The 121,896-nt window shown below is 34.6% G+C and overlaps 1 protein-coding gene across 1 annotated transcript; it reads left to right on the top strand.

Moving 5' to 3' along the window:
* The first annotated feature begins 2,620 nt into the window (after nt 1-2,620).
* On the top strand, nt 2,621-72,178 carry LOC129232653 (plexin domain-containing protein 2-like). Its single transcript, XM_054866785.1, has 14 exons — nt 2,621-2,815; nt 10,134-10,280; nt 16,060-16,129; nt 19,502-19,624; nt 26,043-26,096; nt 30,060-30,124; nt 31,132-31,222; nt 36,588-36,683; nt 54,153-54,295; nt 59,988-60,055; nt 64,153-64,226; nt 64,351-64,485; nt 66,892-67,025; nt 71,927-72,178. Exons 1-14 carry the CDS (start codon nt 2,621-2,623, stop codon nt 71,993-71,995), a joined length of 1,464 nt encoding a protein of 487 aa, XP_054722760.1. The 3' UTR covers nt 71,996-72,178.
* The last annotated feature ends 49,718 nt before the right edge of the window (nt 72,179-121,896 follow it).

Genomic DNA, 121,896 nt, shown 5'->3' with positions numbered 1-121,896 from the left:
ATCAGTAAAATGAAAACAAGTAAAAGATTATCTAACTGATTCTATGCATAGTTCTTATTTAGCTCTTTTTAAAAAATAGATGCAGTGTGGCAGATTCTCAAGATTTCACACTACATAAACATTTACTGAATTTTAAGCAACTAAGTGTTCTCCTTGAGCTACTGAACGTTGATTTTAGTTTGCTCGCGGATAATTTCCACACTTTTAGCTACAAAAAAAATAAGTAAACAAATAACGAATGATAGTGATAGTAAAAATACTTTAGACGGCACTCAGCAGTTGGCACAAACGTGTCTTGAGAAGACAAAATTATTTCCATAAGAAGAAGCAAGTAATGCTGGAAAAAAATCTTAGTTTAAAAAAAAAATCTTTAATTTAAAATTTAACAGATGCAGATTATTGGTTAGCAAACGACGTTCCCTTCTCTTTCTTTTTTTCTAGTCAGTTTGAAAATAAGAGCTTTTAAAATAATACCTCCTTAACTCTCCTCCCCCTCAAAAAAATTAGGTTAAATAAATTGGTTGAAGTTTTATGGGAAATGAATGTTCTAAAAACTTTTTCTAACATTACTATTACCGTACATACTCGCGTATAAGTCGGGAAATCTATCACAAAAAATGAGGTTTAAAGTGAGGGGGCGACTTATACGTGGAGCAGAATTTCCGAAAATTTTCCTCGATTTTTTTTCTTTAAAAAAAACAATTGAAAACATGAACATTTTCCTGGTTTTAGTCCTTTCCTTTTAAGCAGATGCTAAGGAAGTAAAAACTTAAACATTCTGCTATGATTTTACATGACCGGACTCTGAAATAAAGGCTAAATAATTACAGTAAACGGCCGACTACACTAAAAATGCTGGAGTCGCCGTATTCGCAAATTTTCCCGGTAGAAGCGAATTATTGCTTATTTTTTAAAAATAATGTTATTACATTATTATGGCTACAGCATGAAATTTTATTGATATAAAATCAAAATAAAAGCAGCAACTTTAAAAAAAATCGTAACAGCCAAATCGAACCATTTACGAAAATCCCGATCGCAAAAATGAACCCTTTTAGAGCAAAAGAGTAAAATCGGACCTTTTTTTACATAAAAGTTTTCAATACATCTCATTTTCCTCCTTTTAATGACGTTTAAATTCAAAATTAGAGGGAAAACACTCTTTTTTTTTTGAAAAGTAGGGACTCAACTTATACACGGGTTTTCAATTTTTTCCCGATTTTTCTCCTAAAAGTAGGGGGTCAACTTATATGCGAGTATATACGGTTCTACCAAAGATAGTCCAAAATTACGCCTTTATTCTATTTTTGAAATATTTTGGAGGGAGATCCCTCACTGCGCTTTACCTCTTAATGTCTCCAAAGGTAACCTGAAATTGCATTTTTAACTTTCGAAAGCCTTTCAGGGAGAGTCCCCAAACTCTTCGTTTCCAAAGATGCCCTAAAATTGACTTTGGTTGTGAAAGGAAAGTTCTTTCCTCTTTCATTACCAAATGTGTCCCGAATTGTGCTTCAGTGTCAAAATGTTCTCTTGAGAAAGATCCCTCAAGTCTTCCTAAATCCTCTATTTTCACCAAAGATAGCCTAAAATTAACATCATGTAAAAAGGTCCAAAGAAAACCCAAACCTGCCCTCTTCCCTATCTATCCCAAGAATTACGATATTTTTCATCCGTTTTTAAAATGTCTGCCAGGCTGTTCCCTCCTCCATACACACAGCTTCTCCTTCTCCCAATACACCAAAGATTGATTAAAAGAGTGTTTTTACAATTTCAATTTTGAAAAGTTTCTCGGGGATTTCCACTGATGCCCCCTACTTCCGTTCTTCCTCCAGCATGACCAGTTATTTTAAAACTGGTGTTTTTTTAAAGCGACTGGTGATTTTTAGTAGCCATTTTGCTTCAAAGCAATAAGTTGCACTTAAAGAATTTTTCAGTATTAAACTTATCTAAGTTTTTATGAATTCTCCCCGTTTCTGTGTTTGAAAATTAATAAAAAAGATAAACTTGATAAAGAGAATCTTAAAAAAAGAGGAATAGGGCGACAGTGTGAAGTTGTTGCCCCTCCAAAAAATACAATAAAAAAAAAGTGCAGGAGTGGGGAGGGCTAAGCCTGGTTTTATTGGCCCTCCAAAATAAAAACATATGCAGGCTTCCCTCGTATAACACGGCTTTTGTACAACACGGTTTCGATGTTACATGGTACCAAATTTGCAATTATTATAACACGGTTTTGATATGACACGGTATGAAACTTGAATTTAACACTGCATGGTTTTGATGCAGCACAAGTGTTATGTTTATAAAAGATGGAATTTCATTTTTGTTTAATACATTCTATTAATGTTTGCTAATAACTGTAATACTTTACTTTGTTTTAATAAAACTTGGTTTCAATACAACACGGTACACACCACTTGATTTACATTATTTTTAAGTCTCATATAACACGGTTTTGATATAACACAATACATCTTAACCTAACTTTTCTCATGCATATACATAATTGGTTAAAAATGAGAAAAATGTTATTTTTAAAAGTCTCGTATAGCACGGTTTGGATATTATACAGAACGAATGAACCGTGTTATATGTGGGACGCCTGTATATGTGCGGCACTGAAATGTGTCGTGAGAGTGATGGTCTCTCTCCCCCTACAGATGTGTGGTCTAAGCTGTCTGACTCCAAGCGCAAGCTGTCCCGCACGGAGCTCTCTTCGGAGGTCATGGGGACCTCCGCCGGACATTCGGACCTCTATCGGACGGAGCCCCTTTCGGAGCTGGGCATCACAGTCCCGCCCCAAGATGCCAACTACACTGTAAGCCAGTCTCTTTTTCCTGTTCGTTTAGAAGAAATAGCTACTCGTTGAAAATACTTTACTTTTATATGCATAAACTATGCGAATATATACTGAAAAAGGCACCTCTTCTACTACAAAATTTCTTTTTAAATGTGCCCTCTATTGTGCGATGAGGTTTTATCAATGAAGTTATCGTACCGATGACTCATTTAATGAGTGCACTTTTTAGTTGCAGAGTGTAACTGGAGTCCTTTTCAGAAAACAATACCTGTATTTGAAATTATGAATTTATTTCCTCCTTGGTGATATTATACAGTGGTATCCTTGGCGAGCTATTTACATATGAAATATGATATTGCAACATAAGTTCTCTCGAAACATAGATAGTTTAGTGAAACATGCAAAACCATTATTTGTAAATTTGCATTATGACAAATGAGGAGTCATTAAGTAATCGAGGTTTCAGTAATTTGAACTTAAGGTTTGCATATAAAGTTTACAGTTATAAAATGCCTAATCGAGAGCATGACGGCAAGTAGCCGACTCGGCTGACTATGAAACTAAAATACGGCGCCTTAAAAGAGAGAGAGAGCAACAGAAGCAACATATATAGTCAGCCAGAGTCATTTGCATGTATTTCAAGACATGCATGTGCAGGGTTGGCAAAAGCCCGGGTTTTTTTTAAAAAGCCCATGGACCCAGGGTTTTTTGGGTTTTTTTAAATAAAACCCAAAAAAAACCCAACTAAAGCTGGGTTTTTTTAAAAGAAATGTGTTTTTTTTTTGTCTTTTTTTAGGGGAAAGGTGGGGTACTCGTAGCATATTGTAGCATAAGTATATGGACAAAGCACAAAAATTGTCTTGATAAAAAAAGCGGGAAAATTCAGCGTTTTCTGAAGAAGGGTATAAAAGACGACAAAATTCAAGAATGGTGAAGTTTCAGATTTTTTTAGTTTCCATGATTACCAACAGTTAAGGCAAAGTTACTTCTTGAGTGATAAAATCTATTGTTTATTTGTTCGTTTTTTGTTGCGACATTTTTTTTTTTTTGTATTTTACTTTATTGTATTTCATTTTGTTATGCAAAACTACTGTAGAACCTCAAGTAGTTTAAATCCCTTTTTACTGAATTCCAGCTTAATCAAGACATTTCTTTAAATTTTATGTTGCCTGTTTTTTTATTTCTGTGTACAGAGTAAGAAATATTAAACTTTTTCGTAAGATAATGAAAATACTGTACATCCTATTCCGTTTTCCGTCCGACCATTTGTAAAACCTGTTAATTTCTAAAAAATATACCTTGTTTATTCGAGTTTTGTGACGTGTTGATTTGCAGAAAATAATTCACATGAGAGCCTTTTAGCTAAAGTAGTATCCTTTGTACAATCTGCAAATACCGAGAAAATCTGACGTGACAGGACTTAGTCAAGATAATTTGAGTTCCTTATTGACCAGTTGAAGGAAAAAGTTAAATATATTTATTTAAAATCTTTGAAGCATTTTTTAATGCCCTTAAGAGTTAAGAAATACTATTAAAGTTCAAAATTCATTTTTTATGTCCATTGCCTATTGTGAAGAAGAAATAAAAAAGAAGTTTAAATTGTAAAAGTATTTAAATTAATTATTTTTTTTAAAAAAGTTCTCAGAAAATTTTAAAAAACCCAAAAGTGGGCTAAATAATGGGTTTTTTTAAATGGTTTTTTTCAAAAAAACCCATTGGGTCCAACCCAATTGGGTCCAATCCGGCCAACCCTATGCATGTGAGATGCGCATTTCCTGATGTTAGGACGGCGGCCAATCAAATGGAAAAGGAACTTCGTCATTTCATGACATAAGGCACGCACGTATCTAAGATCGGGAAATACGTTACATACATAGAAATTAGCATTTGTGACTTTGCAAGATAAAAGAAAGTAGGGATTTAATTAAAGCCAAATATATCAAAATAAACGTGAATTATTGATAATATTATTTGGAGTTCCCAACACCCTCTTCGTTCGGTCCGGGGGGAAACACTTTAAATAACAAAACAGATTTGTTTTCGGATGCAAGTGAAAATATACCCCTTTACAGTAGAGTCAGAAGCATGATGCTCTTCGAGTGCCACTAATGATTGTGAAACATGACCAACATAATAATAAAGAGGACGGTTAAAAATACCCATTCAAATAAGGACAATGTTCCCTTAAACAGTGCTTCCGTAACTTTATGGCCTGCGGACTTGTATTCAGTGCAGACCCCTGTCGTTAAAGTGTTCAGATGTTTGTAGTTTCTCACCCATCAAAGAGGAACATCACTATTTAAAAACAGCATTAGGCACGTAGTTTACATTGCTTAACTTTACTCGCAAATTCTGGAGTACAAAAATCAAATGGAACGGGCAGATTGTTTGTAACGCGGGAATAAAAATTCAAAATTGAACTACTCAAATGATTGAGATGAGTGAGATTGTTATAGCTGGTCCAATTTTAATGTGTTGGGAGTAATTTTTGATGGCAAATGTATTTTCTCAAACTCGAAGAATCTACGCGACTTCGGTATTTAGCTTCAGTAGCCACATGGGTCGAAACTACAGATTTTGATTGGTAGGTTGTGGCAAATGACCACAAATGACGTGCTTTGCTTTTGCAACGAGTGGTGGATTATTTTTGTTTTCCATACGGGAAATAAAAATGAGGGTGAATATCCAGGAAGGTAATTTCAAGGTACAGTCTGGAGCTATGTCTATCAAGCATTCATATTCACTCGATGACAGACTCAGGGCCTGATTAATGCATGATCCGCGGACCTGGGCACTAAAACAGCCTAAATTAACTTACTTCCTTTTTTTTCTGTTCCAGTGAACGTTCCTTTCCAGCTTTGAAAAGAATCAAAAATCTTTTTAGGAGCTGCGTTTCTCCGGATAATTTACGGGCGTTTTCCTTATTGACCATTGAAAATTCTGTGACATCAAAATTAGATTTCGATGATGTGATCGACACATTTGCCTCTGTTAAAGCCAGCAAGAAGCCTTTTTAAAGTTTGATGTCTTAATTAGTTTTTTTTTTTTTTTTTTTTTTTTTACAGTTTTAAATTGTTTTTTAACTCATTTTTACCTTGAGGTAAAGCAATTTTAACTATGATTAGTATAGTCACTATCAAGTGTTTGGCATTCAAATCCCAGGTTTCTGTAGTAATGTCTTGGTTTTTAGTATATTAGGTTTCTAGTATAAAACATTGACTTCAAAATTGTGCTGATTTTCCTATGGGGGGGGGGGAGGGGCACCAACTTCTTCTCAGGACCTGGGCACCAGTTTGTCTTGATCAGGCCCTGGAGAGACTGCGTGGTTTTGCCAGAGCAGGTGATGGCTCGATCACCCATGCATAATATTGGAACATCGTATCTCGAAATGCCGAGATGTATTGAACGTTCAGAACGAAATGGCGTTTTGCCCACCTTCTCAAACACAAAGTTCAGTTTAGTGCAGGATGGATTGGTGAGCAGATTCCCCTGCTTGTAAATGAGACCACTTTGACTTTGGTGCGAAATTGTCTTGGTGTCCCTCTTTGTCACCCATTTTGCTCGTATGCTCTTGCTTTCGTTATTCTTAAATGTTAGGAACTGCAATCATGAGCCGCCTTTTAAAAGCAGTCGAGTAGAATTGCGGGATATCATGTGACAAAGATGGATCCACTCCTGGGCGTGGGCGCCCATATTCAAAATTTTAAGGAAGGCTCAGACATTTTCCCCATGGTTCAGCAAGAGATTTTCCACATAGAACCCAATTTCACCCACAGAAAAACAGAGTTGATGCCCACTCATGGCGCCATCTACCGGGATTTACAGCGAGACAAGCAATGAGAAAATTGATACATATATATTTATGATGACAATAGAGGGTTGTTTAAATGGCAAGACCAATTATGTCTGAATATATTATACAACACAGATTCCCCTGCTTGTAAATGAGACCACTTTGACTTTGGTGCGAAATTGTCTGGGTGTCCTTCTTCGTCACTCGTTTCGCTCGTATGCTCCTGCTTTCGTTATTCTTAAATGTTAAGAACTGCAGTCCACCTTTCAAAAGCAGTTGAGTAGAATTGCGGGATATCGTGTGACAAAGATGGATTCACTCCTGGGCATGGGCGCCCATATTCAAAATTTTAAGGAAGGCTCAGACATTTTTCCCCCATGGTTCAGCAAGATATTTTCCCCATAGAAACCAATTTCAGTAGATTAGAGTTAGTAAAACTTAACAATTTTAATAACTTATTCATTAATGGCTGGAGAAGAAATGTTTTTACATTTTTGCAAAGTTAAACTTGTCTACAACGATACTGTTGAGACCTAAAAATATATTGTTTTAGACAGGTTATTGTTATAGACAGTTCGATTATTCATGCTGACATTTTGCTGAGACCAAGGAAAATATCGTTATACACGGGTTTCACAGCAAGAAGGTTCTAATTTCTACGGGGGGGGGGGACTTGAGTCCCCCTTGCCCCCCTATATGGGCGCCCTTGCTCGTGGGCAATAGACAATGATGCTCAAAGCAGTGCAAGATTGCCGCCCTGGCTTTGAAAAATCAATGTTTTCACACATAAGTGAACATGGTTTTGATTGTTTTCCAATAAAATTTTTGCACCGAGTATGCACCCCTTTTCTCCACTCATGGACCTAGCTTGAAAGGCTTTGAAGGCGAAAATTCTGGTTTTCTAAAACATCATTTAACTTTTGTAACATTCTTTAATTTTTTTTTTTTTTTTCAAAGTTTGTCGTGGACCTTCCTTTGAGGGTCGTCGGACCCTAAAAGTACTGAATACGATGAGAATGATGGACCAAAAAATCCTCATCCATATCGGGAGGGAAGAAAGTTGGAATTTAGTAGGAACATGTAGACAATGATGGGGGGGGGGGGACCTTTATACCTAAAAAAGTGCTTTAGCTTTTCTTTCTTTTTTTTTGCCAAGGTAAGCAGCTTAGTGAGGTACCTATGATGCAGGGTTGGCAAGGTTTCGGACACTACGGTAAAAACCCTGGTTTTTACCCTCCTGTCCACAACCCTCGTGTCAAACTGTCCGAAAGTGTCCAAAACTATATTTTTAGACAAAATTGTATTTTGTGAGAAAACATTAAAAACAGAACAAAATGTATCAAAGTAATGTTTTGTATTGAACATTTATTCAATGAGAACATTCAACTTATTTATGCAGCTGATTTTATTTTAGTTACATAGAAGTTGAATTCTTGATTAAAATTTTAGTATAACTTTGATATACACCCCCCAAAAATTACGCGCCAAATCTGGCATTCCCTACGGACTTTTTAGGGTTGCTGTTCCTTATTTTGTTGTTGCCAATTTAGGTTTTTTCAGCTTTTAGGTTTTTGCTGTGGCCAAATTTAGTATTTTCATGTATTTTGTACCATTTTTTGAGTTTTTTTTAAAAGTTTTGTGGCAACAATTTTTGTGGCAACAAAGTTTTGTATCAACAAAAACCAAAAAAGTCACCGAATTTCCGATTTGGGGGGGGGGGCATATCAAAGTAGTTCCAAAATTTCAACTTGTATGCAACTTGCATGAGTTTATTTTATTTTTTATTTTTTGATAATAGAGTAACCAAATTTCCCTATGTTTATGCATGTGTGCAAATGAAAGCAGGGATGGCAAGGTTTTTACCATCCTGTTCGAAACTCCGGTGTCCGAAAGTGTCCGAAACTATTTTTTGAGAAACTATATTTTGTGAGAAAATATCAAAAACAGAACAAATTGTTTCAAAATTATTTTTTTTATTGCTATTTAATATATTTATTCAATGTGACCATTCAAGTATAAATATATATGTAACTAATTTATGCAGCTGATTTTAACTAGTTAGTAGAAATTAAATTCTTCATTAAAAATTTCAATTTGTATTAGAGACGTAACAAGTACTCGGTAACAGGGGCGTAGCTAAGGGGGGGGTTTTGGGGACAAACCCCCCCCCCCCGAAAAGTTAGTCTCAAAAAAAAAAGAGAAAAAGAAGAGAGAAGAGAAAGAAAAAAAAAAGAAGAAAAGGAAAAAATTCCAAGCAATTATACATATATATCCATTTATATATATATATATATATATATATATATATATATATATATATATATATATATATATATATATATATATATATATACATATATATATATATAAAAGAAGTAACCCCCCCGAAAGTCGGGTCTAGCTACGCCACTGCTCGGTAACTACTCGGTACTCGGCCTACTTGGCCAATTTGCTGAGTACTCGGTACTCGGCCAAATTTTGATCAGATACTCGGCCAATACCAAGTTGTTGCAAAAAAGATTGAATAATTGTCCAAGACAGATATTAAAATTTATAAAAAAGCGGAATCACATATAATATTCTGCAATTATTTACAAGTCAAATTTAAATTTTGAGAATAATGAAGTTTGTAATGCTTCAATGGAATAAAACTTGATTTTAATGTCCCCAAAGTTAATAAAACTTATTTATTAAAAATTATGCAAAAAAGGTAAGTATAGAAAATATGGAATTTTTATATTAAAAATTGATTTTTGCTACAAACAAAAATTAGTTATAAGAAATATAAAAATACCTTTGCTTGAACAATAAAAGGAAATAAAACAACGTTAAAAGCACAGTGCAGGAACACTGCAGACACGTATTTAGTGTTACAAGGAATTTCTTTTTCAATGCACAAAATGGGAGCTCGTGTATTTAAAGGCATCCGACAAAAGTCCGATTTTTTTGTCGAATGTCTCTGCATTCTCTAGCTCACATTTTATGCACTGAAAAAGACGTTCCTTGTAACGCAGAAACACGTGTCACATTTGTTTTATTTGCTTTCAAAAAATTATTTATGTTTGGCGGACTGGAACTATAATAGATTGGTATAATTTGTTTTAATTGCAACTTGATTGATCAAACCTTTTATTTATTTATTTTTAATTAAAAAAAAATTTTTTTGGTAAAATTTTTGACACAAACAAAATTGTATATATAATGCGCAATTAAATTTCAGTAGGAATTTAGTTTTAAAAACTATTATATGGACAAGGAGGTCTATACTACTATTCTAAAGAGTTCAAAATTCATCACATGTGTGTTGGTGGTTCTTCTTAAAACATAATTGGTACTTGGTAACTCGGCCGAGTAGTGAAAGGCCGAGTACTTGGTATTTGGCTACTTGGCCAAAGTGCTACTCCGTACGTCTCTAATTTGTATGCAACAGTTTATTTTCATTAACCAAATTTTTCGACATTTATGCACGTGTGCAATAGAAAGCGTTCAAAACACGGTGCAATAATTGACTGAAATGTGAACGAGTGGTCTTTTTTCTTTCAGCTGGAGGAGGATTTCCACACGTACTACAACTCCACCTTCTATTCGGACAAGGACAAGGCTTCGGCCTTCTGGGTGGACCTAGACTCTCTGCCCAGACACCAGGTCATCACACACGAGATGCTGTCAGACTCACACAGGCAAGCCACGGTGAGCATTTGCCCTGGTTTCTTTCCTTCGTACTTTTAACTTTTGAGTGAAATCAATGGGTTTTTTTCCTCCAAAGCATATTTTTCTTCATTAAGGCGTTTCGATTTGCTTTATTGTGAGAATAGAAAATGAAAGGATCAATGCAGTATAAATACAAATACAGTAGAAGACCGTTATAACGCACACCTCGGGACCAGAGCTTTTTGCCTTATACAGGTTTTTGCATTATATAGATCATTTCACAAATTTTAAAACTAATTAATAGTCAGAATATATCTATATATTAGCACTTCAGAATCATTTTTATCTGCAATATTATTAAAGCACCAATATTACAATGAGTTATTCACAAATAAATATGTTTCACAATCAAGATCCTGTAGTTCTGCTAGCTTCATGGTTTGCGTAACAGCTGCATTTTCAAGAGCCATCTGGTGTTTTCTATTTGCTATGAGTACTCATTTTCAATTTAAAAGCTTTGAAGTAAGATGGAAAGATGAAAAACTTTCAAAATTTAATTTACCTAACAATTTTTATGTTTGCAAAGCAAAACAGGGGGATTTTTTAAACTTCAAAACCTATTGTTTACATCTGAAAAGTAGTGCGGTTTATAGAGAATTGCGTTATACAGGTCGGCGTTATAACGGTCTTCTACTGTACAATACAAATACAAAAGTGACGACCAGCAACAGGCTCTGGGCCCAGCTAGGCTGGTCCTAGTCCATTTACAATCCCCAGTGAAGATCAAAACTCCCTCTTAAAACTCCCTTGCTCATGACCACCTCTTCCGGTAAGCTGTTCCAAGGTTCCACTACCCCGCTATAATAATAATTTTTCCTGATATCCATGTTAGCCTGAGATTTGAAAAGCTTAAAACAATGACCCCTCATCCTGTTTCCAGTGCTAAACTTCAACCCCGTAACATCTTTCATTTTAATAAATTTAAACAACTGAATCTGTCCCCTCGGTCTCTTCTTTGCTCAAGACTAAATTTTTAGAATATGGAATCATAGTCTGAATGAGAAAGTCCATTTATTGGCCTTGTAGCCTTTGAACCCTCTATATTAAAAAGTAGTTATATTAGAGTTATATGTATATTATAGCAGGGTTGGCAAAAAACCCAGGTTTTTTTTTAAAAAAACCATGGACCCAGGGTTTTTTGGGTTTTTTAAATAAAAACCAAAAAAACCCAACTGAAGCTGGGTTTTTTAAAAGAAATGTGGGTTTTTTTGTCTTTTTTTAGGGGAAAAGTGGGGTACTCGTAGCATATTGTAGCATAAGTATATGGACAAAGCACAAAAAATGTCTTGATAAAAAAAGCTGGAAAATTCAGCGTTTTCTGAAGAAAGGTATAAAAGACGACAAAATTCAAGAATGGTGAAGTTTCAGATTTTTTTAGTTTCCATGATTACCAACAGTTAAGGCAAAGTTACTTCTCGAGTGATGAAATCTCTTGCTTGTTTTTAATTACTACATTTATTTTTTGAATTTTACTTTATTGTATTTCATTTTGTTATGCAAAACTACTGTAGAACCTCAAGTAGTTTAAATACCTTTTTACTGAATTCCAGCTTAATCAAGACATTTCCTTGAATTTTATGTTGCTTGTTTTTCTACTTCTGTGTACAGAGTAAGAAATATTAAACTTTTTCATAAGATAATAAAAAAAAATACTATAAATCTTATTTCCTTTTCTGTCCGACCGTTAGTAACACCTGTTAATTTCTAAAAAATATACCTTGTTTATTCAAGATTTGTGACGTGTTGGTTTGCAGAAAATAATTCAAATGAAAGCCTTTTAGCTAGAGTAGTTTCCTCTGTACAATCTACAAATATTGAGAAAATCAGACGTGACAGGACTTAGTCGAGATAATTTGAGTTATTTAATTAAAATCTTTGAAGTATTTTTTTTTAATGCCATTAAGAGTTAAGAAATACTACTAAAGTTCAAATTTCATTTTTTATGTCCATTGTCTGTGGTGAAGAACAAATAAAAAAGAAGTTTAAATTGTGAAAGTATTTAAAGCTCCTCAGAAAATAAAAAAACCCCTAAAAGTGGGCTAAATAATGGGTTTTTTTAAATTGGTTTTTTCAAAAAAAAAAACCCATTGGGTCCAATCCGGCCAACCCTGTATTATAGTAGTATATTAAAGTTACATGTTCATGAGTAAAATGCCATTTTTAAACATTCTGTGTGCAAATTGTACAGGATTCGTACGCTCCTTCAAAACTCCTCTAATAATCCTTTATTTAGGATTTTTTTTTTTTGAAGGGTCCTTCAAACTCTTTCATTTCGGTTTTAACTCCTTTTTTAGAGTTCCAGACTACCCAATCTTCCTCTATGACAGTAACTTAAAATACTTTGATTGACAACTTAACTTTGTCGCAAGGGAGGTTGTATAAGGGCGATTTTAATGTGGTAATTTCTTATAATTTTTTTTCCATAGAGACGTGATTTACAAATTGATCATAGTTAAGTCATAAAAGATGAAGGTGAAAATATTATCAGATGACTAAGACATTTCATAAGTGAAGTAAAATGTGCTTAAATCGTGGTTGGCTATTTTTTCAAGTTTTTTTTATGATCATTGCTTTTCCCTTCACCACACTCTCAGCAGCAAAAGTCAGGTTGTCTAATTATTATTTAAATATTTAAAAACACGTAAGTAGATGTGCTGTATTAAGTGATGTCATGCCTTGAGGAGGGGACAGGTTCATGAAATTGTGACAAGGGGGACAAAATTGTGGCATCACAGTTATTGTCGCAGGTTAAAAAACTGTTTTTTCTAGTTGTATGCTTCTGTTTTTCTCCTTTACTTTTTTTCATTTTTTTTTTATTTTATTCATTTTGAGCGGAGAGAGATTTTTAACTTAATCGAGCAAACATTTCTGAGGACCCACAGTGTTTCGATTAGTACAAGCTAGGTGGACAAAATTCATGTTCAAAATTCTAAACTTTGGTATTGGGATAATGCAAACAATAACCCAAAACATGATACTTTTAGTTATTTGTTGATGTCTAACTATCTTCTGTCACGTGAGTAATAAGGTTCAAAGGTAGGTATCCGTTTGTAAGTAAATCAGTTGAGTTCCAGACATCATTTCAGCGCACAAAATTAAAGTGTTCCTCATTTCATATGATTTTATTGTTCAAGATGGATATTATTTATACTGGTAAGTGCTTTTTTTTCTTAATTTAATTAATCTACTTGATAGTTAAAGAATGTTAAAAAAATTTTAAAAGATGAACGAAGGATTTTTTTTTGTTTCAAAATTTTCAAGTGATGATAATGACTTGTACCCATTTGTACCTGGACTAAATTTTCTGTATATAGTAGCTACAGCTTTGCCACTAATAATACGACGTCTTATAGTCAGCACACTGGAGTACAACATATTTTTTTACCCAAAGCTTTGGGTGCTTCAATCAATCTTCAAAGAAATCCCTACTCAAAATAAAAATACTCCAGAGAAAAAAAAACATGTTGCACTCGAGTGTGCTGACTATAATACGCCTTATTAATAATGATAAAAGTGCAGCTAATATTTACAGAAAATTTAGCCCGGGTACAGATGGGTAAAATCATTACCATCACTCGAAAGGTTTTAAACGAGCAAAAACACCTACTTTTATCTTAATTTTTTAAAAATATTGTTTAATTCAGGATCAGTACGGGTCATGGAAATCCTGGAAAGTCATGGGAAAAAAAAAATTCAGACCTGGAAAAGTCATGGAAAATTAATATTTTCATTATAAGTCATGGAAATTTATTTTGTCATGAAAAAATGTCTTGGGCAGTAAAAAAGTAACAATAGTTAAAAGAGAACTAGAAAGTGGTATTGAGTGATTTAGTAATATTGCATATAAATTGATCGATCTCAAAAACAAATCCAAGTTTTGGAGTCCAATTTCATCTGCTTCTGTAACAGTCGCTCACCTTTTTTTGCAATGTGATTTTACTGCTGGGACGTCACTCATTTTGAATTCACCATTATTTTCACCACTGCTTATATTTTGTATTCTGTAGCAGTGGACTTGCACATTCTTGATTTTGCCACCCCCCCTCAAAAAGTGCAATTCAATTGCATCCGAGTTCGTTTCATCTACTGGTAAAAAAGTCATTATTAAATTTACCAGCGTTTATCTTAATACAGTGCAGAACCTTTTATCCGGGAACCAAAAAACCGGGAAACCAGAAAACCGTCAACCTTTTACCGATTTTCCCGCCATTTTTAAAAAATGCGCATTTTCGGCAATTTTTGAAAAACTAAGCATTTTTTTGAAATACCTAAAATAATATGAATGCTTTCTTAATAAATACCATATTACTCATCTATGATTCGGGAAAATGTTTTCAAAAACGAACTTCAGAGGGTTATCCTTAACGCGGGGCAAAATTTCCGAAATATTTTCTTGAATTAAAAAGTACACTCGTAAGTCTCAAATTTTCTTGTTTTATTCCAACTGAATGCTAAAGAAATGAATATTGTCACATTCTAAAGCAATATTTTATTGAATAGTCTCTAATTAAAGCCATTTGGAGCGTAAGTCACGTTGGAAAAGCGCGGGAAACACCGATTTTCAATATGTATTACTATTTATTATAGTTATTTAAGTTTCATAAACAAATGCCCATTAGCGCTTTTTAGCGATCCAGAAAACCGGGAAATTCAGATATCCGGGACAGCGATGGTCTCGAACTTCCCGGATAATTGGTTCTCTACTGTATGTTGAAGGCTTTAGAAATTGAAGACTTTAGTCAGGCAATAGAACATAGAAATAGGGGAGTTCTAATACTCTAAAACAGTAGTGCTCTACAAACAGCTCGCAAAACTGATCCTCATAGCCAACTGAAATATCTGGTTTAGAAAAAGGAATTTACTGAAAAACGAGGCTTTATTTTAATGAACGCATATATTGTCAAGTTACATGGATGATTAGATGCACTATTGACACCAAAAGACAATGTTTTTATGAATTATATTTATTATTGGAAACTTAGTAATGACTTATTCAATTTTTGTCCCATGCATTACTATTTGGCCCTATTTATTAAATATTTGTTAGACATTTAGACATCAGTGTATTGCATTCACTATATTTTTATTTTGCTTGAATTTGTATGATGAAGACAAATAATAGAATAATTCATTAGTTTCTTCAGTGTGAACTGATATTTTACAATTTGATATTTATGATCACAAGTAAGCGCTCCAATGTGGTAGTGGCACTCACGTAACAATTTTTCTAATGCCCATTTCTGGGAATTGTCAGGTTTTACATTAAATAGTACTATTCTCTTCGTGTAACAAGGTCATGAAAAATTTTATGAAGTCCTGAAAAAGTCATGGAAATTTTTTATCCAAATTGAGTATGAACCCTGTTGTCATATAGAGCAATTAAATTAGGGAAAAAAAGCACTTACCCGTATAAATAATATATAATATCCATATTGAACAATTGAATCATGTGAATTTAGGAACGCTTTAATTTTGTGTGACGAAATGATGAATTATGAACTTGACTTTTGCCCAGCTAGCTTGTACTAATCGAAACACTGTGGTACCGGTTAAATTTTTCTGAGGACTGGTGCGGGTCAAAAATTGCTGGTACATACACTATGCTCCCGTCATTCACCATAATGCCGGTCATTTTTCATACGTCGATAGCGGAAATGATTTTTTATGCTTAAGAATGTCAAATGTCTTCAATAGCTTTTGCTTTGCTTCAATTACTTTAAGTTTTTAATTGGACTCCTTTTATCTCGCACTCTTCCAGACCATCGAGATGTCTTTCGACTTTCCCTTCTACGGGACCCCCGTGAGGAACGTCACCGTGGCAACCGGAGGTGAGTGCACGATACTCGACGAGTCACTACCGAAGATGCGTGAAGCAATGCATTGTCGAGGTGGTTATGGAGAACGGGATCAAATAGCAATGGCTCGGTTATTTGTACGAGTGGGATATTGTTTCGCATATACAGTAGGCGCCGCTTAGTGTGATCACGGTTAATGTTATCATTCGCCTAATGTTATCAGAATCACAAGTCTTGGAACACTTGTATGTTAACACATGTTAAAAAAGTCGGATATTGTAATCGGCGTCTTCGTTTATTGTTATCACTTTTTCATAAACTTTAAATTTTTTTCACGTGTTTGTTCCTCAATTAACAGAAATACCATAGGCAAACCCTGTGGAGACTAATTTTCTTTGTAGCATTTTGTGGTTTTCACTAGCAGTTCAAAATTTTTTCTAGGAATGAAGCGACAGAAAGTTCGTTCCCCCCCCCCCCCCAGTGACCACAGACCACAGACTCCCCCTAAGAAAACTTTCTTTTGCACCTAAAAAAATTCAGTCGCTGGACATGTTGCGGCAGTGATGTAGGACCTCCATTGTTGCCATTACTTTGTGAACTGTTAAAGAATTATGTCGAGGTTGAAAACAAAGCGAAGTTAAATTAAAATTTAAACAACAAGCAAAACCATGCTGGAAAAGAGAGAAAAGCTGAATGTGCTTTGAAACTGGTTTACGAATGTCAGGGAAAACGATCCTATTTTACTTCTCCTATTACTATGTGATAAAAAATTGCTTAATTTAGCTTTAACTTTTTATAATTCAGATATTTCCATTCTGCTAATTTAATAATTTAAAACTGCGTTCGGTTGAGTCACTGTGATTTTAATTTGAGGCTGCTGAAATAAATGCACCTTAATTGGAAATAAATCATTATTTTGTGTCTCCTGGATTCTTTTCGGTTATTGTTATCGAATTGCATTTGTCCCAAAGTGATCACATTGAGCGGCGCCTACTGTATTTTCATCTTGTTCCCAGAGTTTTAAGCTTTGGCGCTTAATTATGATATCTTCAAACAGAAAGAACCATTTATGCATCGTTACGTGAAATATCGACTTCATGAAAACAGGGCGTGTGCTCGGAAAGTAATGATTCGTAAAATCGTTAATTCTTAATACAAAGAAACTTTTTCGGAATGTTAATGCTTCGTATTACGATACTCGACGGTTCCTTGCCTTTGAATATCTGAACATCAAATGCCGAAGTTAAAACTGACTATGATAAAGTGCAAATAAATGCTAAAAATGTCTCGTTTATGCAGATGGATTGAGCACAATGTCACTTTTTTTGAAATAGCCTCAATATGAGCCTGAATTATCTTAAAGGTTCCAGTCATTTCCATTGCTCACAAAACTGGATTAAAAGTAGTAACTTAATGCTGCATTTTATTTTAATTCTTTATTACATGCATTGCTCGAGTTTTCTGATCCTTTCGCTTGGTGAAATGAATTTCAAATTTAATCAAAGTTGTTGCTTATTTTTTAATACATTTTTAATACACAAAACATGTTACAAGTTTTGTAAAAAATAGTTATTAGTTTTATATTGTTGGTTGTTTAATATCTCTAATGAACGAGGGTCCTTTATCTTCGTTGTGAATAATTTTTAATGTTAAAGAAAAGTTGTTTTAATCAATAAAAATTTTTTTAAATAAAATAAAAATTTAAAATAATTTAAATTAATTATTTAAAAATTATTTCAATTATGATAAATACACATCCTTTTTCTTTTAATCATGCATGAAACTGTGCAATCTTATGCATCCAAACTGTAAGTGTACACATATTAGTGTGTTTTTATACTATACACTTTTGGCCGGCTTCATGGTTGGTAAATCCAGTTTTGGTCAGTCTTAACCGGTTTTTGCCAGTGTCATTGCTAAAATGGGTTTTGTCCAGCCAAAACTACAACCCTGTTAAAAATACTTTTTGAAGCATTAGTTTTTCATTCTATTCATGATGTATATTTTACGTGAATTTAAGATATACTAAAAAAGAACTATACATATAAAATTCACTTCTATAATTTATTAAAAAATGCGATGTGTATTTGTAATGAAATAATGTGTAACATTTTTATTGTATATTGATAGAATGATTAGTAATGTAACTGCAGTGAAACTCCAATTTTACGTTTCTCAAAGGACTGGTTTAAAAAACATAAAATGCAGGAAAATGTAAAATACGGGAAATACACAGAAAGAAAAAATCAAATTAAAAAAAAATAAAGGTAGTTTAGATAATTTTTTTTAAAATCTAAATTTTTCGAAAAGAACATTAATATATATACTATTTTAGATCATTTTAACACATTTAGTTGCTGTTCATAATAGTGGATTTTTTTTTAACCCCCAACACACAAAGGAAGGGGGTTATAAGTTTGATATGTCTGTGTGTTTGTCTGTGGCACTCTAACGCCTAAATGGATGGACCGATTTTGAAAAAAAAAAATTAGTTTGAAAGGAAAATTGATCAAGAGTGTTCTTAGCTAGGTTGCATCTTTGGATGACATTCATTAATTAAGATATTCATTAAAAGCTCTAAAAGATTTTTCCTGATTTTTGCAGCAAAAACATAGCTAACATTTTAAAAATTTAACACCAAAATAAAGAGAATTTTTTTCTGCGTCCGATAGATTGTGTTTGGAACTTCCATGTTTCATAGAAATCGAGTTATAACGTTCTTTTAAAGCAGATTTTGATAACAGCTAAGCCTTTATTCATGCGATGGATCACCGAATTCATTGCTGACCAACAAGGAAATGAAAAGCAATGATTTTAATTTTTATCTGTTGCCAGTTTCTTTAGCCAATAAAATACTTGACATTGATTTTTAATAATACCGTAAGGCTTTTAAAAGGATTTTCAATTTTCCCTCTTGACTCGACAGTTATGACTCAGTCGGGGTTTTTTAAAATTTTTAATTTTCTCGTTGCTTGTTTGTGATTGAGTTCAAAGTAAATGCAGTATCTTTCAGGATCATAGGCGCCCATATGCAAAATTTTAAGGGGGGGGGTCAGATATTTTCCCCTTGGAAAAGGAATTCAGTACAGGTTTAAGTTATCACAATTTGGCATTTTTAATTACATATTCATTAATGGCTGGAGAAGAAATGTTTTCACATTTTTGCGTAGGAAAAATGACTAAAAGTAAGAAAGTCCTAAATTCTGGGGGGAGGGGGGTGCTGAATTTAAATTAAAACCTGATATGTGTAGATAGGGTGACAAAACCGTGGTGATGTAAAATCACCACAGGGGGGGGGGGTGAGGAACTAGTCTCCCAATAGCTTGGGCCTGCTAATGTGGGATTACTGTACATGGGACAATGAACAATTATTTAAAGAATCTTATTTGCTTTGATGTGTTCTAGGGTTCCTGTATACCGGGGACTACCTGCACAACTGGATAGCGGCCACGCAGTATGTGGCGCCCCTCATGGCCAACTTCGACACTGCCTCCTCCCCAGAATCCACCATCAAGTACGTGGACAACGGTGAGTCACTTCCTCTGACCAATCCCGGTGAAGAAAACTCGGTCTTACCGCAATCTGTGAATGGACATCCCGAGTGATACATTTGTGCATGGTCACTCCCGAGTTTGGATGACTTCAATGACCCCGATGAAATTAATATGTCCCAAATTTTCATCAAAACTATTATATAAGTATATCAATATTGTTAAATATCGTAAATAGAGATTCGGCAGAGACCACGTCGGAAATATCCGTACTTTGCGGCCGGACTGACGTCACTCCAAAAATGATGATTTTTAGATTATTACAGCATCATGTATGTTATAAAATCAAAGTAACTTGTCTGTTTTAAATCAGCAGATTGAAGAACCTTTAGTAAAAACCTTTTATTCAACATAGAACACAACTTGGAAGACAAAGCACCAAACACATAGTGAAAAAGCGAGACATGTGGCTGAAAAGCCAACAGTCGTAAATGCAGTTGCATGTGCAGCCAACACCTGATTGGTTCATTGACATCATCCTACATAAATTAGCTTCTAGCCCTCGACCAATCACAAGTTGGCTGCAGTTAAGATACTGAATCACTAATTTTATACAAAGAAATACTTACTCTAATTTTAAATTAATTTTTTTATTTTAATGGATAATTAATGTATTTATTAACATGAAAGAATACTCTACAAAAACAACAAAATTTCCTTTCAAAAAAAGTGATTTCCCTTGGGATAGAATTTCGGGAACAACCTATACGGTAAACCGACGACCGAAGCAAAAACCTTTTTGTGCACGTGTATGCGAATTCAGAACCCACACTAGTGGTTTCTGTTAGAAAAATAGTATATATTTGGTTCTTGAAGACAGTTCCTAAAGCTTTAGAAGGTTTTTAAAAGTTTTAACAACTTCCTTTATTTCTGAATTTTGTGTGTGCCATCTTTTAAGAGTGAATTATCCTGTGGTAGACTTTCTTTTGGAGTTGTTTTGCCCAAACATTTTCATATTTCTGCATGAACTCGAGGTGGGACTAGATAGATAGTCATTTTGGTAATACTTAGAACTTTAACGAAACTTGTTTTGAATTTTTCCTATGAATATTTGGGGTGGGGGGTTCTAGTCATCATTATCTTTGGAATATGTATTGTGATATACACAATTGTTGTTGTTTTTTTCCCCTGTTGACTGTTCAATAATATGTTTTTGACTGTTAAAATGTATCTGTAAAGGGGTCGTTTCCAAAGTATTTTTTTCTGAAAGATCATGCCTAAAAGCATGGGATTTGACCATTTTTTAAATAATTTGACTAAGTTGGATATTTTTAAAAAATTACTTAAATCGGTGTGCTTTCATTCTTTACGCTTCTGCCGATGACGTCACAAATGATGAAATGCCATTCAGTGTTGCCCTTCACAGAGCAATATATTTCATTCTCATCTTTACTCGCGTGTATTGGCAAGAATTGGTTGATAGCAAGCGTAGAGCGCACTATTTAATTTGCTTCTTGATTATCATAACGTGGAAACATGGTAGAATGATGCGCCAAAGATCATCATTTGTGACGTCATCAAGACCACACCTTGTTTGAAAAATCGAAAGTTTTAAAAAATGAATTAAAAAATAACTGTTGGGAAAATGGAAGTATTTTCTGGGTTCATGTTATTTTTTTATTCTATCAATATCGGTGCCAAATTTACTACTTTTGACTGTCCCCCAGATAGATCACTCCACAAAGTTTCAGTTGGGCTTGCTTTCAACCTGCTTTAGTTCCTCGAGCTTCAGGTTCTCATTTAAGCTATAAGAATAACTCCAACGGTTTCAAATGATTAGTCGGAAAATGAGCAAAATTAAAAAAATAGTGTCCAAATTTCAAAAGTCTTAGCCAACGACTCATTTTAAGAACCAATGAACGAACTGTAGTTTTAGGAAGTATAAAATGCAAACACTTGTGCGTAGGTTTTAAAGATGCAACATACACTCATGCACTGTCCGACAGTATTGAACTACAGTCAGACCTCGATATAAGGTCACTCGCTTATAAGGTCACCTCGCATATAAGGTCACTTATCTAAAGTCCCAGCTCATTGAGTAGGAATTCTATGCTAGGTCTTATTGAATATTTGATCAAGTCTTAATACATTAACCGCTTATCACTTCTGTCAGATATCTTTAAATGATTTCAGTGCTTAATAGATTCACTTCTAAGAATTTTCCGCGATATACGATGCTTAGAAAGTGAAAAGTCCAGGGTTGGCAAAAACCCGGGTTTTTAAAAAAGCCTATGGACCCAGGGTTTTTTGGGTTTTTTAAATAAAACCCAAAAAAAACCCAACTAAAGTTGGGTTTTTTAAAAGAAATGTGGGTTTTTTGTCTTTTTTAAGGAAAATGTGGGGTACTTGTAGTATATTGTAGCGTAAGTATATGGACAAAGTGCAAAAATTGTCTTCGGGTAAAAAAAGCTGGAAAACTAGTTAAAGTTCAGCATTTTCTGAATAAAAGTATAAAAGACAAAAAAACCCAAGAATGGTAAAATTTCAGATTTTATAATTTTCATTATTACCAACAGTTAAGGCTAAGTTACTTCTCGAGTGATAAAATCTATTGTTCATTTTTAATTACTACATTTTTTTTTTTTTTGAATTTTAATTTATTGTTTTTCATTTTGTTATGCAAAACTACTGTAGAACCTCAAGTAGTTTAAATCCCTTTTTACTGAATTCCAGCTTAATCAAGACATTTCTTTGAATTTTATATTGCCTGTTTTTCTATTTCTGTGTACAGAGTAAGAAATATTGAAATTTTTCGTAAGATAATGAAAATACTGTACCTGTTCTGTTTTCTGTCGACCGTTTGAAAAATCTGTTTATTTCTAAAAAGTATACCTTGTGTTTATTCGAGATTTGTGACGTGTTGGGTTGCAGAAAATAATTCACATGAAAGCCTTTTAACTAGATTAGTTTCCTCTGTACAATCCACAAATATTGAAAAAATTAGACGTGACAGGACTTGGTCAAGATAATTTGAGTTATTTATTGACCAGTTTAAGAAAAAAAAGTTAAATACATTTAATGAAAATCTTTGAAGTATTTTTTTAATGCCGTTAAGAGTTAAGAAATACTATTAACGTTAAAAATTCATTTTTTATGTTAATTGTCTGTGGTGAAGAAAAAATAAAAAAGTTTAAATTGTGAAAGTATTTAAATTAATAAATTTTTTAAAAAACTTCTCAGAAAATTAAAAAAAAACCCAAGTGGGCTAAATAATGGGTTTTTTAAATGGGTTTTTTCAAAAAAAAAAACCCATTGGGTCCAATTCGGCCAACCCTGGAAAAGTCGTATTCCTATTAATGTAGCATGTAGTGCACCGAATGCAGTAGAAACGGACTACTATGACAATGACACTAAAATATGCAGCAATGTCGAGGGCACTCAGAGTGTATATATTGCACTTTTTTATCAGTTATAAAAAGCCATGGAAAATTTTCAGAAAACAATTTGTGCTTAAATTAAAGAAAACGAACCTATTCCAATATTAATGATAATTTTAAGTCAGATAAGGCACATCAGTTCACTGCTTGGGCATAATTGTAAGAAGCTTTACTCTGCATGAAAGTTCTAAAAAATCATTTTAAATTTTTTTATTGATTCCAAAGGTTTTAATTGGTTCAAATCTATAAAACTATTATAACCTAATTAGTGATGTGTTTGAACGTTTTAAAGTTTAACCTTACACACGTCATAAAATATATATGAATCGGTTATTATGTCACCCCACTTATAAGGTCCTGAGGGGTGACCTGATACTGAGGTCCGACTGTATGTTGTAACATAATTTCGAGGATCATTTTTATTTTTCTGTGGCTATTTTGCAGAATTAGCTTTTCTCAAATACTTTTTGCTGCATCAGAATTGTTTTGCGTAATTTAAGTTTTTATCGCATTTGGCCCGGTGGGGAATGCTTAGCGCAGGTAAACCTCTTTATGTCTTTTAACTTCTTTTAAAAACTTATACTTCCCAAAAAATGCAGTAAAATGTTCCTGATTTTTCTCTCAACCTGCTGAGTTTTTGTCTGCTGTGAGGAATGTTTATTCTTACTTTTAAGAAAAAAGAAATGTATGCCGTCTTAATGGGATTTAGTACTGTATTGTCAATGTTAATTTGCACAGTTTCACGTACCTTTTTCTGAAAATCTATTAAAGATACAATTATGAAATTTTATCTGTACCTAAAGTAGACTCTTCTCTCTACTGAAGTAACATTTTACAGAAAGAAAGCTTAGTTTTAAAAAAAATCTAATAAACAAGTCACTGTATTTTTTTCAAAAAATGCCATTTTGCAACAAGAAATTAGCTCTATAAAACAATATTTTTCGAATATGAGAAAAATTTCACTTCAGTATATGCAACTAGATGTATGGAATAGGTGGTAAAAATTTCAAAGACTAACACACTTTAGTTTCTGAGAAAAAGGAACATTTAGTTTTAAAAATACCATTTCGAGGTATTGCAATTTGAAAGGGAAAATCATACCTCATCAAAGTAGGTTAAAATTTTTTTAAAGCTTATTTTAACTTGCCTCTAATATGAGCACAATCAAGAAGTTTGCATCATTAAAAAGGTATTGAAATGAAGTTTCAAAATGTATAAAAATCAAAAAATCGAAGTTTTGAAAGTATTTAGGGTGGTAATGACTTCCCTTAAAACATTTTTTTTTTTCCGACCTAAATGTTGTACACCAAAAAGGTAATGATAGTCATAAGAGTAATCCCAAACTTAAAATTTGGGGTCTTGCCCCATTTCCGAGCACTGAATTTCGGGTCATGTACCAGCCTGAATTAAGGATTTCTTACTTGGAGTTGGTTGGGGTAAGTGGGGCCCCTTTTGAGAACAGTTCATTTTTGAAGGCTTTTATAAAAGTTTTGAAACAAAAGACATTTAAACTCGTCGACTTAGTTTATCTTGGTTGTAAATCATTATGAATAAACAAAAATTCATCATTATTTTCTAAAATAATGTTTTAAATATTCATAATGATTATATTCTTTTAAAAAATCAGATGAGTATCCCACTTACCCCATTCAAAGGGGTAAGTGCCCCCCCCCCCTTATTAAAAATTAAAGCAAGCTTATCTAAAAAAGGGGGTTTAATGGCTCTTACTTGATGAAGAATGGTAGATTTTCAGTATAAAATGTTTTTTTTGTAAATTCCAACATGATATGAGATATCTACTGGTATTGAAATCTGTATGATGAAAAATTAGGAAACAAAAAACAAAACAATACATCTGTGAAATTTATTGGAAGTCCATTGGTATCAATACTGAAAAATGAAGCAGTTTTGAATAAACGTAATACAGTCAATTGAGATTAGATTTTGGTTAATTAGCCACCATTATAAGTTAAAAACAAAATTGGAAACACGAAAGGGCAGCGGCTATTTAAAGTTTGCTTTGGGAGAATCATTATCACTTCATCCTCAGTAATTATTCCAACACCACCGGCATCTGGTCAATGAAAAGTAATGCTCTTTCTAACTTTTCTTGCAAATTTTGCTGCAGTTTTTTCTTTCTTTTTTTTTTACATAAATTTTTTTACATAACTTCCTAAATTTTCGGTTTTTATATATGCTGAGGCAGTTACTCTACCGACTTGAAACTAACATGAACACTTTTGCCAATTTTTGTTTTCAGAAGGTTTTGAAGGATATTATTTTATTTAAAAAAAAATCTTTTCATTTATTTTGTGTTTCAGATGACCACATATGAATGCTAATTAAAATTGTGCGCCTAATTTTTTCTTTTCCCTCGTTTAAAGTTTTTTTTCTTTAATCACTAGCCAGACTGAAGGGAGATGTTTTGAACTACATAGTGAGTAACTTACAAACTAAAATTATTATTGTTACATCCTTTGGATCAATTTTTTTTAATAATTTATATCTAAGAACGACCATTTTTAAGGGCGCCCACATGCAAAATTGTAAGGGGGGGGGGGGGAGCTCAGATATTTTCTTTATGGAAATGGATGTCAGGACAGATTAGAGTCATTAAAATATTTCATTTTTAATAACTTATTCATTAATGGCTGGAGAATAAATGTTTTTACATTTTTGCAAAGAAAAAAGTACCAAAAGAAGGAAGTTTTAATTTCAAAGGGGGGCTCAACCCCCCCTAACCCCCTATATGGGTGCCCTTGACCATTTTGTAGGGTTGGCAAGTCTGCTAAGTTTCAAGTGTTTCTTTGTATGAATCAATGTCTGCATTAAATACAAACAAAATTAAATACTAAGTTAATAATTTTAATTAACTTCAGTTAAAAAGACGTTATTTATCTACCGATCGACTGTGTTCGAGGGTCCGTTTTTCTGTTTGGAAATTTTGTAACTGTTCTGTTTTATTTCTTAAATGAAACTGTTTGCATCCTTTGGTGACATTTTAATTCTTATTTCTAGGTACTGCTTTTACAGTTCAATGGACTAAAGTATCGTTGCAGGATAAAGCCAATGGTTAGTACCAACAATTTTTGACATCTAATATGAGTATTTAATACCAAGTTTGTTTTCCCCCCCCCCATGTTGCAAAACTTCCTGAAAAGTTGTTTTATGTGCTGATCCCTGATTTCTTCTTAGTTACATGCATATACGTTTTATATGTTTAAATCATTATATTTTATGTCGTCATTTTCATACTCTGTGAGTATAAAAGCATCAGGGATGCAATGAATGGGGGCGGGAGGTCAACCTTTCACGAGAAACCTCTGTTTTCTTAATATGAATTGAATGTGAATTCAAAATTCATATATGTCCAATTTTCTACTCATCTGTTTGTGTGTGTGTATCAGGATTCGAAAATATCCGATATTTGATATATATCGGATATTTTCAATCAACACAAACTAAAGTCTTCAAAATATTAAATGCATCCTCAAATCACTCTTTATTTTCTTACATTGTTATTACAACGTGTAGACTTAAAATTAACGGTTTCTTTCATTATTTGTAATTAATATTTCATTTAACATTCCTATCAATCTTAATGGAGTTCATTAAGCATTAGTTGTTTTATTCATTTTTCTTCTGTTATCTCCTTTAACACAGTTACATGATTCAGAAATAAACAATGTGTATTCATTGGTACACAGTCATAAGACTTTCTTTTTCCTGAGCAATGTTTAATAGTTAATTAGGCAGTTGTGATATGAATTAAAATTGTTACATTACTAATACTTTTATGAAAATGAAATAAAAAAGGAATATTATATTACATTGTTGCATTAATTATGTAGTAATACATCATAAAAATATAATACATAACTTTTTGGTTATTTTGAATAGTGGTTTTTGGTTATTTTTGACTAATATTACTATGATTGATATAATTTTTATATTGAAAATACCGTAGTTGAAAAAATAAATATCAAAAATATCATGATATTTTCAAAATATCGGATATATATCATGACATATATAGGCGAACCCTGGTGTGTATATTCCTTATACAAATCCAGTACCAGTCTTATCTCTGCCAAACTCGGTCCAAAGGTCCTGTGACGCTCAGGAATTGACATAGGAGAGGGGTTTTTTAATTTAAAAGACAGCCAAACGGGTCTAATTATAAATTTTGAATCCTAAAGTGGCTCGTTTCTGCACCTGGACAAGGATTTTATACTATTTTTAAGTTTTATTTAAGCCTGCTTTTTGAATAGTTTCCACTTCATGCATCTTTTATTTTTGAGGTACGCCGTGCTAAGCTGGGCAACATAACTAGTACATATATAAAGATTCTTATGAACATACGTTCATAATTTCATTCATATCTGAAATAGAGGTGTTCAAACAATTCTTCCAACACCCATTTTTACCTTTCTGTAAAATCTGATTAATAAACAAAAAAGGAGCCTTTGCCAAACGTTAATATTTTTTTTACAATTTGTGCATTTTTCTTCGCAATCTATGAGCATAAATCTCAGTTTGATGAAGAAAAATCTTTTCCATTGTGGTTTAAGTTTTCGTGGAATGGCCCTTTTATGATTGGTCCAATAATAAAGTAAATCCGAATTATGAGGACTTAAATTTTAAAAATGTGTGTTTTGTTACGGGTGTCCCGAAAACATATCACTGAGAACAATATTGTTAAAATAATTTAAAATAATACAACTCTTTAGAGTAAAATCGAGACAATAGATTCATCTGGTTTACTGAAATGACTACCCTTTTAAATGGAAACAGAGTTTGCCGATATTTGTTTTAAAAATATCATGATATTTTCAATACTTTTTTTTTTCAACTGCGGTGTTTTCACTATAAAAATTATATTACTCGTAGTAACATTGTTCAGTTTTTATTAAAAATAACCAAAAAGTTATGTACTGTATTTTTATGATGTATTAATACATCATTTATATAAAAAAAGTAATATAATATTCCTTTGTTTAGTTGGATTTTATATTCGTAAAATTTTTAGTAGTGTAACAATTTTAATTTATATTACAAGGACATAATTAAATGTTAAATGTTGGTCAGAAAAAAAGAAAATACTGTCAACCCTCGTTTATCGCGGTTAATTCGTTCCAGACTTTACCGCGATAACTGAATTTTCGCGCTGTATATATTTTTCTAATTAGAGAGCATAAAACTTACTTACGGCAATTTAAAAAGATTTTTATCAGAGTTAGAGCCTCCTAGACATAAAACAGCACCCTTAGCCATCATAACATTTGTAATGCTTAATATATTGCACAAAATATGAGAAAATTAGATATGTTAGACGTCATAGATATCACAGTGTTAATTATTGGAAAATAAACTACACACACACACACTTGCTGTTCATACACACTACTACTAATCTATGAAAAAACCTCAACTTGTTCGATGATGAATCAATTGTCTGTCAGTGACCGTAGGAGCCCCCATTCTTCCTATACATTTATGTATACAACTTAAAAAGCTAGTACATTGTTGAACACCATTTACAGTTGTATTTATCCCCTAGTAATAATACAGTGATTTATACTTTCCTGTTAGTGCTTAACGGTTAAAATGAGATAGCGATTCCCTACACTTTCTTCAGCGATTTTATACCTCTACTCAATCAACTAGTACAACTAGCCCCTTAGACCTTACTTAAAAGACATATACTTTGTTATACTTTTGTAGAAAAAAGTTTACACGAGCACATATAAAAGGCTGATTACTACATTTGAAAAAGAAAAGAAAACTAGAAAAAATCGCGATGTAGTGAAGCCGCGAAAGTCGAAGCGAGAAGTAGCGAGGGACAACTGTAATCTTATGACTGTGCACCGACGAATGCATATTATTTATTTCTGAATTATATAACTGTGTAAAAGTAGCTAACAGAAGAAAAATGAGCGAAACAACTAATGCTAAATTAACTTTATTAAAATGGACAAAAATGTAAAATGAAATATTATATACAAATAATGAAAGAGACTTTAATTTTAAGTCTACATATTGTCATAATATAAGAAAATAAAGTGATTTGTGGATGCATTTACTATTTTGAAGGCTTTAGTTTGTGTTGTGCAGATTGAAAATATCGGATATATATCAAAATATCCGATAGATATCAAAATATCGGATATTTTCGAAAATATCATATTTTTTAACCCTGGATGGAAAATCCCCGGTCTCCCGATTTTTATTGAAAATCTCCCGGTTTTTATTAATCTCTAAAAAAAAATCCCTCCATTTAGGGATTTTCTTGAAGAAAAAAAACCCTTTAAAATAAATTTTTGCATCATTTTAGCTCTTTTACTTCATGGTTTGAAAGTTTCCCACTCAATTTCAAATTTTAGCACATTGGAATCTGGCAACATCAGTTCTTGTTTACATTTGCGATCTCGCTTCGCGCACTCATCGCTAAGCCTATGTTGCTTAATTACAACATTTCTTCCTTTACACAAAACGACCGCTATTATCGGGCACTCTGCGGCCGAAAAAAGTAGATTAAATCTTGTTGAAGACCTGAAAATGATTGAATTTTTACAGATAATTGAAATTCTTTTTTTCCCTAAATAACTTTTCATTGAAAAAGTATTACTTTAACTTTTATTCTTCCATTTAATAATTTCATAAATTAAACTCTGTGTATATGACTCAAGGAACTTGTATATGATTGTACTTTAAGAGATAATAAAAAAATCCCTATTTTCCCCTCAATAGCATGGAAAAAGCGATATTGCGCTACATTAAAAAATCTACTGGATTTTTTTTTTTTTTTTGAATGTTGGCAGGTATGGGTAACATCCAGTTCAAAAAACTTTTGAAATGTATCACAGCATGTCACTGAAGTAGATGTTTTTCCCCCCAAAATATATTTGGTTTCTGAAGAGTTTTCCCTGGCTAGACAAATTGAACTCCTATCCCGAGAGCTGCGACCTTTTCTGTAAAAATTGCATTGTTTTATTGCGATCAATTCATCCTGAAATATTTTTCTTCTTTTTTCAGACGGAGCTTTCACTTTTCAAGTGACCCTGTTGAAGAATGGGGACATCGTTTTTGCATACAAAGATGTGAGTATGGACCCCCGGTTTCAATTCGAGACGACAAAAACATCGATGTTCAAAATTGAAGTAGTCGACCCAAAAACATTGATGTTCAAAATTGAAGTAGTCGACTCAAAAACATCGATGTTTTGAAACATCGAACTGTTTAGTGTATACTCATATGTAATAAACTGTAAAATAAAATGCTATTCTAGGGCCTAGAGCCGGTATTTATTAATTTATACTTAATATTTATAATTAAAATAAAGTGAGTATGAACCCTACTGTCCGGGGGGGGGGGGGGGTCATGGCTTAGACTGCCATTGAAATTTTTAGGGGGGTATTTTGAGGGGTATTTTTCTCATTTTTTGGGGACTCTTGCTTTTTGGAGGGGGGGGGGTTGATATTTAGGGAAGGCGCCCTTGCTCTTAGAGGGGGTGGGCACCCCTGTCGAGAGGCTAATAGATTTTGATACTTTTCACCGACCTGACCTCGATGAAGACGATATCTCCCAAATTTTCACCAAAACAACTAAATTCCCCAAAAAATGAGATTTTTCAGTGATTTTAATTTTGCTCTATCCAAAACGAGACTAGTTATGAAAATTGTAAATGTTCAATAATTTTTTTCAAGAGTGGACAATTTTTTTTTAAAAGATGTCGAAGCACGAAAAGGAGCGAGTTTGAACGTATGAGCTTTTATATGCAGTGTGAAATGACTTGATGACTTAAACGCCCGTGTCCAGTCTGTTTTTTTTTTTTTAATTTTATTTTTGAGAATGCAATAAATGAATAAGGCATTAGTGACGTTATAAAACGCGTGCATCAAAACCCCATCGTTATTTTCCCTTCTCCCCTACTGGATTCATTCGGATGGAGTCGTCTTTACTTGGCTGATTGCCAAATTACGTGCAATCCGCTGTCAAACAGTAGTTTGTTTCCCAGAGATGGTTCTTTTTTCCCCAACTGATAATTTGAAAGTTGCGTCGTATTTTCGTGATGTAATGTTTGTACTGACCTTGAGTGTGTTTACAGGTGCCCTACCCAGTGGTCAACATCTCTGATGCCAGGCATCCCGTCAAAGTGGGCATCTCAGACGCCTACATCCTCGAGAGGAACATCTTCTGTGAGTATTCATCACACTCATCAGATGATTACGTGTCACACATGTTCATCATGGGCGGATTTATGGGGGGGCAGAGGGGGGCAATGCCCTCCCAGTTTTGGGAGGACTTTATATAATAACAACACATCTTCCAAAAATTAAAAAAAAAAAAAAAAAAAAAAATTTTGTTTTTGAATAGTTCAGAAGAGCATGGGTGGATTTATAGGAGAGAGGGGGGGCAAAGGGGGCAATGCCCCCAGTTTTGGGAGGAGTTTATATAGTAACAACTTATCTTCCAAAATCTTATAACAAAAAAAGAAAAAAATCATGATTTTTTCCTTTTTTTGAATAGGAAATTAAACTTTATTTTTCTTTTAAACTTAAAATAGCCATTTCTTACAAAGTTTGAACAATACTGTACTACTGTATAATCTACTACTCAATTTCAGAGACTGGAAAGTGCAAGTTATTGATAGGTTCTTAAATCCCTGAAAAGAATTAACGCAGTATAACCTACCAGGGCTCTTAAGCCAAAAATCTAACCAACCAAACCTTGAAAATAATTAGACAAGTCTTTGAAACTCCTAAGCAAAGTGTGCTTCAATTTTATTTCTTATCAAGAGTATAGATTAAGAGTTGTTCAAATGGGTAGTATGTTACTCTCTTGATACCTATTCTCTTAATCTGTGCACCATTTCTTTTAAAGTATTAACTTGCATCACAAAGCACTTTTAAAGCGTAAAACTTAAAAAAATATATATATATTTGCCTATTATTTCCAATTTACCCTTATAAGACATCAATATGCAGAATTTTGTATCCATTTTAGATAATTTCCTCTGCGGGAGTAACCCCCGGGCCCCCCTAAAACTGGAGATATTCTGTATCCCACATAAAAGGGAGCACTGCATCACTCTCTTAATACCAGCCCCCCCTCTTTTAAGGTCAATTTAAGAAGGACAGCATGATTACACACAGTAATGAAAACGACACATAAAAAAGTAAAGAATGGCCTTACGCATCACAGAAAACAGACAAAAACATGGGAGAGGGGGAGGAGGGCAATTAAAAATGTCGCCAAAAAAAAAAATCCTGCCCCCCCCCCCCCCCCCAGGAACTCAGTCCTAAATCCGCGTATGATGTTCATCCACGAGGAGCAGAGACTATCGTTTCGGATCGGGGTTTTACCGATCGCGTTTCTTGAAAAGTCGGATAGGGTCGATCGGATTTGTTTTTATCCGTATGTTCTATTCATTGCTGTTGAAATACAGGCGTCCCTCGTATAACACAGTACTTGTACAACACGGTTTCGATATTACACGGTACCGAATTTGTGATTATTATAAGACGGTTTCAATATTACAGGGTACAAAAATTCAACTTGTCATAACTACTCAGTTCTGATGTAACACGAATTTTAAAAGAGATAATTTAATTTTTGTTCAATACACTGTTGAACAATGTATGATAACAACTTTAATAAGTTTTTACTTTGTTTTTTATGAAACATTCACGAAACAGTCTCCGGTTCAAAAGTTTGGTTTGCCCTTCACTGACTTTGAACTGTTAAATAGATACTGTATTTTTCTCATCGGCGTTCTAAAAGCAAGGAGATGGATATTATTTTGATTCCAATGCATTGTAAGAAAATAACACTAGGATTAAACATAAGCTAAATTTGGCAAACGATAAATGAAAAATGAAGTCGAAACAAAACATGAGCTAAAATAAATGGAATAATTCTACCTATTTTATTTTAAATTTTGTTTTGTTGTTGTTGATCAGACGAACTTTATTGCTATATAAAAGTTCAGATTTTTTTTCTTATAGAATGCGTTTTGTTCTTAGTAAAGAAAAGCAAATAAAGTTTTTTCTTGTTGTGCATAACAGTTTTAATTTGAGGTCTGTGAAATAATTAAGTTTTATCGTTTAAAACAACTCTTATTTTTAAAGCAGTGGGTCTTTGCATGTTCCGGTTACCATTTTTATTTGTATGCTCTATTGAACCGAAATTTCAGCTATCATAAAATTTGCACCTCATGACTTGGTTTCGATATAACACGGTACACATCCCTTGATTTACATTTATTTCAAGGTCTCGCGTAACACGGTTTCGATATAACACGGTACACATTGACAGGATTTATGATATGTACATGATTAATTAGGTTGAAAAATAAGTAAAAAAAAAACATTTATAAAAAAAAGTCTCTTATAACACGGTTTCGATACTACACAGAACGAATTAACCGAATGATGATGTTCTCGATGGCTGCCAGAAAAATGAATACTGATGAGAGAACACTCTGAACGTTCGCAATTTTCCAGTGATACACATTTCATTTTTCAAATCAAGTTATAAAAAAATAACATTAAAATGTCGTACAGTAAAACCTGTAAAGTTGACCACCTTTGTAAGTTGACCACCTGTCTATGTTGACCGCTTTTGTCAGGAACGGAACTAGCCCTATCTCATATAATGAAGGAAAACCTCTGTAACTTGACCACCTCTCTATCTTGACCACCTGTCTATCTTGACCACTAATGAACACCAAATTTGGTCTGGAGTATTGTAAAAAACCCTTTGTAAGTTGACCACTTGGTTTATTTTTTAAAATTTTATTTAGCAAATTATTTTCTTTATTATTATTTTTTTATAGCTTTCCAAGAATATTTTTGATGTCAGACCGGCATTTCACCAACTAAATGAAACAGCAGCATAACTAAACCTCCTTTTGAGTTTGAGTAGATCATCATGGGGTTATAAATGTATATGAGAAAAAAATGAAGCGAAAAATTTGTAATTTTTGATCAGCTATGAATTTTTAGGAACTATTAATATCAAATGAGTAACTTTTCATAAACAATAAGACTTTTTTCTGATCAACTTACTGAAATTTTAAATTTGCATGACACATTATATGTCATTATGGGAAAATAATCTCTAAAAATATCTAAATAACATTTTAAATTATTGTTTCAAAGTAACGTTAAGCAACGAAAGTGAGTTGAACAGAAAGAATAAGTGTCAATTAGTCAAAAAATGAATACATGGTGCAAGAAATGACAAAAAAAAAAAATCATTACCTCCTCTATAAGTTGACCACCTGTCTAAGTTGACCACCTAAGTACTGCACCGCAAGTGGTCAACTTACACAGGTTTCACTGTATCATTTTTTTCACCAAAACATGAATTAATAAATAATGGAAAGCATTTCTTTGGACGAAGGAATTTCGGAGGGGATTTGAACCTCGTTAACCACCCATCGAAATGGAGTCGGTAGTAGTGACATAATTGGCCGAAATGCAGTGTTTTGTGGTTGGAAAATATTTTTGAAGAAATTCTTAAAAAGTGGCGAAATAAGTGAAGTTATAAATCTTTGTATGGACCAGCAGAAGGCAAATAAGTGTGCTGAAGACTTCAAACGCATTTCAATGACCTTTTGAAAAATATCTAATGTTATGCTGGGCTGGGATGTTGAGGATTTACTCTCATAGCAAGCTTTTTTTTTTTAAATTTATTTAATTTTTTTTTTTTGAATTTTAAATTTTTATTCATAACTTATATTCATAAATTCAATGAAAAACATGTACTCATGTTCTCATGAGTCAGCTTTATTAAATAGTGTGTTATATCGAAATGTTGTAATTCCGTGTTATATCGAAACCGTGTTACGCGAGACCTTGAAATAAATGTAAATCAAGGGATGTGTACCGTGTTATATCGAAACCAAGTCATGAGGTGCAAATTTTATAATAGCTGAAATTTCGGTTCAATAGAGCATACAAATAAAAATGGTAACCGGAACATGCAAAGACCCACTGCTTTAAAAATAAGAGTTGTTTTAAACGATAAAACTTAATTATTTCACAGACCTCAAATTAAAACTGTTACGCACAACAAGAAAAAACTTTATTTGCTTTTCTTTACTAAGAACAAAACGCATTCTATAAGAAAAAAAATCTGAACTTTTATATAGCAATAAAGTTCGTCTGATCAACAACAACAAAACAAAATTTAAAATAAAATAGGTAGAATTATTCCATTTATTTTAGCTCATGTTTTGTTTCGACTTCATTTTTCATTTATCGTTTGCCAAATTTAGCTTATGTTTAATCCTAATGTTATTTTCTTACAATGCATTGGAATCAAAATAATATCCATCTCCTTACTTTTAGAACACTGATGAGAAAAATACAGTATCTATTTAACAGTTCAAAGTCGGTGAAGGGCAAACCAAACTTTTGAACCGGAGACTGTTTCGTAAATGTTTCATAAAAAACAAACTAAAAACTTATTAAAGTTGTTATCATACATTGTTTAACAGTGTATTGAACAAAAATTAAATTCTTTCTTTATTAAAGTAATGATTAAATAATGTTATTTTTAAACGATGGAAAATATAAATAAACACCTTAAAAAATGAAACAAGATTGGATTCATCTAGAGTGTCAACATTCAGAAATATTGGAACTATTGATCAGTTGTGTTATCAAATGTTTTGATGTCCTTAAATTCAAAGGAATTCCTGTATTCCGAAAGCATATCTCATATATCTTGAAAGATTCCATTTGAAATCAACATTTATTATTAGAGCATTTTTAAAATGGCAAGATTCCTTTTACAAAGATGTCCTCATGTCATTTTTTTTTTCCTCACTCCGAGTTAAGATGTTGGAAATGTGTTTCGAAGTGTGAAAGCAGGCATTGCAAGCAAAATTCACAAAATGTTAAAAAATTTTAACCTACGCCAAAAAAAAAAGCCATGAAACGCTCTCATGTCTCTGGGAAGGAAAAATAAAAATTCATCATCAACATCCTAGTTATGATTTTTTTTTTTTTTTTTTTTTTTTTGTCTGTGCTGTTTGCACTTTTTTTGCACTTTTTTTTTTGAAAGGCTTGTGTTTGGGACATTGTTTTTGAGACATTGCATTTTATTTCTATTTCAACGTTATTGTTTCATGTCGATTCCAATATGTTTTAAAATTTAATTTTTTATGAAATATCTCTTCCAGAAACCATCTCTTTTGCAAAAACAACCCCTTTGATTGTGACAAAAATAATTTTTACAAAACTCTAAACATAATTCATAAAAAATCGAAGTATTTTTTTCCCACATCCCTAAGGCTAGATCTAGTTGTGGTAACAAAACCGATGCAGGTATCAAGAGTGGAGTTTTTAAATGTGAAAAATGCTTCATTGTTTGCACTAATGGCTCATTTTAGGAAGTTTTAGAGGGCACTGCAAGAAACGATTCTGCCAAATTTTACGCGCTGGTCATTTCTGTGTTATTTCTCAAGTATTTGAAGATATCCGTGCAAGTGTATGTATTGTGTGTGTGTTTTGCTTTTAGGATTAGCCTTTAATAAAAATAAATCTGTTTCAGTCTTGCGTAGGAAGACCATTTACGAGTACCACAGGATCGACATGATGAAGCGAGAAATTTCCAACGACACCGCCATTTATTTCGTCGCCCTGCCCAGTGAGTGATCTCTGTTTTTTATCCATTTTTATTGATCATTAATAAATTAATGATAAACTTTTCACATGGCAGATAGGGGCTGCATTAAATGAAATGCATAAAAATTGCTCAGAACTGTGAAACAAATTTAAAAGTTTTGTTCTCTCAGTTAAAAAATATTTTTCGTATGCAGTGAATAGGACAGCCCAAAAAAGTTTGAATCACATTGTTTGATCGGGATTTTTGTGAAGGGTCCGTTTTGGTTGATCGGGATTTTGTGAAAGGTCCGTTTTTGTTGATCCGGATTTTGTGAAAGGTCCGTTTTGGTTGATCGGGATTTTGTGAAAGGTCCGTTTTGGTTGATCGGGATTTTGTGAAAGGTCCGTTTTTGTTGATCCGGATTTTGTGAAAGGTCCGTTTTGGTTGATCGGGATTTTGTGAAAGGTCCGTTTTGGTTGATCCGGATTTTGTGAAAGGTCCGTTTTGGTTGATCCGGATTTTGTGAAAGGTCCGTTTTGGTTGATCGGATTTTTGTGAAGGGTCCGTTTTGGTTGATCGGGATTTTGTGAAAGGTCCGTTTTGGTTGATCCGGATTTTGTGAAAGGTCCGTTTTGGTTGATCGGGATTTTGTGAAAGGTCCGTTTTGGTTGATCGGGATTTTGTGAAAGGTCCGTTTTGGTTGATCGGGATTTTGTGAAAGGTCCGTTTTGTTTGATCGGGATTTTGTGAAAGGTCCGTTTTGGTTGATCGGGATTTTGTGAAAGGTCCGTTTTGTTTGATCGGGATTTTGTGAAAGGTCCGTTTTGTTTGATCGGGATTTTGTGAAAGGTCCGTTTTGTTTGATCGGATTTTTGTGAAGGGTCCTTTAACGGACCCAAATATCCTCTGGCCAGACCCCTGAATGTATTTTCCTTTTCGGGGGAGGGGGATACTTTGTTTGCAATATTGTGTATTGCATATATTAATTGAGGTTTTTTTATGGGAGGGTGACCTTTATTTATTCATTTTTTCCCACAAATCACATGCATGTTTTAGGGGTTTTTTTTTTCAAACTAATGCATATTTTAATTAAATTCATTTCTCTTTTGGGGGGAGGGGGATACTTCATTATAATTGTGCAATGCATATTTTAATTTAGTTTTTTTTTTTTTTCTTTAATAGGAGTTGGAGGGGTGATCCTTATTTATTTTTTCAAATGACATACATGTTTTAGTTTTATTTTTCTTTGGGGAAGGGTTTTTACCCCCGAACTGTAATGCATATTTTAATTAATTTTTTTTTCTTCGGATCTTATTCCTTGGAATATTGAATAGATGTATTTTTCTAGTATTAAGAACTACAGGTAAGTGCTAAGAGGTTAAGACTGAAAACTTAAATATGAGAGTGGCATCTCTGTTTAAGCAATCACCCTAGACTACAACATAATGATTTACATTAGCATTACAAAAATTAGCATAATATTTTACATTGCTCTGGTTAGATGATTTGATTTTTTTTTTCTCCTCCACTTACCAATTGCTGTTACTATGCTGTTAATATTTTTAACCATATAAATTTAGCTCAAGGTCCCTTTTTTTCTCTAGCACAAACTGAAAATCTGTTAAAAGCCCTGGTGCCGAGCTTTAATGCTTTTTGTTTTGTATAAATGAATTTACTTAAACAAGAAGTTGTGCAAAGTTTGTTAGTAAATAAATAAATTTTTTTCTTTTAAAATGAATTGCGCTTAAGTTTGTCCATCAGTTCATTTTTCACTACACGGAGCATTCTTGTAGAAAGAAATTAGGTGGACAAAATTTGTCGCAGAAAGTAAAATAAAATTCTGCCACAGGGTTTCCAATCAGACACAAACTAGTCGCAAAAATAGTAAATGCATCCTCAAATCAACCTTTATTTGTTTATTTATTTATTTATTTTTTGTCATTACAATACATAGACTTAGATTTAAGGTTCCTTTCATTACTATAGCTAATATTTCATTTAACATTTTTACCAATTTTAATAGAGTTGATTTAGCATGAGCTGTTTTACTCGTTTTTCTTCCGTTAGCTAGTTTTAACACAGTTATATGATTCAGGAATAAAAAAAAAATGCATTAAGTCGGTGCACAAAGACATTTCCTTTTTTTTTTTTTTTTTTTTTTTGACCAACGTTTAATAGATAGTTAGGCATTTTTAATTTGAATTAAAATTGTTACATGACTAATAATTTTATGAGTATAAAATAAAAAAGGAATATTATGCCACTTTGTTACACTAATGATGTAGTAATACATCAGTAAAATTTAGTACATAACTTTTTGGTTATTTTTAATAATAAATGAACAATATTGCTGTGATTAACATACTTTTATATTGAAAATACTGTAGTTGAAAAAATAGATACTGAAAATATCAAAATATCATGTTATTTTCAAAATAAATATTGGAAAAATATCATGATATATATCGATTGATATATATCGGCGAAGCCTGAATATTACTACACATAACTTTATTTTTAGAGCATATTAAACTAAGGAGCTAAATACAAATCAATTTGAAGTTATCTATGGTACTAAGTGGGTAGTAGACGAAAACTGTGCTAAAAGCCTCAAAAAGAAAAAAAAAAAAAAGATAATCAATTGATTGCATATAACCACAAAATTGAGCGTATTAAATAGCTAATTTACTTTTTCATTTTATGTTTTCAAGATGTTTACCTCTCCCTTAAAATTCTCTCAAGGTCAAGAACCCAGACGGACAGACTCTCCTGATCGAAGCCGAAAGTCTGATCTGATTTCGATCTCCCCCACAAAGTCGATATCTCTCAAATTTCCACCAAAACGGCTACAACCCCTAAAAAACATTTCGTTTTTCAGTCATCAGAATTTCGGGAAAAATATGTGCAGTAAAATATTCACGAGGGCAAAAACGAAACCTTTTCATACACGAGTATGAAAAGAATATTTTTGACACATGTTCATACCATTATTATACAGTCGGACCTCCATATATCGAAGTAGCAAATTGCCGGAAAAAAATTCGATATATAGAAATTTCGATATACAGAAACAATCTCATTTTATCCCCAAAATCTCCTAAAACATTAAAATTAAAGGTAATTTTCTTGTATGAGACCCAATTTCTAATTTATACGAGCATCGGATTAAACGAAAGTTAATAATTGAAAAAATAACAGAGATTACATTTTTGTGCCTTCATACATCTTTATTCTTCGGCAGTTCGACTTGATTCGCAACATGAGGGGATTTTCATTTTGACAATATAATCGAAAGACAAGTAAAAAATCAATCTACTCAACTTGAATGATTTTTACTGAAGCTAAAACGACTAGGAACGATAATCAACAGACAAAGGGGATGACTTGAAACTGATTTGACAATATTACTGTCTACAACTCGGATATTTGAAATTAACTTGAGGGAATTTAAGAACTCCAGAACGGAACAACGACCTATCTACACACCCTTCAACCCCAGATTCCTTATGAGTTTCTTAGCAACCTTTGGTGAACATCATTTTCTCCCCTAACCTTCATTTTTCATGAGACAAACAGGCAAAAGTGGAAAAAAAAAAATCTACGAATGTCTCGAAAAAAAAAATTCGATATATAGAGACCTTTTTGTTGGCATAAAATATTATTTTATTTTATTTTTATTCTCGGTCCACAGCCGATAATTTAAAGAAAATAATTTAAAGTTAAATGTACCTACTTTAAGCCCAGTCTGGTAAAAGTAGAACTTGTCAACTAGTTGGTGCTGACACTTCAATCGACGATTCCCCCACGCCATAATCAATGGCGACTGTTTACTGAAACCATCGAAGATTGCGTGTCTCGATGTGTCGATTCAGAAGAGTTGAGTTGTCACCTGATCGACTCGAATTAATTCCACTCGTCGACCGCACGTGCCATGGAGAGGAGTACGAATATTCGCGGCAGTGGAATATGCAAATGAGTGATGGTCGAAGTAGAAGTTAGTGTGGTGACGTCATCGAGGCATGGAATCTCATTGGCTGATAAAACATATATATTGTGGCGAGTGGCAGCAAGCGATCACTCTCGTCTTCTCTTCTCTCAACGATCCCCAGTTGTTGTGCTTGATCGTGAAGCCTAGTCCGGCTCACGTGTGGGGGGGGGGGGGGTTTCCCCCGCGATGCTAGCGGGGGTTTTTTTGTGGTATGTGATATTTAATCTTCCAAGTCCCGGAATTAGTGAGTCCAGGTGAAGAAACAGTTGTGTTGTGTCCGGCCAATTAAAATGCCGGGGAAGTGAGTTCCTACGTGTCTACCTGAGATGTTCACCGATCTACGAATTGTGTAATGGTGCTTTTTCATTACGGACATTCCTGAAGTGTGATCCGGCGGACCTTTTGGGAGCCTTAAAGTTGATCCTTCGGAGTGGCCAGCGACTACATCGACAGATTAGTGACATTTTTCCTTTATTTACTGGGACCACTTATGTTATGATATTTTGGGGGTGTATTTTATGGGGATGTTATTCTAGTCATATTTAATAAATGTATTTTTCTGAAACATGTTTTTTTGCTTGTCTCCAACTTGACATTACACGGCCAGTTAATGTTGGCTTAGTTTAAATATCTTAACTTTTGGATTTTAAACTTAACTTTAATTTATGCCAACACTTTTCGATACATAGAAACAATTTTTCTATGTAATGAACATAGAAATTTGCTGGGATTTCGATCTATAGAAAATTTCGATGTGTGGAAGTTCGATATATGGATGGAGGTCCGACTGTAATTAGTTGTCGTTTTTTTAACTTCTAGAAAGTAATGATTAGTTATAATAGTCGTCATACAAGAACTGGATTTTGGATCCTACGGGATATATGAATACTGCTTTAGTGGTCAACTTAAACAGGTAGTCCAGGGTTCGTACGCTCCTTCAAAACTCCTCCAATACTCCTTCACTTTGGTTTCGACTCCTTCAAAACTCCTTCTTTTTTAGTTCATAACCTTCCCCTATGACGGTAGCATAAATACCTACTTCAATTGACAACTTAACTTACTCACAAGGGCAATTGTATAAGAGCGATTTTAATGTAGTAATTTTGTATATTTATTTTGTTTTCATAAAGATGTGATATATATTCATTGATCAGAGAAATCATGAAAGTCGAAGATGAGAATATTATTGGATGACATTTCATAAGTGGTGTAAAACATGCTTAAATGGCGCTTTGTTATTTTTTCAAGTTTTATGATTATTGTTTTTCCTCCCATCACCCTCTCAACAGTAAAAGTCAGGTTTTCTAATTATTATTTAAATATTTAAAAATACATAAGTAGATGTACTATATTAAGCGATTGTGTCGAGTGATGTTATGCCCTGAGGGGGAGATGGGTTCATGAAATGACAAGGGAAAGAGAGAGGATGACAAAGTAGCAGTGTTTGTAATATTATTTTTTTATGAAAATATGACATGTGACAGGAAGAGTTAGGTGAAGGGTGACACTTTGGCAAAGGGGTGGAATATGTTGAAAAAAAAGTGCAACATCATTTAATGACAGCCCATTAGTACTCCTTCAAAATCTCAATTAACTCCTTCAAAACTCCTCCAAAACTCCTTCATTTTAGTTCATAACCTTCCCCTATGACGGTAGCATAAATACTTCAATTGACAACTTAACTTACTCACAAGGGCAATTGTATAAGAGCGATTTTAATGTAGTAATTTTGTATATTTATTTTGTTTTCATAAAGATGTGATATATATTCATTGATCAGAGAAATCATGAAAGTCGAAGATGAGAATATTATTGGATGACATTTCATAAGTGGTGTAAAACATGCTTAAATGGCGCTTTGTTATTTTTTCAAGTTTTATGATTATTGTTTTTCCTCCCATCACCCTCTCAGCTGCAAAAGTCAGGTTTTCTAATTATTATTTAAATATTTGAAAATACATAAGTAGATGTACTATATTAAGCGATTGTGTCGAGTGATGTTATGCCCTGAGGGGGAGATGGGTTCATGAAATGACAAGGGAAAGAGAGGATGACAAAGTAGCAGTGTTTGTAATATTATTTTTTATGAAAATATGACGTGTGACAGGAAGAGTTAGGTGAAGTGTGACACTTTGGCAAAGGGTTGGAATATGTTGAAAAAATTGCGAGATCATTTAATGACAATCCATAAGTACTCCTTCAAAACATCATTTTTCTCCTTCAAAACTCCTCCATTTTATTTCTGAATTTGAGCACGAACCCTGTGCAAGCTCGTTTTAGTTAGAAAAGCACAGCTATGTCTAAAGTATGTGAATAAGTTTTTTTTTTTTTAAACAAAATCAGCTATATACAAATTGTATTTACAGATTATTACTCAGCAAAAGGGAATGAATGAATAGTTCACAGTAGACAATTTCACTGGCAAATTTCAAACAGAACAATGTTTCCATTTAAAATTCTTTTTTTTTTTTATGGAAAAGAAGCGGTAAAAATATCTTAACAAAAAAAAAACCTTGTATTTTAGCTTATTAGGGTCTGTCAGGGTAATTTGGGTGTGAAAATGGCCTACTTTGAACTTTCTAGTCCTGTAATAAATATATATATACATATTTTTTTCTTTTTCTTGTTTCAGCTTAACATTATGACTTTCCAGAATAGTTTTCTACAAATTACATTGTTTACTAAACCCATTTGCATATAAATGGCAAATATAAGTTTCATTACACCCAAATTACCCCGTGGATGGGGGAATTTGGGCATAGTGATGGTTATAGAGCAAAGCATAGTTTAATAACAATCTTACTCAAAGTTTTCAAGCTTAAGTTGAATTTAGGTACAATAGAAATAATGGGATAGTATGAATGCTATTTTTTTTTTAGTTATTAAGATGGATTTTAGACTGAAAATAGCGTCTTTTAAGGCATATATTACCTTAGGTAGTGAGGATGCATGTACATGCCTATGTTTGAAGTCCAATAAAAGTATTATTTGTCCTTCTGATTGGTAAAATGTAATGTATACCCAAATTACCCCATGTTTTTAAATCATTAATTGCACGAAAATTAATTATTTTAAATGTTTTAATTCAATGCCAAATTAAAGTAAACATATGTAATGTCTACATACCTAAACTTGAAAAACATAGAGTGGCAGGTTAATGAGAAGCACTATTTGGAAGTAGTTGGTTTGTTTTGCATTGACATGACCAAAAAGTTTAATTTATTTTTTATCAATTTCAAAAAGAGTGTTGGCAACACTTTTTCAACATATATTCATGGGTGAGGATGATGTTTATAACTGTGAATTTTTGTAGGTGTATCAAACGAATAGTTTTCATTTTATTCAGTAAAATATAACTTATACCCAAATTACCCCGACGGACCCTAGGCTTTGTACTGTGTACAGGGCTGCCGAGAACTCAACCCGGGCCCCGGGGCAAAATAGTGATTTGCAGGACCCCCTCTAACCCAAAAAAATCCAGTTGACTGCAATCAGCTCTTATTTACAATTTCAGTAATCTCAAATGCGCCTTCTATACCATGAGTCAGTGTGCAGTGGAGAAACGGAATCGTGTTTGGTAGTTTTTCTTCGTAAAAAAGCTAAAAAAAGCTGGTTCAACAAAAAAAAAATGTTAACCACTCTAACGTTAAGCAAACATCTCGACCATGACACTTTCAAAATCCTTGAAGTCATTCAATTTTTTTTCAAACGTATATATAACAAGAGAGAGAGAGAGATACTCGACGTTAAATCCCGGTTATCACAAATTTGCCATTTTAACTGCGCTTGCGCGCGGACTTAGCTGATTTCAAAACTCTTGCTAAATTAATTACAAACATTTTAAATTTGGTAATAAATATGAGATGGCAAGAGATAAAAATTAGAAATCACAAAGTTTTTTCTGATTTAGTTTTTAGGCCTCGGTAAAGATTGAATTTTGCGTCTTAATTATTAATGGATTCGGTGTTTGAATCGTCTGTCCTTTTCCAGGACCAAATTTTTAACCTCAGAAGAGCGTACTAGAATTTCAGCATCACTTCCAATACAAAGCTGAACCCTCAACCTAAATAAAAATGTATAACACTAAGCTGTTTACGCCTAACGTAAAATATCCGCAAAAGACGGACTTCTGTACTCATATTCCAATCATTTTTGAAGTACACAACGTGTTTCACACTTATGTTAAATAAATATTTCCAAACTAATAAATATTGAAGTGTCATTTTTTCTCTTAAGATTATCAATTATTCATATCCGTAGTTTCATATAATCTATCACGAAGTCGCTGTGAAAATATTCTAATCGCATTCATTAATTTGGTGGGACTCTCGCTCAGCTTAAATCTAAACAAGCAACACGAAATCTTAAAACAGAAAGCCCAAAAAGCTAAGTTCGCGCGCAAGCGCAGTTGAAATGGCAAATTTGTGATAACCGGGATTCAACGTCAAGTGAGAGAGATGGTCTACGAATTTCTTTGGAGGGGGAGGGGGGTGAGACTGTCATTACAAGTATGGCACAATCAAATTTAGAGAATTGCTTTGAGCGGGGAAAGAGATATAATCATATGAACCTACAGTCATAAGGTCCTCCTCCGCCGGAAAATGTTCGAAACTATAGTTCTAAAGTTGCAGTTTACATGAACACTGGTAATGTTAGGAGGAGGAGAAGTTCAGGGACTTTTATGAAGGGTTAAAGCTCGTAGGCCTTTGTAATTTCTCGAAATTGAAGTCCTAAAAATGAAGTTTTTGATGATTTTTTACGAAAGTGATTGGAGGGGTGGGGGGGGGAGAGAAGGATCAGGGACGCTGTCTAATTTTTCAAAAATGGAAATGAAATATCCAAAAAATGAAAAAGTTGCAAACCATCTTTTATAAAGTTTTAAAAACAGAAGAGGTTCTAGCAATTTCTCCCCCGGAAATCTTTGATCCTAATAACGAAATTATAAGCCTTCTTTGTAAACATTAGGGAAAAGGTTTTGATTCGAAGCCTCTCCGACAAAAGTTTTTCGGAATTGAAAAACCGAAAATTGAAGTGTTTGTGATGTAGAGGAGGAGAGGATTGGGGGTTATTCTCAAGGAATTTTTTGGAAATTGAAGTCGTAAAAACAGAAAAGTAAATTACCTTTCATGACAAGGAGAAATGTTGGAGAACCTTCACTCGGAATTTCTTTTGAAATTTAAGTCCTAAAAACGAAGCTTTATATGATCATTAATTGTGTGAAGAGGACATTAGGCACTCCTCTGATATTGTTTTTTGATTTTAAAATACTAAAAACTAATTTCTTGGCTATTTTTGATGAAGTTAAGAGTTGAGACGGAGTTCGGGACTCTTTCTGGAGTGGTCCCAAAATTAAGTCCTAAAAATGGAGTTACAAGACATCTTTCAGGATAAGGGCTGGGGTTTACAGAATCTCTCACAGAAATTATTTGAAATTGAAGTTCCAAAAATAGAATTTTAGACCATTTTAGATGATGTTTGAGGGAGGTGAATTCCGGACTCGTTCGTGAAAATTTGTAGGGATGGAAGTTTCTAAACCACAATGAAAAATTTTCGTGGAGGATGTTGGGGGGGGGGGGGGGGGATCAGGTACTCTGGTATAATGGCCCCGGGGATTTTCCCTTTGCTGCCTCCTCCCTCTCGGTGGCCCTGACTGTGTACTATCTAGAAAATAATCATAAAATTAAGTAACCAGAAACAGATGCTAAAAAATTACTACACAATCACTAGCAATACGCCAAAATTAGCTAAACCTAATTTCTACGTGAATGTTGTGTTCAAACGATGTTGATTATCTCAGTTCAACATTCTAATTCCTTAATAATTTTTCTTTCCGCGAAGATGTCTTTTTTATTGGGATGATTTGGGTAGTCGGGGTAATTTGAGTATAAGTCATATTTTCTTTACTAATAATAAAGCTTAAAGTCTCTCTGTCTGGATGTCTGGAGCAGAGCCGGCCTTAGCACATGCGGGGCCCGATTGGAGAATTCTGATGGGGCCCTTTACAGAACGATTGTACAAATTTGAGAAGTGCCGTAGATTTTTTCGAGTCAGGTAAGGATTCAAAACAGCTGCAATTATCCGTCCTGCTTAATTCTTATCCTGATACTGTGATTTATTCTTTCTTTTTTCGTAAAATCGGACTATATTATGGGATTTGAACATGACTGATTAAATCGTCTCCATGAAATGGGAAATATGACCTCCAAAATCGGGACGGAGGGCCACCGTAGACTTCCCTCTTCCAATTCAAAGTTCGATTAGCGTGAAATAACAAAAGAAAAGTCCATTTAGTTAGAATTTTTAGCACTTATTTTCATGAAATAAATCAATCTACCCAATAAAAAATTATTTTTCTATCGATCTTGAAAACTGACGACCCCTTCACTCTTGGAAGTGAGACACCCCCCCCCCCCTACTAGCCGCCTATATGCACAATTTAAAGCTTTGACGAAAAAGTAAAATGCACCTAAATTTGCCAGTTCTAAAAAAGCTATTTTAGACAATCTTTGGGATGTCAGAAGTAATTCGGAGTTACAGAGAACGGGGGAGCTCTTGGACATTTTTCAAAATTGAAGATTAAAAAAGTAGTTTTGGTACGAAGGTGAGGTTGGGGGGGGGGGGTCGTTAGAGGTCAGACAAACTGCCCACGGTCCCCGGAAGAGTCGTCAAAGCTGACGTTTGAAATCGCATATTTGAACCATTTTTTGTAAAGTTAAGGGAAAGGGGGAGAGATGGAGGCCTACCGAAATTTTAGCCCCAGTTAAGTGATGTTTGATGGAGAAGAAATAGGTAAGTTGGTTGTCTTCTGGGGAAAACTTTCAAAATCAAAGGCTCTAAGGTGCAATTGTAGACTATCATTGGTGACGTTAGGGAATTCAGTGACTCTTCGAAAATCTTTCGATATTGAAGTGTTAAAACACAATTTTAGACCCTGTTTGCTAACGATAGAGGAAACGGGAAGAGATTCCCTCCGGAATTTTTTTCGAAACTGAAATCAATTTTAGGTTATTCTTGGGAAGGAAGGGTTCATGGTTTTTCTCACAGTAGCATTTTCTAGAAGGGAAATTTTAAGCTATTGTTTTAATGCTAATTAAAGGATTCATTAGTCAGGAAAAGGGGTCGAAGACCTTTCCCCGGAAATGTTTCGAAATTTAAATTTTAAAAACACTATTTCAGGCTACCTTTGGAGACGTTAGGGGAGAATAAGGGGAGAAGGGTTGTGAAATTCATGAATCTTTCTTCTTGGAAATGTTTTAAAAATCAAAACTTAATTTTGTAATTTTTTTGTGATAAAGTTGAGGTAAGGGTGGGCGTTCAAGTAATCTCCTCCCGATTTTTTTTTTTTTTTTTTTTTTGAAATTGAAGTCTTAAAAACGCATTTTTAGTGACGTTTGAAAGTATGCAGGGATTTGGTGGCTCCCCAAGAAATATTTTGGCATTGAAGATTTAAAAACCAAATTTCAGGCTATCTATACGTTAGGAGAAGACTGGAAGCTATAGGCAATTTGCGTTCTTTAGAATTTTATGGTGATGTGTTGCGCATATCAAGCACGCAGTATTTGAGTTTTATTATTTGTTCAATTATTCATGTATTTTTTTCGTAATTGCACCTACGTTAGTGTTAATTCTATATTAGAAAAATTGTCATTGCTGCTGAGTTTTAGCATTTTTTATATCAACATGAATAAAGTTAAAAAAAATAATAAAAGTAAGTATATAAAAAAAATAAATAGCTTTGGAAATTTCTGCAATTTTTGGGGTCTCGGGGCAATATCCGCATTGCACATGTGATAGCAAGACCCTAGGACAGGGGCCCTTGACCCTTTTATGCTATTGCTTACCGTATTAATTGCTGATAATCATAAGAAAAATTGTACATTGGTTCCCCACTAGTTCCTTTCTTTAATGTTCAACTGGCTATATGTTTTAACATTTTCTTCCGGAAATTTATTTCAGATTAATAGTTTTGAAAATATATTTTGCTAATCTTAATAGGGAAGTTAAAAGCTTCAGGAAATTCCCCTACTCCCCTACTGAAAGTAGCTCTATACTCCCAGTTTAACTATTAGAAAAAAATATTATAATTTATGTCAGTTAAGTTCATTCGAACTTTTAATTTATTTTCGAGAGCAAAAAAAAAAAGATTTTTTTAGAGCGGGGCCCCTGCTGGCGCGGGGCCCAATTGGACCCTTTTGCTCTAATCGGCTTAAGGCCAGCTCTGGTCCGGAGGATGTCCGGACGATGTCTGTAGGATGTCTGTGACGCGCATAGCGCCTAGACCGTTCGGCCGATTTTCATGAAATTTGGCACAAAGTTAGTTTGTAGCATGGGGGTGTGCACCTCGAAGCGATGTTTCGAAAATTCGATGTGGTTCTTTTTCTGTTCCAACTTTAAGAACAAAATTCTCATAAGATGGACGAGTAAATTACGAAATTATCATAATGTGGAACCGTAACATGGGTACAAGCCAGTTGGCGAGAAAATTCACCATTGTAAATATACAGGCGAACCAAAAGACCTTTTAATTTTTCTATTACGGGCAAAGCCGTGCGGGTACCACTAGTATTGAATGAAATAAAAACTATTTATTTGATGCACCTATAAAAATTCAGTTATAAACATCATCCTTACTTTTGAATATATGCTGAAAAACTGTCGCCAACACTTTTTTTGAAATGGATAAAAAATAAATGCAACTTTTCGGAGATGTCAATGCAATGCAAACCAACTACCGTAAAACAGTACAACTTTAGACCAGTGTTGCAACTTTAGACCATTGAAGGAATCTGGTAGTATGTGCCATGTAGTGGTCGTTGGAGCAAAGTTCTTTAAAAAAAATTCAGTAGGTTTGCAAGTGTTGTGCAGCGAAGTTGAAATTGTTTACCTCAAGCTCCAGTGTTATCATTCTCGTGTCAACATTCTTTTATGTTGGGAGGTTTTTTGAAAATTTTGCTTCAGCTCTCAAAGTCTCTTTCAAAACCTATATTTGCTGATTGAATTTCACGAAGGTAAGTTTAATACTTTATTACTAAGGTATCTAAGATGATTTAGCCTTATCGGCGAATCCTGATGTTGCTTTCTCTACTTGTCGTTTCGAAGTAAATGAAATACAGGAAATCGAGTTGCAACTTTCATAGCTGCAAACACGCCAGCTTAAGAAATCTTACAATGTGCGAGGTGGCTATAGTTCTACCCTTTTTCGACCATCATAAAGCAAAGTATTAAAATTTTAAGTATTTTCAAATCCTTACCTTTACCTGATCTGTGCTTTTATAAGCAAAAAAAAAAAAAAAACATAAAATTAAACATAAGTAAATAAATAAAATTTTATTTCTTTGAACTTAAACTTCGAAAAGTTGCTGGCTTCGAAGCTTTCAAAAATTATTGTTCAAAACCTTGTTCAAAACAATAGTTTTTCTGCTCTCAAAAGTGCTGGAAGAAAAAGAAAACTGTTCGCAATTTATCGTAAAATTAAAACCAAAATCCTAAAAACCGTACAAATTTGCCATAAGACCGTACAAAACTTCTGAAAATCTTACAATATACGGCTAAATGGGACAAGTTGGCAGCCATGAACTTTAAACCACGCATTTTTACTATTGTTTGTAAATATTTTGTAAAGAAATTCTTATTGCCTTGAGCAGTTTTTTAGTTTTCGGGTTTTCTTTGGTTTTAGACATGAATCCAAAGAAAAGAAAGGATATAGGCCACCATCCTTATCTCAACTATTTGCCTTAACTGATGGAAAAGGTAATCCAAGAAATCAGGAGCAACCAAATTTCAACAAGGAAGGCTAAAAAGGGTACATTTCGGTGTTGGCCTCATTCCCCCGATGTCATTTAGTAAACCAAAAAAAAAAAAAAAACAAATTATTGGGACATTGAAGAAACCTACCCAATTGGGACAAAATTTGTATCAAGCCCATGTAAAAAAATAAAATCCAGGAGTAGGTATCTACTAATTGCTTTTTCATACTATCTAACGTTCACATTTCTGAATAAAATATTGTATTTTTCACAATTGATTTTATTTAAGAGAACCTGAAATTGACTCAAAAAGTAAAAAAACATTTAAAAATCTGAAAAAGTACAACATTTTTTAAAAAATTTTTTGCAGTGTACGGGATTGGAACAGAACGATCTATGCATTGTAACTTTAGACTGGAGCGGTTTAGCGGTGCATATCAAAGAAAATACGAGGTGGTCTAAATTTGTCACCACCATGTGCAAACTTTATACCACTAAACAAAAAATTCCATCTCCCCATAGCTTTGGAAAAAATTTAGAGATGGGGGAAAAAATGACTAACTTGGATTTCATGTAATTGGTATTAGATTTTGAATAAATTTGCTTACAGCATTAGAAATTACTGCTGGTTCACTGGTCCCAGACCAGTGAAACCTACCTGGAACCACCACAAAAAAATAATTGGTGGTCCCAGGGACCACCAGCTGTTGTATATTTTTGATCACACTCTGCTAGAAAAAATTCAAAAGCATTTGCCTAGTTAATGATTAATTATTTATTGGTCAAACTGTTGGTTGACTTCTTTTACAATTATTTTTCTTCTTCAAGAACCTCGAAATTCTTCTACCCCCCCCCCCCCCGCCCCCCACAAGCATGAAAAGAGCGGTTGTTAGAGCAACCGAAAATTTCACCGAAATCTCTGCTAGTTTTAAAATATAACTTTCATCGAACGTCGTGAAAATTAAGGACCATTTTTTAGGCGTACATATAAAATTATGAACTCCAGGTAGGTTCAACAGAAAAGATGTTTAAATAAAATTTATATAAAGCTTACCTACAAAAAATTCAAGCTCTTCATTTTATCTTCTTCAAACAAGTCTTACAATGCCAGATGTCAAGTTTTCATATACATTTTCATCAACTGCGCATTGTTCACTAGTTACATTGCCATATTTTTAATCTTTAAATGTAATTATATTACAGTAAAACCTCGTTAAGTCGTCATTCGAGGGACCAAAAAATTTTGACCACTTATGCGGAGTGACTACTTATGTGGAGTGGGAAATTAAGGAACAAAAAAATGTCTTGCATATACTTTCACGAAAAGCTGTAGAATTCAGCGAGAAAAACCAAAAGCTTGTGTAATCCGTGTCTATAAATTAGTGGAAACTTTAAAAAGAAGGGGAAAACACTCATAATAGTTTTATTTTCTTTTACTTATACATTATTTAATAATAACTTATTTTAATGTACTTACTGTACATTAAAACAATCCATTAATGTTGACTGATAAAGTTGTTGCTTAATTGAAAATAACTCTTGTCTTTTAACATACTTCAAGCTTTAAATTCTGCATCTGTTGTACCTTGAACACGGATATAAAATACTGACTAACTTTCTCCGGATATTAAATTTTGTCTGTCTTGCTGGAAGGAGTTAAATTCATATTCTCGGCACTCGGCAGAGTCAGAGCAAGAAGTATGCTTCGAATGACCAGAACCGAGGATCGAGATTTCAAGGAAAATAAATATCAAACAGCTTTTCAACTGAGTCCGACACTATTTTCTAAGATCCGATAAGGAAAAGGGAATTTTAGAAAACATTTTTTGGGTGACTATAGTTAACCGGGGTAAAATTAAATTTGGTGACCAGTAAAAGAGGGTCATTTCACATTACTGTAAATGAGACCTTGTCGGGACCAAAGGAAAACGACCACTTAAACGGAGTGACCACTTAACCGGTCGACTACTTATTGAGGTTTCACCGTATAAAAGGTTTTTACAACCACTGTTGCCACTTTTGATCTATCAAACTTAACAGCAGTCAACCTAGACAGGTGGTCAACGTCACAGGTTTTACTGTATTGGCCTATTTTAAGCAGGGTTGGGTTTTGGACTGTCCAAAACTGGCTTAGGACAGGTGGTTTTTACCGTCCAAAACTGTCTAAAACTGTCCAAAAGTGTCCGAAACTGTCTTAAACTGTCCAAAACTATGCTAAAGCTAAAGGGGTGTAATCTAATCAATTTGTATTTACTACAATATTTGTAATGCATAAATATAAATAATTATGAGGTTTAATTAATGAGTATTTGATAATACTTTTCTCCAAAATGCTCATTAAAAAAAATATTTTACTTTAAAATGCCAATAACTCTATCACATGAAAACTTCCTTTTGTAACAGTTGGTAGAGTCATGAAAGAAAATTGACAACTAATTTCAGTTCCATTTACAACTTATATTTTAAAACTTGTGCTATTCTTTTTTTAGTTCATATTTTTAATATAATACATTCTGTAACTACAAAAAAAATATTATTTATTGCATTTAAGTCAATTATTGCACTATATTTTGAACACTTTCTTTCAACACATGCATAAATGTCGAAAAATTTGGTTTATGGAAACAAAAAAGAGAAAAAACTCATGCATACAAATTGAAATATTTAATGAAGAATTTAATTTCTACGTAGCTAGATTAAAATCTGCTGTATGTATAAGCTATATATATATATATATTTATACTTGAATGTTCACATTAAATAAATATATTAAATAGTCAAAAAAAAAAACATAATTTTGACACATTTTGTTCTGTTTTTGATATTTTCTCACATAATATGGTTTTTCAAAAAGCAGTTTTGGACACTTGGACACAAGGGTTTTGAACCGGATGGTAAAAACCTTGCCAACCCTGCTTTCATTTGCACACATGCACAAGCATAAGTAAATTTGGCTACCATTATAAAAATAAATAAATAATAATAAATAAATGAAATAAACTCATGCTTACAAATTTAAATTTAAATCAAGAATTCAACTTCTGTAGCTAGATTAAAATCAGCGGCATAAATAAGTTGTATGTTCACATTGAATAAATGTTCAATATAAAACTTTACTTTGATGCATTTTATTCTGTCTTTGATGTTTTCTCACAAAATACAATTTATCTAAAAATATAGTTTTGGACACTTTCGGACAGTTTTGGACACAAGGGTTTTGGACAGGACGGTAAAAACCAGGGTTTTTACCGGGGTTTTTTACCGTAGTGTCCAAAACCTTGCCAACCCTGCTTTCATTTGCACACATGCACAAGCATAAGTAAATTTGGCTACCATTGTAAAAATAAATAAATAATAATAAATAAATGAAATAAACTCATGCTTACAAATTTAAATTTAAATCAAGAATTCAACTTCTATGCAACTAGATTAAAATCAGCGGCATAAATAAGTTGTATGTTCACATTGAATAAATGTTCAATATAAAACTTTACTTTGATGCATTTTATTCTGTCTTTGATGTTTTCTCACAAAATACAATTTCTCTAAAAATATAGTTTTGGACACTTTCGGACAGTTTTGGACACAAGGGTTTTGGACAGGACGGTAAAAACCAGGGTTTTTTCCGGGGTTTTTTACCATAGTGTCCAAAACCTTGCCAACCCTGATTTTACGAAATCCCTGCTTGTGTTTGAAATAAATCCCCTCATTTTCATCGTGACTTTTGTTCCCTCTGCTCTTTCCTGTCGTCTCTGAAGTGTGTTTGACTGTTTTCAGCGTGCGCAGGCAAGCGCGAGTGCCTGTCTTGCCTGGCCCCTGACCCAAGACTGCGGTGCGAGTGGTGCGATGCGGTGGGGCGGTGCTCTGATGGAATGGACAGGCTCAGGCAGGAGTGGCTGGAGAAGAGGTGTTCCCTGCAGGTGAGACACCCCCCCCCCCTTTTTTTATTTTTAACTAGTGGTACCCGTACGGCTTTGCCCGTAGGTAAAAATTAAAAGGTCATTCGGTTCGCCTGTATATTTACAAATAATGGATGACGAATTTGTCGCCAATTGGCTATGTTCATTCGCTCTCTCATTCTACGTCATGATAATTTTGTCATTTACTTGTCCATCTTATGATAATTTTGCTCCGGAAAGAGTTCTTAAAATTGAAATAGAAAAAGCACAACATCGAATTTCCGAAAAATTGCTCCGAGGTGCACATTCCCCTGCTTCAAACTAACCCTCTGCCAAATTTCATGAAAATCGGCCGAACGGTCTGGGCGATATGCGCGTCACAGACATCCTACAGACATTCTACAGACATCCATACATCCAGCCAGAGAGACTTTGATCTTTATTATTAGTAAAGATGTCTCGAGACCTTCTCGGACTTCTTTGGATTTTTTTTTCTTACGAACTTGTCGTCGATTTCCGTGAAATACGCCGTCAGCTCGGTCATTTCCAGCCAAGGACTGCAGTTTCGTGCTCATTGGCACTCGTCAGCCCGGCATAGGAAAGTGACCGAGCTGGAGATGGAAAAACCTCTTAAGGAAGCCAAGAGTGCCAAACAAACTGGTAGCTAATACAGAATGAGCACTGACCATGCCTTTCAATATTCCAGTTGAACCGAACCATTGTTTCGGTCACTCGTCTGGTCAGTGCTAAGTCTATATTAGCTACCAGTTTGTTTGGCACTCTTGGCTTCCTTAAGAGGTTTTTCCATCTCCAGCTCGGTCACTTTCCTATGCCGGGCTGACGAGTGCCAATGAGCACGAAACTGCAGTCCTCGGCTGGAAATGACTGAGCTGACAGTGTATTTCACGTATTTATGCTTTAGCCCTGGCTAATGGGCGGTAATTTACTGAATTGTCATTGAATTGTTCATTTCCAAAATCAGTGGAGGGGGTACTCGGAAACGCATTTTCACCTTCGCATTGAAAATTTTTCTGCGTTGACTATACAATGCATGCTTGCCTACGCTACTGTTTTTAACGGGAGTCTCCCGTTTTTTTTTTTTTTTTGCTTCCGTCTCCTGATTCCCCATTTTCTCCCGTTTTTGCAGTTTTTTCAATCAATCATCAAAAAGATTCACTTTCTTCTCAATAGATGGCGCCTTTTCCTAGTCATCTACTAGAGATCTTAAATACGGAGGGATTGGACAACTTTGGAACGGCAGCCATCTTATGTCCTAAGCTGCCCCCCCCCCCCAGCAAAAATTATTTTTGGAAGCTTTCCACATTGCATGTTGGACGAAACGTGCTTTGCCGGAAATGGCAACAGATTTCAATTTTTTCTTGAAAATATTTCAATTATTTTGAAACTTTAAAATCATTTTATCATGTGCCACCCTATCCTTACTAATTTTATGTTTTATTTTCATAAAATATTGATTTGATTTTTTTTTAGCTAATTAAATTTTTGTAGTGACTTCTTTGGTAGAGACTACAGAATGTACCAAACGTTAATCAAATTCACTCATTATTTGGTTTTTCCTTTTGCAGTTTTTTTTTCTTGCTGCTGCCAATGAGCTTACATCTGCGAAAAATCCCCATTTCACTTTAAATTAAGCATTCATCTTATTTAAAAGCATAATTTAATAATTTTGTTGTGAAATAGGTCACTGGTGAATCACCTATATGCCTCTAGTGGAATCTTCTATTTTTCTTTTCCTTCCAGGGTTGGCAAATATGACAATGTTTTAAGCTGAAAGGGATACTTTGGTGTATTTCTTTCAATAAACAATGTTGTCATCCTCATTCAGGGCCCAATACAGGCTGATTTTGCTACCGTTTTTCGGTACCTTCACAAAAATCTTGTTTTGAAATAGGTACTTTCACAAAAATCAAGTAATAAAATCAGGTAGCTTCACAGAAACATCAAAAATTTCACAAAAATTCGTATTTTGAAATATAAAATTTGTTTCTCTGTTTGAAACAAAATTTACTCATAAAATAAGATTCTAAGCATGTTTATATGAACAATCGCCTGAATAGCAACCTTTTTGTGGTATTTTAACTCATTTTTAGCTGTTTCTCGCCAAAGTGTATTTATGCAATATCATCATAATCTTTTAACATATTTTGGGGCACCGTTTTTCTCATAATTTCCAATATTGTACACATTACGTAGCCCATTAAGCTGAAATGACGATGGTATTTTTGGTACTTCTTAGGTTTTTAGCTCCCCCCCCTCCCCATAAAACAAAACCTGTCATAAAAATAATACTAGCTGACATTTACACTTTTCAAACTAAAATTTCACTTGTTCTACTTCTCTTTTACAAAAATTAGGAAGCCTCTAAAAGTTCACAAAAACAATGCTGATAGAAAAAAAAACTTTCACAAAAATAGAATGATGCAATACTTTCACAAAAATAGATAGCAAGAAAAATATCCTGGATTGGCCCCTGTCATTGAACAGTTTAACCCCTTCAGACCTGGTGTCCGGTATACCGGACATACACTTTAAACAGCTGCTAATCATTTAATAATTGATTTAATTAGTTGATTTTTTTTTTGTAGTTGACTCTTTACATTCTGCTTATTATAATCTGTGAAATAATCTTTCGTTTTGGGATTGACAACACTGACATATAAGGATTGAGAGATAGAGAGTGGCTCATTTTTCCAACCATGGATTTTCATCTGAAAAGCGAGGTTTTTTTCCTGATTTTTTTAAAAATTTATAATCTTTAATGAATCGTTTCAAACGCTTATATTATGCTTTATGATTGTTTGTAGAACATTTTACAATGAAGTTTGTTCGGTATTTTATCGTTTTTGTATATGAAATATTGATTTCAAAAATATAAGTCCGGAATATTGGACGTGCCATAACTCTTTTAATTTTTCTCCTACAAACTCAAAATTTTGTCTATAAGATACCCTTTACCATAGTACACTGTGTACTATGTACTATCAACTGTGTACTATCAACATTTTTGGTCCAATATTTTATAATTCCGACTGAAGGGGTTAATAGGGTGATATAAACGTTTTCCTTTGACGTTTGACTGGTTTTTGAAATAAACGATTCCATTCGATTCTCATACTCGCCGGATCTACCATTGTTGCTCTCCCGATCCCCTTCTTTTTTATGATTTTCTTCCACTTTTAAGAATCATTCCACTAAAATTAATATTTCTTTTAAATGTTGGTGTTTTCCAAGGGCGTGGGGATTGTACGATGATGAAGCACGGTATCACTGACATTACTTTACCGTAATTGACCTATATGTGAGACATTTGCATGTTTCATGTTGTTAAATGATTTAAAAAATTTCAAGAATGGCCCCAAATCTTGAAAAGGTTTTTTACCATTATTAAAAAATAATATTAATAATGAACAGTCATGCTCGTTATATTAATATTCCTCACCAACTGCAGAAAAGGGAGAAAAAGAGAAAGCCCGTCGTAGTATCTCGAGTACTCTTGCTACAACCGGTTTGCTCTTTTACATAATATGCCTTTTATTGTAACTCTTTTCGTCACTATTATATTATATTATTCCAGTTTTACATACTTAATTTCCAAAATGAAAGCCAATTTTTGGCCTTTCTTCTCACCCTCTTCAGTAAACATCGGTGGAAGAAACAAATACGCGTATTAGGTTTCACTAAGCCGTTTCTCCCTCTTTTTTGAAAAATGTTGTTATTAGGCATGTTTACAGTGGGCCGTTACCAGGCATTTCAACTTGGGTGTATACAACCTTTTAACCAAGAGTCTTTTTACTATAAGTATTTTTGTATATTTACTTTTCTGTTAATATTTTTATTTTATACAAGGATATATATGTAACAGTATTCTCTCTCATTAATTCCTAGTTACTTGGCCCCAATATAGCACTTTGAACCTATTAACTTTTTCAAGCCTTTTCCCCCTTATATATATGTTTTTTTATGTATATGTGTATATATATATGTATGTGTGTGTGTATGTGTGTATGTTATATGTATATATGTGTATGTATATGTATATATATATATATATGTATGTGTGTGTATAGGTATGTGCGTATATGCAATATGTATATGTATTTCAAGTTTTCCCTTCAGTTTCTTTCCCTCCCCCTCAACCACCATGGTACCCTTCACCGGTTAAGCTAGAAATGGCAGGCACGAAGGTATCATTGGTTTAAAATAAAATAAAAATAAAAATAGGTTAAAGTACAATTCTAAAATTATTTTACTCATTCAGTTGTTGCGTTTAAATATGGCTCCATATTAACAATAGTACTGTCTTGCTTCTGTTAAAAATGCAATATTTTTTTAAAATTTGTTTCGAATTGAAACTTTTTCTTTTTCATTTCAATTTAGCTTGTTAAAAAAGCTCTTACATGAATTTTTTTATTTCCAATAATAATTTGGAAATGTTTTAAGGAAAATTTTGTGATCATTTTGAATGCAAGTTTTCAATGAGTATGAAGCTAGATGTTGGTTTTTTCACCAGTTTTTACTTCGTTTTACAAAAAAAGAAGTACTGTATTCGCGAAAAAAATTTTCACTCAAAAATCGGCCTTCATTTCCATTTTTCTCACCCCCGAATGAATGTTTTGTTTTTTTTTTTTGACTCGACCACACGTAGATATATGCCTAAGAATGTATAGACACCCGAAATATTCATTTTGACGATCCCCGAGTTAATTACAACGAGTTTTCTCGTGACGTCTGTATGTATGTGCGTGTGTATGTCGCATAACTCATGAACGGTATGTCCTAGAAAGTTTAAATTTGTTACTTAGACTCCTAGTGGGGTCTAGTTGTGCAGCTTCCTTTTTGGTTGCATTCGGATGCTCCAAAGGAGGTCTTTTGCCTCTTTTTGTGGGGAAATCATTGTTAATTTTTATGTAAACTCAAGTGGTGTTATAATTTGTGGGACACTTGGCGATAGATCGCCTGTCTTTTGGTAGCCAAGTTTTGTCGCCAACTTGACGACAAATTTGGCGATTTTTTTTAAAATCTGATTTTAATTTAGCCACTGTTGGCGATATTTAGAGTCAACTATTGAATCAAGATGAACACACACATACACAAACACACACAAACACATACACACACGCATGCATACAGACACCTACACATACACACAAATACACACAACTGCCCACACACTCATGCCTGCACACAGACACAAACACATATGCTTACACACATACACACATACACATACCCCCCCCCCCCCCCACACACACACACACATACAAACACACAGTCGTGATTGCGAAAAACATTATTTGAATTCAAGATGACAAAATTCAAATTAATTTTTTCATTTTTTTAAATTTTTTATCTGATTTCAATTCGGCCACTGTTGGTGATATTTAAAGAGTAAACAATTGAATCACATTAAAATTGCCAGTAATGGGGAAATGACATGAAATTGGAGTAAAATGGGAGTAAAAGGAAGTCATGTGATGTACACATCAGCGCGTTTTAATATAAAAATCTACTGTTTTTGGAACTAAAATCTGCTGTTTGTGTTTCTTCCAAAACGGTAGGTGTGTACTTTTCGTTTTAGGCTCTCGCATTAAAATACAAACATGTTAAGCTCAAAAACAGTATTTCCATACGCATGCTCATCACTCATGGTTCCCAATGATGAAAAAAGTCTGAATCGCTGTCTTTATTTCAGAAAGAAGCTTCCTGTGCTGCCAATGCCCGTGAACTCTATGCCAGTGAGTCATTTTCTCTGTGTTTCGAGTTCTGTTCTTCTTTGTCTTGTGTTTTTGCCGAACATCATTTAGGGGGACAGAGATGTCCTCATTTTTCTTAAAATTCCCTTTTTTTTAAATTCCTTAAATGTCCTAATATTTTGCACTTAATGTCCTAATTTTCAGGAACTGTTCGCTGAGTCAGAAAAGAAGCATATTACACTCGTTTTAACAAGAACTGATTTAATGTCTTTAAAACACTAAAAGTACGGACTTTGGAAATGCTTAAAACAGTTTTAAAACATTTAAGGGGAGTCAGTCCCCCCCTGTAACCTCAATGTTAATTTGCACAGGTTCATGTTCCTTTTTCTGAAATTTTGTTAAAGATACAATCTTGAAATTTTTTCTGTACCTTAAGTAGACTCTTTTCTCTATACTGAAGTAAAATTTTAAAGAAAGAAAGCTTAATTTTTCTTTAAAAAATTCTAATGTGTAATTCACTATTATTATTATTTTTTTTTTTTGTAATTCCTTAATGTCCTAATATTTTGCACTTAATATCCTAATTTTCAAGAACTGTTTGTCAAGTAGGAAAAGAAGCATATTACACTCGTTTTAACAAGAACTGATTTAATTTCTTTAAAACACTAAAAGTATGGACTTTGGAAATGCGCAAAACAGTTTTAAAACATTTAAGGGGAGTCAGTCCCCCCTGTACCCTCAATGTTAATTTGCACAGGTTCATGTTCCTTTTTCTGAAAATCTATTAAAGATACAATGATGAAATTTTTTCTCTACCTTAAGTAGACTCTTTTCTCTATACTGAAGTAAAATTTTACAGAAAGAAAGCTTAGTTTTTTTTTAAAACAATTCTAATGGGTAAGTCACTGTATTTTTTTCAAAAAAAATGCCATTTTGCAACACGAAATCAGCTCTATAAAAAAATATTTTTCGAATATGAGAAAAACTTTACTTCAGTATATGCAATGGAATAGGTGGTAAAAATTTCAAAGCTTAACATAATTTTGTTTCTGAGAAAAAGGAACATTTAGTTTCAAAAATACCATTTCAAGATATTGTAATTTAAAGGAGAAAATCATACCTCATCAAAATAGGTTTACATTTTTTAAAGCTTATTTTAACTTACTTTTCATATGAGCATGATCAAGATGTTTGTGTCATTAAAAAGGTATTGAAATGCAGGGTTTGCCGATATATATCATGATATATCCGATATTTATTTTGAAAAAATCATGATATTTTGATATTTTCGACATTTATTTTTTCAACAATGGTATTTTCAATATAAAAGTATGGTAATCATAGTAATTTTGTTCATTCATTATTAAAAATAACCAAGAAGTTATTTACTATATTTTATAATAATTAATACAACAAAGTAATGCAATATTCCTTTTTTACTTGTGTTTTATATTCATAAAATTATTAGTAATGCAACAGTTTTAATTCATATTAAAAGTGCCTAATTAAATATTAAACGTTAGTCAGAATAAAAAAAAAGAAAATGTCTTATGACTGTGCACGAACTAATATGCATATTATTTATTTCAGAATCATATAACTGTGTAAGTAAGTAAAAATGGGCAAAACAGCTAATACTAAATGAACTCCATTAAAATTGATACAAATATAAAATAAAATATTATATATAAATAATGAAAGAAAATTACTTTCAAGCTTTATTGTAAAAGTAATATAAGAAAATAAAGAGGGATTAAAGATTCATTTACTATTTTAAAGACTAGTTTGTGCTGATTGAAAATATCGAGTAGATATCAAAATATCTGATATAGATCAAAATATCGGATATTTTCGAAAATATCATATTTTCGAACCCTGTTGAAATGGAGTTTCAAAATATATTAAATCAAAAAATGGAATTTTTGAAAGTATTTAGGGTACTGACTCCGCTTAAAGATAGAAATTACAGCATGAGGAGACAAGGAATTAACTACTGCTGAGCATTGCGTGCAAGATTTTAAAACGTCAACACACGCACTTGCGAGTGGAGTTGAGTTGCACTCTGCTGGTGCCGCATGTTCATTATTTTATGCCACAATTTTCTGTTAAAAGAGGAAAGTTTCGTTTGAACAGATTTGAAATTTTTGTGCTAATAAAGGAAGAGTAAGAACTTGGTTTTTCAAAAAAATAAATAAATAATAATAATAGACATAGTTCTATCAGCATTCAGGATATATTAATGAACCTTTTCAGCATTCAAACTAAATTGGTACTACTTCTTACATGGACCCCAGATTGAATATAAGAACTGGAAACTAATTTGCTGTTTAAGAGCATGACCGATGTCTACCGAGAAGTCTCATGAGTGTTACTTTTAGTCAACTTCAACAACTTGTGCATTTTAAATCAACCGGCATATGCTATGTTTTCATAGTGTCTATCCCAAAAATGGGAAAATTGCAAAATATGAGACTCCGGTCATCGTATTCCAAAGTGTTGTTGCTGTAGTTGGCACATCGCCTGATAATTTTTAATTAATATTATATTTTGATTATCTTCGATATAGGTAGATAAATTAATGCAAAAAAAAACGCCTGTTTGCTGACTTGGATACATGACCGAAAATAATAGACATTGTCTTACTAAACGCATTTTATTTGTGCGTGCATTGTGTATTCTGCCGTGGGAAGAGAGCACAGTATCTGTTGAAATGTGTTTCCAAGTCGAAGATATTTGAAGAAATGCGTTTTGCATTTCACACTAATGATAGGGAAGTGTTGGGATTAGACATTTTTTCTCACGAAAGCCGAATAACCGAGCTTATACAATAAAGCTGATGTACAATAGATAACCAGGGCCCAATACAGGCTGATTTTGCTACTGTTTTTTGGTACCTTCACAAAAATCTTGTTTTGAAATCGGTACTTTCACCAAAATCAAGTAATAAAATCAGTAGCTTCACAAAAACATCGAACATTTCACAAAAATTCGCATTTTAAAATATAAAATTTGTTTCTCTGTTTAAAACAAAATATACTCATAAAATAAAATTATAAGCAGGTTTATATGAACAATCGCTTAAATAGAAACCTTTTTGTGGTATTTTAACTAACTTTTAGCTGTTTCTTACCAAAGTGTATTTATGCAATGTTATCACAATCTTTAAACATCTGTTTTGAGGAACCGTTTTTCTCAAAATTTCCTATATTGTACACAGTATATAGACCATTAAGCTGAAATTACGATGGTATTTTTCGCACCTCTTAGGTTTTCAGCTTCCCCCCCCCCCCCCAAATAAAAAAACGAAACCTGTTAAAAATAATACTAGATGACATTTACACTTTTCGAACTAAAATTTCACTTGTTCCACTACTTTTTTTACAAAAAGGATGCGTCTAAAATTTCACAAAAACAATGCTCATAAAAAAAATCTTTCATAATAATAGAATGATGCAATGCTTTCAGAAAAATAGGTAGCGAGAAAAAAACTTGGATTGGCCAAAAATGAAAAAAAAAAACAAAAAAAACTTGCGGATACTGCGCTTACCTTCCCAGTACAGTATTTCTTTTCGTGCCTGCATATAATTTTGAGTTTTGTGCTCAGATACTTCATACTTTCATTTTACTATGCTTCTGACCACGACATGTGGATGTCCCATTTGTCCATTTGAAATAGTGAGCAGCTTTTTTTACGGCGCTTCCTCCCATTGGAGAGAAGTCGAGCAATTACTGTCTGACCATCGATTACATGGAAAGGCTAATATCCGGTTTATAGGCGGAAATGGACGCATCTATTAGTTTATAGGGGTGTTAGTTGGTTTGTTACATATGTGCACTTTTGCCTCTCTATTATTCAGCCTTAGTTTTGGAAAAATGAAAATTTGCTCACGGCAACAATTTTTAAATCTAAAGTATATTCGATCTATAGTCTCACGGCAAAAACTAATCGCTTTATTTATTTACAACAAAGTTTAGAGCTTACCATTTTGCTTTTAGGTTCCCGAACGAAATGAAAATATTTTCTTTTCTTTTTGCTGTTTCCATGGTAACTATTTTTGTTTCCCCTTATTTTATTTTCGAGAATGCAATGAATGAATAAGGCACTAGTGACATTATAAAGCTCCTGCATCAAAATCCCATCATTATTTTCCCTTCTCCTGCTAGATTCATTCAGATGGAATCATCTTTACTTGGAAGATTGCCAAATTACATGCAATCCGTGGTCAAACACTATATGGGTAATTGAAATGTTGGAAAATGGAAACCATCCTTCCAAACTCGCGGAGTGAAAGATGCGGGCTTTTGGGTTTGTTGCAGATATATACACACAACTGGGTTACAAATATTCCTCCTCTCTTCCAGGTAAATCTCCGATGGAAGGTGCCACCGACTCCACTACGATGAATAGTGCCACCTCTATGCAGAGCATTCCCGGTGCCACCGATGCCGTCGCGGCACCGGAGCACGCCAGAGAAGAGTCGGCCCACATCATACAAGGTGATCCGTTTCGTTCGAGTCCAGGGAGGTTCGGGGGCCCTCCTGCAGAAAATTTTCAAAGTTGAAGTCTTAAAAATGCAATTGAAGCATTCGGAGCTCTGAAGTGGATAGAGTCAAAATATACCTGATCCACTTTGCTCTCAATGCCTTAAAGGTCATTTTAGATTGCATTATGGGAAAGAAACGGGTTGAAGAAAGCATCCCTGGCAATTTTTCAAATTTGTACACTTAAAAAGGGCCATTGGGAAAGATATTTGGAACAAATGAGTTGCCGAAGCCCTCCTCGGGAAAGTTTTTGACAGTGAAATATTAAAGCTCTGCCGTTGTAGGTCCTCTTTGGTTACAAAAGGGAAAGGAATGGGGTTTAAGGAATCACTTCTGAGAATCTTTTTAAATTGTAGCATTATTTAGACAGTCTTTGTAGATTTTAGAGACAAGGAAAGTTGGGGCACTCCCCCTCATTTTTTGCTAAATCGAAGTCTGTAAGAAGATATTGTGCAGACCATCTTTCTTGTGAAAAGGAAGGGTTGATGTTTTTTGAAATGAGGCAGTGAGAAGCAAAGGGTTGGGTTCAAAAGTTCTTTAGCATAAAAGCTAAAATTGAGGGGGAAATGTTAGCAAAATGCTAAAATGTTACACATTCTCATATATTTATATATGCCTCAGTGTGTTTCATCTCCAGTTGAAAATAAAATTCATATTTCATCTGTGACATCTTTGAAGAAATAAGTACAACGGCTATTTTTTAAAAACATAAAATAAAAAAAGAAAACACGATTGGTGTTCAGAACGTTGCAGTCCCATCCTCCTAATAAAGCAGTTATTGGTGGGACATAATGCTGGATAAGACTAATAGTTATTGAATTTAATTGTAGTTTTAAACATCTTAGCCAAGATTTAAAAAAGATTGAGTTGATTGTCGCAATGCATGTTTCCTCTCTAGGATCATACATTTCTTCTTTTTTTTTTAAATTAATTTTTTATTTGAGCAAAAAAGCGAAAATGCATTGCTTTATTTTCGCAATTCAGACAGTGTTTTCGCATCATGCGAAAAATGCGACCGTAGCGGAAACTCTGATCCCTTCGCTTCTCGCTGTATCAAATGGTAATTTCGGAAAAACAATTTAGGTGATGTTTGGAGATATTAGAGGGCAGAGTTTTAAGACTTGACCGTGGAAATTCTTTGAAATTGTAATCCTAAGTACACAGTCGAAGTCTTTTGTCAGTACTGCCGTGCTAAGCACAGATGTGGTATCTGCACATTTTATCAAAATTGAGTTATTGTCACCAGGTGATCGTTAGTAATTTAATTTACCCAAATGTCAAGTTTTTTGGCGATTTGTGAACGCGGAATATTAAAAAAAGCTTCAAGAAAAAAGTCGTAACTGCACAGTTTGTGTAGTTTGCTAAAGCAATTTGAACGTAAGTGACAAATACTAAGCCTTTTAAGTGGCATCTGCGCAGTTACCACTTTTTTCCTTAGTATTTTTTGTAGATACGACATTTATACCTTAGTAAAGCAGCATATTTAATAATGTAGCAGTTTATTGTAACACAGAATATTAAAATTAGTTTACCGTTGAATAGTTGATACAGGTTTATAAAAAAAACTAATACAACTTTGCATAATTGTTAAAGTAAATATTCAGCTTTTTCTCTTTAAATGTTTATTTAAATTGCAATGCATGTAAAATATTCGTATCTAATTCTTTCAGGCAAACAAACCGCATTTCATTCTACGGCCAGTAATATTTTTATTTAAGTATCGTCTGCTGCCAAAATTATCTTCATGCTCGGTAAAAATGAATCTGGAAAATAAAACATTATAAAAAAAACACATTCTTTGAATATAAAAAACAGAAAATTGTTATGGATTACAGTTTTAACTGTCCGGAGTTTTGAAAATGGTATCTTTTAAAAGGTAGAATCTGTTAGATTTGTATTAACAAAATAGAGCGAAACAGCTAAGTTCAAAGAAAGCAGATGTTTTCAGTATTATTTAATGATACCTTGAGCACGTTTTACTAAGCTACTTTTGTTGTATCTGTGCAGATACCCCTAAAAATGCTTGGTCATTGTCACTTACGGTGAAAATAGCTTAATATATGGAAAGGTTTTGAAAAGAAAATGTGTCGTAACTACATTTATTAATTTTAAGTTAAGATTTTTACAAAAATACTCTCTTTCCGTTTTTAGATAAGTTATTAACGAAACAACTACCGCAAGTTGAGCATTTAATTAAGTCATAAATCAAAGAAACGAGTTGTAAAACTTTAATCGTCCATTTCTCATTTTGAGCTCTACTGCAGATACCACATCTGTGCTTAGCACCGCAGAGTAGTCAATGATAGAGGAAGAAATTGTTGGAAATTGAAGTCCTAAAAACGCGATGCTTTCCTCTTGCAGTGATCGAGAATGGAGTGAGCACAGGCGCCATTGTGTGCATCGTGGTGTTCCTCGCCATTTCCGTGAGTGTTGCAGTCTGGGTCTTCTACGCATTCAGGAACCCTGAGACACCCTCTGGACAGTTCCTCATCAAGGTGGGTACCTTGCATTTTATTTTTATTTTGGAACATAAAAATATACAGGTGAGGACAGGACGGGTAAGTGTGTGAGGAAATTTCAGAAAAAATAACAAATACTCGGTGAAAATAGACTAAATGAGAAAAAGTTTATTATTTTTGCTTTGCAAAATGGAGTCTACTCTTTATTTTTAAAAATGTTCTGGCTTGGCAGGAATGAGCGGAAATATACAGGGTGAGTCAAAATGAATATAGCGATTACACACGGCTACAGTAGAAGACCATTATAACGCCAACCTGTATAACGCAATTCTCTATAAACCGCACTACTTTTCAAAAGTAAAAAATAGGTTTTGGAGTTTAAAAAATCCCTCTGTTTTGCTTTGCAAACATAAAAATGGTTAGGCAAATTAAATTTTGAAAGTTTTTCATCTTTCCATCTTATTTTAAAGCTTTTAAATTGAAAATGAGTACTCATAGTAAACAGAAAACAACAGATGGCTCTTGAAGATGCAGCTGTTATGCAAACCATGAAGCTAGCAGAAGTGCATGATTTTGATTGTGAAACACATTTATTTGTGAATAACTAATTGTAATATGGGTGCTTTAATACTCATTGCAGATAAAACTCATTCCGAATATATTCTGAATATTAGTTTCAAAATTTGTGAAATGATCTATATAATGCAAAAACCTGTATAACGCAAAAGCTGTGGTCCCAAGTTGTGCGTTATAATGGTCTTCTACTGTATAACTATTTAATGAAGAAAAAATATATCGATAAGATTTACACAGAATGTAGACGGAACTTCAAAATTTTGTGTACGTATCTCAGAGATTTTCTATGTGTCTTCCCTTGGTCACACGGGCAATATCTAAGCGATAGTCCATCTCACGCCATGCATTCTGAAGTATTTGTACAGTAACCGACCCAAGTGCATTACAAATTTGAACTTTCAGTTCTTCAATTGTTTTAGGCAAGGGTAGCACAAACACCCTGTCTTTCACATAACCCCATAGAAAGAAATCACAGGGTGTCAAGTCCGGAGATCTCGGTGCCCAGGAGCAAAAGACATGTGCAGACTTCCACTTTGCCGCACCTGCACTTTACGTAAAAAATTTTTGTAGTTTCGTCTACATTCTGTGTAAATCTTATCGATATATTTTTTCTTCATTAAATAGCTGTTCGTAATCACTATACTCATTTTGACTCAACCTGTATATTTTTTAAATATTTGAAAGACTGTATTCATTTGCAAAAGCACGAGTTCTTGACGAGAGAATAGTGTAGAGTATTTTTTCACACACACACACTTGTTAAAAAATAAATTAATAAATAAATAAAATAAAATATATATTTAATTACCTATTAAAACTAATATAAAATTAGATTAAGTTTTCCTTAATATAAAATTAATTTTTCAGTATTCTAACTGTAGCCAACATGTGATTGGTCCATTGATATTTAAATTAGCTTCTGGCTGTTGACCAATCAGGTGTTGGCACACATGTAACTGCATTTCCAACTGTTGTTTTTCAGCAACATGTTTTGATTTTCACCAGTTGCCTTTTTATCTTGCAAGAAGCAAGTTGTGTTCATGTTAAATAAAAAGATTTTTACAGAAAGGTTTTTACTCTGATTTGAAACAGATAAGTAACTTTGAATTTTTATAACAAATAGTTCCTCTCAAATGAATATCGAAAGGTTTCGATGTGTGTTTCGCTTAACTTTCTCTATTTACGTACACATGACTGCTATCGTATTACTGTAATGTGTTTTTCTTGCAACAGTGATACAGTGCTTTAAAATGGTTTCATAATGGGTTGTACGTCTCAGAGAGTGATTTTAATCATTTCTCAGGAGTTTTCCTGCGGAGGCAGTTGCTGAAGTGAAGTATTTGCTCTGAAGTTCGTACATTAATCCATATAGATCATTTATTCTTCTCTTTTAATAGTTTTTTTTCAAAAGGACCAAACGCATCATAATGCTACTCCATCACTATTTATTAACAGGGTGCTTCAAAGGGAGTGCATTATTTCAGTGCCCTGTTACAAAGAGCCCTTTAAAGTGCTTTATTTTGAAAAAAAAAAAATCTTAATTATTTTGACTAAGTGCTTTATTTTTTAAGCAAGTCCGTAAAAAATATAATTTTTTTTCTCATCTCTCCAACTTCAAAGCCCACTGTTTATTTCCTTTGATGAAATGTGATATTTCAATGAACGACTGAGGAAAACTGGTCATCTTCGTGAATGTTATTTGTTTTTAACGGTTCACCTGTATTTTTAGCAGTTGACGTATCTGTGGATTTGAGAAATTGCTTGTCAATTCTCAGAGTATGGCTTAGTTTTATATTAAAAAAATTTAATTAAATATTAAAAATTCTTTTATGCAGATTTTTAAATGATTCAGTGATTTGTTTCGAAATATTAACACAGTTATGTAGGTTTTTTGTACACTGCTTATTTCTTTTGATGAAATGTGATATTTCAATGAACGACTGAGGAAAACTGCTCATCTTTGTGAATGTTATTTGTTTTTAACTGTTTATTGGTATTTTTAGCAGTTGACGTATCAGTGGATTTGAAAAATTGCTTGTTAATTCTCAGAAGCTTGGTTTTATAAAAAAAAAATTTTGATTAAATATTAAAATTCCTCTTATGCAGGCTTTTTAAATGATTCAATGATTTGTTTCGAAATATTAACACAATTGTTAGGTGGGTTTTTTTTATTGGACCACTGCTCGATGACCCTCTAAGTCTTTACTCTTAGTGATAAGTCTAGCCGTGGACCAGCTAACACAAATGTTGAAGTCTGATCTTTTTTTTTTTTTTTTTTTGACAGTTCAAAGCTGGGATGTGACTTCACACAAAATCTCTGCATTAATAATAATAAGTTAGACTACAGTCAAATGGACAAAGCTGTCGATTGCCGAAAAACAGGCTCGGATCTGCGTATCTGCAGTTTGAGGGGCACGTCCTTAAGAAGCCTGAGGGCCGAAAAAATTGTGGAAAAAAAACTCACTAAGACTTATTATTAACATTGCAAGTATACTCTGCCAGTTTTTGGGGATTTAAGATTTTGTTGCGGGGGGAACAAAGTTTACTGATCCGGGACTGCTGAAAGAATTTTTAACTATGATTCCCCCCCCCCCTTGAAAGTTGTAAATGAGTCACTCTGTGTTCAGTGCAACTTTTTGAAGGAAAATAAAATCATTTTTTCAAATGATCCTCCCATTTATATCAAATGCAATGATATCAGGGGGGGGGGAGTTTTCCATCTTTTTGCTGATTTCTGTCCGTTTAGAACCGAAGGAGATAAAAGTTAATAAGTAGTAAATAACTGAGGAGTGAGCTATATGAGAAATGTGCAAGTAAATTATGTTTTTTGTTTAACTTGTATCATTGGATTGTATGAGAGAGAAAACTGTCATTACCTTATGATAAATTATAAAAGACTCATTGTTCATTCATCACACAGATTAATTAAGAAAGTTGTATTTATTAATAAATTAAGAACTGAACAACAGCAAAGCTAACTGGTACACACAGTACCGTTGAAATCTTCTGAACACTATATGGTTGCCAGCTTCATCAAAGAAACAGATGAAAGAAAGTAAAGCACATGAAATAATAAACGTAAAACAAGGCTTAAATAAACATAAGACAGGAAAGAATTAAAATATACCTAACACTCATAAATAAAATAAGAGAGCTATTTTGTTAAAAAAAATTTTATGCAATCATTATAGTTTTTCAGAATGTTTATTGAAAATTTTTTATTTCTTACCCTTGATGTTTCGTACGAAAGCTTTTTACTGCTTTAAAAACTATATTCCAAAGGCTAATTTATTTTTCAAAAAATCTTTTTTAAATAAATTTTTGCAACTTTACCCAACTAGGCCCCACTCTTCTTCTCAATAGACACTTGTTTCTGTTAAGTATAGTTTATTTCTTTCGTGTCTTATGTTTAGTTAAGCCCAGTTTTACGTTTATTATTTCATGTGCATGTGCTTTAATTTCATTCATCTGTTTCTTCAACGAAGCTGGCTACTGTATAGTGTTCGGAAGATTTCAGCGGTACTCTGTGTACGAGTTAACTTTGTTATTGTTCAGTTCTTAATTTATTATTTAAATGAACACAACTTCATACTTGCCAACTCTACTTTTTTTAATGGGGTACTCCCGTTTTTTTGCTTCCATCTCCCGATTTTCCGTTTTTTACGATTTTCTCCCGTTTTTGCACTTTTTTCAGTCAATCATCAAAAAGTTTCACCTTCTTGTCAATAGATGGCGCCCTTTTCTACTCTACCAATGTCGGGGAATAGGAATTTTTCCAATTAATAACTCATTTTGTCAAAATTAATTTTTTGGTATCTTACCACTTTGCATGTTCAACGAAACACGTGCTTTGCCGAAAATGGCAGCAGATTTCAATCCTTCTGCATCTCGGAAATATTTCAATTATTTTGGAAGTTTGAAGTTATTTTAACATGAGCTACCCTATACCTACTTAATTTGTATTTTATTTTAATTATATATTGATTTTTTTTCTCGGATTTTAGTAATTAAATTTTTGTAGCTACTTTTTTGGTAGAGACTGGGGAATGCACGAAACTTCAAGCAAATTCACTCCTTGTTTTTTGGTTTTTCCTTTGCACTACATTTTTCATGCTGCTACCAATTAGCTTGCATCTGTGAAAAATCCCCATTACACTTTAGTATTCATGAAAGCATAATTTAATAATTCTGTTGCGAAGATATGTCGCTGGTGAATCGCCTATGTACCTCTAGTAGAATCTCCTGTTTTTCTTTCTTTCAAGGTTGGCAAGTATGCAACTTACTTAATTAATCTGCGTTATTAATGAACAGTTTCACTTATGCATCTCTGTGTGGTTTCATCGACTTGTTTTCTTTTCCAGTACCGTCCCAGCCAATGGACCTTCAGGAAGGAGGAGGGAGGCATCACCTCCAACTCTCGCCACCTCTGATTGGCTGGAGGGAAGAAATGGGGCTGACCCTTCCACACTCGAGGAAGTGCGATTCCAATTCCGGTGCCTTTTCATTTTCCCTCACTCTCACCACTCCACCCGAGGTTTCGAGAAACTTCGTCAAACGGGGAAGTAAAGAAAAACGAAACTCTTCGCTGTCATTGGCCGAAATGGGAGGAATGATCGTGACATCCAGCAGAGAAATGTCCCATTGCCATTTTTAATCATCATGCTTTAATGGATCATTTATTATTTTCCAACGAGTTAGTATAGTAACTCGGTGGATTATTTTCCTTTTTAGTGCCTCAATTCAATTTTTTTAAAGATTATTTTTTCTTTAAGTGATTTTTTTAGTCTCGTTTAATGCAGGGCTTCATTGGCGACTAAAAAGTGACGAATACTACTATTTTCAATCACGGGCTAACTATTTTAGTCAAAATATTGGTGAAAACAGCCATTTTATAATCGGTATAAAACTGACTATTTTAGTGAAAAAGCCGCTACAGTTCATAAAAACTCTAGCTTTTCTTTTGTAGTTTTTTTTTACAAAAAAAACTAAAAAATATAATAAATTTTCAATGTTCTCCCTGTTTTTTTTTTTTTTTTAATTGGAAAATAAGTATATTAATTGAAAAGCAATGAACATATTCACAATCAGAGAGGTGTGACTTTCACAATTTTTGTACAAAAAATTTCGATTTCGTGATAGCAATATTTGTGCAAGGTCGGTTTTTGGGATTTGAAACTTTGCAAAAAATTTGTTTCTGCTACTACGATTTTCGATAACTGCCTTTTGTATTTTAAATGAATGACACAAAATTTTGCTTTTATATTTCTCGCACTGAATTAATTTTTTTAACGAACGCTATTTTCCCTGTGATCCGAAATATTGCAATTGCAGATGTTCTGGCATTTTTTATGATGCAGTCGTTCTCTCTTTTACTATTATCGTTTAGTCGTAACAATAGTTATAATTTCAGTCTGTTGGTGAAATGATGCCCATTATTATGACATTTTTTTATATTTTTTTAAATGGGATTCTATTTTAGAAACTTTTTTATATGTTCAACATCATGCAACTGTTCAATGTCACGATCATTCATCCCCCATCATTTTTATGTCCAAAGCTATTATTTAATACTTTTACTATCTTTTTCTGTACGTCAGGTTTTTAGGATGCTCGTCTTGGGGGAGACCCCCCCCCCATGAATGACGGGCCCTTTTACTATTCAATATATTTTATGACAATCTTATTGAATATTGTTTTCATGTTGGAACTTATGAATATGTATTTTTGCTATTTTTATATGAATGTGCCTACCGACTTTTCCGATAATAATAATAATGATAATAAATTTTGCAATTTTGATAGCATTTTTACAAAAAAACAGGGTTCGTATGCTCCTTCAAAACTCCTCCAATACTAATTCATTTATGAAATTTTTTTGAAGGGCCCTTCAAACTCCTTCATTTTGGTTTTAACTCCTTCAAAACTCCTCCTTTCTTAGTTCAAGACTACACAGTCCTCCTCTATGACAGTGACTTAAAATACTTCGATTGGCAACTAACTTCGTCACAAAGGCAATTTTAATGTAGTAATTTTGTGCATTTATTTTTTTTTTTTTTTCGATTTACAAATTGATCATAGTTAATTCATAAAAGTTCAAGGTGAAAATTTATTAGAAGACTAAGACATTTCATAAGTGAAGTAAAACATGCTTAAACGGTGCTTGACTATTTTTTCAAGTTTTATGATTATTGATTTTCCCTACACCACTCTTAGTCTAATTATTATTATTTAAATATTTAAAAATACATAAGTAAATGTACTATATTAAGTGATTGTGTTAAAAAAACAATTGTTTAGTTAATCGCAGTTATGAAATTGTAAAAAGGGTCATCCACAAAGGATGTCATGCCTTGAGGAGGAGACAGGCTCGTGAAATTGTGACAAGGGTAAGAGAGAGGGTGACAAGAAGTGACATCACGCAGTTATTGTAACAATGTTTGTAAAAAATATGACATATGACAAGAGGAGGAGTTAGGTGAAGTGTGACACTTTGTAATAAAGGGGGAAGGGGGTCAAATATGTTGAGAAAAAAGTGTGACATCATTAATGACAATCTATTAGTACTCCTTCAAAACTCCTCCAAAACTCCTTCATTTTATTTCTGAAATTGAGTACGAACCCTGAAAAAAAAAAAGGATTTACATATTGTCTCCTTACTATAATCAATATCCATCATAATATATTTTTCTCCTCTCGACGATATCCGAGAATCTAGAACAAAAGATCGAGTTTGGTCGAAACACATTCAGTTAATAAGATATCCGATGTGATGATGTTATCCTTGCTTAGAAAAAAACATTTGACTTATAGCATGTCATTTAGGCCATTTAATTGAAGATCATTTTTACTTTTCAGCATTTAATTTTCAATTTTTTATCCCTTTTTCCCCTTTCTCTGTAAGAGTATATATTTTCTTGTCAGGAATTTTTTTTAGCATTTACATTTTATGCTCAAGTATCCAGTGATGTGGTGCGCATAGCATTTTTTCCATGCATTTTCTCCAGTTCACAAACTTATGTATTGAAATTCTGAAATATTTATGGTTATGGATGTGAAGTTGGAATAGTTTGCGAGCCTCACATTTTCTTGATGACGACACACTCGCGAAAATGAGTCCTTTTACGGTATTTAACGAACGATGATCTATTTTTCTAGTCTTCACAAAGTGATCTTTATGAATCTGTGAACCATTGAATCTCTCGTCTTTATTCACTCACAATGCACCTGCGCTCGCTCTTTCCTCTGCATTTCAGTTTCAAAATGTTATAATGTTTTTATTTTTTTTAAATATTTTTCCCCGGTTGCATTGCCAGACCTATCAACGAAGGAACTTTTCTTCAAACTCTCGACCTCTCAGCAATGTATAACAAGGACATTCCTATCTTGAATTACAGTAGGCGCCGCTTAATGTGATCACGGTTAATGTTATCATTCGCTTAATGTTAAGTCCCGGAACACTTGTATGTTGACACACGTTAAAAAAGATCGGATATTGTAATCGGCGTCTTCGTTTATTGTTATCAATTTTTCATAAACTTTCAATTTTTCCCCCGTTTTTGTTCCCCAATTAACAGAAGTACATAGGCAAACCCTGACGAGACTCACTTCCTGTGCAGCATTTTGTGGTTTTCAATGGCAGTTCAACATTTTTCTAGGAATGAAGCTACAGAAAGTTCGCCACAGACTCCCCCTAAGAAAACTTTCTTCTGCACCTAAAAAAATTCAGTCGATTGCAGGCATTGATGTAGGACCTCCATTGTTGCCATTGCTTTGTAAACTGTTAAAGAATTGCGTCGAGATTGAAAACAAAGCGAAGTTAAATTAAAATTGAAACAACAAGCAAAACCATGCTGGAAAAGATAGAAAAGCAGAATGTGCTTTGAAACTGGTTTACGAAGGTCAGGGAAAACTCATATTTTACTTCACCTATTACTATGTGATTAAAAATTGCATAATTTAGCTTTGACTTTTTGTAATTCAGATTTTTCTATTCTGTTAATTTAATAATTTATTATTTCAAACGGCGTTCAGTCGAGTCATTGTGATTTTAATTTGAGGTTGCCGAAATAAATGCACCTTAATTGGAAAAAAAAAAATCAATATTTTGTGTCTCCTGAATTCTTTTCGGTTATTGTCATCAAATTACATTTGTCCCAAAGTGATCACATTGAGCGGCCCCTACTGTATTTTATTTCTAACGCCGGTCCGAAGTCTGTTCTCGAAAAAGACGAGACACATTATAATTGAGCGTATTAACATAAAGGCAACATTTCCCTTTTTGATGATGATCTGTCAGTTTGTTAGGAACTCTTTAGTTATAATGCAGTTATTTTGTGTAGAAAAGATGATATATTTATTTTTTGCTTTGGGCTGATAAGTGTGACAGTGCAATTTTTTAAAAATATATTTTGAAATTCAAAATGAACACGTAATCAAATTGTTAACACTTTGAACTTCTACTTCCCCCTCCCCCGCTCTGCTTCACATTCCTCTCTCTGCCCCCAACATAATTCACAAAAAAAAAAAAAAAAAAAAAACACTACACCTATATAGTCATTTTCTGTCACAAAAAAAGGAGGGGGGGTAAACCATTGATTAATTAAAAGTCGAAACATTTTGTTGAAACAAATAAACTTAATTTCAACAGATGCTGCTTTCACCCCCTTTCTCACCCTGTGATTTGAGTTCATTTGGAAATCACAGAGTGTACCCCAAGTTGCCCAATCATCTTTCTGCCTGGCAGTGGTGTAGCCATGGGGGGGGGGATAGGGGGGTCAGAACCCCCATGAGCCCCAAAACAATATATATGGATATATAACACAATATAAGTGCATAAACTTGAGGGCATGGCTTTACTTTAAACTTCAGAAAAAATTACCCCCCCCCCCCAAGGATTTTTTCTCACTACGCCACTGGTGCCTGGAACACACTATTCCATGAATGGCTGCTGAAAAGGCATTTATATATAGATATATAGACATATATATATATATGTAATTTTTTATGTATGTATACATTTTTCTTCCAATATGGTATAGATACATTGTGTCCCTATTTAACCTGCAAAACCTCTATTTTCTCAACCATCAGTCCTAGATTCATACTTCCGACTGCAAAAAGGGTCAGCATGAGAAGCGGAGTTGAGATATTGAAAGTTTCAACTAATAAAAACAACATTGAGTCAAAAATTACAAAATCTAACTTTTTATATGGCCCCTGGATCCCTAAAGTTACATTTAGAGAAATCACAAGCATAAAAAAAGGCAATAACAGCAGAAAATGGACCTCAGTGCAACCAACAATCTCATTGTCTCGACCAGTATTCACATAGTCACAGAGATATGTGACACAGAGATATGTGACATAGTCACAGAGATATGTGAACATTGTCTCGACCAATATTCACATAGTCACAGAGATATGTGACTATGTGAATATTGGTCGTGACTATGTGACTTTTGGTTGTACTGTGGTCCATTTTCTGCTGTTATTGCTTTTTTGATGCTGCATTTTATGACTTAACACCACTCCTGGTTTTCAGGGACCATATAGCAGCTAAATTTCTTTGCCTTTTTTTTTTTTGTCTCAGATTGTAGAAACTTTTTGATGCGGAAAACTCTGTGTGTAACATTTTCTTTTCTTTCTCTGTGGCAATAAAAGGGATAAATATCTTCTGGTTTTATTTATTTATTATTTTTTTTTGCTTCAATAATTATCATAATCCATGTTATTTTTAGAAAACGATGTGTTCCCATCTCATTTTGCACAGAGTCCCTTAGGATTTTGAACTCTAATATCTCCTTGAATTTGGCCGTAAAGGCTTTTTTTTTGTAATTCTTGTGGTTTTTCTAAATGTAACTTTAGTGATCTGGGGGCCATGTAAAAAGTTAGATTTCACATTTTTTCACTAAATTCCGTTTTCGCTTCTAACTTTCGACATCTTAACCCTGCATTTTATTTTGATATGAAACGACCGAGATATGAAACAAAGCGTTCTGTGACTTATACTACTTTTCACTCGCCGTCACAACACTTTTTGAGGGAAAATATAGGGGTTAACAAGTGTTTAAAATTATACGTGTGCATCGAGTGAAATTTTTCAAATTGTTCGAGGTTTTGTAGTTTGTTTTGCTCATCACAGCATAAAATTAGCATTTATTTTTGAATAGCAATTAAAAATATAAATACCTTGTTTCTCTTACTTTGACGACCTGCCATTCTTCTGAAAGGGCGATAAGTTCCAATTTCATCTTGTGCACGGTCCCTTAAAACTTTGAACTGGAATATCTCGTTGAGTTTTCGTGGCACAGATGTCAAGTTTTTTGTGTTAGTAATAGTTTTCAATGGAGATTTTTTCTCTAAATATTAGTTAGGGGACCTGAGGCTCCGTATAAAAAGTTAAACTTTTTATACGGAGTTTGTATTGTATTTTTTTGACTCATTTTTATTTTTTCTTCAAACTTTCAATAATTTAACCCTGCATTTTATTTTGATATGAAACTACCGAGATATGAAACAAAGCGTTTTGTGACTTATAACCACTTTTCACTCGCCGTCAAAAACACCTTTTGGGGGAAAATATAGACCTTTTTGTGTGTCATGGCATAAAATTTGCATTAATTTTTGAATTTCAATTAAAAATATAAATACTTCCTTTTTCTTACTTTGACGACCTGCCATTCTTCTGAAGGAGCGATAAGTTCCAAACTCATCTTCTATATGGTCCCTTAAAACTTTGAACCGGAATATCTCCTTGAGTTTTGGTGGCACAAATGTCAAGTTTTTTGTGTCAGTAATAGTTTTCAATGGAGATTATTTCTCTAAATATTTGTTAGGGGACCTAGGGCCCGTATAAAAAGTTAAACTTAGTATTTTTTTTGACTCATTTTTATCTTTTCTTCAAACTTTCAATAATTTAACCCTGCATTTTATTTTGATATGAAACTACCGAGATATGAAACAAAGCATTTTGTGACTTATACCACTTTTCACTCGCCGTCAATAACACCTTTTGGGGGAAAATATAGCACTTTTTGTGTGTCATGGCATAAAATTTGCATTTATTTTTGAATTACAATTAAAAATATAAATACCTTGTTTTTCTTACTTTGACGACCTGCCATTCTTCTGAAAGGGCGATAAGTTCCAAACTCATCTTCTATATGGTCCCTTAAAACTTTGAACCGGAATATCTCCTTGAGTTTTGGTGGCACAAATGTCGAGTTTTTTGTGTCAGTAATAGTTTTCAATGGAGATTATTTCTCTAAACATTAGTCAGGGGACCTGAGGCTCCGTATAAAAAGTTAAACTTTGTATTTTTTGACTCATTTTTATTTTTTCTTCAAACTTTCAATAATTTAACCCTGCATTTTATTTTGATATGAAACTACCGAGATATGAAACAAAGCGTTTTGTGACTTATACCACTTTTCACTCGCCGTCAATAACACCTTTTGGGGGAAAATATAGACCTTTTTTGTGTGTCATGGCATAAAATTTGCATTTATTTTTGAATTACAATTAAAAATATAAATACTTCCTTTTTCTTACTTTGACGACCTGCCATTCTTCTGAAAGGGCGATCAGTTCCAATCTCATCTTCTGTACGGTCCCTTAAAACTTTGAACCGGAATATCTCCTTGAGTTTCGGTGGCACAAATGTCAAGTTTTTTGTGTCAGTAATAGTTTTCAATGGAGATTATTTCTCTAAATGTTAGTTAGAGGAATTGGGGCCCGTATAAAAAGTTAAACTTTGTATTTTTTGGCTCATTTTTATTTTTTCTTCAAACTTTCAATAATTTTAGCTTTGCATCTGATTTTGAACATTTTTGCAACTGGAAGTATACATCTAGGTCTAACGCTGGAGGGAGACAGAGATCTTGCAGGTTAAACAGGGACACGCCGTATCATTTTATCTTGGCAGTATGATGATATATTGCTCAATTTGCAGCTACCATTCTGTGTGCCTTTTTTTTTTTCTGAGCATAATTTTTTTAAAAAATATCTACCCAGTGTGTAAAAGAAGTGTGTCTCGTGACTCAGTGCATGGACAGTCGTAAATGAAGATTTCTATTTATATGATATATATATATATATATATATATATATATATATGGTGTTATGAATGAAAACAGAATTTATATCTTATACTTGTTTTGTATGTTTTATAGTATTTATGACTGTTGATGTTTGTAAAATGTGTTTTGCAACTGTAACAGAGCAGTTTCAATAAAATATCTTTCTCAATCTCAGTCAATTCTTGCTTCCTTATGGCCTATCGCTCTACTTTCCATTATTTCTGAAAATAAATGGGGAAAAGTGAAATATAGTTAAGTTAACTGAGCTTTTTCAAAATGAACAAATAGGAAATTTTGTTTCGAAAACGACTACGTAAAGAAGAAGGAGCACTGTATTTTAGAATAAAACTTGCATTGAAACCAGGGTTGGCAAGTTTCGGCCGAGGCGGTTAAAACCACTGGTAGAAACTGGTTAAAACTGGCATGGCAAAAACCACTTTCTGCCAGTTTGCGGCAGAAACTGGCAAAAACTCACAAAATAAAAAATTAATTCTTGGTATACAACTGAAAATGCATGGAAAAAATAATTAATTGTTAATCAAAGTACTGTAATTTTATTACAAAATTATCACAATCCAAAATGAAATGTTACATTGTTTGGACCCTGCAATTGCCTCTTAGAAAAGGTGGTTTCAAAAAGGTTCTCAATGTACTACGCACAAATGAGAAATCTTAGAACATTCTTAAAACAGAAGAGCTAGCAAACAGTGCATCAAGGAGCAAGCAATGTTCGTGAAACTTTCACCTATTGTATAACTGGTCCACCATGTAGTAACTGGGGTTGTGGTAAAAATTTGACTGGAAAAATAAGTCTTGAGAAATGGGGCCAATTTGTTTTGCAAAGCTGTGACATTAGGTACAAAATTTAGGAAAGTAAAATTCTGGCGCTTTCTTCTTGAAGCACAAGTTAATTTCAATCACGAACAATTTAGAGGAAGCATATAAGTGAGCAAATTACAATCAGTAATGCCTGTTTAATTCTGTGTGTCACTTCTCTTTCCTAAGCACCCCTGTATGATTTTTTACCCTTTGTTCAATTAATCCAAATACCACGAGCCTCTGCAATTGGAAAGTTCACTTTCTGAACTAAATCAAGGGCACTAGCACGGGATTTTATTTTTTTAAATGATGAAATGATGTCTAATTTTTTAGTTTACTTAAACACATATCATTTTCTAATTACTTGAGTTATTAAAGACATTTTTAAGTTTTTGCCAGTTTCTGCTGGTTTTTACCGGTTATAACCAGTTTCTGCCACTGGCACGGCAAAAATTAGTTTCTGCCAGCAGAAAGCCAACCCTGGTTGAAACAGCATTTTTATTTTTTGGCAGTAAATTTGCACTTTCAAAAAAATGTGGAACCGCTGCATTTTTTTAAACATCTTGTTGTACTTCAATAGCCATATAGAAAAGAAATAGGACAGCGCTGATTAATGCGTAAATAAAATGTGTGCTTGCTCGGTAGATGTGGGATACAGGAGCAAGATTCTAAAGCTGCTACTGGACAGGCTAGAAATAATTTTTCGCACTTTATTTCAGCATAAATGCAGCGCTGACCCATTAAATCTAACTTACTCCAACTGACGAAATAACAGAGCCGGTAACACCCAGCTCTGCTATTTCGTCAGCCCCCCCCCCCCCTCTTTACAAACAATAAACCGAGAATTTAGTCTCACTTTTTTTTATGGATGCCAAAAAAATCAAAATGAAGAATAACAGGAACCACAAAACAATAACAAAAACTAATATTAAATCTTTAAAAAAAATGTCCCAGAGGGCCGACCTCATACTAAGATGAAGTACCTGGAAGACCGAGCTTTAAAAGGATTATTTTTTGTCGACTCGTGTTTTTCTAAGGTTCGCTACTTTTTCAAATATACAGTCGAACCTTGATATCTCGAACCTCCTTATCTCGAAACCCTTGATGTCTCCAAAAACACATTTTTCCCCAGCATTTTCTATAAAAACCCCTATGTATTTTCCATAGTTATCTCGAAATTTATTTTTCGAAACCCTCGATATGTCGAAATTTTTGCACAGGAGCAAGTTTCAGTTGTTGTTTTTCTTTGGTAATTTTTGTAGTAAAATCAGTTCCAGGGACCAGTTTTCATCTCTCTTCTTGGAAACTTGGTGATTAGGGATTGAAGCAAGATAATAGGGGAGTGTTGGTATGAAAGGGGTGCTGTGTTTTCCCCCAGAGTTTAGAATCTTTGTGCATTTCTCTCGAACATGTCCATTTTGAGGAAAGGGGGTTGATTTTTCGCCAGTCACCTTTCAAGTGAAAGCAGAAAATGCAATCCTCATTTTCATCTTTCTGCTTTTTTAACTCCTACAAAATGGCTGCTGAAAAGTTTTTGAATGTGGGGAGCTACTAGTTGAAGATAAGAATTTTTAAATTTTTAGGTGACAAACCAAGTTGAAATTGTTGTTCATTTCAAAATCTCTTCCTTTGCACTTTCGACAATTATAAAATTTCAAATCTAGTAAAATATTGAAGACTACTTTATTGATCGTAATTCCAAGTGGTCCCATAGTACATATATAAATGTATATAGCGTATGTGTGTGTAATTATGAGAGTTTCTAGTGTAATTTTTTTAAACCTTGATAACTCAAAAACTTGATGTCTCGAATGTTTTTCCCGTCGTGAGAGATTTGAGATATCGAGGTTGTACTGTACTTGAAAAGCATCACGTTAACGAAATATTAAAGCTCTCGCCAGTCACTTCATCATCATTATAATCATTTCAGCTATCAGAAGCCTACTACTGAATATAGGCAGGGCCTGATTACTGCACAGGCCGCCTGGGCCTGGGGCCCCCTCTTCGTAAGGAGCCTGTATAAATATTTAATGCTAGGTATTGCCAGAAAAGTTCGTTTCTAAGACCAAACATGGCAACGATAAGTATGAAAAAATTGCTAGGATTGAAAATGAGCCGCGACCTTCTTATAACTGTAAAGTACCAAAAACACAAAGAAGATTCTGAATGCAATTAAATCAACATTTTGCTTTAAACTATCTGTTACATTTTTGTTTCCACTAGACAGTTACCCTGTCAATAATGAAATGATTTTGAACTTGGAGCCAGTTTTACTATGGTGAAATCGGTGTTTAACCCAATACTTCCTTCCATACTATATTGGAATTCACGATTTTATCCCAATCGAGATTTTCGTGTACAGTGAAGCACCGTTTATACGTTTTTGAAGGGGCTGTATGAAAAAAAACGTACAAACGAAAAAACGTATAATAGCTATAGGTTAATGAGTATTAGACTTTGCAGGGACCAATTTTAAAAACGTATAATTGATAAAAACGTATAAATGAGAAACGTATAAACGGTGCCTCACTGTACTTTTAGTGTCGTTGGTCACTTTACGCAGAGCCGGTTCTGGGGGGGGGGCGGGCCGGGGTTCTTGCCCCGGGCAGCAACTTCAGGGGGGCGGCAAATTCGAGTAGTGCTTCCGGCAGGAAAAAAAGGCTTATTCTAAGAAATTTTGGAAAGTACTCTAGGTATTATATATTGAAAATATGAAACTGGAAAAAAAGAAAGAAAATAATGCAAAAGTAAACTAAGAAAATTTAAGTTGTGTAGGTAGAATTTCATACTTTCTCGTTTATTTTGCTGACGACTGAAATTGACTTACAGAGTCGTTTACTTTCGAAAACAACTGCATAATTTACAAAAGAAGTCAGTTAAAACGGGGCGGCGAGCAGCAAGCAACTCTTTACACAGGCGTTTTAGGTGTTAAAAGAGGGGGATAAATAAGCACTTTTGGTGGGTACGAGGCATTTAAATAGATTCGTACTTAGCAAATCAAATAAAAATCTACTAAATATTGATTGTTTCCTTGTTAATCAACTGGCTCTTCACCTATGGCGGCACATTTTACGATGTCACGGTAAAGTAAGAAGAAAATATATATATATATATATATATATTTATATATATATATATATATATATATATATATATATATATATATATATATATATATATAAAAGGACCAATATAAATTATATAACTGTTATAAGGACAATAAAATATATTCTCATGGAATATATATTTTTTAGTCTAAAGCTTGTCATGAGTTTCTGTAATGCACTGCTTTAAGCACTTAAAAAAGATAAAAGCACCTATTTTCGCAAGGCCTTAATTTTCGTAAGCTCGCCATAATCGCGAAAATTTAAGCCTTGTGAAATGTCTTTTTTCGTCGGATTTTTCAACTCTCGAAATCACCGTTATCTTCATTTTCGTAAAAATTAATCCTTTTACAGTTGCGTTTTTTTCACCTAAATGTTTAAAACGTTCATCTCAGCGACTATTAGATAGTTTAGATGTTTTGTGATGTATTACTATTTTTTTTTTTTTTTAATTTACATTTGCTTCCAAACTTTTACCGAAAAAAAATTTTTTTTCCTTTTTTTTTAATTTTTAACGCCGCAAAGCGCGTTCTTTAACATTTACTGCCATCTTTAACCGCGCTCTTTGTTACATTACTTAAATCAAATTTGTTGCTCGTTTTCTGAAAAACTGAGATGTTTACCCCGCTCACCTTCCGGTGATGGGGGGCACCGCAAGCTCACTGTAACCTCCCAAAAAATTCATAGTTTGGCAAATTTTGCTTGAAGGTTCTGCTAATTTGGAGACATAACTGAAATATTTAATTGCCTAAATGTAACTATTATCTATATATATATAAATGAATGTTTGTCTGTATGTCATCCATGAACTCAAAAACTACCCGGCAGATTTGGCTGAAACTTTCACCGTTTGTTATTTTTGGTACTGGGAATGTTTATAGACCAGTTCGAAAAAAATCCGATCCTTTTTTATTCCAATTTAAGTCACAATCCATTGGATAAATACGAATAAAATGATCGAATGCAGAAATTAATTGATCCCATTGATAAGAAATTAGCCATTTTTCTTGAGTTTAAACAAATAAATTCTTTCTTTATTGTTTTATGGCGCAACGGGGGGATTTAAAACTTTTTCTATTTGATATTTTTAGCGATGGATTGATCTTGCAAACTGCGTGAGTACAAAATTGGAGTAGAGTCACGGCTTCACTCGATTATTATGAAAATTGCTATATATATGTATTTTTCCACGGAGAAGGTGCTCATTGAAGCCACTCGCCACCAGGTGGCACTGCAGAGTAGCCACTTCTGCCCCGTTCAACCGATTGTCATGAAAATCAGTATAATGATGTATTTTTTTTTGTTGGCGTAGCATCGCGCGTCGGGTACAGCTAGTATTTACTAAATGTAAGTATATATGAGTGAAAATCCGTATTTTATCATTCGGCAAAATTTGGAGCTCCGTTTGACTATTTGAGAATTTCTCCCCTCCCAAAAATTTTAAGTTGGAGGGTGCCCCTGCTGGATATAAGTATTTGTAATTAGTTAAAGTTAGACAAGAACTAAGACCTTTTACTTTAAACTTGCACAGACTACGGATCTAGAATAGATAAAGGGACATCGCAGATTGCCCTATTCATCTGCAGATGGCGACAAAGGTTTTTTTCCAGAGAAATTAGGGGTTTTTTTTTCAGCCGCTCGGTCGCAAAATTTCTCTCATTTTGATTTGGCAATTTTGCGCCCCTTAAAATTCTTTACTCTGTGCAGTTGTACGGGTTAACGGAGTATTAGTCCGACCCTGGTGAAATGTATTCTGAAACTCTGGGCCTCTGACTCCAGTAACAACAAAAATGCTTTTATTCAAAATATGCTGTGTGTTTTGTGTTCCTTTTAATTAACTACGGGCAAAAATGCAAAAGAAAGGTCAATAAAAAAGGAGTAAGTAAAATAGTGAAATTCATTCATCCTTTTAAGGGGGCATGGGCCCCCCTAAAATCTGCTACTGCACCACACTGTTAGCTAAACTTGATGTAGTACACCGGAAACGGAAAGAGGTGCGGCTCCGAGCTAATTCCGTAAAAGTTGTTTCTCTGCCAGCGTAGTCTCAACGCAGAGAAAACAACGTGTAGGAGGCTATCGGTTGTGATGGTTTTCAGCGTTCGGCGATTAGCTGTCTCTTAAAATGGCAGCAAAACAAAACAGAACAGGATTTAAACTGTTAATGTGACTGTTGAGGCGAAAAGTAACTCAAATGACTCTGAGCCTGTGCCTCACTCATTCGAGTATTTGCAATCGAGAATTTCAGCCGGGTTACAAAAATTTTTTTTTAATTTAATATTTTCTCCCTCTCTCGCTTTTCCAATTTCTAAACTCCATAGGCACCGTGTTTCGAAAAGCAATCAATGGGGTCGTTTCCAAAATTTTAAAAGTATTTTTTTTCTGGAAGAGCATGCTTAAAAACATAGGATCTGACCATTTTTTAAATAAGATAAATAAATACCTTTGTGCTGAACAGTAAAGTAAGACAAAACAACGTAAGCAAAAGCACAAATTTAAAAATTACAACGGATGTCTTTTCATCCATAAGCTCATTATTTTTTGCATTGAAAAAGGCGTTCCCTGTAGCGCCGAAGCACGTGTCTGCTGTAATTTTTAAATTTGTGCTTTTGCTTACGTTGTTTTGTCTTACTTTACATTTTTTAAATAATTTGTTTAAGGGGGTCCGGGACACAAAAATCCTCAAATTTTGCAATTTTTTTTTATAATTTGAAAAATTGCTCCGTTTTTTTCTACTTAAGAAGACGTTTGAATCTTGTTTCTACCTTAAATAGAACGAAAGTTATAGTTATTTTTGTTGCATGCATCTAACGAATGTGTACATAACTTTAAAACTTTAAACGCGTTTTCCTCCAAGATGCAATTTTTCCCGATTCCTTGCATTCAAACTCTTATAAGTCAGGAACCGATAATGATAAAGTAATGAAACTTGGAGCATATCTTTTTAAAGCAATTTACTTTAATTTTTTTTCGGAGAATTTGAAAAAAACGTTTACTGCAAAAATTATGATTTTTTTAAAAAAAAAAGTATCTTCGAATTTTTCGAAATTTTTCTTCAAATATTTTTTATTGAATCAATATTTTTAAAATCGCCGAATAAAAATTAAAGCTTAGATATTTGTGCATAATTTTTTGAAAAAAAATTGAAAATTGACCAACAATATTTTGAGTCATAGCAATTTAAAGCAACCCCATTTTTTTGAAAAAAAAACTAATTAAATTTAAATAAAAAAATAATTTTTTTTCATATTTATGTTATGATTTTTCTTATTAAATAAATGATGAATCAGTTCAAAAAATTTCAAAACTCTAAAGTACATAATAAAAAAATTTTCAAAATGTGTCCCGGACCCCCTTAAGTTTAATATTTTTTAAAAAAAAAGTACTTTAACCGGTGATCTTTCATTGTTTACGCTTCTGCCGATGACATCTTGACATGATAAAAATGATGATATGCCATTCACTGTTGCCATTCACAGAACAAAATATTTGATTCGCATCTTTACTCACGTGTATTGGCAACGATAGGGTTGATAGCAAGCGTAGAGCGCAATTTTAATTCGCTGCTTGATTATCATAACGTGGAAACGTAGTAGAAAGATGCGCCAAATTGCATCCTTTGTGACGTCATAAAGACCACGCCTTGTTTGAAAAATTGGACATTTTAAAAAATTAATTTAAAAAACTGTTGGGAAAATGAAAGTATTTTTGAGTCCATGTAATTTTTTTTTGCTCATTCTATCCATTTCAATGACTAAAAGTAGTACTTTTGACTGAAGGAAACCCCCCTATTGTGCTTCAATCTGTGATTGAAATGCGAGTCTCAAACGATTGTGCAAGACAATTATTTCAGGAGATTATTTTTATTTTATTCATTGCCACCATTACTTTTTTAGCGATACCATACGTTATTTTGTCTTGAACTTAAAAAAACAAAGACGTTAAACAAGACTAAGAGCTGCATTAGAAAGAAAGATAAATCACCAAAACAACTAAAATTAGTCCACAAAATGTAAAATTTAAGAAAAGAAGTCATTAAATAAAGTGAAAAGCTAGATTAAAATAGCCCGCAAGGATATTTCGATAATTGGGAATCTGGCGCTGTCGTTTCATTTTTGGCGTAAATATTTTTATTTTGGTAACCCTGCTGATTCATAGTAACCCTATGTGAATAGATGTTTCGGTTCTCTTTGTTTGGATTTGCAACGAAAAATACCTCTCGTGCAGGCACAAGGAGCCCAAAATTGACGCCAATGAAGAAAGATCGCCAGATTCCCAATTATCGAAATCGTCCCCCGCAAGCTGTAAAATACGAAAAATCTTCGTGAAAATAATCCATCAAATGAAGAAACTAATAGAATTAATTGCCAAGTTGTAAAACTCGTTAAACAAAATAATTTAAAATAGAGTATTTTATTATCCATGCAGTTTTCTTTGCAACAGAGAGGATATAAAGATTGCAATAAAATTTAAACGGTCCAATTCTCGCCAAATGAAAGTAGAATCTTGCTTATCAGAAGATAACACGACTTAAAATTAAGCTTGCCATTATTGTCATTAAAAAACACAAAATACGGTGTTTCAGTTGAAAATGAATGACTTGAAATTCTTAATTCTAAAAAATCAAAGCAATAATGTCTATGCAAAATGATGTGACATCTAATCAAAAACAACCCTGTTGTAAAAAATTTCCCCCGCCAAGAAAACTTTTATCTCTTCCCTACAAAAAAGAAGGCCTTCATTTTAAACTCAAAAAACCCTCAAACAACCTCTATGATATCTAGTTTTCGCCGCCATTTATCTGCCAAACTACCATCCTCCCTGTTTTCCTTTTTCATCACAACTATTTTCGCTAGAACTTGCCCCCATCACCAACTCCTTACCAGTGAATATAGATCCTTTAACTTGTTTTCAGTGCTGTTTGGTGGGAAGTTTTCTGCTCACCAAGCAACTACCTCACTTTGCAAAGCTTCCCGCCAAACAGCATTGAAAACAATTTACAGGATCTATCCTCACTAGTAAGGAGTAGGTGATGGGGGCAGGTTCTAGCGGAAATAGTTGTGATGAAAAAGGAAAACAGGGAGGATGGTAGTTTGGCAGATAGGGGAGACCGGGGCAAGATGACGAATGTCTTAATTTTTCCATTTTCCACTAGGAAACAGCACCAACTGGATACTACTGGCTCTCTTATCGTCTATTCGTTCAGCAATAGTTTAAAGACGCTGAAATTGTCATATTTGTGTTAGTTCTGAAGCTCTGATTGTTTACCGCTGCTACGTTATAACTTTCATGCATGTGTAAATAAGCTCTGCTAAAGATACAGGAATGATAGATTGTTTCTCTTTAGTATTTATGAGTAACTTAGTTTATATACTGCCTATTACCATGAATAAACGTTAATTAATCGCCTTTCTTTATGGCAATGAAGACGAATCCTTTCAAACAGGCAGTTCGGGGCAAGATGATGGGCCGAAACACGGGGCAAGATGACGGGCCGAAACACGGGGCAAGATGGCGGGCCGAAACACGGGGCAAGATTACAATACTTCTTCTTTACAAGTCCTGCTTGTGAAGAAGAATTTTGTGATCCTCCAACAGAAGAATGGTTCTAGTGCTGCAATGCCAAGAGTGGTGGCGTGAAGAATGTTCCAATTATGAAAAAAAACATTTTTATTTGTGACTATTGTTAGCTGCACAATTAAACAGTTCAACATTACTTTTCAATTCCTTACGATTAATTTAATGCTTGGTAAGATGTAAAAACACATTAAAAATTTGTTAAACTATGTCACATATTCAAAAAATAAATTGTGTTCAACCTTTTCAGTGTTGTCATCTTGCCCCGAAACCAAAGTCATCTTGCCCCAGTACTGGGGCAAGATGACGATTTGTTAAGGTTATGAAAAAATAAAAATATCCTTCATTTGTTTCATTTGAAAAATTAAATGGTACTATATTTCATACTACAAAGGATCACTCTAACAGCTCATGTAAAGGAAATTTTATTATCCTTAAAAATAAATTAATAAACAACAAAAATGTTAGCATAGTCATCTTGCCCCGGTCTCCCCTACTTGACGGGAAAACTAGATATCATAACTTTTTAAGGATGAGGATTTTTTGGCTTTAGGATGAAGGCCTTCTTTTTTGTAGGGAAGAAATAAAGGTTTTCTTGGCCGGGGGGGGGGATTTTTAAAACAGGGTTGTTTTTGATGAGATTAAATTTACAGCGTATACCTTTACGGTATTTTAATTTCTTATCCACCTTAAAGAATAGAGAGTAATCATAAGGAAATTTTACATTTGGATAAAGTTTTGCTTTTTAAGTTCATCTATGTAGATGCTTCCTGAAAAAAAAAAAAAGTTATTTCACACGATCCCCTTTCCGCCCCTTTAAAAAGTGAAACCTGTTTAAGTGAAGCTTTGAATGAACGCAAACGATTTGTAACCATCGCGCGAAATTTTGTCGTCTTAATAAAATATTAAAACGACCTCGTCGCCACGGTAATCTGAAAAATCAGAACAACATTAACCTCGGTTAAATGAGCTGAATAAGCCATTCGCGGTTGCTCAAAGTAATAATAATAATAATCAACTGAGATTGGGATATTTTACCGAAAATCAAACAGTATTTCCTTCAGCTTTTGTTTTCTTTCTGTATTACTTATTTTGTTTATTTACTTATTTACTCGCACGGCTTTGCCCGTAATAGAAAATTAAAAGGTCTTTTGGTTCGCCTGTATATTTACAAATAATGGATGGTGAATTTTTTCGCCAATTGACTTTAGCCCATGTTACGGTTCCACGTTATGATCATTTCGTAATTTACTCGTCTATCTTATGATAACTTTGTTCTTAAAATTAGAATTGAAAAAAAAAAGAACTACATCGAATTTTCGAAAAATCACTTCAAGGTGCACACCCCCATGCTACAAACCAACTTTGTGCCAAATTTCATGAAAATTGGCCGAACGGTCTAGGCGCTATGCGCGTCATAGAGATCCGGACAGACAGAGATCCTGACAGACAGAGGGACTTTCAGCTTTATTATTAACTAGTGATACCCGCACGGCTTTGCCCGTAATAGAAAAATCAAAAGGTCTTTTGGTTCGCCTGTATATTTACAAATAATGTACGGTGAATTTTCTCGCCAGTTGGCTTGTACCCATCTTACGGTTCCACGTTATGATCATTTCGTATCTCTCCAATTGGCTTGTGCTCATGTTACGGTTCCACGTTATGATAATTTCGTAGTTTACTCGTCTATCTTATGATAATTTTGTTCTTAAAATTAGAATAAAAAAAAGAACCGCGTCGAATTTTCGAAACATCGCTTCGAGGTGCACACCCCCACGCTACAAACCAACTTTGTGCCAAATTTCATGAAAATTGGCCGAACGGTCTAAGCGCTATGTGCGTCACAGAGATCCGGACAGAGAGAGATCCTGACAGACAGAGATCCGAACAGAGAGACTTTCAGCTTTATTATAAGTAAAGACAATGGCAAGAGGTTTTTTTTTTTTTTTTTTTTTTTTGATAAGACAACGGTTCCACGTTTTGATAACTTGGTCATTGACTCGTCCATCTTATGATCATTTTGCTCGGGAAAATGTTCTTAAAATTGGAATAGAAAAAGAACAAAATAGAATTTTCGAAACATCGCTTCGAGGTGCACACCCCCACGCTACAAACTAACTTTGTGCCAAATTTCATGAAAATTGGCCGAACGGTCTAGGCGCTATGCGCGTCACAGACATCCAGACAGACAGAGGGACTTTCAGCTTTATTATTAGTAAAGATTTATTATATTCTCTCTCTCTCTCTCTCTCTCTTTTTTTTTTTTTTTTTTTGGACAAGTCTTCCAGTACGGTAAAGAATTGCGTACAATTTCAAACGACTCCACGCCAGTTAAAGTTGACCTCATCAGAAGCTTTCTAGAACACCCCCCCGATCCGCCGGTGTTCTAACGATCGTCCCCCTTCCACCAAAAAGAACCAACCACAATCCTCTCACCGCGCGAGAACGCATTCCATTTTCGAATTCTTCTCCGGAAGACGAGGAGAAAAAAGAAATATCTCCCGTAAAATCTGTTTACAACGAACGTTAGAAAGGCATAAAACCGGAGATTCCCCCCCCCCCCGCCCCCCGATTGGAACGCGCCCTAATAAGTGCCCGATTCTCGCCATCATTTGATTGGGTTAGGTCTCTCTGATGAAATTGTCGGCTGCCGGGAGCTAATTAGAGATCTTTTTCTCGCTTCCGGCGAAGCGCATCTCTCCTTGAGCGTGAAATAAGAGTCCGCGCCCCGACTCCATTTGTTAAAAGTTGATTTAATCAGACATTTATGTCATCGATTTTGGCAACCTCTCTCTCCCGCCAATCGCGGGAGAGGCGCGGGGATTTTTTTCTTTTTCCTTTCTCCCGGGGGGTGGCGGGGGGGGAGACAAAAAAGACAAAAGCGGGGATGCGGCGTGATTTTTGGAGTTTTGTTCGCAAATGAAATTGGGGATGCTTCGTTTGATCCAGAATCGATAAGATATGCGCCAGCCTTAAAGTCTCTTTAAGGGGTTGTTCTGGAAAGAGATGGCTCCATTTCGCCCCCCGAGTGATCCTTCCGAAACACGTTTATGGAACTCCCCCCCCCCAAAGAGTCGCTTCCCGCCCCCCGGGGTTGTCATTGTCTGATTTTTGGTCAAGAAGCGAAACATTGTAACTGAATATCTCCCCATATCATCCCTCTCAGGGGCGGATCCAGAAGTTTTTGTAAGGGGGGTCAAGTCCCAATGGCCAGCGATATAGCTCCAACGTAAAATGTATCAACTAAGCCTACCCCCCCAAGGGTGATGGAGTCCCCCCCACAACTGAGATCAAAATCTTTTCTAATTGTCCCTTCTCTAATTTTTCCAAAGGCGTAGCCGGCGCTATGGATCATACCCTTTCAAATCTTCATCGAAAGTCATATTACGTTCGGCAGACAGACTGGTCACGTTACCGTAAGTTTTGAACAGATGGAGATCACAGTTATAAAATGGTTGTAAAAGCATAAACAATAGACAAATACACACATTGGTTTGAGGTGGAAGGGTGCTCTGAAAAAACGTTTAACTCATTTGAAATTGTTATTTGGAAAAGGACCAAAAATCTCAAAATAGCAATAGCCCAGTTAATAAACCCATTCAATCCTTTGAGTTTCGACGCTCTAAGGAGAAATTCCTTACAGAACCAAGGAAGAAAAAAAGAAAAAAAAACTTATTTCCACTACATTTTCTTTCGGATTTAAAAAAATTGAAGTAATAGTAATCACATAGTACAATTCTTGTCACAGGGGGGTCATCGGATCCTTTGATCCTCCCCTGAATCCGCCCCTGATCCCTCTCCCTCCTCCATGCGGGTCAGTCCAAAAATGTTACAAATGCTTCATATTCCAGTTTAATAGTAATCCTCATGTAAATAATAGCCAATGATCGAGTAACGCTCCTGACGTCACCAACAATGAAACTCGAGCCACGGCTTGATCATTTGATAATGCGTTTTGGTAATGTTTGGCATGCAGGGAAAGGCTTTATGGTGACAAGGCTGAACTCGATCCGGTCACTGAACTATTTTACTGACTGGAGTTTAGGGTTCATCCGCTGGATTCAAGAATCAAACTATCACCAAACAGGCTATGGCTTCGTTCAAGTGTAGAAGCAATTTTCACCCGTTATACCTTGACGGGCGACTTTCTAGTTTTTAACAGTAATCTGGTATCCACTCACTGTGTTACTTTTCTTTAGTTTTGATTATTAACCCCTTCAGACCTGGTGTCCGGTGTACCGGACATACACTTTAAACAACTGCGGTATAACTTTGATATACCCCCCCCCCCCAAAAAAAAAAATTACGCGCCAAATCTGGCACTCTCTACGGACTTTTTAGGGTTGCTGTTTCTTATTTTAGTGTTGGTAATTTAGGTTTTTTTCAGCTTTTAGGTTTTTGTTGTTTCCAAATTTAGTATTTTCTTGTATTTTGTACCATTTTTTGAGTTTTTTTTTTTTTTTTTTTAAAGTTTTGTGGCAACAATTTTTGGATTTCATATATGTTTTATCGCCATTTCATTCATTCGCCATTTCTTTGTGAAGTGATCAAGCAGATTTCTGACTTGCCGTATTTTGCCGCAAATCTGGTTCTATTTTCCAATTATATTTCTTTTCTATTAATTATTTCTATCTTTTAGCTTTCAATATGCCTACAGTATGTAGTATTGTTGAAAAGTTTCAGGGAATTTTGAGCCATAAAACAGGTATTTTGCTTGGCGAGAAAAAAAGTCGCCAAATTTCCGATTTGGGGGGTATATCAAAGTAGTTCCACAGCTGCTAATCATTTAATAATTGATTTAACTAGTTGATTTTTTTTTTTTTTTTTTTTTTTGTAGTTGACTCTTTATATTCTACTTATTATAATCTGCGAAATAATTTTTCGTTTTGGGATCGACAACACTGACAAATAAAGATTGAGAGATAGAGAGCGGCTCATTTTTCCAACCATGGATTTTCATCTGAAAAGCGAGGTTTTTTTCCTGATTTTTTTAAAAATATATAATCTTTAATGAATCGTTTCAAACGCTCATATTATGTTTTGTAATTGTTTGTAGAACATTTTATAATGAAGTTTGTTCGGTATTTTATCGTTTTTGTATATGAAATATTAATTTCAAAAATAGAAGTCCGGAATATTGGACGTGCCGTAACTCTTTTAATTTTTCTCCTACAAACCCAAAATTTTGTCTATAAGATACCCTTTACCATAGTACACTGTGTACCAAATATCAACATTTTTCGTCCAATATTTCATAATTCCGACTGAAGGGGTTAAGTCGTTAGGGATGAAACGACTAAGGTCCAAAGAATTAATGAAAATGTGAAGCAAATGATAAGCCTGAATAGAATAAAAAATAGGATAGGTCAGCACAAAAGAAAAACATATTTGCTCAGTTAACTTTGTTAGTAACACAGAAGGCACCTATCTCTGTTCTCTTCTCGTCGGGCATCTTGTTTCTACAAATAACTTCTATTGCAGTTGACGCCAAAATAGAATCAGCTCTTATACCCTCTACAGGCTACTTGTCGATACATTTTTGTTTGATTCCGTTCATTATATCTTGAGATACAGCTGTCATAATTGACGACAAAAAAACGTTCTATAGCTCAACCCGTTTGAACCAACATTGAATCAGTACATGTACCTGTTCACCAACATTGAATCAGCACATGTACCTGTTAGGGGCGACAAATGGACAAAATTCGCGCCAAAACCAATGGGCACAAGTTCACTTAGGGGCACATATGTGTACGAAATTTCGTTCGATTTCATGCGGTAGTGTTTGCTGTAGAGCGGCCAAAAAAAAAAAAAAAACTGGTCACACACACACACACAAACAGACAGACATTTTCCAAAAATGGTCGAAATGGACTCCGCACACTTCAAAACGTTCGAATCCGCCAAAATCCGAAAATTTCCACAAATCCAATATTTTTTTCTTTATATTAGAAATAGAAGAAAGTAAAAAACAATAAGCAATTGTAATAAGGAAAGATTTTTACCATTCTTCACCTGATAAGCAGGAATACTCGATCATTTGCGCTTTTTTTTTTTTTAATTTTCTTTTTTCCTTTCCTTTTTTTCTTTATTTTTTCTTCCTGTTGTGTTTTCACTCTACTGTCATTTGTTTTCCCATGTAGTTCGCGATGACTCGTCCTGAGAAAATGAAGGAGACGACATTTAAAATAGTTCAGTTTTATTTTATACTTTGTTCTGATACTCTCTTACTTATCTTTTTAAAGACTATTTCTTAAGTCATTTTCTCTGTCATAACGCCTGCCGATTCCGCTTTTTAATGATTACCACAAACAATGAGAAATAAGGGTAGTTACTGTTTGACCATGAATTGTATGTAATTTGGCAACCGGCCAAGTAAAGACAATTCCATCCGAATGAATCTAGCAGGGGATAAGGGAAAATAACTCTACGTTAAATCCCGGTTATCACAAATTTGCCATTTCAACTGCGCTTGCGCGCGGACTTAGCTGATTTCAAAACTCTTGCTAAATTAATTACAAACAGTTTAAATTTGGTAATAAATATGAGATGGCAAAAGATAAAAATTAGAAATCACAAAGTTTTCTCTGATTTAGTTTTTAGGCCTCGGTAAAGATTGAATTTTGCGTCATAATTATTAATGGATTCGGTGTCTGATTTGTCTGTCCTTTTTCAGGACCAAATTTTTAACCTCAGAAGAGCGTACTAGAATTTCAGCATCACTTCTAATACGAAGCCGAACCCTCAACCTAAATAAAAATGTATAATACTAAGTTGTTTACGCCTAACGTAAAATATCCGCAAAAGACGGATTTCTGTACTCATATTCCAATCATTTTTGAAGTACACAACGTGTTTTACACTTATGTTAAATAAATATTTCCAAACTAATAAATATTGAAGTGTCATTTTTCTCTTAAGATTATCAATTATTCATATCCGTAGTTTCATATAATGTATCCCGAAATCGCTGTGAAAATATTCTAATCGCATTCATTAATTTGGTGGGACTCTCGCTCAGCCTAAATATAAACAAGCAACACGAAATCTTAAAACAGAAAGCCCACAAAGCCAAGTCCGCGCGCAAGCGCAGTTGAAATGGCAAATTTGTGATAACCGGGATTTAACGTTAAGTGGGAAAATAGCGATGGGATACTGATACACACGTTTTATAATGTCACTAGTGCCTTATTCATTTATTGCATTCTCAGAAATAAAATGAGGGAAAACAAAGATAGTTACCATGGAAACAACAAAAAGAAAAGAAAATATTTTCATTTCGTTCAGGAACGTAAAAGCTAAATGGTAAGCTCAAAACTTTGTTGTAATTAAATAAGTCAATTAGTTTTTGCCGTGAGAATATAGATCGAATATACTTTAGATTGAAAAAATGTTTGCTGAGAGCAAATTTTCAATTTTGCAAAACTAAGGCTAAATAATAGAGAGGCAAAAGGGCACATCTAAAACAAACCAAATAACATCCCTATAAACTAATACATGAGCCCATATCCGCCGATAAACCGGACATTAGCCTTTCCATGCAATCGATGGTCAGATAGTATCATGTTAATTTTGTTCAAGTTAACAAACTCATTACAAGGCTGAACTTCAGCATGTGCTTAGATTTGTACTTCAGCAGTTGAAACTTTTCAAGTAATGCAGGTTTTCGAAGTTTGCTTTGATTCAAGTCATCTCATTAAATTTAAAAGCGTTTTTAAAAGTTTTTTTTTCGCTATATACTTGCTCAACATGGTTTTTAAATTCGAGCATACCAGCTTGCAATAGGGTCGTTTCCAAAATTTTAAAAATATTTTTTTTCTGAAAGAGCATGCTTAAAAACACAGGATCTGACCATTTTTTAAATAATTTGTTTAAGTTTGATATTTTTAAAAAAATTACTTAAATCGGTGCGCTTTCATTGTTTACGCCTCTACCGATGACATCACGAATGATGAAATGCCATTCACTGTTGCCATTCAGAAGAGCACAATATTTAATTCGCATCTTTACTCACGTGTATTGGCAACGATAGCAAGCGTAGAGCGCACTATTTAATTCGCTTCTTGATTATCATAACGTGGAAACGCGGTAGAAAGATGCGCCAAAGAGCATCATTCGTGACGTCATCAAGACCACGCCTCGTTTGAAAAATCGGACATTTAAAAAAATTAATTAAAAAATTACTGTTGGGAAAATGAAAGAATTTTCTTGGCCCATGTTATTATTGAGCAATCACGATTGCTTATTGCTTTTATTTGACTGTTTTGAGGTCCTATGATTTTATTTTCCCGCCAGCACCCTCCGCAGCACCACCGTCGACCGGCTCCTCACGATGCTGCTCCTATAGCGAAAACCGTCTCCAGGTTGCATCCATGTCCTACACACACGCGCATACATACACAACTACACACACACACATACACACATACACCTACACACATACACATACAGACACCTACACATATACACACACAAAAACATGCACACACATACACACAACTACCCACACATTCATGCCTGCACACAGACACAAACACACATGACTACACACACATACACATACCCCCCCCCCACACACACATTCATACCCACACATTCATCTCTGCACACAGACACAAACACACATGCCTACACACACATACACATACCCCCTACACACGCCTACACACACACACACTCGTGATTGCGAAAAACATAATTTGAATTCAAGATGCCAAAATTCAAGTTAATATTATTTATTTTTTTGCTTATTCTATCATTTTCAGTGACTAAAAGTACTACTTTTGACTGAAGGAAACAACCCCATTAGAGTTTTGAAAGTGTTTTTTAAGTAACTTATTATTTTTAAAGGTAATTACATACCAGCGTGCGTGAGTGTGGGTAGAGTATTTGGGGGCGATTCCGCAGCCAAAGATGGCAGTCCCCCCTCGCCGCGGGAGGGGGGTGGGGGGGGGGGTGGGGGGAGGCGTCGCTCGAGCTGATTGCCCGCCGCGGTGGCAAACACGGCAAATGAAGTCCCTCTCTCTTCCCTCCCGTAATCCACTTAGGCCCGCTACAGAAATCACGGGATCGCGGCGGAGAGACAAAAATGTGTCGCGCTTCGCCTTTTTATTGATGAGGCGCTGCATTTACATGATGCGGCTGCGGGTCGCATACCAAGTGGCCCCCCCCCCACGCCCCCCCGCCGGGGGGAGCCGACCCGGCCGACATCTTGGTCCCGAGCGCCAGACCTCGGAATTAAGGGGAGTCAATGCCCTAAATAGTTTCAAAAAATTGATTTTTATATATTTTGAAACTCTATTTCAATACCTTGTTAATGATACAAACTTCTTGATCGTGCTCATATTAGAAGTAAGTTAAAAAGTGCTTCAAAAAACGGTAAACATATGTTGGTAAGGTATGATTTTCCCCTTTAAATGGAATATCTCGAAATGGTATTTTTGAAACTAAATGTTCCTTTTTTTCAGAAACTAAATTGTGTTTGGATTTGAAATTTTTATCGCCTATTCCATATATCTAGTTGCATATACTGAAGTAAAATTTTTCTCATGTTCCAAAAATATTTTTTTATAGAGCTGATTTCGTGTTGCAAAATGGCATTTTTTGAACAAAATACAGTGACTTACGCGTTAGAATTTTTAAAATAAAAACTAAGCTTTTATTCTGTGAAATTTTACTTCAGTATAGAGAAAAGAGTCTACTTAAGATACAGAAAAAATTTCATTATTGTATCTTTAATAGATTTTCAAAAAAAGGTACATGAACCTTTGCAAATTAACATTAATGGTATAGGGGGCACTGACTCCCCAGAAGCTTTTCATGTTAGTTGATGCACTGTTTTGATTAACATGGTGGATTATTTCATATTTTAATAGCTTAATTCAACCATTTGGCGGAGTTATTTTCATTTAAATGTAACTTTTTGTCCTATTTCATAGATTGTTTTGCAGGGGTGCCCACTCGCAATAGGAACAAGGGAGCACCCACCCTAAATATTGCAAAGACTGCCCTCAAACACAAGAGCTGCCCCCCTCCCAAATAAGAAAAATACCCGGCCACCCCCGCTAAAAATTTCAATGGCACAGTCTGCACCATGACAACCCCCATGACGTGTAAATTACGTATCATACTACTAAGTTATAGTACTACAATGTTAATACAATACAATGTTAATACATACTACAATGTTAATTTTCAACGTATGACGTATCAAATTTTCGTTAAAACTCAACTGCCTACATTACCATAAGCTTTGGAATGTATGCGATTACAACTATAAACTAGATGGAAAATGCACACCACACACGTGGTTAAAAAAAAAGGTTAATATTGATTCCATAAATTGGGGGGGGGGTCGTAATAAAATTCTTGTCACACAGGGGGGGGGAGGGGGCAGCTGACCTTTTGACCCTCACCTGAATCCGCCCTTGCACTAGTTAATAATAAGACAAACATCAAGTACTGCTAACAACAATAGTTGGTTATATATATTTTTCCTTGTTATTTAGAAACATTTTAAATATTTTGAAATTTTATATGCGATCTGGCCCGCATGAACTATTTTAATATGAGGATTGAAAAAAAGGTAAGCTATAGCAGAAAGTTTCGTGATAGCCGCAACATACTAGCTCAACAATATTGCTTTTTGACAACAAACTATAATTCAAGTCCTTCTTCGTTTTTGGCGAATATTCTACAATTCGGCATGCAATGGGGTTGTTTCCTTCAGTCAAAAGTACTACTTTTAGTCACTGGAATTGATAGAATAAGCAAAAAAAAAAAAAAAATATTAATTTGAATTTTTGGCATCTTGAATTCAAATTATGTTTTTCGCAATCACGAGCGTGTGTGTATGTATGCGCGTGTGTGTTTGTGTAGGCGTATGTATGTGTGTTTGTGTAGGAGCATGTGTGTGATGCGTGTGTGTGTGTGTGAGTGTTGTGCATGTAGTGCTGTGCGTGTAGACGTTGGTGTGTGTGTGTGTGTAAGTAGGTATGTGTGTTTGTGTCTGTGGGCAGGCATGAGTGTGTGTATGTGTGTGTGTATGAGTATGTATGTGTAGGTGTGTGTGTAGGAGTGTGTATGTGTAGGTGTGTGTGTGTATGCGTGTGTGTGTAGGATATGGACGCAACCTGGACAAGGTTTTCGCAAGAGGAACAGCATCGTGAGGCCGGTCGACGCGATGGTGGTGCTGGCAGAGGGTGCTGGCGGGAAAATAAAATCAGCGTAACGTCAAAAACAGTCAAATGAGAACAATAAGCAATCGTGATTGCTCAAAAAAAAAAAAAAAAAAAAAAAAAAAACATGGACCCGGAAAATATTTTCATTTTCCCAACAGTTGTTTTATAATTCATTTTTAAAAATGTCCGATTTTTCAAACAAGGCGTGGTCTTGATGACGTCACAAATGATGCCCTTTGGCGCATCTCTCTACTGCGTTTCCACGTTATGGTAATCAAGAAGCGAATTAAATATTGCGCTCTACACTTGCCGTCGTTGCCAATACACGTGAGTAAAGAAGCGAATTAAATATTGTGCTTTTCTGAATGGCAGCAGTGAATGGCATTTTGTCATTTGTTATGTCATTGGCAGAAGCGTAAACAATCAAAGCGCACCGATTAAAGTAGCTTTTTCTTTAATATTAAACTTTGTCAAATTATTTAAAAAAATGGTCAGATCTTATGTTTTTAAGCATGCTCTTTCAGAAAAAAATACTTTTAAAATTTTGGAAACGACCCCATTGATCGTTAGTTATTTCTTGTGCTTGTAATAAACGTTGTCAAAAATCAACATTGTAAGAAAAGAGGAATTAATACCTAATGAGAAGTAAACGAAATAAAATGATTCCGTCGTCTGATGATATATAAATGAATGTCGTCTGAGTATATTTAATTCTTGCATTTCTGAAAGGTGTCACGTGTTAAATCAACATTGTTAGAAAATAGGAATTAAAACGTATTTAGAGAAAGAGGAAAACGTACTAGAACGATCCCGTTACCATATTTTTTAGTGTATCGTCTGATTGGATTTAATTCTTACATTTCTGAAACGATTGCCTGTTTCCAAAAAGTAACATTGTTAAAAAAAAGAAGAAAAAAATTATGTTAATTTGGATTTTTGGCATCTTGAAATACTCCAAATTTTGACGAATGATTAAACACAGAATGTAACGATATATAATTACAATGAGAAGTCACATTCGGGCATTTAAAAATTGCCATGTCGCAACTATGCGAGTATATGTCTCCAGAGTCCCGAAGTGGTTTCGCCTCTCAGGGGTACGCTAGAAATTATCGTTCAACCCCTCCGCAGCACTATTTACGGGGACTTCTATTGCAATTACGGCGTGCATCGCCCCCTGTTATCAAATTTTATTACTAACGAGTGGCACCCGCACGGCTTTGCCCGTAGTAGAAAATTAAAAGGTCTTTTGGTTCGCCTGTATATTTACAAACAATGGATGGTGAAGTTCTCGCCCATTGGCTTGCCCATGTTACGGTTCCACGTTGGTTCCAACTTGGTCATTGACTCGTCCATCTTATGATAATTTTGCTCGGGAAAATGTTCTTAAAATTGGAATAGAAAAAGAACGAAGTCGAATTTCTGAAACATCGTACCGAGGTGCACACCCCCATGCTACAAACTATCTTGGTGCCAAATTTCATGAAAATCGGCCGAACGGTCTAGGCGCTGTGCGCGTCACAGACATCCAGACAGAATTTCAGCTTTATTATTAGTAACTAGTGATACCCGCACGGCTTTGCCCGTAATAGAAAAATCAAAAGGTCTTTTGATTCGCCTGTATATTTACAAATAATGTATGGTGAATTTTCTCGCCAGTTGACTTGTACCCATCTTACGGCTCCACGTTATGATAATTTCATATCTCGCCAATTGGCTTCTGCCCACGTTACGGTTCCATTTTATGATAATTTCGTAATTTACTCGTCCATCTTATGATATTTTTGTTCTTAAAATTGGAATGGAAAAAGAACCACATCGAATTTTCGAAACATCGCTTCGAGGTGCACACCCCCATGCTACAAACTAACTTTGTGCCAAATTTCATGAAAATCGGCCGAACGGTCTAGGCGTTATGCGCGTCACAGACATCCTACAGACATCCTCCGGACAGAGAGACTTTCAGCTTTATTATTAGTAAAGAAGGTTTCCAACTTTCTGTACGTGATTTCTGTGGGTTTCACAATAAGCATACCGTTTATTTTATTCCTATTCTGTTTTCGGGGTAGTTAATTTTGGAATCAGGGAGTCTTCTCCTGTGCCCTTTTATGTGCGTAGAAAAGTATCTAAAGAGCTACTCATTTAACACGCGTGCAAATTGCATGAGTACAGGCACTCACCTATTATTTTGTGGAATGAAAAGAGATTTGATTATTCCGCATCAGATTCACACACTCACACAAACACACATACACATACACACAAACCAGTGGCGTACCCAGGGGGTGGGCTGATAGGGCTACAGCCCCCCCCCCCGAAATTTTCAAAATTAATTATAAAAATTATAATAAAGAACAAGTTTTTTTTTATGATGTATTTTTGAAATCTTACATTCGTATTGATATCAGAAAAGCGATACATGAACTTTTCTTAGCTACAGTTCATAAGTATCCCCCCCCAGCTCAAAGACTTTCGAGCTCAGCTCCCCCCCCCGAACTGAGTTGTCTGCGTACGCCGCTGACACAAACACATAACAAACACACGCATACATACAGACACCTACACATGCACACACAACTACCCACACACACATGCATGCACAGAGACACAAACACATCTACACACACATACACATTCCCCCCCACACAAACACTCATACACACAACTACCCACACACTCATACCTGCACACAGACACGAACACACATGCCCACACCATGGGTGCAAGTTTGGGGATGTGTTCAAGACGGAAAATATTTTGAGTCCCCCCCCCCCCATACACACATGCGTGCTTAAGGAAAAATTTAAGATCATAAATGTTGTAGATTTTGAGTATGGCAGTTTTGGAATCTGTGTTTACTTTGAATTTTTCACTTTTAAGAGTTTTGATATCGTAGTTCCAAAAAACACCAATAATTGGGGGTCTGGGGGCTCTCCCCGAATTCAAAAACTTCAATTTTTTTAAATTGAAGTCTAAAAAGCGCAATGATAGGCCATTTTGGTAAAGTTCAGGGAAAGGGGAGGTTCAGGGTACCAAAATCACAATATTGGGTGATCTTCAAAAATATTATAGCTGGCTCTCCCCGAAATTGAAGCTTTAAAAACGAAATTGTACTCCCTCTTTCATAACATTTACACGCTTTTTGAATGCATTATCGAAGGGACGGAGTTCAAGAACTCTCCTTCGGCAATATTTCGAAATTGAAGTTCCAAAAACACAATTTTAGGCGCAAAAGCAATCGGGGCTCCAAGCCATTAGTTTTTCTGCCAATCTTAAATATTTTTATTGCAGCAATAAAATCGCATTTGACATAAGATTTTCACTTTTGCAACATAAACCAGTTTTGATCGGAAAGTCTCCCCAAGATAGCGCGAACAAACCAGAAAAGAATGAAAGGTGGGGGAAGGGTATGGGCGATTAATGAAATGGCAAATGAGAAAAAAAAAACGAAAGGACACACACCTCCAAAAGCACGTTGTAAACAAAATAAGCTCATAGCGGAAAATCAAGAGAATGTCCATGTAAATTCGTGGTTATGGAAAGATCCTGCAATTAAAGCATATTTTTCGAACACTCAATTTTTCTTTTTTTAGTAAAAACTGAAGGAAAGTAATAGAATTTCTTTCCGTCCCGACCTCCGTCTCGGAAATTTTGTCCAAGACGGAAATCCGTCCTGAGACAGAAGGTCTTGCACCCATGGCCCACACACACGTACACATACCCCCTACACACATACACATACCCCTACACACAAACACACATACCCCCCCCCCCCCCACCACACACACACACATAAACACGCACGCCTACATACATACACACACTCGTGATTGCGAAAAATATAATTTGAATTCAAGAGGTGAAAATTCAAATTATATATATATATATATATATATATATATATATATATATATATATTTTTGCTATCAATTTAGGCACTTGTGCTCCGAAGCGTTTGGTATTTCATCTAAGGTGTTATTTTTTACGGGATTTCCATTGGTACCGAATTCGAAAAAAAACGGACAATTTTTTTTCCGCGACAAACATGAGAGCAGTCGAACTCGCTTATACCGTATTACCCCTCATTATCCGGCATGCCCCAAAGAAGGTACTAGAAAAAAAATTCGGCTTAAAAGTGAATATAAGTTCTATAAACATCGTATTAGTATAATTAAACAGTTTAATTTTGTAAAAATATTTACCAACAATGTCATTTGTTATATTTACAAGAAAAATATTGTTCAATAACGAATCATTTCATAAAAATTAAATTAAAACTAAGTAAGCAAACATTTAAGCAGTAAGTGACCGCCCCTAAACCAGTGCTAAAGAATGTACCACAGCTATTCAATAAATAAAAATTAAACTGACCTCTCTAAAAGGAACCTAAAATAATATTTATTTAAGAAAATGAAGAACAAATCGCAGCAGGTTGCTTCTGAATTGATTACTTTATTGACATACTAGTGGTACCCGCACGGCTTTGCCCGTAATAGAAAAAATCTAAAGGTATTTTGGTTCGCCTGTATATTTACAAATAATGTATGGTGAATTTTCTCGCCAATTGGCTCGTGCCCATGTTACGGTTCCACGTTATGATAATTTGGTATCTCGCCAATGGGCTTGTGCCCATGTTACGGTTCCACGTTATGATCATTTCGTCATTTACTCGTCCATCTTATGGTATTTTTTTTTTCTTAAAATTGGAATAGAAAAAGAACTACATCGAATTTTCTAAACATCGCTTCGAGGTGCACACCCCTATGCTACATACTAATTCTGTGCCAAGTTTCATGAAAATCGGCAGAACGGTCTAGGCGCTATGCGCGTTACAGATTTTCTGACAGACAGAGATCCGGACAGTGAGACTTACAGCTTTATTATTAGTAAAGATAAAGAAAAGATCACTACCTTTCTGCTGACGTCGAGAGGTTGAAGGGATTTTTCTGAGACAGGATTGGCAAAGCAGGCTGGAGGAAATTAACAGAAATCATACGAATCACTTAAGGATTGCTCGCTCTATCCGGATATTGTTCTTTACAAGCGAGTTATGCTCCTACTGTGCCAACCAACTATTTATTATTTCCTCGTTTAATCCGAGCTCTAGTTAAATCAGGAACCTCGTTACCGTGTGACGAATTATCCGACATAATAGCATCAAAACAAAAGTAAATTTCCCCATTCAGTTTCAATTAGAAACCAAACCACAGTATGGAAAAAAAAAAAAATTCCGAAAGTAACCTTTTTTCACAAAAAAAAAATGTGTATTGCATATAATAGGAGTTTCTTATTTATGGTAGGTCATTATTAATGGATTTAATTATCTTTACTAATAATAAAGCTGAAAGTCTCTCTGTCTGTTTACTTGATGACTGTATATAACCTCACGAAAAACAGACAATATCGTAAATATTTTCATTTTTCCTTTATGTTAAGAAAACAATGAGAGTATTTTTCTTAAAAAATGTAATTTTATAGTGTAGCACTATGCAGGTATTTCATACCTATATACAGTAGTACTTCCTTTAAGGGACACTTCCAAATAAGGAACACTGTATTTAAGGGACAGTTACAGAGAAAGCCTTCAAAAGTTAATGTATAGATACCTACGACGTATTGAATTTATCACCGGAATTTAAGAAACAAAAATTCAACTGTGAAAGTTTGATCTTAATGTAATATGATGTATTGTAAAATTCTTGCTAAAATTTACATGCATGTTTTTTCCTCTCACCAATCTATTCAAGTAGAATAACATTGTCAGCGGCCCATGAATAGCTTTGTGTAAAAAATTTCGAATGTGAACACTGATTTATAGATTTTTTTTTAATTTCATGAAATCAACCAAGTTTATGTAAGGAATTCTTCAAAATCATTCATGTGCGTTACAGAACTTTACCATTACTAAATTTCCGATTAAGTTTTGATCATTTAAAGAATAATTTTGAGATTTGTAAAATGTTGATTAACGAACCTACTCTTTTTTACTTCCTCTTACAAAAGAGGAAGTATTGTATTCGTGAAAAAAATTTCACTCAAAAATCGGCCTTCATTTCCATTTTGCTCGCCCCCGAATGAATATTGATTTTTTTTTTCAACTCGAAAACACGTGGATAAGTGCCTAAGAACGTATTGACGCCCGAAATATACATTTTGACAATTCCCGAGTTAATTACAACGAGTTTTCTCGTGGAGTCTGTATGTGCGTATGTGTGCATGTATCTCGCATAAATCAAAAACGGTATGTCCTAGAAAGTTGCAATTTGGTTAGTAGACTCTTAGTGGGGTCTAGTTGCGCACCTTCCCTTTTGGTTGCATTCAGATGCTCCTAAGGGGATCTTTTACACCTTCTTGGGATAAAATCAGTGATAATTTCAATGCAAACTCAAGTGCTGTTGTAATTTTGCAAAAACTTGGCAATAAATCGCCAAGTTTTGTCGCCAACTTGGTGACAAATTTGGCGGATTTTTTCTTTTTTAATTTGGTTTCAATTTGGCCATATTTAGAGAGTTAACAATTGAATCACATTAAAACTGCCAATATTGGGAAAATTTATCTGTGTTAAACGTTTTCTTTGCTTCGATTCGTAACAAACTTGGGGTGAAAACATTTTTTTAAATTATGATACATTTATCTTTGCCATTATGGCAACACATTAGTACTTTTACTATATTTGAAATGGTCGTTGCTGTAGTTTCGTTATATTTTCGTTGTTGTCCTTTTCTAAATAAATACCAGGAAAAATACATCTGGATCTCTAATTATTCTTCAAGCAACATAACAAATTCACGGAGCTCACTTAACACATTTAAAGTGTTTCTTTACTTACTCCGATTAACTATTATCATTAAATTGGAGTCAAAGGAAGTCATGTAATGCACACATTATCTCGTTTGAACGATATTTTGTGAGTTATTTCCAAAAATCCGAACAGCTCGAAAATCCGAACTACTTATTTACTCGTTCTGATTTTCGACCTTCTTCTGTGGTTGGATCGCTTTTTGAACCAAAATGTCGTCTGCATGCCGGCTCCCCCTTCGACCCGAGCGCTCAGGCTTCGTTTTTCTTCGATTTATGAGGGGGGGGGGGGTCCTAAATCTGGTCCCGATTCGTGCCTTTTGCCCGGGATAACTCGGTTAGGCGGGGAGCTCCGAATGCTCACTTCCGGCGCTGTTAGACGGCGTTTTTACCGATTATTGTTCGCGCCACAGGGAGAGACGTGTATCGCGGCTCGAACGCGCACTCGGGTTCGAAAATAAATAGAAAACAGAACGATGCTCCGACTAACTAACTGCGACGATTTCGCCCACTTCCCCTTTATTGTAGTCGGCCTCGACATCCGAAAGGCGATCATTGATGGAGCAATCAATGGTCGTTCATTGCCCGATCCACTCTGCACCATTTTTGTACTTCATTACAGGGTTTTTTTTTTTTTTGAGCAATCACGATTGCTTATTGTTCTCACTTGACTGTTTTGATGTGCTATCATTTTATTTTTCCTCTGCAGCATCACCGTTGACCGGCTCCTCACGATGCTGCTCCTATAGCGAAAACCGTCTCCAGGTTGCATCCATATCCTACAACCACACGCATACATACACAACTACACGCACACCCACACACACACAAACACATACACACATACATACAGACACCTACACACACAACATACGCACACACATACACACACACATACAGACACCTACACACACACAACATACGCACACACATACACACACACATACAGACACCTACACACACAATATACGCACACACATACACATAACCCGTACACACACATTCATACACACAACTCCCCACACACTTATGCCAGCACACAGACACAAACACACATGCCTACACACACATACCCCCACACACAACTACACACATACAGACACACATACAGACACCTACACGTACACACACAAAAACATACGCACACACATACACACAACTACCCACACATTCATGCCTGCACACAGACACAAACACATATACCTACACACATACACATACCACACCCCCACACACATTCATATACACAACTACCCACACACTTATGCCAGCACACAGACACAAACACACATGCCTACACACATACACATACCCCCTACACACAAACACACATACTCCCCACAGACAAACACACACGCCTACATACACACAGTCGTGATTGCGAAAAACATAATTTGAATTCAAAATGTCAAAATTCAAATTAATTTTTTTTTAATTTTTTTAACTATGATATTTTAAATTTTAGAGACAATTATCCACTACAATATTAAAATCTGTTCGCGTCCGTCTGTCTGTCTGTCTGTCTGAAGATCGATCTTCTCGAGAACCGCTGCGAATCGGGAGTCAAACGAGATACTGATCAATTTGAAATTTTCCAAAGAAAACAGTAGAACCAATCTCGTAATTTTGCGACTTTAATTAGCGGATATATTAAAGAAAACGTTAATTAACATAACGTTCCTATTCAGAGTCACAACTGACTACAACTGTATTTATGTCGAGGACTGCATACTAAGTGCCTTGCCTCCATTATTTTATATACCGATAGATGGCAGCACCATCACCGGATCGAACAGTTAATGAGAATTTAGAACTAGACCAGGAGCTAATAGCTGCCTGGTGCTAGCACCCCCAGAGGTATCGTTTCAATTGGAGGACATTGAGACCACGAGCCTATTTAACGTCGCCCAGTCCCCTTTAATGACGACGGTGGGTCTTCGACCATCGAGGTTCGAACTCAGGACCCTCCGGCCCCGAATCCGACACTCTACCGATCGGGCTACCACGGCCCCTAACATAACGTTATTCGGGAATTGTATTTCTTTCCTGTTGCCATTTTGCATATGCGTGAGCAAGTAAAATTCTAATAATTCTTTTAAAAGAGATTTTTTTGGCTGCTGTCCAAATCTTAAAACAACGTTTCCATCTAGAATTTCATTTTAAATTAGTTTAAAATTAGTTGCTCTATTCGGACATAGCCTTTATTTCATCGTCTGTCTTTTTTTTATTTTTTACATTCAACGTTCTTAACTCTTTTCAGCATATGAAAGTTGTTTCTTTAGCTATGTTTATTGATTGGTAGTGTACGTTTGTCATTCACCGGCCTCATATTTTGGTAGATTTAGGAGGTGCGACTAATTATGTTTATTTTGTTGGAGTTTTTCCCGTCACATGGGTGAGTTTTCGAATTGTAATAACTCTCTTTTTCCTTCCTGTTTCTATTTTTGAAATACAGTTTGTATCGTTAAAAGAACATGTTAAATTAAGATTGTTTGGATTTGTGAAACAGAGTTGAACAAAAATATTGTTTTTAAGGATTTTAACTGAAGCTTAATTCGAATCTGATGACTTGGTATTAAATTAATGCTAATTGGTATTTATTAAGTCTTGGTGCTTTAGTTTCACGTAATCAACCAAAAAGTATGTGTCATTTTATGTAAAAAGCTGATCGTAATTGTACATACAAATGTTTCAGATATAGTCTATCAGATTTAATTCAGTTTAAAGTGAGCACAGATTATAATTGATAATGCATATATTTTCATCTTGTGTGCTAACTGATTATACTCATAACTTGCATTATTGATAACTATGATTAACTTTAAAGAGATTTTTGCCAAAAATATGCTCTACTGGTGTTTTGCAAACCTTGCATTACGCGTATTTATTTACTCCTCAGCGCTTTAGAAACTGATGTTAGAGTAATACAAAAACATCAATTGGACATCTCTTTCGTTTTTTACGTAGGCCGTGCAACGCCGGGCACGCAGCTAGTGTATTATTATTCATGATAAGAAAAAGAATACTCGAAAATTAATGATTTGTGCATGTTGCTCAACACTTACAAAGCAAGAAAACCTTTTAGAAAGCTAATTCGCAACTCTTATCAACTATAGGGGGCGCTGCAGCCACTGTCTAATGGCGGATGAAAAAGGTAAAACAAACAAATGCCGTAACTTATTACTTGCTTTGACGCTTAGTGAATGGCAGTCATTTATCATAGCGTTTGTAGGAAGCTTTCTTTTCTATTCTTCCAAAATTACATTACACCACAACCTATCTGAAGCCTGCAATTTACCCCAAAGAAAACACGTGGAACGGAATGTTTTACCTTTTTCTTTGGTATTCTTAATCACCGCAAGGTAACGTATTCAAGCTCTGGAGTAGCGAATACTTCAAATTATGAAAATCGTTTCTTAAATTCGAATAGATCCCAGTCAAAATGTAAGGTTTAACATTCTGGGGATGAAGTGCAAATAGACGCATAAAAATGTCGAATCGGAACAAATGAATTGAGGAATCAGAGGCTGTTTATCGTTTTCCGTCAGGGGTAGTCGTTATTTATGAGGAGCCTCATTGATAGTTTTGTATTCATCGCTTTAAAGGTAAAAAGAAGTTTTAAGCCAAGTTGTCCAAATTCGAGGAGGAGAGAGAGTCCTTTGGTTCGTACTGATCCGATTGAAAGGCATGATTTTTGTCAGAACTTCGAAAGAGCTTCCTTCTTTCCTAATAATAAAGCTGAAAGTCTCTCTGCCCGGATCTCTGTCTGTCAGGATCTGTCTGTCTGTCAGGATCTCTGTCTGTCTGTCAGGATCTGTCTGTCTGTCAGGATCTCTGTCTGTCTGTCAGGATCTCTGTCTGTCTGTCAGGATCTCTGTCTGTCTGTCAGGATCTCTGTCTGTCTGTCAGGATCTCTGTCTGTCTGTCAGGATCTCTGTCTGTCTGTCTGGATCTCTCTCTGTCCGCATCTCTGTCTGTCCGGATCTCTGTCTGTCAGGATCTCTCTCTGTCCGGATCTCTGTCTGTCTGTCAGGATCTCTGTCTGCCTGTCAGGATCTCTGTCTGTCTGGATCTCTCTCTGTCCGGATCTCTGTCTGTCAGGATCTCTCTCTGTCCGGATCTCTGTCTGTCAGGATCTTTCTCTGTCCGGATCTCTCTCTGTCTGTCAGGATCTCTGTGACGCACATAGCACCTAGACCGTTCTGCCGATTTTCATGAAATTTGGCACAGAATTAGTTTGTAGCATGGGGATGTGCACCTCGAAGCGATGTTTTGAAAATTCGATTCTGTTCTTTTTCTATTCCAATTTTAAGAACATTTTCCCGAGCAAAATTATCATAAGATGGACGAGTAAATTACGAAATTATCATAACGTGGAACCGTAACATGGGCACAAGCCAATTGGCGTGATACGAAATTATCATAACGTGGAACCGTAACATGGGTACAAGCCAATTAGCGAGAAAATTCGCAATACATTATTTTTAAATATACAGGCGAACCAAAAGACTTTTTAATTTTTCTATTACGGTCAACTACCGTGCGGATACCACTAGTAGAAAAAAAAAACATAAAACTTTTTAGAGTCTCTCATTTCGAGTCAACTCCCGGTGGGGTGGGGGGGGGGCGCTAACTAGTACCATTTTAACTGAAATAGTGTTGGATTGTTGACCCGCCTAGCCTTCTCAAAATATTACAATGTAGCCCTTGAGTAAAAAAGTTTGGAGACCCCTGAGTTCTGCTACACCTTTTTTTTCTTTTTTCAAACGTATGAATAAATACATAGAGAGTGGATTCAACTTTCTGGTTTGGGATGGAGTCATTGCTATGCAATATGAACCTTGTCAGAAGTATATCCACTATATAATGGTAGGTTCGTCAGTTCGGCGGGTTAGGGGGAAGGGGTTCGAAATCACGGAATCGAAATGAAATTCGCTAATGTCTCAGGGGTTTTATTAACATCACTCTAGGAACTGCGAAAAAACTGTATGCTTTCTTCGAGACATACGCTGGTCAAAATAAGAAGGAATAACATTGCAGGAGACTTTTTCTACAAATCCTAAGAAGAAATTTAACAAGGTTGATGACTTTCCTCTGAGAGGACATTTGTTTGTCCTTTGTAACCGGGATTTTAGAACAGTAAAACGAATGTTAAACAAATATGACAGATTATTACCTTGTGAAATCCAATCTCTTGTGATATTCTGAAATTACATCAAGAGTAAGCAAGGAAACACTAAATATTTTCACCCCTATTTTCTTGCGAACCAATTTTAATGTGATTCAGTGGTTTCCTCTCTCATTTCACCAACATTGGCCAAATTAAAACCAGATTTAAAAATTTAAAAAAAAAAAAATTAATTTGAATTTTGACATCTTGAATTCAAATTATGTTTTTCGCAATCACGAGTGTGTGTAAGTAGGCGTGTGTGTTTGTGTGTGGGGGGTATGCGTGTTTGTGTGTGAGGGGTATGTGTGTTTGTGTGTAGGGGTATGTGTATGTGTGTGTAGGCATGTGTGTTTGTGTCTGTGTGCTGGCATAAGTGTGTGGGTAGTTGTGTGTATGAATGTGTGTGTGGGGGGGCATGTGTATGTGTGTGTAGGCATATGTGCTTGTGTCTGTGTGCAGGCGTGAATGTGTGGGTAGTTATGTGTATGTGTGTATGTTTTTGTGTGTGTGTATGTGTAGGTGTCTGTATGTATGCGTGTGTGTATGTGTTTGGGTATGTGTGTAGGTGTATGTGTTTGTGTGTGTGCCTGTATGCGTGCGTGTGTGTGTGTAGTTGTGTATGTATGTGCGTGTGTGTAGGACATGGATGCAACCTGGAGACGGCTTTCGCTAGAGGAGCAGCATCGTGAGGAGCCGGTCGACGGTGATGCTGCGGAGGGAGGCGATGGGAAAATAAAATGATAGGACGCCAAAAACAGTCAAATGAAAGCAATAAGCAATCTGATTGCTCAAAAAAAAATCGCCAAATTTTTCGCCAAGTTGGAAACAAAACTTGGCTGCCAAAAGCTTGGCGACATATTGCCAAGTGTTTGACAAATTAAAACAACACTTGAGTTAGCATCGAAATTAACAATAATTTCCCCCCGCAAAGGTATAAAAGACCCCCTTAGGAACATCCGAATGCAACCAAAAGGGAAAGTGCACAACTAGACCCCCACTAGGAGTCTACGTACTAAATTTCACCTTTCTAGGACATACCGTCCTTGAGTTATGCTACATACATATGCACATACACACATACATACATACGGACGTCACGAGAAAACTCGTTGTAATTGACTCGGGGATCGTCAAAATGGATATTTCGGGTGTCTGTACGTTCCTAGGCACATATCCACGTGTGGTCGGGTAGAAAAAAAAAACTCAACATTCATTCGGGGGTGAACAAAATTGAAATGAAGGCCGATTTTTGAGTGAAATTTTTTTCGCGAATACAATACTTCCTTTTTCGTAAAAGGAAGTAAAAATGTGCAAAGGCCCTTCGAGGGTGGGTTTTTGCCATGCAGGTAGGAGCTGGTTGATTGGGCAACTATCGCGATCCCGCTTCGGAGTTGGGACACGACTCTTGGCGCGCAATGGAAGAATGCGCGCGAGCGCCGTTGGCGCCGTTGCGAGGGGGGAGGGGGGAGGGGGCGGGGCAACCCCGGGGCGTGCTTCTCCGACATTGGCGGCGAAGGTTGCAACAGATTAGACGCTCCATTTCACGCGCCCGCAGAAGCGATCGATCCCCCGTCCACCCCTCCGCGGTACCCTCCTCCCCCCTCGCAGGAGCTGGGGGGTCGTGCTCACATTGCCGAGAGGGACGCGCTGGAGCCCCCCACATGAGGGAGAATATACAGTAACGTTGGAAATCGCTGGACTGACATATATATATAGATTTGTAGTTGGACAAACAGATACGCTACAGACATATACATGTATACATACATGCAACATATCATATACAGTATACTCCCGATTATCCGTGCTAATCACCGGGCGGCGTAGCACGGATAATCGAAAAACACGGATAATCCGAAAAATCATTTAAGGAATATGCAAGGTAACTATTTAAGGGGAAATTAGAAAAAACTATGTATATACTCACACAAACCAGGAACTTTTCTTCGAAATGTATTGCTTAAAAAAAAAATCGGTGATATATTTTGCTTTCTTTGTTAGTTTAAATTGTTGCGTATGTCCGTACGAATTTTTCTTACTGCAATTACTTCTCCGTAATCGTAACTTCTTTCACTCATGTAATCCAATAGATGTTCCACAGATTGTAGAGCAGTAGAATGTGAAATTGTATTTTCTTCATGTTCTTCATCTTCGTTTTCGGTATCATCACTTGCGTTTGATTCAGTAACTAGTTCAATGATATTTTCGTCAATTAGACATTGAAATCCTGATTCACATTCGTCGCATTTAAACCTCTCTTCGACATTTTCAGCGTCAACGGATTCGAAACCTTCGATTTCTTTAACTTCCTCAATGATGTTATTAAGAAGCTAGACTGCCCTACGATTATAAAAACTTTTGATTATTTTAAAGTACAAGTAACTATGGTTTCATGAAAGTACGAATTATTAATAATGCATATATCTACAGTAAAAATGTAGTAAAGAATATAACGACATAAGAAACGACCAAAAATGTACTGCAGTGTCAGCGCAAAGCTGCTAGAAACAAAAAAAGCACGAAAATAATCAGGAAAAATATAAATTACATATCTGGAAACTGAAATACGATAAAAATATCAAAAAAGCGTAACTTATAACCTGCTGAAACTCTGTCAAGAAAGAAAAAAAATTAAAAAAGAGAGAATGCCAGCAGGTAAATAGATAAACAAAAGTTACGGTTACAGGCGATACAAGATGCCAAGTAAGAAAACAGTTATAATTTCAGGAGAGAGAACGAATATTGAAAAAATTTTGAACTGGAAAAAGCAAGATAGCACCAAAGCAAGAACGACATTAGATACTTTCAGGATAGATCCCATCAGACTCTTGTAGGTTCGGTGGCCTTTCTACAATTATACAATTACGTCACATTTCACTCTAATGGACAAATATCAACTTGTCTAATGTAGCATAAAAAAGAGCTGATGTGTGTGCATCACATGACTTCATTTTACTCCAATTTAATGTCATTTCCCCATTACTGGCAATTTCAATGTGATTCAATAGTTTACTCTCTAAATATCAACAACAGTGGCCAAATTGAAACCAGATTTTTAAAAAAAGATCGCCAAATTTGTCGCTAAGTTGGCGACAAAACTTGGCGACCAAAACACTGGCTATATATCGCCAAGTGTCCGCCAAATCATAACACCACTTGAGTTTACATCGAAATGAACAATGATTTCCCCCCAAAAAGGGGCAAAAGATCCCCTTTGGAGCATCCGAATGCAACCAAAAAGGGAGGTGCACAACGAGATTCCACTAAGAGTCTACGTACCACATTTCAACTTTCCAGGACATTCCGTTCTTGAGTTATGCGACATACATACACGCATACACACGTACATACAGACGTCACGAGAAAACTCGTTGTAATTAACTCGGGGATCGTCAAAATGGATATTTCGGGTGTCTGTACGTTCATAGGCATACATCGACGTGTGGTCGGGTTGAAAAAAAAAACTCAACATTTATTAGAGGGTGAGCAAAATGGAAATGAAGGCCGATTTTTGGGTGACATTTTTTTACGCGAATACAATACTTCCTTTTTTGTAAAAGGAAGTAAAAAGGATCATTTTTATAACCCCTTTTTTTTGTATAAACAAACATTTTTCAATTGCAAACATTTTTTTTCTTTTTGATTTTATTAATTAACGTCTTGCGAAAAATTTTAACGGAGATATTTGAATTCCGTGAAATCATTCAATTAACATGAAATGTAAAAGAAAGTCTTTTATCAAAAAGATCTATTTCAACAGCACTGCCTGATGAAAGACAGATACTTAAATCAAGGAACTCAGTTCGGTTGATGTTGTCATTTGTCTGGATATAAGTTCTAAATAAGGTGGATACTTATTTTTGGAACCTCTGTAAAAGTTATGATCATTGAAAACAATTAGGTCATCAACGTATCTAAAAGCATTTGGAGTTGCAATATTGCAAAACTATCTGGGGTCTTCCCTGAACCTATTCCTACCCCAAATGTAAGCAAAGATGGCCTACAATTACGTTTTTATGGGTCTAAGTTTTGAAAAACATTCGTGGGTGGCGCAAGGGCGCCTATATAGGGGGGTAAAGGGGGCTCAAGCCCCCCCCCCCTTAGAAATGAGAACTTCCTTGCTTTTAGTACTTTTTTCTTTGTAAAAATGTAAAAATATTTTTTCTCCAGCCATTAATGAATAAGTTATTTAAAATGTCAAATTTTAATGACTCTAATATGTCCTGAAATCTGCTTCCATGGGGAAAATATCTGAGCCCCCCCCCCCTCCCCCTTAAAATTTTGCATATAGGCGCCCATGAGGGAGGGCCATCCAAGCTCCTCTTCCTCCAACACCCCCTAAACTCGTCTAAAATTACGTTTTTTTTTTAAAACTTAAATTCAGAAAAATGTTTGAAAGAGGCCCACACTCTCTATTTCCGCTCAAACCTGCATACAACTGTGAGCACATTACTAATGTAAAAATGTAAAGGTGTAACCAAACTTGCTTTCTTTGACGCACAAAGGAAAGTGGTTATAAGTTTGACGTGTCTGTGTATCTATGTATCTGTATGTCTGTCTGTGGCACTCTAGCGCCTAAACGAATGGACCGATTTGGAAAAAAAAAAAAAAAATGTTCCGAAGGAGAGTTGATCGAGAGTGTTCTTAGCTGGGTTGCATCTTTGGATGACATTCATTAACGAAGATATTCATTAAAAAGCTCTAAAAGGTGTTTCGCGATTTTTGCAGTGAAAACATAGTTAAACGTTTTAAAATTTAGCACCAAAATAAAGAGAGGTTTTTTTTTGCGTCTGATAGAATGTCTTTGGAACTTCCATGTTTCATAGAATTCGAGATATAACGTTTTTTAAAGCAGATTCTAATAACGGCTAAGCCTTCATTCACGCGATTGATAACCGAATTCATTGTTGACCGACAAGGAAATTAAAAGCAATGATTTGAAATGATATTTTAATATGTTGCCAGTTTCTATTCAATAGCAAATAAAATACTTCACATTGATTTTGAATAATATAAGACTTTTAAAAGGATTTTCAATTTTCCCTCTTGATTTTATAGTTGCGACTCGGTCGGGTTTTTTTTAAATTTTTAATTTTATCGTTGCTTGTTTTTTTTCTGGTTGAGATTTAACAATTTTTTTTTTTTCGAAAATCATTTTTACGACTGCTTCTAAAGTTTCAAACGATTTTTTTTCATGCGGTCCCTATCCACAACATAAAAAAAGGTTTGAGTGTAATTTCTTTTATTCACAAAAGATTTTTGTGATAACTTTAAAATGGCAACTAGGCATGGTAAAGGCATCTCGGCGGTCATGGGATTAATTACACGGTTGCAGATTAAATCGTTGACATATATGTGCCATATGGCCATATCTAAGGTTAATTTTCAAATTGCTCTTAATTAATTTATCTTTAACTTATTCTAAATTTTGCTTAGAACAAATATTTTCAAAAACCAACCATTCAGCCGACCAAATTATTCAATTAAATGGCGTTCTTTAGCGTTTCATCTGTAGGGGTATATTTCGTAGGGGCAAATACTAATCAGCACCCATTCACATTGGTTTATGCAGTTTCGTTTGATTCCAAGCATTTACGGTTAGAGTTAGCGCAACCACAAAGAGAAATGACAGAATTTTTTTTAAAAAAACTAACCACTTTTCATAATGCCCTCAAAAGGACAAAATAACTTTTCTGGGTCGGAAAGGACAATTTATGTACTCCTTTAGTTTTCGAAAATTCCAAGAAAATGACACCACAAACGAAGAAAAGTGCATCTCTAGTCATGCAGAGAATTTATATTATCATTATCTGGCATTCAATCGTAACTTTGAGTGTTGAAACATGCATGTTTTTCTTATTGGGAAAGTTTGGTTTGAAATGACTAGAGCGCACTTTTCTTCGTTTGTGGTGTCATTTTCTTGGAATTTTAGAAAACTACAGGAATTATTAGTTGTCCTTTCCGACCCAGTAAAGTTATTTTGTCATTTTGAGTGCATTAAGAAAAGTGCTTAGTATTTTTTTTTTTTTTTAATTCTGTTATTTTATTCATTTTAGGGTAAATGTATTTATGAAATAGAATAATTTTACAATCATGAAACTTCACCGTATTTTTTAATACAAATGCTCGGTATTAAAAGGAAAAAAACCTATCCGCAACTCCAGAGCTAGAATACGCTACCTTGCGGTGATTAACACACTCGACGTTAAATCCCGGTTATCACAAATTTGCCATTTCAACTGCGCTTGCGCGCGGACTTAGCTGATTTCAAAAATCTTGCTAAAATTAATTACCAACATTTTAAATTTGATAATAAATATGAGACGGCAGCAGATAAAAATTAGAAATCACAAAGTTTTCTCTGATTTAGTTTTTAGGCCTCGGTAAAGATTGAATTTTGCGTCTTAATTATCAATGGATACGGTGTCTGATTTTTCTGTCCCTTTTCAGGACCATTTTTTTTCTTAATATTATCAGTTGTCATATAATGTATCATGAAATCGCTGTGAAAATATTCTAATCGCATTCATTAACTTGGTGGGACTCTCGCTCATCCTAAATATAAACAAGCAACACAAAATCTTAAAACAGAAAGCTCAAAAAGCTAAGTCCGCGCGCAAGCGCAGTTGAAATGGCAAATTTGTGATAACCGGGATCTAACGTCGAGTGATTAACACTACCGCCGAAAAAGACAAAATATTCCATTCCACATGTTTTCTTTTGGGGATTCATACAGATTACGGTGTAATGTCATTTCAGAAGAATAGAAAACAAAGGTTCCCACAAACACGATGAAAAATTTACGTATGAGCTACGTACTGACGTAGCTTATAGCTTGCTTTACGAAGTGTCGAAGCAAGCTATACTTTGCATTCGGATGATCCAAAGGAGACACCTTTTTGGGGGAAATCATTGTTAATTTCAATGGTAACTCAAGTGGTGTTATAATTTGTCAAACACTTGGCGATATATCGTCAAACTTTTGGCCGCCAGTTTTGTCGCCAGCTTAGCGAAAAATTTGGCGATTTTTTAAAAAAAATTTTTAATCTGGTTTTAATTCGGACAATGTTGGTGTTAGTTATTTAAAGAGTTAACCACTGAATCACATTAAAATTGCCAATAATGGGGAAATGAATCTGTTAAAAACGTTTTTTTTTGCTTCGGTTCGCAAGAGGCTAGGGGTGAAAATACTTAGTGTTTCCTTGCTTACTCCAAGGCGCTATTATCATTAAATTGGCGTAAAAGGAAGTAATGTGATGCGCACATCATGTATGAAATGTATGAACTAAGATAAGTGTATGATTTCCTAATCACAATACTCAAAGTTGAAGTTGCTCATAATATCTTTATGTTTATGATAACTCTAAGCTAGACAGTAAAATTTAAGTTAAAAATTAAGAGAAGAAGAAATATAGGCGGCATAGTAAAAGCTATTCCTGCAAAGTCGCAAACTGCCTATTTCTTCGAATTTTAATGAAACTTTTATTGGCTGCTTTTTCAAACAGTTTACTTTAATTTTTATTCGTCAAATTTGAAAAAAAAAAAAAAAATTCTGCAAAAAATATGACTTTTTTTTAAAAAAGTATCTTTGAATTTTTCGAAACTTTTCTTCAAATACTTTCTATGTTTTATTGAATTAATATTTTTTAAATCGCCGAATAAAAGTTAAAACTTAGATATTTGTGCACAATTTTTTGAAAAAAATTGAAAATTGACCTAGAATATTTTGAGTTTTAGCGGTTTAAAGCAACCTCATTTTAAAAAAATTAAATTTAAATTAAAAAAAAAAAGTTTTTGTCATGATTTTGTTCATTAAATAGATGGTGAATCAGTAAAAAAATTTCAAAACTCTAAATTATTAAGTAAAATGTTTTTCAAAATGTGTGACACCGACGTTCACACAATGTGTGTGTTCAAAATATAACACCGCGAAGACACATTCCATCTCAATAGAAGGTCGGCGATCAGGGTCCTTTTTTTTTTTTTTTTTGAGCAATCTCATTGCTTATTGTTTTCATTTGACTTTTGACTGGCGTTCCTTTGATTTTATTCCCCCCCACCCCCCGCCTCACTTTGCAGCACCACCGACGACCAGCCCCTCCCGATGCTGCTCCTCTAGCGAAAACCGTCTCCAGGTTGCATCCATATCCTACACACATATGCATATATACACACACACATACACACAAATACCCACACACTCATGCCTGCACACGGACACAAGCACACACGCATACATACAAACACACATACAGTCATGCCTGCACACAGACACAAACACACACCTACACACACAGATAGACATACACACACATACACTCATGCCTGCACACAGACACAAACACACTTACATACACACACATACCCACACCCTCATGCCTAGACAAAAACACACACACCTACATACATACACACACACACACACACACACACTCGTGATTGCGAAAAACATAATGTGAATTCAAGAGGTCAAAATTCAAATTAATGAATTCTTTTTAATTTTAATTAACTATCTGTTCTCTTGTCGATTTTTAATCTGTGTCGCCGACTGTTGAAAAACATTCTGCTACCGGGTCACTTTAGGACTATGTAATGTTGGGTTTTGGTAAAGCCATAGCAAAAGAATGGATGATATCGACATATATTATGGGGCCTGGTGGGAAATCTTCACCACCCTTGGTCACAGCACGAGAAGATAAATAATAGACTCATGTTTTCATGAGCCAAGCCAGAGTCGTCTGAAGGGGGAACTAACCTAGGGGCGATTCGGCTCCTCAAGGGGCTATAAATTCGTGAGGGGGGAGAGATAAGGGGGCGATGAATATTTAAAAGACAAAATGCTAATAATAAAAAACCAGCGACTATCGAAATTGAAAGCGTGTACGAAACCGGTTGTTTTGAGCTCAGAAAAGGAATCAGAAGTGCAAAAAACAAAACAAAAAACGAATTAAAGTTCAGCAGCTTCCTTCTCACACCTCGAATGAACCTTAAGAAAGTATTTTATCACATTCATCGGCAGCTTTGGGAATTTTGAAATTTTTATTATGATTTTCTTCTTCTTATTATTATTTTTAATTTTTAATGTCAGTGTCTTTCATTCCCCCAGATTGCAATCTCAAAAAGAAAACAATGACATAAAAATTGCACCTCTGTTTTTAAAAATACGTCAATGATCTTAGTTAAGTATTTCCCTCCTAATACCTATAAGTTCGTTCTGGAAAAGAAAAAAAAGGGGGAAATATCGTAAAAAAGGTTATTCTTAATTATTTTCAGTTTAAGAGTGTTTGGGTGCTTTATCGTTTATCACATGCATTTTACTTCAAATTTAAGTTAGGCATTTATGTTTTCAACAATATCGAGGTTCATGTCTTGGCTAGGTTTCTTCAAGAAAGAAGAAGGAGGGGGTGGCGGGGGATAAGTGTCCAGTCAAACTCTAAACGGGGGTGATGAGCTCAAAAAAGGTGGAACTCACAGCTCTAGACTGCATGAGACACACGTTTATTACTCTCTGCCCGTTAATTAACTATTTATTATGAAATCAAGATTAGCGTCATTGGAGAGATTTTAAGGAGGGTGAAGCCCTCCCCTTTTTACTTCCTTTTACAAAAA

This window comes from Uloborus diversus, unplaced genomic scaffold (assembly GCF_026930045.1).
Source record: "Uloborus diversus isolate 005 unplaced genomic scaffold, Udiv.v.3.1 scaffold_13, whole genome shotgun sequence".
Taxonomy (NCBI): Eukaryota; Metazoa; Arthropoda; class Arachnida; order Araneae; family Uloboridae; genus Uloborus; species Uloborus diversus.
Note: the sequence above shows the minus strand (reverse complement) of the source record. Positions and strands in the feature narration are given on the sequence as shown.

Bases quoted from the DNA above. Each gene is read 5' to 3' on its own strand.
- LOC129232653 (XM_054866785.1), top strand. From the start codon at position 2,621: ATGTGTCGTGAGAGTGATGGTCTCTCTCCCCCTACAGATGTGTGGTCT. The intron at 10,281-16,059 runs GTGAGCATTTGC...GCACTCTTCCAG, and splicing joins ACTCACACAGGCAAGCCACG to ACCATCGAGATGTCTTTCGA. The intron at 64,486-66,891 runs GTGATCCGTTTC...TTCCTCTTGCAG, and splicing joins GTCGGCCCACATCATACAAG to TGATCGAGAATGGAGTGAGC.